At 39.6% G+C, this 138,220-nt stretch overlaps 1 protein-coding gene across 1 annotated transcript; it reads left to right on the forward strand.

Annotated features, from left to right (window-relative positions):
• The first annotated feature begins 28,458 nt into the window (after nucleotides 1–28,458).
• On the forward strand, nucleotides 28,459–114,295 carry LOC125377458. The gene is made up of 5 exons (XM_048391034.1): nucleotides 28,459–28,720; nucleotides 28,855–28,941; nucleotides 30,677–30,780; nucleotides 33,720–33,878; nucleotides 114,012–114,295. Exons 1-4 carry the CDS (start codon nucleotides 28,583–28,585, stop codon nucleotides 33,748–33,750), a joined length of 360 nt encoding a protein of 119 aa, XP_048246991.1. The 5' UTR covers nucleotides 28,459–28,582; the 3' UTR covers nucleotides 33,751–33,878; nucleotides 114,012–114,295.
• Nucleotides 114,296–138,220: the final 23,925 nt, after the last annotated feature.

The following is a 138,220-nucleotide window of genomic DNA, read 5'->3' on the forward strand; positions in this document are numbered from 1 at the left end:
TGGCACGTCGTACACAGCACATGCACAACAGCGATATAACTGGAAAGGCTATATCTACCGTAAGAATTACTGTATCTCATACATACTTACCCCAATAATAGTATGATGGCTTCTTTGCAGATATTCCAAGTACGAATATTGTGTGTCTATTATTACGCGTCCTCCGTAAGTCACCAAACGAAACAATTCTACGCCATTTCATGGCACGTCGTACACAGCGCATACACAACAGCGATTTCAGTGGAAAGGCTAAATCTCCCATGAGAATTTCTATATCTTAATCATACTTACTCAAATGATAGTATGATGGCTTCTTCGGGGATATTCCAAGTACGAAAATTGTGTGTCTATTATTACGCGTCCTTCGTAGATCGCCAAACGAGACCATTCTATGCCATTTCAAGGCAAGTCGAACACAGCGCATTCCCACAACAATATCACTAGAAAAGCTATATCTCCCGTGAGAATTAGTGTATCTTATACATACTGACCCACATGATAGCATGATGGCTTCTTAGGAAATATTCCTAGAACCCCCATTCCCTATACTACTGTATGCTATCTGCATCCTTGGCTGCCAGTGATGAGACCAGGATATGGTCAGTGGTATGTGATGTCTGTTTGACACGTGAATGTCACGCACCAGCATCACTTTGGTTTCAACACTATCTGCCCCTTGCAATGCCTGCACCTGGCATGTAAGAACATGGCATGGCCCACAGTGGCTAACTGTGTCAGTATCAGATAAAACTATGCATTGATAACCCGTGTAACACTGTATGCATTTGAACAAAATCTTGAAATTGTCCAAATTACGGGTGTGTTTGTGTTTTGATATTGTGTGTGTAAGCTACATAAATATCTACATTTTACCAGTACTCCGTGGGGGTTCGTTTAAGAATATAGGTCCCCAGTCACCCATGCTTGCCTTAAGGGATCTGGGGGTCAGGCTCATTGACTTGGTTGATTGGATCAATGATCAGAGTGTCGATCACTGGATTGTCTGATCCAGATTCGATTATTTACAGATGGCCGTCATATAGCTGGAATATCACTAAGTGTGGCGTTGAAAAAACAACAACACCAAAGTGAATTAGGTAAAAAATATAACTTTCGGTATATGCAAGAACACACAACATCTATTGTATAAATTAATTATTTTACTTTATAGATAAACGTGTTTATTGTTTGTAAGTCTTATTTCATCAAACATAAATCGTGTTATGCTTGTGTTTTAGTCATCAGGCATGTTAAAAGTACGTGTATTCAGGACATGTAATATCAGTCACCGGATTGTCTGGTTGCGATCATTTACACACGATTGGAATATTGCTTAGTGCGGCCTTACATTATTTGTATGTTGGTCCGGTGTCATAGATTTAAATTGTGGCTGTAAGTTTGCAGATTTTCTTGAACTACAGAGTCTATCGAGGTAATTCCGGTCACTTCCGGACGTCATGTGCGACACAATCGTTATGAGCAGAAGGGAACACAATACTTGAAAGACGAGATCCTTATTCAACGTCACCAGTCCTTGTCATACAGCTTCATCTATACAATAGCTGTAAAGGGCAGGTAATCCAGCTGGTCGTGTAAGTGGAAATGCCTCAGTTGCTACTAATTCCGCTCACCCTGGCGTGTAATTCCGCACATACTTGTGATAATAAATTGTGATTTGATCACGTCGTCATCTGACAATCTGCCTTACAATTGAAAAAGGTGAATTGTGGAGACTGTACAACATTTTAAAGGTAATAAATAATTATTTTGAAAGTTCTTGTGTAGAAAACATGTTTGTATTTCACTATTATCAGAAGTACAACGATTTATTTCTACAAAACTAGTTACCAGTTACAAAAATAACCAATGATATCTCAATGAATCTGTTCCAGTTAACCTGCCTTATTAATGTAATCTGAAAAAAATCCATCGAAATGTTGATGTGATGGAAGATGTTAAACCGTCCACGTTGTAATAGACTAACAGTGATCGCAACAAATAATATCAATATTTATCCAGAATTCGCGATGATGTTTAACCGTCCACGTTGTAATAGACTAACAGTCATCGCAACAAATAATATCAATATTTATCCAGATTTCCTGACAACAAGGTTCCATACTGAATTAGCAATTAATTTTTAAGGTGACAGGACTTTTTAACAGTATCATTATATTAAATATCACATGAAAACTACCTTATTCAACAAAATAAATACAAACGTATTTGTTAAAGCGCTCGGTTCCAAATTAAAATAAGAGATATCTATCTACCTGAGCAGTGGGATGACAACAAATTTAAAAACACTGTAGGTTTTATCTCCAAATTAGACAACTTGTTTTCACAACTGATTGATAATGGCGTCCAATTCTGCTCACCAGCGAATTGCCACTTTGTCGTTTTTGTTCGTTAAAATTGAATTATATGTATCATGTAAAGCAATTAAATTGTTATCCGAACACACATCAAAACAATTTTCCACGACCTTATTGGTGTAGTTTCTTGTCATTGCAGTCGATGTAAAATGATGTAATCTTCCCCATAAGATTTACCAAGCTGATATAGTGAGGCAAACGACCCGCGCATGTCCAACTTTTGACCAACCGAATTGGAGATACGGGATAGCGTGTTTAATCTTGTCGATCCGTCAAAACGAAAACTTTATGATTGAGGTAATCGTGAATGCAAGCATCTGTAAGCTATACTGGACCTAATTCAATAAAATTTACAAAAATTACAGTTGGTATTACAGGTTTGACATTCATTTGACCATAATTTAACTATTTCATTTCACCTTATATTTCAAGTTCAAACGAATGTACACAATATCTACTCGCTAGCGACCAGTTATCACTGTGGACTAATTATCGCCAACTCTCATTATAGCGCGCATGCACCCTATTTTATATTTCCTCGTTTTCATTAGAAGAGAGAAATATTTTTTCTGAAAAGGATGAACAAAAGGGACTCTTGTGAGAAATTATTTAAAAAAACCCACCATAATAAGCTTGCTTATATACAACTTTAGAAAAGACACCCAGGTGTGTCACGTGACTAATTCACATGAAAATATAAATCAAACAACACGATGATGCACTTTCAGTTCTGTCATTGCTTTCTATCTGTCTGATATATTTTCCCCAAAATACAATTCTGAGACCAAATCTGAGCTAAATTAAATTTCCAAAAATGCATAGACTCCATATACGACTAAATCTATAGTAAATAGTGTTAAGAATAAGAATGTGTAGATCGAATAGTGGTCTTTGTCAGTTTGCAGCCCAGCTTTGATAAAAGCATTTCTTATACATTTTCATGAATAAAAAAATGAATGCGATACCAGAGATACTAAAAAATGTAATTTGTATAACTGAAGCGGTGCGCGTGATCACGTGACACGTGCTGTTGAGGGCATGGCGATAACTGGGTCAGTAAGTGGACTATTACCACTGGTTTGATTCCCTATCGTAGCGTTATAACGAATCTTATAGTTTCAAGTTATTACTACAGTCAACTTTGTACATGGAATATGTCAGAAATAACATGAACAAATGGCGATAACTGGTCGACTACCAGTATTAGATTTTTTTTGTATTTGAAAGCATGATGAAACAGGCTTGTGCTGCAGTATGGTAGAAGATGTAGATTGGAAAGTTTGAAGCGCTTTTACAAAATTGAGTTCCAGAATTTTATACGGAGAGTATGGAGACATGCAAGTAGGGCTTCAACTGGTCCACAAATATGGACTCGAGTACCCAAGGGGTAAGACTCAGCTTGTGCTCCAGTACCCTCAATTATACATCTGTTTAAAACAATTGGCAATTATCCTATGTATACAAAATGAAAGAGTCACAATAACATCTAGATCACTGAGAAAATCAATGTGATCGCTATCAAATAAAATATCTTTGAAATGTGTCTGCTGATTCGCTGAAGCTTCATTGAAATAAGAATTGTCAACCTGGGAAAAGAAATCGTTTACATCTATATGCAACACACGCCATGTTCAGGGTGAAAACAATATTGCTCACGAGATCGTCACGTGATGATTGTTGCGATTGGTATTTGGAAGGATTTTGGTGGGCTGGCTTCTTACTATAACTTATATGATAAATAAGATCATTTGATGCCAGCGCCAAAGGAAACTGTCAATAAATGACAAAATATTGATAATAAGTTAAAAGTAACATTTCCAATGTTATCACAAATTCACAAGTCAGTATTTACCTTTTTCGCATTTGAAAACAAAACATTGAAAGATTACTAGGCTTGTATAGTTGACTTCTATAAGACGTTCCCCGCCATTTGAGGATATAATTAGAATGAGATACAGTTACACAATGTTAATATTCAATAAAGCTATGTCTAGATAGAGGATTAACCACTGTGTTTGGTTGTTACCGAAAAATCTACACACGAGTGATTAATCTACCACGTTCTAATCATGGCAGATTAATCACACGTGTGGAGATTAATCAGTCGTGTGTAGATTTTATGGTAACAACCAAACACAGTGGTTAATCTTTTTTCTCCCATAACAATATGCAATAAAAAGTCTGCTCGTAGTTGAAGATTTCCCTTGTTTAGTAACCACTCGGAATTCCCCCCAGCCTCGTTTTCGAATATGCTCAGTAAGACAACTGCACCATAAACAGGTAAAAAGGGTCTAGCGAACCCATGCGAGTTTTCCCGTGACAGGCAAGCCATTTCTTAGCATGCATGATAAGATGCTATAACTACCAACTCAGGCAACTGATCAGCTGATTACTGCTAGGTAAATCTTCTCAACTCCATCAATGAATTGTGATATTTTGAAACGATTTTCGTCTTTAAAATGAACTTTACAGTGAATAATTTAATATGTGAAATGATGATTATTTCATGTCATCTTTTTTTATTTTGTTTCTGAACATGGTGAGCACATGCGTTTGTATTCTAAAAAAAAAGAAAATATTTACTAATTCAGTGGACATTTTTTCTTTGGACCATGATATTTAACATCATAACACCAAAAATGTTACTAAATGAGTTATCTAATTTTCCCATGTCTGTAAATGACACAATGAGAATTTGACAAGCACAATACTTTATTGTGTGTGAAACATAAATACATAGGATATATGTAAACAATAAATTATCATTTCAATAGTTATACAAATATTTACATTATTTTAATACCCTTGTAATATTACGTTTATATTTTACTGCTACAGTTACATCCAAACCTTATTTTTTTTCTTATTTTATCAGATAAGAAATTAAGAATTACTGATCATAGGTAATTAAAATTGAACACGTTCTTCTTTTTATCATCATGAAAACAAGACTCATAATAAATATATATTTTAGTGACCTGATCATATATGAACTTTTTCTAAAAAGTATTAAAATTAAAATTTGACATTGGTTATGTTGAGAAATGAGGCTAATGACCTCTTGTTGGTAGTTGCTTCATCATCCATAAATCTTAGTTTTTCTTTACTTACCAAGTTCTGAAAATTTACACATTACACATTAGAATAATTTAAGGTATCTGATTTAAATAGCGACTACATATAAATACATAGATCAAGGTACTTAAGCTTAATACATTCAAGTTTAAATGTGGTAATGGGTTGTTTTTTTAAATGAGTTTCTTGAAATGAGTCCTGAAATGGTATGTTTAAATAAATGAAGTCTTCAAGTTAAAACACAAAAAGAAAGTAATTATAGGCCAAAATGAATGAATTATATTGATCTGGATAAACTCCAACTGTTGCAAAGGGAAACAACTGCTGTGGCTGCAAAACATCCTGGTCGTGAGATGTTCGGTCCGGCAAAGGTTGATCATTTAATATGAAGTATAAGTCTCGATTATTTCAATATAACTGTGAAATATGTTTTTGACGCTGGGTTACACAAACGATTGCCCGGTTCCAGATCAACACTTCGTTACATTTCTTATGTGGTTGATGGTTATTTTTTAAACATACAAAAACAATATGTTTTGACGGACTGTCTGGTCCAGACTCGATTATTTACAGACCGCCGTCATACAGCTGGAATATTGCTGAGTGCAGCGTGAATCAACAAACAAACAAACCAACCAAATCATATTGTCTGCGAGGACCCTTAAACGTAAATATTGGGGGTCCCTGACTAAATGGTATATGATGAACTCTACATGGCCTCACCAAAATGGTATGTAGGATGTAGGATGTAGACTGCACATTGTTGAAAGCCTGAAAAAGTAATGATGTATCTAAAATATTGAGCTAAACTTTGTTGTGAACGATTCAGTTACCTTTACAACTACTGAGTCACGGTCAGAGTCGAAGAAGTGAATCAACTTTAATAATGTAAATAGCACTATAAGTTGAATAACGTTTAATCTAAACACAACAGATGACGTGAATTTAGTGTATCAGGGAGAGCGTAGGTCGCTGGTTCGATCCCCTGGCCGCGTCACTCTGATAGCAAGAGACATGGTACTTGTTGTTACCCTGTCTACTGCTCGGCATCAATGGGACTCAATGGTCAGCTCAGAGTCAGAATACTGTGTTACAATAGGTCTTCAGCAAATCCATGCTTGTTGTAAGAGGCAACTATGCTTGTTGTATGAGGCAACCATGCTTGTTGTAAGAGGCGACTATGCTTGTTGTAAGAGGCGACTTATACGGTAAAATGTTACATCCACAGAACTGAGAATCAGAAATACAATGTTCCCTCGCTATTGCGCCCCTAAATATAGCGCTAACTTTGGCTATAGTGCGCGGTAACACAAGACTCCCAAAAGTACTTACATATTTAATCAACTTTAAATTTTACACTGACACGATCCCAGACAGCATAACACAATTGGGCCAATGCTGGCTGAGCGTTGCCAGTATCGCAAGTGCCGGTGTCCCGGTATAAACTCTCCCCCGTATAAATTCCCCCCCTGGAGATTTTATACCAGTACAGATTCTCCCCCAGAGAATCTGTTCTGAAATAAAATCTCCCCCGGGCGGATATATTTCGCGCCCCCCTCAGTATAAAGTCTCCCCCCTGATTATTCGGTTTGTTGCAATGTCTTTAAGTACTATATTCTTTAAATAGTTATCTTTAATGTAGGGAGGGTTACTTTAAAAAATAGATTATGAAATATGGTCAAAATGAATTGATATTTCAGCATATTTTATTTGGTAACTGTACCTTCCATCCTCAAATAATTATAAGACATATATCATACCAAAGAAATTTGAATGAAATGACCTCATGTAACAAATACATGTATGGTTACTGTTGTAACTGAATTCAGAAATCTTGTTAATCCTCGCAAACATTCGGTTTTAACACTAACTACGTAAAAACTGTCAACATATCCACGCGCGCCTCCAGCTCAGGCCGTCCGTTATACTCTGATTTAAGATCTAAAATATATTCCTTAATACAGGCTACGATTTGAAAATGGTATCAGTGTAAGATCAGTGGCTAGAATATCATGGTGCAACCAGGTTTCTGTTAAACACCCCCACACATACAAGTAACTAAATGTATATTTAGATAAATATATAACCAAGAAAAAATAAAGGAGAGAAAAAAATACGTAAACAAATAAACATTAAAACCTTGAGGAATATGAAAAGCCAATGTGTAATGCTAAAGCACAAAGACACGATAAACTGTACCAACATTACAATGTTACAGACAGGTGATCTAAGTTAGAAATGTATGACTGATATAAATTCTTTAAACACGGTAATATCGAATATGCTTGGATTATCTTTTTTTTCAAATGTGCTCCATTCAAGAAAATTATATAGAATTATTGTATTTACTCCCCCCCTTGAATTTTGCTCTTTTATGTAAAAGCTTTTAACGCCTTACACATTTTAATTACAGATTCCTTTGTTTTGATTTTACCGCAAACAAACCAGGCTTTACAATGTATTTTGTTTCAACGGATTTTTATACATAAATATATGAATTGGGATTAACAAACAAGCTTTACTGGCTTATGTGAAAGCCGCCACCCTTTAAGCTGAGTTTCCATGTGCGCGGTTTGCCAGGCGGTTTTGGGCACGTTATATATATATACAAAAACTATGCTTAAAAGTTCGGCGACTAAGTTTCCATTGTGCGCTGTTTGGCGCGGTTTCACCAACTGCAAACCGCTAGGAGCTAGCGGTTGGTAAAACCGCACAAATCGAAACAGTTCATTTATGATGTAGTATTTCCATTGGCGGGGTTAGGACCGCTCGGCTAAAAAAAAGTCGAACAGTGCTCGATTATCTTGAACTGCGTGGTTAGCCCAGCGGTTCTTCCCGAGCCAATGGTAATTTTACAGAATAAGGCCTAATTTCCTTTGAAAAAAACCTTGCATAGCGGTTTGACTAATCAGCATTGATTTTTACTCCATAAACTGTCATAAAGTATTCATAAAGTATCAGGGATCATTTCAACTTGCAAAATGATTGACATAGTCCTTTATAGAGCGAGGATTGGGCTGTTTTCCCACCCGATTGACTGACATACAACATTCACATGGTTTAGAATGGCACAATGAATGGTAAAGCATGCAAATTACACTAATACGCGAAATTTCATAAGAAAATATCATATCTCCGTTAAAACACAAAACCAATGTTTATGAGTCCACATATTGATATAAGACTTTATCACTGTATTCAATTCCAAAATTTTAGATATAAACTTTCGGACAGTTCAGTTCAAAATTCTTCAACCATTAATACATCACAGAAATTGTAGCTAGACGACAGGAATCTAAAAACAGCTGAACACATTCTTACCACATACATTTCCTTATCTAGTATTTAGGTCTATCACAAAATACCACCCAGACACTGCATAGCATAAGCATTTAATACACCTAAAATTATTGAACTGCATGACAAGTCTGTATACATAATCGGGGGGAGAAAATATTTTAGGGTTTGATTGGTAGCTAACCCTTGAGAATCTACAAATAGGAGAACACTTTTGTAGCACTTACATTCCCTTAATTGGCATTTAAGTTTTAATACTTCTAGTTAGTACCGTTTTAAGTTAAGGATCCAGTGAAATGCCTAAATACTGCCTTTGCTTACAAAAACAAGAAATCCACTGAACCCGAAACTGACTCACTTAAATTTATACATGCCAACGCAAGTAAAAGTTGTTCAGAAGCTGATATTCTCCATCAAAATATACCACAAAGACACCACTTAGCAAAAGCATGTTTAGACAATTACAATTTTTGAACTGCATGACAAGTCTATGTAAATAGTTTGGGGGAGAAAATATTCCGTGAGTCCTCGTAGAAAAGTCAGTGTCTTGACTGTGTGTTTTCTTTGATGAGAATGTTTCTCACCGACCTTAGCGTGTAGGGGATATTCGGGGGGGGGAGATTTTATTTCGTAGGGTGGGGGAGAGTTTATTTCGAGAGGGGAGGAACTGTACCGGTATAAATTCGCCTGGGGGAGATTTTATTCTTGGGGCGAATATATTTCGTGACACCGGCACCGCTCTGGCAGCACTGACCCAACAGCTGCCAACGTGTGCCAGCCAATGCTAGATAACAACTCGGCTGGGTTCCACTCACACCCTCGCCAGGCGACAGTAGCCCCATACAGTACCACGCTCTTATCAGTAATGGTCCCTGAACACTCAAAGTTGATATCAAATACTATCTCTTATAGGATGAATATATATATATTGTTTGGTCATGGTCGTGCGTATAACACACGAATAAATAAGTCTTGTGTACATTGATCGGAAGGGGCGCTAATTGGGATTGTTCACTAGCCAATATATTAGCAAATATCGCGGTGGGCGCTTATTAGAGAGGGGCGCTTATTACGTCGAATACGGTAGGTCTCACAACTTGGTGTCATCGGGGTATGACCGCTGCAGACACGGTGAGACACGTCCTGTCGTCGGCCATAACAAACAAACAAGCAAAACAAATAAATTGGAACGGGACATCCGGAAAGAGGGTCTTCAAAGACATGCCATCATGCCAATGTTATTATTAATAAGTACAGCTTCAATCTTAATTCGCCTCAATATTTTTCTTGATAATTGCTAAGACATGGAACTGTCTTGAAAACAACTTGAAACAATGTAACATTTATTCTTAGCCTTTCAGTGTAAAACGTCTCAATTCTTGTACATTAACGAGCATTAATATACATGGAACTGTTTGTGTGAAGTAATTAACACCATTTTAGTAGCTTCTGTCTTGTCAAGTTTGTTGCAGAAGCCACCCGAAAATAACCACTGGCCCAAAAAACAACAATGAAATAGAAGAAAATTTTAGAAGATGAAAATGTGGTTTCTGCCTCTGACAGGGACGGACGCAGAAAAGAGCGGATCTTCTTAAAGTCCTTACAAAACAAGGCACCAGCTTCTCCTCGTGGAGAGTAGCTTGCAGAACCAGACAAGGAAAACTTTAAACGAGAGACATTTATTTTATAACTGTGTTCAAATTCACATCATTAATGTTCTACTAGGCATATTTATTCAAATATTAGATATTTACATGTAAATAAACAAGGAGGTGGATCACTCGGTTGTTTGTTACATTGTTCTGACTATGCAGGACTTCCTGTATTGGATTTGCATTATACAGTTTGTGGTAGACTGACCAAGAATTTCTTTAGTTCATAGCTTTTGTTTTGACTGACCCGCTGTTCTTAATCTCTTAGACCGTTGATTTAGATTATTTTTTTCAAACAAAATAGAAAAAAACTGACACTCTACATTTAAAGTCACTGATAAATAATTATTGATAATTCCTATATAATAACAAAATATGTGATACATTCAGTTGTTATCTTAAATCTTAAATCTTAAATATCCATTCATTCACACCAGCATGATCAAATTTGTAATTCAATTTTAAACACTGAGGTGGCACTGCTAATGAGTTTTTTTAAAATCATTGTAAATTCTTCACGGACGCATGCATGACTGTGAACTACTGACCATAGTTTAAAATGACAGGAAAGGTAATTTCAAACTTGCCTCCATTGGGCCAACATTGGGCCAATGATGGCTGACAAATGGCATCCAGTGTTCGGCCAATGCTGCCCCATCGTTGATAAACAGCATTGGCCCATTGCCTGCAAACGACATTGGCGCAATGTTTAGTGCGGCACTGGCCCACTGTTGGCCGAATTGTGTAATGCTTGCTGGGATGTTTCTCCCTCCATCTCAAGAAACATTATCAGCTTATCACTGCGAGCATGCACGTAACACCGGAAATACCAGCCAACAAATCCGCACTGAAGTATGCAATTTAAACCCATTATTATACTATCTGGTTATAAAAGCATGTTCGTTGTATATCTTGACTTATGTGTGTAGCATATTTTATAATTTTATTAAAAATTTCATTCAATTTTGTTTGGATTAATGTCAGGGAAATTGTGTGTAAAGGGATCGGCAACCACGGTCAGATAATTGCTATTGACGCCTTGAAACGAACTTTAGTTGACAGGGAATGGATACATATATCATAAATGTCATACTTGTTAAAAGTAATATTTGTTGTCGTTTGACCTATGTTTCAACAAAATTTTCGCGATCGAGAGAGCATGAGCCTCGACCGTGACTGGCGTATTCAAATAAAATATTTCATCAAAGCTAGGCCTAACGAAGCTTCAAATGTCGGCACTAGACCTACCTCGCATTACAAATTCCAAGAAATGTAGTCAAGGGGCCATCATTCCATTTCCAAGAAGTATGTGCCATATATGGAACAGTTACTACGATTTATCAATGAAACAGGCCTAGTTCTCATTGTTGACCTGCCTGACATCGAAATGTCTTAATCCGATTGGTTGACTGGTGTAACTGTATGCAAAGTAGATTGCCAGTCTGGGACACTAGCAAGTGAAACATCGTAACATGATCACAAATTACATTCTCGTAAAACTTGACCCAGTTCATTTTGTGTGCTCTACTTTTCCACGGCATGCCAGAAAACGTGTATTACTCGCCAAACATCTAAACCTGTTTGGCAGGGGCGTCGGCAATGGTATTTTTAACCCCTGCGGGTTCGGGTGGTTAGGCTTGGTTGATGCATGGCATCGTATCTTAGTTACGTAGACCGATGTTCATTATGTCAATCACTGGATTGTCTGACTGGATTATTTACAGAACGCCGTCATATAGATGGAATGTTGTCTAAGTTAAACAACAAACTGTGTCTGACTGGGGTATCCATGGTAAACTGTGGCATGATATCTCACATCTTTCCCAGGCAAGAGAGTCCACTAAGACATATCAGAGTCCAGTTTTCACTTGACTTTGACATAGGCATGTGGACCTGTCATAAGGTAAAAATGCATCCCCAAAACCTTAGAAAATTACAACAAATGCAACATTCAAAATGGCGGCTTCTCTCGTGCTGGCGTCGATCCTGTAGTTGCATTTTGATCAATCAGTATATAGAGAATACATAAATCAGAGGAGTACAGAAGACATACTTCTTGCGATACAGAATACCTAAGATCATTTACGGGATCAGTAAAGGGACAGACAGACCGACAATTGTTTATTTGAGTCTCTCCCCAGTAATACAATATAAAATTTACAAACATATATAAAACAACGTAAAATTATTACTTAGGCCACCCAATACAGGGTTATGAGAGACTAAAACGGTTAAAAATATGTACAGAAAACATGCATAAAAATAGTAAAGAAATATCACACTTTGTTATAAATAACCGATTTACGTTTTTGTAAAATTGCATGGTGGTTTTGGCACTGAGATTACACATAACATTATTTGATAAACCAAAAGACACTTTTTCAACCTTGCTAAGAGTATTAAAACCAGGATACATATCACAGCATTGTGCTAGAAGAGGTTGACGCTCATCATTATAAACAGTACAATTCAATAAAACATGTGTTTCATCTTCAATAAGAGTTTGGCAATTAAAACAGAACCTTTCATTCACAGGCACATTATTAAATCTCCCTGTCTCGATGTGTATAGGGGCTGTACCAGATCTGAATTTGGCTGGTGCACTTCTGTGACTTCGAGGCACAGGTCGTAGAACATATGTTACTGGACAGTAGTTGTCTACTAGTTTACAGTAGAGTCTCAACTTATTACCTCCCTTGCCTGATGGACCAACTGTTTTAGAAACAGACTCTTTCCACTCGTTCACAAACATTTCCACAGCCTTGCTTTTGACCTTAGATACAATAAATTGCGTATTAAAGTTATTTTCACATAGAATAAAATGTTCAAGGCCCAGTTCACTACACTTGTGATGTATTCTAAAGTTCAAATTTCGTTTTCTTCTGGGAGCCCATCTATTACACCACATATACATCGTGCCTGTTATTCTGTCCGGGTTTATATAAGAGAGTCTTTTATAAAGTCTTGCCGTACAGCACCACTTAGAAACAATAGGTGGAATCCAGGCCATCTCACCGTTTACAGCAGGGTTTGGGGCATATTTCCTAAGACCAAGATAAAATCGCATAACTCTATTCTGTACTGCGTTGATGCATGACATGATGTATGTACCCCATATACATGCACCGTATTCTAGAGTTGACCACACCATTTTGTTGCAGACGGTTGAAAATGTGCGAAATTCCATCCCGCCCTGCATCTTGTTCCATCGAGATGAGTAGACCCAGTGCTCTACTAGCAGAGCTGACGGCTGCTCTCGCCACACGCTTTTAGTCCAGGTGTTCCGTTAGTAGAATCCCCAAGTAACAATATGAGTCAACAGTTTCTAAAGTCTCTTCACCATACTTACACGCAACGTCAGTCTTTTTCATGGATGGAGGTCTGAAGTGGATTATCTTTGATTTGTTTGTCCTTGTTAAGGGCCATCTTGTTGGCATGGCACCAGGTATTTAGACAGTCTGGTAACATGTTTAGGTCGTTTTCGTTTTCAGCGAGTAGCAATAGGTCATCATCAGGACATTAACAACAGCATCTTCAAGACAAACTCCCAAACCTAATGCTTCTAAAATACTTAGCAAATCATTATTGCCCTATTGGGAATTAGACAAACACTTAGTTGATAGTGCTGTTATCATGTCCTCTTTAACATGCATATTAAAGTCATTAAAGGCAGCATCAATGTCGCCATAATGCTTCTTAGAATTCTCAAGTCCATCTATGATGTGGTTAAGGGTCTCGCTGCAATCTTCTGATGACATGTCGCACCTTATTTTACTCTCAGATACACAGTTGCCATATTCTGGTTTCTTCACCATCTCATTAATATCAAGAGTCCAGGTTAACACCGAATGATCAACTTTACGAACAGCTTGATCTACCGCACCCCGCTGCCGCTATGTTACCTATTTCACTTGGCCTTAACACATTAAAGTCATTTATTTTGTTCAGTTTCTCATGCGGACATATGCAGTAGTCTACCACAGAGGCTCCCCCAGGTGATATATAAGTAAAGTCGTCCCTTGAGCCACATCTTCCATTCACGATACAATAATTAATGTTAATTAAAAAGTCAATTAGGAGATGGCCGTAATTATTAACAGTACTGTCGATTGTTTCCCAGTTAGGCAAAATATCAACTCCTTCAACAAAGTCTAACAACCCTCCACATTGACTATTTAAATCTCCACATATATATGTCATCTCAGGCCGTTGATATTTAATAACCTGCAATAAAAGTGTATCAAAAATCTTAACAGCATCTATATGTCTTGATGAATATACAGGTGTTAAATAACATACACAAATTGTAATAACAATATCATGTTTAATCTACTTGTCAACTCCAGCCACAATATACCCTCGTACGAGGAATCTAAAATACTAACACTAAAACAATCATAAAGTTCACGTTTGATGAAATAAACCAAAGCCCCCTGAACCGCATTTGGCTTTTACATGTCTATTTTTTCGGTTGTGTCGTACCATATATAACCATCAACATTCAGTACAGTATCACCAGTTAAATGCGCCTCTGCAACACCAGCAATGTCTAGGTTAGATTTGGATAAAAACTGTGAACGTAATAAATAATTATCAGAGTTAATGTCTTTTGAAAAAACACAGCTATCCAAAACCCACATGGAACCAAGTAGTTTCGCCGGCTGTGACTTTTCGCTTCTGTGTTGCTGTTCGCTGGTCTTTGGCTGGCTCCAGTCACGTGACCCGTGTTTGTAAACACGACCACGTGTACGCGAATTGCTCTGGTTGTGTCGCGTGTCTCTCTCACCTGTTGGCTGTCGATCTGCGACTGTCGTCTCTGTCTGTCCCGGACCCTGACTGGTGACCTGCTGTCCCTGGAACCACTTGACCAGTCCTTCCTCCCTCGATGTACCCGCTGCAGTCTGCTTCATGACAGTTTCAGCTGACCATCACCCACGTTTCAACAAGCAACTTCTTGTTGTTTTCAAATATTCTCTGCTGTAGAGGTTTATCATTTTGAATATAAACCTCCCTAAAGTTTCTGCTATCTTATAGTTTCATTTTTTCACCCAGGTCGATGGATCTGCATTTGGCGACTACTACTCCAGGATATCGGGGGTTATTCGAGTCTTTCCTAGCAGCATTGACAATTGTAATGTCTCCAAACTTTAGTCCATCTTTAATTATGCCATTCACTTTAGAGGTAGCACACCCGTTGTTGGATTCTGGAACATTTCTCAACACAATGTTTAGCCCACTATTTTCTTCTTTTGCAGCTGCAGCATAGCTCTTTGGTCTGCGTATATTGTCTATATCCTTTTTCATTGTTTCGGGTCAGTTCAGAGTTCATATCGCCTATCTCATCTGTAATCTCACTTCTCACTTTACATACCTTTGTGTCTATAATATTCTGCATTTTACACATTGTTCGCTCCATCATTGTGTCTAAACTTTTATCAAAATGTCTTGTGAGATTTTCAATTGCAGTCACCCCCCCCCCCCCCCCCCCCGACCCCCACACCCCCAACCCCTCCCCACCCCACGAGACTTGTCTCACATTCTACCGAACAGCATGTTGATGTATGTGTTGAGTCTCTACTCACAGTGTCTGTATGCATCAGATCGACTGTCTTACCTGGTTGACTAACAGTGTTGGCTAAATTCTAAATTAATCATCTATGTTGTGATAACCTAATCTCAAATTAGAAAGAGACGTTATTTTCATCCAAACTTTTAATAATTATTGGAATGTTTCTCTCCTATGTGAAATACTTTCAGACCATGAAGAACAAAACGGTTGCGATGTGAACTGGTTATACTTCCGAATATTTTTAGATGGTAATTGTTGTTACCCTGACTGGCACTCGCAGCATTACGGGGATGAAACAAACTCAGATTTAGTATTGAATGTATTCATGTTAACTGCCGCTGGCACTAAAAAACTGGTATTATAGACTAGTCCAAACAAACACATGAGCATGCATGTGGCTATATTAGTGTAATAAATATGAACGCGACGTTAAACCCCATTTCACCTCACCTATATATAGTGTATTATAGCGTACAACTGCCACGATTTCATGCAGTTGGATGGAGGAGGGCGATTTTAAATCCCCACTCTGCCCAACCAGTTCACGTATATAGACTGCTGGGTATGAAACTCATGACACATGCGGGAGTCGTCTCTTTCCCCTCTCTGCCCAACCAGTTCACGTATATAGACTGCTGGGTATGAAACTCATGACACATGCGGGAGTCGTCTCTTTCCCCACTCTGCCCAACCAGTTCACGTATATAGACTGCTGGGTATGAAACTCATGACACATGCGGGAGTCGTCTCTTTTCCCACTCTGCCCAACCAGTTCACGTATATAGACTGCTGGGTATGATACTCATGACACATGCGGAAGTCGTCTCTTTCCCCACTCTGTCCCCCCAGTTCACGTATATAGACTGCTGGGTATGAAACTCATGACACATGCGGGAGTCGTCTCTTTCCCCTCTCTGCCCAACCAGTTCACGTATATAGACTGCTGGGTATTAAACTCATGACACATGCGGGAGTCGTCTCTTTCCCCTCTCTGCCCAACCAGTTCACGTATATAGACTGCTGGGTATGAAACTCATGACACATGCGGGAGTCGTCTCTTTCCCCACTCTGCCCAACCAGTTCACGTATATAGACTGCTGGGTATGAAACTCATGACACATGCGGGAGTCGTCTCTTTCCCCACTCTGCCCAACCAGTTCACGTATATAGACTGCTGGGTATGAAACTCATGACACATGCGGTAGTCGTCTCTTTCCCCTCTCTGCCCAACCAGTTCACGTATATAGACTGCTGGGTATGAAACTCATGACACATGCGGGAGTCGTCTCTTTCCCCTCTCTGCCCAACCAGTTCACGTATATAGACTGCTGGGTATGAAACTCATGACACATGCGGGAGTCGTCTCTTTCCCCACTCTGCCCAACCAGTTCACGTATATAGACTGCTGGGTATGAAACTCATGACACATGCGGGAGTCGTCTCTTTCCCCACTCTGCCCAACCAGTTCACGTATATAGACTGCTGGGTATGAAACTCATGACACATGCGGGAGTCGTCTCTTTCCCCACTCTGCCCAACCAGTTCACGTATATAGACTGCTGGGTATGAAACTCATGACACATGCGGTAGTCGTCTCTTTCCCCTCTCTGCCCAACCAGTTCACGTATATAGACTGCTGGGTATGAAACTCATGACACATGCGGGAGTCGTCTCTTTCCCCTCTCTGCCCAACCAGTTCACGTATATAGACTGCTGGGTATGAAACTCATGACACATGCGGGAGTCGTCTCTTTCCCCACTCTGCCCAACCAGTTCACGTATATAGACTGCTGGGGAGGAAACTCATGACACATGCGGGAGTCGTCTCTTTCCCCACTCTGCCCAACCAGTTCACGTATATAGACTGCTGGGTATGAAACTCATGACACATGCGGGAGTCGTCTCTTTCCCCACTCTGCCCAACCAGTTCACGTATATAGACTGCTGGGTATGAAACTCATGACACATGCGGGAGTCGTCTCTTTCCCCACTCTGCCCAACCAGTTCACGTATATAGACTGCTGGGTATGAAACTCATGACACATGCGGGAGTCGTCTCTTTCCCCACTCTGCCCAACCAGTTCACGTATATAGACTGCTGGGGAGGAAACTCATGACACATGCGGGAGTCGTCTCCCCACCAGTGGTGCCGAGGGTGCCGACCTGCAATAGAATGACAAACATGGAGTCTATTTTAAATGAATATAAGAATGTGAATAGTTCCTAGGCAGGGCTACGCACATTAGTTTCAAGACACATTTTAGGCGTTGGGTCGACACTAAGTTGGTGACCATTGATTTCCTGATTTACAGTGTGCGAGGAAATAATCTGAATTGCTGTTCCTGAAAGTGACTGCCCCAGTTACTGGTTTTGTTTCATTTTTATAGCTGCAATAGAAACATGAAAGATTCAACACGTTCGTAACATCTCATTTGTTGCCAATTAATAATAGTTTCTTAGACAGAATAAATGCGTTGAAATCAATCAAATAGAAGGAATAATATGCATATATGTGTATATTGGACTGATTTATTAGAATGATTGGTTTTGTTTGTTTGTTTAACGCCGCATAGAGCAGTATTCCAGCTATATGAGTCTTTCCTAGCTCATTCTTCCTACTGCTCATTCTGCCTACACCCATTCTGCCTACAGCTCATTCTGTCAGTCAGTTTTGCGCTGTTTGATAACGACCAGTGTATATAGATACTACTTTGCATTTAATAAAGAAACTGTTATGCTATAAAATATACTTAATGTTACGTAACCGTAATGGGCAAATATTCGGTCCCTAAGTCGTCTTTTACAAGCATGGAATAAGATCATGTTAGGCTCTGCCTTCACCAGCTGATGGGCGTCAACAAATACAACTTCAAACCTAAGTGAAAACGTTATGTATGTCATGACGTTACTGTGTTAGAATAATCGAAAATGGTTTTGTTAAATTTGCTGCCCATAAATATTCCATGAAATATAAACACTATTTTCTGAGAGCTGAGATTTGACTTGATGCTGAGTGACTGTGAGCTTTGTCACTGCCAAGTTTTCTAACATGCAAGGTAATGATGAAGGCTCGCTGACTTGGTTGATGCATGTCATTGTATCCAAATTGCGTGGATCGATGCTCATGATGTCAATGACTGGATTGTCTGCTTCAGACTCGATTATTACAGACCGTCGGCATATAGCTGGAATATTGCTATCACCTTCCATTGTGATTGTCGAGGTTAGAACAAATGAGCTCTGAGCACAAGATGTACGTATGCACCCCGTCACTGTGTGTTGTCACTGGCAATGACAAGCATGTTAATGTATTAGAAACTCTGGAGATATATGTCTTGTGCCAGCATTACATTCTGCCTACAGCTCAATCTGCCTACAGCCCATTCTGCCTACAGCCCATTCTGCCTACAGCTCATTCTGCCTACAGCTCATTCTGCCCACAGCTATGTCTATCCTACAGACCATTCTGCCTACAGCTATGTCTTCCTACAGTATGTAATGGGGCCTTTACACAGGATGGCGACCTTTGGGCCTTCCGTGTGCGACCATAAACTCTGCCAGGTCGTCGTTGGAGGCTCAAAGGAGGCAGAATGGTTGCCTAGGTCGTTCCAAGGTGGTAAACAGGAGGTTCAGACATCGCCATGGACGCCATGGTCGCCGTGAATTTTTTAACAGGTTTAAAAAAGTCGCACAAAGGTCGCCGAGAAGGTTGGTTGTTCAAAGGAGGAAGAATGGGGGCACAAGCATTGCGGTTGTTACAGAATGAAGGCACACTGGTCGCCCAATGGTCGCCAGGTAATAGATGCGTTCTGCTCATATACTTTTCCGTTAATCTGGGCGATGCTTCTGCCTTCCTTCTGCCTCCTTTGAGTTACCTGTAGTGCCTCCCCAGCCTGTCTATAGTTTCTTTGTGATTGCAGATACTGAACAACTCGAGCAGTAACTGCTGAAAAACTGCTGGAGCATTAACATAGATTTTCTGGGTTTAGGCGACCATTGAGCGTCCTTCAAAGGTGGCACAAAGGTCGCAGCCCTGTGTAAAGGAGCCTTAAGAAAACAAGTGTCTGCATAAGCGAAGTGAACCTATTGGTAAAATGGCCCCCCCCCCCCGCCCCGGTAAGTCGGAATTCCGCTTCCGGTGTGTCTGAATTCTTCTTCCAGTGTGTCTGAATTCCGCTTCCGGTGTGTCTGAATTTTGCATCCGCTGTACCTGAATTCAACTTCCGGTGTAGCTGAATTCAACTTCCGGTGTAGCTGAATTCAACTTCCGGTGAAGCTGAATTTGATTTCCGATGTGTCTGAATTTTGCATCCGGTGTTACCTGAATTCCATTTCCGGTGTTACCTGAATTCGACTTCCGGTGCACCTGAATTCGACTTCCGGTGTGTCTGAATTCTTCTTCCGGTGTGTCTGAATTCTTCTTCCGGTGTGTCTGAATTCCGCTTCCGGTGTGTGTGAATTCTTCTTCCGGTGTGTCTGAATTCTTCTTCCGGTGTGTCTGAATTCCGCTTCCGGTGTGTCTGAATTTTGCATCTGGTGTACCTGAATTCAACTTCCGGTGTAGCTGAATTCGATTTCCGATGTGTCTGAATTTTGCATCGGTGTTACCTGAATTCCATTTCCGGTGTTACCTGAATTCGACTTCCGGTGCACCTGAATTCGACTTCCGGTGTGTCTGAATTCCGCTTCCGGTGTGTCTGAATTCTTCTTCCGGTGTTACCTGAATTCGACTTCCGGTGCACCTGAATTCGACTTCCGGTGTGTCTGAATTCTTCTTCCGGTGTGTCTGAATTCTTCTTCCGGTGTGTCTGAATTCCGCTTCCGGTGTGTGTGAATTCTTCTTCCGGTGTGTGTGAATTCTTCTTCCGGTGTGTCTGAATTCTTCTTCCGGTGTGTCTGAATTCCGCTTCCGGTGTGTCTGAATTTTGCATCTGGTGTACCTGAATGCAACTTCCGGTGTAGCTGAATTCGATTTCCGGTGTCTGAATTTTGCATCCGGTGTTACCTGAATTCCATTTCCGGTGTTACCTGAATTCGACTTCCGGTGCACCTGAATTCGACTTCCGGTGTGTCTGAATTCCGCTTCCGGTGTGTCTGAATTCTTCTTCCGGTGTGTCTGAATTCCGCTTCCGGTGTGTCTGAATTTTGCATCTGGTGTACCTGAATTCAACTTCCGGTGTAGCTGAATTCGATTTCCGGTGTAGCTGATTTCGATTTCCGGTGTCTGAATTTTGCATCCGGTGTTACCTGAATTCCATTTCCGGTGTTACCTGAATTTTGCTTCCAGTGTGTCTGAATTCTTCTTCCGGTGTGTCTGAATTCTTCTTCCGGTGTGTCTGAATTCCGCTTCCGGTGTACCTGAAATCCAGTTCCGGTGTATCTGATATCCACTTCCGGTGTATCTTCCAGATATAACACTCACTCACTCACTCACTCACTCACTCACTCACTCACTCACTCACTCGGGAACAAGGGTGTTGTTCGCCTTTTAGAGTCTTACTTTTAGGGAACCTTGAAAGTATTGGTCATGTCTTAACGAGATTCTAATTAAAATTAACCAGATTTTATGTAAGGGGTTAGGGAAAAAAATCTGTTCATTACTTGCGATTTGATTTTCTGGTATCGTTTGATTTAAATGCGTTTCCATGGAGTACTCAATGTATGTTTACATATGGTAAATTCATGTTAGTTCTATCTTCTCTGTAAACAATTGTCATGACGAGTGCACCAATTAAAACACCTGTCTGCGCCCGCCTGACGAAATGGTGTACGTTTCCCATTTCTGGAGCCTGTGTCCAAAGCATGCTATGTTATTGAAAGTGTTCAAAATCAAAGAAAATGACCCAATGACCATAATAGTGTGACTGCAAAACATATTTAAATTTGATTCAGAAGTAAAATCATTAAAATTATTTGTTGTTGGGGTGTCTCTCACAGTTTAAACTTGTATACACACAAACCTTTGTAATAAAGATATCTCTTGAATCCAGACTGTCGATGTATACAATAATTATTCAACACATGGGGCCTGCACCAGTATTTCCTTGAAGAATATGGCGGTAAATATGGAGTCACGAAATCCTTGCAGGTTTTACTCCTGGGGTACCTCGGGTACCTCGGGTACCTCGGGTGATGATAACTCATACACGGATTGCCCTCTATTCTTTGTTCCACTTGTTTGCAACTATTTGTGTATTTTGGAAAACAAATATAGGCTAAACTCGGAAAAATACTTTTCTACTTAGGACCAGTTTAAGGCAAATTAAGAGGCCTACATACCAATGTTCTGAATTTGAAACTTGCCGAGAACCCACAACATATTTTGTTTAATTCACATCACTGTTGTCTCGCCTCTATAGCTTCGGACCATTATGGCGGAGGTCACGTCACGTGACGTTACAGGTTATCAACGTAAACTCTATATAATTCTTTGGCTCCTGTTAAAGAAACGTTCCTTGTCCGTATTAATACTTGTAAATTAGGAGTAACCTTATGGCACTTCTTTAATATCAAAACAAGTCTCACATACAGACGCATTGGGCAACAAACGTCCCCTCAAATTGACCACTTTTGTGGCCGAAATCAAACTGAAATTTACCCGCATAAAGCGTCACTGTCATCTGCGCCAGGACCAAGGCCACAGAGTTCAAGTACAAAGGGTATGACGTCATCATCGCCAGTTCTGACGTCACATGTTTCAACTCGGCTGAAGATCTTCCAACCAGTGGTCCAGATGTCTTGTTAACGTTTCAAATGTCGCGCTGAGAATGAAAGTAAACCGGTTTGGACTAAATTATAAATCTTTTATAGACGGATTCAAGTTTAATGCCTTAACAATAAATTGTGGTGGAAAGACAAAATCCTTATTTTATCTCGCATTATCCTCATAATAGACCATCTTCGTTTGTAATTATAGGGATGCTATGTGCACTGTTCATACCTTTTTTTACATTCATTCATTCATTCATTCATTCATTCATTCATTCATTTTATGATCCAAACATTTATTCATATTTACCTATTCACACATAGATCCACATATTTACAGCTGTGATGGAAAAATGGAATGTATTTCCTCAGAGCTCCACCAGTATTCCTTTCCAAAGAAAAAACTTCATGTTTTGCTCTAAAAACAACTATGCATGAGTATATTCTGAACAATTAATTACTGTCTTGTATAGGTCTGAACAATTAATTACTGTCTGGTATAGGTCTGTATTGGTATATAGAATTGCCAGATCCCTTTACTTTTATCATTTATACGTAGGCCTATGCATGCACACATACCGTGAATGTTTTGTTTTTATTGAACAAGCGGGCGGGCAGGCAGGCGGGCAGGCAGGCAGGCAGGCAGGCAGGCAGGCAGGCAGACAGAATGTTTATTTGAATCTCACCTCACAAAAATAATAACATAGATACATATGACAGGACATACAAGTGAGCCACCCGTTAAGGGTTACGAGATATTTAAAATATCACAGTACATACAGCATAAATATATTAGTGTAAAAGGGGTATATAAAATATACTACTCGTCACAGCCATATAAAATATTTTTTCCTCTGTGTAGAGGATAAAAAAAGAAGGTTTGGGCTGTAAAATCTACATAATATTAAAAAAGTAAAATAAGTTTATAAGTATTACGTTACTCTAGGAAGTTGGAATAGCTAAAACTGACCTTTGTAGAAACTTTCATGCAGATCGTGGTACACAGGGCAATCCAGCAATACATGACATTCATCCTCAATACTTTCCTCACACTGAAAACACGCTCTTACGTTCACGTTCACATTAATGTTCACATTCACATTCACATTCACATTCACATTCACATTAATAGTCATATTCGTATTCGTATTTGTATCTGCCTTTTTCTAACGTTTGAGGAGCAGTACCTGATTTACATCTGGAGAAGGCAGAGCCGTAAGAACGAGGCATACATATTTACATAACTCTCACACCCATACAACATTTCACTCGTACTTAATTTATTACCAGCCATTCTCCCTCCAAGCTTGCATAACAGTTCATTCCAATCAGACACATACTTTCCAATGCAGACATCATGCACACGTACAACGACACTTTTCACGCTTACATTCTCAGAAATATTCACACCCCATTCGTTCATGACTTTGCCCTTACTTGAAATTTCCTGTTGTTTTTTTAATCCAAAGGACATTTTAGTTTAGTAAAACGACATAAATGTCTAACAAAATTGGAGGAATCCATCCCATATCATCATTAACAGCAACATTTGCAACGTATTTTACCACCCTAAGAAAAATGTCAAAGCACGATGGTGAACGGCATTTACAGAACAAATGTCACGATGACCCAAAATAGATGCCCCATAACTCAAAACTGGCCAAACCATGTTATCATACAATTTGGAATAAGTAGTGGTTGCATACCTCCGATTGCCTTATATTTACATATAAGAAGACCTCATGCTCTGTTAGCCGATTTAGCTGCTGCTTTTGCAATAGCGTTGTATAGTCAACATGTTCCATGAGCAGTAGGCCTAGATAATTATAACAATCAACAATGTCTAAAACATCGTTACCAATATTTAAAAAGGCCATTGTTTTGGTAACGCTTCCATTTCTAAAGTGTACCATAATTGATTTGTCATTATTAAAAAAGATACTATTGTCTACACACCAAGTATTCAAAACGTAATATACTATGATAATAATCTATGTAAGAAATTCAAATCCTCTGCCGATTCTGCAAGCAAAATAACATCGTCAGCAAATACCCAAACCAGTATAATTTAGCTTGTCCAGGAAATCAATAATAAAATCGTTTTGGCGACATTAAACATCCTTGTTTTAAACTACGATTAACATTGAACCAGGGTGTAAGCATACCAATTATACTACAGTGCATTTGACATTTTCATATAAAAATTGAAGTGTAAGAAACAATTTTACATCATTTCTCCCACAGCACACCTCTGTTAATGCTATCATACGCTTCATGAAAGCAGAAAAAGAGTCTTTTTAATACCTTGTCTTGTTTCAATAAAAGAACAAACAGAGTGAATATGATCCGTAGTTGATCTACGCTTCCAGAATGCATTTTGTGCATCATTTAGAGCTCCTGCACTTTCAGGCCAACATTGCAGACGGTTATTTAAAATATTACAATATCATTCGTACATAGAATTGGTGAGTCAAACCCCTAGACGATACGGATCTGAAGGATCTCAAGTAGAACACTTTGGTATGCAGGTATTTTCCCTGTGTTAAAACGGATATTAAAAGTAATGTGCATAGCCGAAATAACATTTTGCGATTGAAGACATTCCATCTGGATACCATCAACACCAGGAGCCTTGCCACAGTGACTTGTATCAACCGCCCTAGTTACTTCAAAGAGAGTAATTTTAGAGTCGAGCAACACATGTGTCACCAGGCTCTCACAGGGATCTGTTTTCGTCTCTCCCCACCTACCCCAATCTCACCAATCTTCTTCCAGACTATTATTATCCTCCCACATTTCCTCCAACCGTTAACTAGCATACATTCGTTTGACGTGTCTACCGTGAATATTCTGAATCAGTGCCCTTGGTGCTTGGGCATGCCAACAACCCACCTGTCATTGTACCACCAACAGATTGCAACGAAACAAACGAGCAACAATTTGTATATTCCCACGCATTGCCGCAGCATTAACTCTACCAAACTGATAAGGTATATGACTCTGAAAATTGCTCTACATTTATTAGTTCTGGTTGTAGGGTAGTCGGTAACGTGTCGTGCTTAAAACATGAAGTTCATGGGTTCCAGTCTGCCAGGTTCCTTTTTTTCAGGGTACTTTTATAGAACTATACATACACAACTGAATGAATCGTCTACCTTGTCGTAAAATAAGTCATGAATAGTGTTCTTGGAAAACATAAGTAACGGAAATGATTTGTTTGCTGCCCCTCAAACCTAGGATCGGGCTTGAAGCCGCACTATGAAGCTTGTTTTCTGTAAACGGCTATTTTTCAGATATTTTTCTGCCGCTTCACTCAGTTTAGTCACATCAACAAGCCTTCCCACGTCAAGCACAGGCCGACACAGCTGTTTTTTTAAATTTCACCCAGTTCAGTGAATCAACAACCTCTTAAGACAAGTTGGTTGGTTGGTTGGTTGGCTGGCTGGCTGGCTGGCTGGCTGGCGTATGTGTTGTTTAACGCCGCACTCAGCAATACTCCAGCTATATGACGGCGATCTGGACCAGACAATGCAGTCATTGACATCATGAGCATCGATCCAAGCAATTGACATCGATGACATGCATCCACCAAGTCAGTCAGCGAGCCTGACCACCCAATCCCGTTAGTCGCCTTTTACGACAAGCATAGTAGCCTTTTAAGGCAAGCATGGGTTGCTGAAGACCTATTCTACCCCGGATCTTCACGTTGTAAGCTCCGCCAATTACAACAACGGCTGTTTAAAGACCAATAAATAACCAATTATAGATATAAATATCTTCAGGAGAGATAATAGCCATAGCTGTTATACCATTATTGTATGGGGGCGGGGGAGTAGGGGGGGGGGGGGGGGGGGGGGGGGGGGTGTGTGTGTGTGCAAAAATGGTACATAAAATGTGTGTGTGTGTGGAGGGGAGGGGAGGGGAGGGGAGGGGAGGGGAGGGGAGTGTATTGATGTTCCGGGCCATTACACATGACTTTCCCAGCTGACAATGATCTGTTAATGAATGAAACTTTAGTAGCTATGATACCATGTATATTATGTCCAACAAAGTGCAACATTATCCTGAGCAAAACGGCCATTCAGCCTCTCTACCCCACACTGTATGAGTTTTAGTCACCGCCTTTATTAAAACAAGTTCACCATGTAGAATGTCTTCATTAATACAAGTTCACCATGTAGAATGACTGCACAACAAAGTGTTTCAAAGCTGTCTTTCATCACTAACGCACTATTTCACTGTCATATAGGGCTTGCTTTTGCTTCACATCCACCAGACTAACGCTCATTTGAAGCACAGCTCATACAAACTTACAATTTCCACCATTAGATCATAAACTTCGCAGTAAAACAAATAAAACATTTATGTTTATAATTTAAAAGCAATTATTAATTTATAGTTCAAAAAGTGCGCTGAGGAATGGTGATATCTATATAAATATAGCATACAATATTCCACAAATATTATTCATACCCAACAAAGAGTGTCGCTCTTTCTGTTTTCGAATTGATCAATAGTATCTGTTTTTTGTGGTTTAGGCATCTTTTGCGTATTTACAAAACTTGAAATACCATGCAACGTGCAACGTACGTAGGGTATTCAAGTTTAAGCCCCAGGAAGAAAACCTGCACTGGTGGTTAACGGGACATGTTGCGAGCTTATGACCTCCAAATAAATTACCCCACGGCCAGACAAACGATCCTGTACGCGCATAGGCTAGAATGTACTATTTCACAGCGCTAATGTGGCCACAAGTTATCTTATTCATATCGCGGTATATCCGAACGTTTATTAATAGAAAGGGTGTTTTCCAGCCAATTCACACCCGTCTGCAAATCCACTTTTGGTAACTTTGGGGTCCTTTCGAAAGTTCCTGTGTCTCCAGTTTCAGTCTGCGGTCTTTTGGCACTGCTTGATTTGGCCCGGGGGCACCCCCAGTGGGTGCAAACCCCCTTTTTGGAAGGAACTCTTTTTTAGCGAACTTCTTAACACTTACATGAACCCCCCAACTCAACTCTCACCCCTCAACCCTGGCCAATCGAATCGCTCCCTTTTCACGGGCCGATTAATCGCTTTTCTCCCTTTCCCTTCTTTTGCCTCCGTTATCCAGGCCCCGCTTTTACCCCGCTTCTGCACCCCTTTTAACCCGCTTTTGCTCGCTTTCACCCAGATTTCTGGCTTTGCTTTCAAACGTTAGGAACAAATATTGTCTTACATTTCATAAACAAAATTCAGAAAATTTCACTACAATTTCGAAATTTTGAAATTTTGAATCAAACCAAATTTTCAAGTGTTCATTTTACCCATAGTTACGGCTTCGGCTTCAGGTTCAAACACAATATTGTGAAGTAATTTCTCTTCTCTTGTATTTCATTTCATCACATTTTTTAAGAAAATTTCACAACAATTTTTCTTTTTCAAATATATATAATGTTCATTTTACTTCCTTCACTATTTGGCATAATTTGTTTCTTGTTTTCTGGCGATTTCCTCTTCTTGTCCTTCAATGCAGTTTTAACTCTCTTTCCACTTTCCACCTGGTCTGCAGGTTTCATACAGTTATATACACTTTTCTGTTTTCTGTAAAACAAGTCATTGCATAATTATACTTTATTTTCCAATATAGGAAATAGCATTTTTTCATCGTACATGTAGTTCCAGTTTTTCTTCTACTTCTTTCTACTTTTCACACAAATCCACCACGTGACTACACCGGCTACACCGACAGCGCCGAACGCCAAAAAACGCAGTTTGGACAGCCGGCACCAAGCCACTCGGAAAACCAACCGGCAAAGCACCGAGGGCATCTGGGCATTGCACCGACCACCAAAAAACGCAGTTTAGATAGCCGGCACCAAGCCACCCGGAAGGAAACAGCAAAGCACCAATCACAAGCGAGATCACTAATGCCAAAGGCCGTCATTTCCTCCCTCCATCGGCTGGCCATGGCGGAGCACGGAGCTGAATGTCGCTGGCTGGCATCGCCACACCCAAGCGTGCTCGCTCCATCGACGGAGAGGACAGTTATGCACATGCATCTGAAGGTAAGTTCATTCATATATTTCACTCCACATCTTTTGTTTATCGCACAGAGCGGCCATTCTGTCAACCAGGGACGAAGCACGTTCCAAACCATTTCCTCCCTTGGCTATTTGCAAGTGCTTAATTTTCTTTACAGAAATTGTCATCCCTTTTTGCCGCTCTCTGGTGCACATTGCAAGTGTTTTCGTGGCGAAGAAGCAGGCAGCGTGGTACCTGTATTCTTGTATGTATGTTTGTAGGACAAATGCTTAACTTCACCCACTGACCACGCCCTATAACAGTAATTGTACCGTATTTCATCCCACAGAAGAACTGCTCTATGTTATCATTAATCAACATGCACCATTCACCACACCCCTCAGTGTAAACAAATCAAGTATTCAACTACCGTATTTCCTACAAAAACACGTCCCTTTATCATGAGTATTTGTTGTATATAGTACTTTTCTTCTGTTGAAAATGTATTTGTTCAAGGCCCCGCCCCATATTCAAACTAATACTGGCATCTCATTGCTGGAAATCTTACCAAGAGTAATTCTTTAAGCATCTATCACCTCATTGGCCATGTTCTTATGAATACAAACATACCTACACAAATTCCTTTGCTGTTTTCTGGTTTGTAAAACAATTTATGGTCAAAATAAGGCCCCAATATAAGTAATGATGTAGGTTAGGTAAGGTAACCTAGACTTTCCCCAGTACCAGATCTTGTAGATATTGAAGCTTGTAGAATCAACATATAAACTACCTCCCTGGTTGTTGAACACATCTTGTCAGTTATCCCCTCCATATCATCAGGTACATCAATTCAACTTCCCATAGTCATTGTAATGGAATCTGTCCTGGGGGCATGGGAGACAACTCTGATTGTCTTCATTAAATAGTGATTTGCAGGGCGCTTCAATTGTATTGTAATGTAATGTTATAATGTAATGCTTTTCAATCAAAATCCATTTATTATTATCCATGTCTAATTTCTTGTTATCCATAGTTGATCATAGTACATTTTGGAGTATTATTCTGTAGTATATTTCCATGTAAAACACTTGATATTTCAAGCAGAGTTTCTGTTAAACTCATTCCCCAGTACATACTGCTTGAAGCATAGCTACTTTTCTTGTACTGTATGTAAATAATGGATAATATTTTTATTGATAGGATTTATGGTTCTTATGTTTATTGAAACTTAATATTGATCCCATTAACCTTTCTGTTGATCAATAACTATTGTAGAAGGGGCTCATGTCATCTAGACTAGTGTTGACATAAATAACAGAGAGCACTAAGTAGGTACATAGACAGTTTATTGTGACTATGCCTATAATAGTCAATGAGTTGTACGTTGTATCTGTTGCGCCAAGCCATGTTGCAAACTTGATGACAATACAAGTTTTGTCAGGCATGTTCTTACGAATACAGAGATACTGACCCAGATTCCATCGCTGTTTTCAGTCAAGCTGAGTGATTGTGAGCTGGGTAATTATATATAACATATGCATCCATTATGCTCCATTCATTGATCAAGTTGTTTGTCTTTATTCCATTGCTGCTGTACAGGCCTGCCGAATCGATGTCACACGACCTCGTCCCTCTCCCCCCTGGCTCCCGCTCCCCCTCCCCCTCCCAATTGTGTCATGTTCATTGTATCATTGATTATTAAATTGAACATCTGCTTTTTCTTCTTCTAAAAACCTAATGTAAAAGTCAATAATATTGTTGACATTAGTGTCTTTGTGTTACCACTTGAGTGTAACCATGGTAACGGTTCTGTAATTATTCCAGTATCACGAACCATGAAAAGTGACATCTTTATTGAAACCTTTATATCTAAATTTCCAAGAAATTGATGTTTTTGTTGGTCACCAAGGTGTCAGAGCATTAAGAGTGGTGGAGTAATTATGTTTTAACTTGTTTTGGCTGTGAATCGCTTGTGCTCATTGTGTTGGACATTGTTGCAGACACAAGATGGCTGTGTGGCGCCGACACAATCTCCTGACACAACTTACCTGACACAACTTACCACAGTCCCTGATATTTTCTTCTTTATGGAACATTGTGAAAGGTAGGCAATTATATACTTTGGTCTCATTCTACTCCATGATATTTTTTATGTGGTATACTGTATTTGCGGTATTAAGCACCCCACTCTATTAATAGCAAGGATTTATCTGGAAGTCCAAAACCCTTCCGTTTGTTCCCTCGGCCGTCAAATTGGGAAAGAAATTGTGTTATTGTTCCAAATTTGGGAGAGCTTCAAACTGGGAGTTTGTACAGTCTTTTGCTGCAGACTTGTGGTCGAATATAGATAATCCCGAAATAGAATTATGTGACAGGTCCTTTTTTGTGTGTGTATATTACAGCAATGGTGAAGAAATAACTGTTATTGTCAACAATGCAGTTTACTGGTCCAGGCTTAATTAGCGCTAACTGGCTACGGCTGCTGATTGTGGCACCCTCTTCACAGGTTTTGTGTTCCTCTTCAGTCATTAGGACAAGTTGTGGTTGTGTTTGTGTTACGGTAGGTTACCAGCAACTCTTTCTTATCAAGCACCCCTTTCCGATCATTGGTTGGGCACCCCTTTCCCATCAAGTACCCCTTTACAATCATTAGGGTTAGGTACCCCTTTACAATCAAGTACCCCTTTACAATCATTAGGGTCAGGTACCCCTTTCCGATCAAGCACCCCTTTACAATCATTAGGGTTAGGTACCCCTTTACAATCAAGCACCCCTTTACAATCATTAGGGTCAGGTACCCCTTTCCGATCAAGCACCCCTTTACAATCATTAGGGTTAGGTACCCCTTTACAATCAAGCACCCATATACAATCATTAGGGTCAGGTACCCCTTTCCGATCAAGCACCCCTTTACAATCATTAGGGTTAGCTGTGTGGTAGGACATGGGTTAGCTATCTCTTTTAAGTGATCCAAAGTAATTTTTGGAAAATCCATTCCATGTTTATCAAGCTTCGAGCACCGCTACGTCTCTGACAACAAATGTAACTTGTGGTTGGTTTCAATAAGCGCCACACTTTGTCAATTTGCCAAGCTCCCGGGGTGCTTACTACAGCTAACATTTAGTTCTATGTTTATGTTTTTGTTTCAATTGTCTTGCACCCATGGCAACATATGATACGAAGTGTTCCAGAGAATCTCTTCATTTTCAGGAGAAAGCTGGAGTTTTTCCATTGTTTAGTAGACTTGCTTGGGAGCTTTCGGTTATTTCTTCTTCAGTGTCTGTTGGAGAGACGAGTGCAGTTGTTCCTGACAAAGTATGACACTGACATCTGAAGTGTTTCAGCAGTGCATGTCCATATACCTTGTCCGTATACCATGTCCATAACCCATGTCTATACACCATGTCCGTATACCATGTCCATATTCCTTGTCCCTATACCATGTCCATAACCCATGTCCATAACCAATGTCCGTATACCATGTCCCTATACCATGTCCCAGACTTGTTTATTTACTGCCGTGGTGATGCTGGAATATTGCTGACTTCATTGTTTAACTTTCATTCACCTACACATGTGCTTATAAGACTGGGAGAGAGCAAGGTTGGTGCTTCAATCCCCTGGTGGGACGGTAAAGGGTGGTGCTTGTTGTTACCTTGCCTGGCGCTCGGCATTAAGTCTAGACTAGTACAAGCAGCCACAAACATACATGTGCATGCACGTCGCTATATAGGTGCAATAATCTTGGACACGACGTAAACGTCTAAGACCTACATCACATCGTTGAACTCAACTGTACTCCTTCAGGATATGGGATAAACAGCATGAATGTAATTTCAGTAACATTTGACAGAAATATGATGTCAGCAATTAGTCCCACATTTACCTTCACGTCTTATGTTTCTGTAAAAACAAAATTGCATAAGTTTTCTTTATTTTTCACATCAACCATTGTCTCAATTGGTCTCTTAGAATATGGTTATTAGTTCAAATCGTAATTCCTTAAATACATCAATAATAAGAGCACATTGTCCCTATAAAAGACTGGCCTCGTTGTAGACAAGTCCATTATAATCCATTATAATGTACTTATCATTCAGTAGAGACTTGGAGCAAGTCTAACCGATCACCCGCCTTTCCGTAACCGGAAGCAGCAAGCACCAATCACAGGCTAGATCACAAACGGCCTCCATGAGCTGGCCACGTGCATGTTTCTTGTGCCCGGCATCACCAACATGCTGGTTCTGTCTGGTCCAATCTCCATCGCTGGTCAGGGACAGCTGTAAGTTGCTTCGTATATTTGACTCAACAGTTTGTATTTCTTGCATGTAGCTGCCATTCTGTCAAGTAGGGAGGAAGCATGTTGGAAACCATGTCACGTGCCTTGACCGTTCGCAGGCCTCCAAGACATTGTCTCCTGTATTTGCCGCCCTCTGGTGCACATTCCAATTGTTTTTGTGGCGCGGAAGCAGGCCCCGTGCTTCCTGTATTCTTGTATGTATTATAAGTGCGGACCTTCACACACTGACCATGCCCAAACAGTGTAGGCAAACCTAAGTATTCAACTACCGTATTTCGGACAAAAAACAATTCCTTTATTATGAGTATTCATTCATTATGCTCCATTTATTGACCCAGTTCTTTGTCTTTATTCCATTGCTGCTGTACAGGCCTGCTGACCCGATGTCACCCAACCACGGCCCTCTCCCCCCTGGCTCCCACTCCCAAGGAAACAGTTCATTGTCTCATCTTTTTTATCTTTAAAATTTCTTCTTTTTTCTAAACACGTAACCTTAAAGTTAATAACGTTGTCCGCACTAGTCATTCGTGTTTGCAGTTGATTGTAACCCTGTTGACAGTACTGTAATTTTTCTAGTATCCTGAACGAGGAAACATCCCATATTAACACCTTATTTATAAATTTCAATTAAATTCAATTTGTAGTTTGATATCAGGGCATTAACATTTGCATAGTAATTATGGTTTATCTTTCTTCCTTTGGCTGTCAATTAGTTGTGTTCATTGTGTTGGACATTGTTGCAGACCCAGACCAACATGGCTGTGCGGCCACTGACATCACCTCTCCACACATCCTTCTGACACAGCCTTCTGACACAGCCTTCTGACACAGCCTTCTGTCACATCCTTCAGACAATCCTCACAGCAACTTGATATTTACTTCAAGATGGAAGATTGTGTAAGGTAGGTGATTTTATACCAATGGTAGCAGCTGTATTCGCCGTATTAAGCACCCCGCCTATGGAATACATTCGCATGGTAAGGTACTGTTTTGTTTGTTTGTTTGTTTATTTTACATCACTATATTACTATTAAGCAAACAAAGTTTGGTGTCACCAATGTTGGAACCAATTTTCTTCTCTATCGCTTTTCCTCTGACAACAAATTTAACTTGTGCCTGGTGTTTGTACCCCCATTGTCAATTTCCCATGGCCCCCGCGGCACTTATTATGGCGAATATGGCGCTAACATATTGCCTCTGAAATGAAAGTTGGTTTACATTTTGTTTGAACTCTTCATTTTCAGGAAAAATCTATATTTGGCAAAGCATTATACACTTGATTGGGAGCTCTTGGATATTTTTATTTCAGTACATAGTCTTATGAGACACTAGCCCTCTTGTACCTATCCAAGTATGTCAGAGTGGGTATATGTGTATATGGAAAAAATGCTCGTATACCATGTATACCAATGTTAAAACTGCTATATCAAACCATTGTTGTTGGGGCTAGCATAGCCTTGCTTCAAGTCTGTACTGAATAAGTCCATGGATGTGTAGTAATTCTAACCTTTTAATAGGCAAGTCTATGGGGACAGTACTCTAAGGATGCCAGTTGTTTATGGGGACACCTTGTTTTTATTATTATATAGTCTGGGAATTATGGTTTAAACTAATATTCATTGCTTTAGAGACTTGTGTAGGTCTAGGGTTAGCAGTATATATACTGAACCGCAAAAGAAACATCACCATGGATAGATATATGAGAAACTGTATTTGTCCAAGCACTGTAAACATACTTTGAGACATATTAAAAAGAAGAAACTTGGCTAAACTGATCATCATGGTTGAAATTAAAGTGTCAAATGTTCTTAAAGTGAAACACAACACTAGTCTCTGAGAAAACGGCATCACAAGTCAGTATCTCTTGTGTCCGCCATTTGCATTGATGACTGCCGTCCAACGTCGATACATGGAATGGAGGAGGCGGTTGATGAATATTGATTATACTGATTTCTATGTGTGGTATATCTGATATTGGTTACGTCATTGATGGGTGTCTAGCTTGTACTTGATGCTGTGTAGTGTTGAAGCACTGGAATGTGGGCTATATACTGATTTCTATGTGTGGTATATCTGATGTTGGTTATGTCATTGATGGGTGTCTAGCTTTTCCTTGATGCTGTGTAGTGTTGAAGCACTGGAATATGGGCTATATACTGATTTCTATGTGTGGTATATCTGATATCCCTATACTGTAAACAATTGTGTTGTTCTATCGCGTTCTCAGCGTTGAGTCGTTCATAGTCCGCGCCTTGATAGTGTGTCCATCAAATAACGCCGTGACAATCCCAACTCGCTCATTCACTAATGAAATAGTTATAGCTTTTAAAACGATTTATTGTGGACACATTTCTATATTTAACTCATGAGAGACAAAAATGATGGACGATACAATTCCCTGTTTTGACTTGTACCAGATGTCCTTGTGTTTTTGGGTGAATCATTGACTTGCCTTTGCATGTATTTGTGACGGGTGCCACCAGTGAATGTTGTTTGAATGGACGGAAGAAAGGTGGTCATCGAGGACGCCATGTTGTTGGATGCTGGAGCGGCGTCAGGGTCGGGATGCATTAACTTATCAAAAGATAACTTCACAGCGAGCTGAAACAGAAGGGGTAGACACACTGTCCATGTTCAGACAAATTGCAGTCATTAGAACAGCATTAGCCACTAATTCTGCTATCAAGATTTTATTCTTTGTCAGTTATCAACACCGTTAAGGTTCTTTTTTGTATTTAGTTTCCGATTAATTGTGTCAATCTTATAATGGACCCATTTGGATTCTCGAATTGCCTTATCTAGCCAAACGAGATAGTCTCCGTCGAGGCAAAAGTTTCAATTCAGAGGAAATTACTCTTGAAAGCAAAAAAATTAGTACACAAAAATGTAAAAGTGATTTTTGAAATGTGTCTATTTTTGTGCCTTCCAGCGTAATAGATATGTTCAAGGCTTTCCAAAGGAGGCGAAAGGTTTTTGCTAAAGCAGATATTCATTTGTATTGATACGCTTCCAACACATACATGTACATGTAGAGCGATTAGTTGTAGTACTCTGAGACTCGGGTGACGTAAGCCGGTTCAGAACAAAATCGATAAAGTGAACTCATGTGCCATGCATCTCAGGAACCCCGATATTCATCACATTTGACGATGAATGGCGTTTTGTCAGATCGCCAACTAATTGTCTTTGAAATATGCTCTAGTCCTCTAGAGCCAATTTAAGTTCCCTATATGACAAATAACAAGCGATCACCTCGGTAAGAGAGAGTTCTGCTCTTCGTAATGTTTAAATTACTTTCTGAGTTTACCGTGAATAATATTACAAAGGTTAAGACGGTAATACCACGTCACTTTCTGTTTGTGTCACTAACGTCAGTCAACGTTAAACCACGTCACTTTGTGTCGCTATCGCCAGTCAACGTTAAATACGTGGGCATATAAAGTATTAAAAGTTTACCATATCCCAACAGTTTTTGTCAAAGCAGATTTTATTGTCAGATGCAATTACGGGTTTAAAGTGAGTTTTCCTTATTTAAACCTTGAAGATTCTTCAACATTCTAAAACATCAATTACCACAACGTTCTTCGAAAGTTGATTATTCGAGAAATGCAACTGACAGTTTTAACTGTGTAAAATAATCAACGAAGGCACAGCAATGTTCTCGTTGGCACGTGTATTGAATTTGATATGCGACAAGAAGGTGGTCATATATATGTAAATGATATCCTGAACGAAATCACTTGACAATTCAAAGTTAACGATTTTTGTTATTTTGAATTGATATTTTGTAGGTTTTAAATGTTATTCAAATTGTGTCACATTTTATTTATTAGTCAATAGCATCTCTCGATCGATAAGCTTTGTCTCTCTATTAGTTTTTTTTAATACCAATTCAAAACCGTAAACATGCCACGCAATTTCCCCGATCTCTGCACATTGACGTGCGATTCACAGACCACCAAAGTACACTGTTTGCTTTGTTTGGTTTTCGATCCCGGATTTATATTTCAAAGAAGAAACAAAATACATTTGTCAGTTTCATTCATTTCTTTTGCGACCTGTCAGACCCAGATTCAAGATGGCGCCACATTTCAGTCAACCATTGTCCTCTCTTGTCAGCCAAACGAGAGACAATTCCAACACTCCAAGACTTCCAGGAAACGAAGGGACAGCGCTCAGGAACACCCGTCTCGCTTAGCCTGTCTCTGAGAACCCCATTGTGAAGTTCGCAACGGTGTATCAATCACACGAACACATGTAATGCCTATTCAACTCGACCAAACACAGCATAATGGCTTCATCTAAATCCTGTCAGCCGAATCTTTTCGCATTTACTTCTAGGTGAATCATAAAGAGTTTGCTTTTAACTTTTTGTCTAATTCCGGCTTGTATGCCGTGCAAGTTTATAGATCCCGTCAAATTAGCGGATCCTTTTATCCCCGTAAATGATTTTGCTTTTACACAGGTAGAGCCACATTCATCGAGGGCTTATGGAACACGATGAACACTCGCTCTGTAATGGGCAGATTAGAAAGATGCTTTCAAGCCGTGGTGGTAGTATTGACTTAATGTAGGCAGGAATCAGAAAGACGTATCTACAGGAAGGTACGAACAACCTTTACCAAAGAGAGTGTAGTCGGAACATAATAGGATCATGGACTTGGAATAAGATACACATCTCTACGCGCAGTGATGGGTAAATAATACGTAGGTTCACCTCACAACGCGGAGTGGTACAACAATGCATGCACTAAAGCCCCCTGGCGGTCAGCGGAAGCACTACACTTCTGTCGCGTGGTGATTAATGTATTACAATGGAAATCGGGTTTAATGAATAGACGGTCGGAACTAATGCAGAAGGACTAATGTTTGGAAGAATGGAAACAGAAAAAAATTATATTGAGATTAAAAGTTTTTATTCGGAAATGCATGCTGGAGTGAGAGATACTAGTCTAATTAAAATGCCGAGAGACACCCGATTCGTGCCTGTCACATAAAAAAAGATGATAGACAATATTTTAAACAAAATTAAAGCGTCACAATGGACTTCTTGCAGACACGTTTTTTGCCTGGCAACAAACACATATTTTATTGTGTGAATGGCGGACTACAGATTGGGCAGAACATGCTAACCACGATGTTAGACCTGGCGTCATCACTGATTTTTAGGCATCCATTCGTAACATTTTCACAGGCATTTTGCCTTTTACGCCCTATGGAATCTGTTTTTATAGGGTTTTAAAGCTTTTATTCATCCGTGACTCACTTTAAAACTTTGGGTTGAGACACCAGGTGTTCGGGCAACGGATGACTCGTCCTAACTGCAGCTTTCAGAGAACACAATTGTGGTGCATGTTATTTACAAATAGGCCGAAGGTATGTATGGCTCCGCTGGAGTGGACCACCTCCGTGGTCTAGTGGATACAGCGTCAGTCAGAGAGCGGAACGTCGGTGGCTGGATTCTCGACCGCGTCATTCCAATAGACGTTCAAAGATGTTGTTCTTGTTATCCTGGGATAATAGGTTAGTAACGGGATAAAATATGGACTCGGCGCAGAGTTAGTAGTATGTGTCCTAGTTGGGTAACCATGTTAAACTGCGGCATGGTATCTCAGTGGGCTAGCACTATAAAACTGGCAGTAGTCCGGACTAGAAACCCCCTTCATATACACAAAAACGTACGTTAATAAGACGTTAATACTAAACTGAGGGCCAAAAGAAACGTTACCAACATTAACTGATTTGCCACTTTGAAACAAAGATACCAACCTGTTCAAAAACAGTAAAGAACACATCTCACAAATACAGCCTTCATGTTCTCTGTCGTTCTTTGCACGTGCTTTACGGATTTTGGGAGATATTGGTGTTTGTCAGCAATTTTTAAAACATTTTTTCCCAAATTATTGTGCAATTTCCGGGTATACATTACGCACGGATCTGTTCCATATCTTGTGTTGCGATGATAAACACCAACGAACATGCCAAGACTGACCGTTGTCCAGAGGGAGAGAGCCATAGGTATGCTGCAGATGGGAGCGACCCAGAGAGCGGTTGCCATTAACATGAACTGCTCCAAGATGACCATTACCAGACTGGTCGCACGTCTCCGACAGACTGGCAGAACCGCAGACAGACCACGGAGTGGCAGACCAAAGGACACGACCCCGCAGGATGACCGCTTTTTACGGGTACTTCATCTGGGGAACAGATTCCTTACTGTGACGTCATCAGCTGCCAACAGCTTAGGACATCCGGTCAGCAGACAAACAGTGACCAGACGACTACGACATTATGGTCTCTTGGCTTATCGCCCTTTCAAGGGCATGACCTTGACCCGTCAACATCGACGTGCCAGATTAACGTGGTGCAGGCTAACTCAGCGATGGCAACAAAGAGAATGGCGGCGAGTGCTGCTTAGTGACGAGAGCAGGTTCCAACTCTTCAAACCTGATGGGCGGACGCGAGTTTATCGACGACATGGTGAACGTACGGCTCCTTGTTGTGTCCAGGAGGTGGAACCTTACGGGGGCGGAAGTGTGATGGTCTGGGGCGGCATTTGCGGAGACGAGAAGACGGAACTTGTCATCATCGAAGGCAATCTGACAGCACCATGCTACATTGACAATATCTTGCCAGTGGTTCTTCCTTTCATCCAGCGCCAACAACGGACGGCGTTCCAACAAGATAACGCCACACCCCATAAAGCCCGTATTACTAGAGTCTTCCTCAACGCCAACAACGTGACTGTCCTGCCGTGGCCAGCTCGATCACCAGATCTGTCACCCATAGAACATCTCTTGGACCAGCTGAGGCGTCGTCTTCGGAAACGTCAACATCCTCCCTTCACGAGACAAGCGTTGATCGTTGCCCTCCGTGAGGAATGGAATCGGATACCTACAGTCGATGTGAGGACGCTTGTCTACTCAGTTCGACGCCGCATTCGAAGATGCATTGCCGCTCACTGAGGTCATATCCCGTATTGAGCGGTCTGGGCCGTCGTCACCTTAAAGTTGTAACCAATGTTGTTATATGTTGAATACTGGACGAATGACCCCTTGTCAAGAAATGTCCATGTTGGAGGTCAAGGACTTTGTTGTTGAATTAGTAAATTCGCACTTTACTGTTCTGAGTGATGAATTTCTAGAATACAATTGTTATTGCTGCTTCAAATTGTGTTGGTCATATTTTATCCTAGAAATATCGTTGGTAACGTTTCTTTTGGCCGTCAGTTTAGATGCCTTTTTGTTATTATATGTCAAACACTTTACTTGTATCTATCTAATTATCGTCACGTAAGGCTGAAATTTTGCCGACTATTAATTTTAATTCAGCCACTCTTTGCATTGTTTAAACTGGTGTTATTAGAGTCATTAGGCAGACGGGTGTCACATGCGCTGTGCTGAATCAAGTCGCTTGGGCACGCCAGGAACCTATGATCGGTTCGAATCTCGGTGCGCCCACGATTATGTTTCCAGGATTTGTCAGCAGCATTTCCAAGCATCATACCGGATTACCTCACACATTAAGTTGACACGCCGTGATACAAATGGAATGTTGTCCAAAGCGACGTTAAACCCAGCGCCCTCACTCACTGTTATAGCGAATGCCAAAATGACTGACAGCTTGAGCGTAAACAACTGTGCCAAGTGTCGAACTGTAAACAAATGCGTTGTTCTATCGTCCGGTCCATAACCGTCCTCTCAGCGTTGAGTTTTTCGTAGTCCGCGCCTTGATAGTGTGGTCTATCAAATAACGCCGTGATAATCCCGACTCACTCACTAATTCACTAATGAAATAGTTATAGCTTTTAAAACGATTTATTGTAGACACATTTCTATATTTGACTCATCAGAGACAAAAATGATGTACGATACAATTCACTGTTTTGACTTGTACCAGATGTCCTCGTGTTTTTTCGGTGACAAATTGACTTGCCTTTGCATGTATTTGTGACGGGTGCCACTAGTTGGACAGGGTCGGCCCTCCCCTTCTCGAACACCGGGTATCATAACTATTTGATAGTGATTCATACATGCATGCTCAGAATATAGTTTGAATCCATCCATGTAATCATATATAAATATTATTGAATATACTAATATAAGTATGTGTTTAAGTCATAATCAGAGGCTTTTAATTGTGTCTCAAAATGTTAATGACTAGGTAATATGAAGATAATTTCATCATGTAATGAATACTAACTAGTGCTCCAGTGGGAGAAATTGCGATCGGATATCATTACAACTGCAGAGGTACATTTTCTTGAGAGCTTCTGAATTATGCCTAAGATGATGGATGTTCAAATAGCATCCATCGTTCAAAGTCGAGCATGATTTAATTGAGAATGTATAATGTACATTTTCCACAGAGTACGAATATGATTAGGCTGATGAATGTTAAATTAAATTCCATCCCAAAATGATTTATTGTAGAACTTGTAAGTTTGGCAAAGGTTCTGTATTTAATCGACGTGATTGATCGAAAAGGATTTGTGTGTTATTCATTCATACATAGGAACCACAGTGAAATCTCCTTAGAGACGTAAATGTGTATGGACCAATGTAAACATATGTTTCTGTTTGATTGCAGAGTGAGTGAGTGAGTGAGTGAGTGAGTGAGTGAGTGTGTGGGTGAATGAGTGATTTGGGCTTAGATCCGCTTTGAACAGTATTTCAGATATCACCAAGTCTCATTTAGAAGTTGTACCTGTGACTTAGGGATTTTAACTTCAAGATTGTAAAAATGAGACGTTTCGGAAAGCTGCTAATATTTTCATCAAACAAGTGTTAATCTCTGTGTATATTTAATCTTATCCATGTAACCATGGCCTACCCAGTTTTTGATCACTTGCTTGGTCAAGGTACTAGCACTTCACCGAAACATCCCATTAAAAGAATTTTGAAGTTGAATCCATACGAGAACCTGTGACAAATCAGAGTCAAAAATACGCCTGGTGCAATTCCTTATGTTGACTTCCGTCAAATGTTTCCGTGAGATTTCAGGTTAACAATTGAGATGCCTTTCCCTGTGTTTGTGATAAGTGCCGCTGGGGGGCGGCGAGGGATACGCTTACCTAGTCGCAAACACCTGGTATCATAACTATTTGATAAAGTTTCATAAACACGTGCTCATGATATAGTCGGAATCTCACAATGGGGTCTTGTAGCAGAGATTTGTTATGAATATTGAAAGGATTTTATAGTCTGTTCTTCAGTGGTATCCCGGCATGTCAGCTTGCCATTTTGGTGAAACCAATGAGCATTACTAACAAACCAAGGATTCATCAGGGCGAATCTGGGATTTAAACCCTTTTTCATCGGATTCTGGCACGAATAAGGGATGCAGTTCTGCAATTCGAATTGTGGCGCTTTAAAAGACTATACCCTTATGAATACATCAAGTGAATTGCAAAACAACTTAATTTACTGTCCCAGTGGAGAATCGAACCCCGATACCCGCGTGATGGTGAGCTTTCTCACTGCTGTGCTACCTGACACAGAACCATATTATGTTAATGGTCCTGCTTAGCACTACTGAGAAGGTATGGGCTTTAGGTAGAACTTTCTTTGAATGTTTGTTGTTTAACGCCGCAATCAGCAATATTCCAGCTATATGATGGCGGTCTGTAAATAAACGAGTCTGGACCATACAATCCGGTGATTGACATCATGAGCATCGATCCACGTAATTGGGATACCATGACATGCATCAGCCAAGTCAGCGAGCCTGACCACCCGATCCCGTTAGTCGCCTCTTACGACACGCATAGAGGTATTTAATTCAATGATGGCGTATTCGTTTAAATTAATAAAGGTCATAAAAGTTATTGCAGTTTCGTCAGAGAAATGGGAACCACTTAAATATTCTAAAGCCGCCACTCAATTTCATCTGTCATGTTTGTAAAAAGTTGCTGTTTTTGACTACATAACCCGAATTGATTTAATGTATGTCATCGGGCTGATGCAGAATACGTTGAAACTGACACACGTCCAAGACAGCTTTATCAAAATGATTGATAGCTGACGAAAGACAAGTAAATCTGAAACACAGCCAATCCCATAGGTCACAGTTGGACTTTGCTTGAAAAGTTCCATGTCTTCGGTTATTGCGGTGTCATTTATTTAAATGCGCCGTTTGTTGTGATTGGACACTTAACAAACATGGCCGCGACGTAGATAGTACGATCACGTGGCAATTCTTGACAACAAGCGCCCCCTGGTGTCAGAGTGTGACATCTAAACACACCCTCATTACCCAGCGTTTAATATTTCTTGTTTTCCTAGTCGAAAAACTGTCAGCTCTTTAATTAGAATGGCTTCTGAAATTTGCCAACGATTGATTGCAGTCATCTAGGGATTGTTGGGGGAAATTGAAATAAACTGCAAGGTAAAATGTCCGCCATTGATCCCGAGTGGTAATCGGGGATCTTTGACGGTATGTTTACTCATTTCACTTTCAGAGACCGACTAGATTCAGACCCGTCTGAGTTGTGTCCCTTTGAGTGTATTTTTTTTCGAATACAATATGTACACAATACGGAGGCAACACAGGTTTAGGGAATTGCAAGAGAAATATTGGTTAAGGCTGCGTATTAATTGGATCCCTATATGCAGTTATTTGGCTAGCACGTGGCAGGAGATTTGTTGAACCAATCAGAACCGAAGACAGACATACAATGGAGACTAACCACTGTCGTGTTCCTATCAATTAATTCCACAATGAAGAAATATTTATTTGGCTTTATTCCGCAAGGAGGATGGATTGCGTTTTCGGATCAAAATTCACTTCCAATCAAGAAGCTTTTGATTTTTGCACTTGTCTCTACTCCGGTCGCGATTGTTGTTAACCGCAAAAGATTGCCAGTTGATCCGTAGTCCGAAAAGTTTTCATTCCTAAAGATAATAACCCCCCTTTAATGGTGCCACCAACCTTAGGTCACCAGCGACCGCGATAACTCTCCAGCCGTCTGAGACCGTCTCCGCAAGACTGTTTTAATCTTTCCCAAACCGTTCCTAAACAGTCTGAACAAAGAAAACGTTACTATTCAGACACTCGCCGGAGTTACCAGCCGATAATAAAGTCTTTTTTCTCAATCATAACACCCATTTCTATAGTAAACACTTCACTAAACTCCCTCAAGAGTCTTCATACAAACTCGGCCGAAGGAACATTTCCACAACATTCATCTTTCGTTTCGGTAGTCATTTCAGCTCAATTTCGATTTTCTCTAATACTTTTTTTACACAGTCGGTTTAGGAATTCGATCTTTATTACTCCAGCCTCCCAAAAAAGCCTCATTGTGAAAAACAAATTTGTTTCTTTTTGTTCGTCGTGGAGTAAGAGATTGGTTTTCTGGCCCAGGGGCCGTGTAATTCGCCAAGTCTCTTCTTTGCGTTCACGTTCAACAACCAGACAAAAACTGGCAGTATTCTTTCACTGCACCGTTAACAAGTGCAAATGAGAGAAACCAGTCAATGTATCATGGTATTGCAAATGTTGGCGTAAAAATATGGCATGGCGGGTTTTAAGGATTTCTAATTCAAGTTTATCTTCTTTCCTCTCAGAGCAAACCTGAACGTGAACATGGATGAAAGATTTCTGATATCATTACTTTCAAAATAATCCATACCTGTCGACCCAAATTTATTTCTCAATAAATGTTTTGATGTGACATACAACGCACTTTCTGATTATGGAGGGGTGTCAATCAAATCGCAAATTTGCATACCTCAACACGACACTTCAAAGAAATCCTTCTGACGTTGAAATATCTAAAATTCATCTAAACTTCGAAGGGAGGTTCTTTACAACCTAGCTTGAAAAAGCGAGAAAAGACATAATTTAATGTCAGTCGTAAGCCTTGACGCATATGGTTCGTGATTAAACGTCAAACGTCAAAGGTAAAAGGTTTATGAAAGAATAAATTCGTTTTTTTAGGTTTTTAAGATGAAACGATGTCGTCATATATAGCTAGAAGATGAAAGGTTGATTTCTTTTACAATTTACATGCAACTTGGGAAACAGACAAATGGCATTTTGCTTATCACATACATGTATAATATGTCCAGAACGAATGTAAGATGAGTCTTTTGAACAATCATAGAACATTATTTTGTCAGAATCGTTATGTCATTTCGTAAATGTCTCAACACGAGGGAAATGTGGTACAATACAAAGAAACAAGGAACACATGTTTAGCAACCACGTATGGGTGACCCAGACATATATGGGACTGCCCGTTAAAATGTTCTTTAAACTTTAATCGTTTGTAAACTTAAATGTTATGTAATGTCGGTTTGGTTAATTAAAAGTGATATTTTCTTAATACTTGTATGCGTATTAACAACAATGATTATTAACATGATTATATAACTATATGTATTAGAACTATCTATTTGATACGTTAGCCAGCTTGATATATTCATAAATAGCTTTGTCCCATTTCAAGTTGCACATAATATAGGACGACACTGACAGCTTGTAAATTGTACTTTTCTATTCATTTTAGAGTGAATGAGTATGCTTGTACGCCGCATTTAGCAATGTTCCAGCAATATCACGTTTCAGTCTTTTTAACCATGTGGGGAATCGAACTCGGGTCTTCGACGTGACGGGCGAACGACTTAACTTCTAGGATACCCCACCGAACCTTTTCATGTTTGAACGACTGGACACTAATATCACCAAATGCCACATAAGAAATTGTACACAAAATTACCTTATAGCATATAGCATGACACAGTGCTCAGACACCATACACTTACTTCTGATATAACATGCAGTATGCTATAAGCTTACAAGACAATATGCCCAATTCCACACGAAATATGAGCTCATTTAACAATAAAAATTCAGGAAAATTCTCACGGCGCCAAGCAGTCCTTTTTGGTTCCACAAAAGTGGTATATATGTGCTTCTTGCATCACAATCATGCTCTCCGTCCAAATCAAGACAACATCCTGTGATATGACTATAGGTAAATGAGTGTGGTGATGGTGAACACAAACGTCTCATTCCCCCACATGGCCACATATCCTACAAGATGTTGTTAGGGTTGCTATTAACCCTCGAAACAGTCCATACGTCTCATCACATAAGAAATATCTTGAATTTCGAGGTCACGTCCTTTGGTCTGCTTTGGCTACCAAATCCCCATTAGTCATTAGTCTCTTCCCGAGACAAGGGCTTTAACTGACTATAAAAGTCCAGTTCCTATCCTTGCCGAACTAGGCTGGAATTTCTGGAGTTAAATTTTGGCTGGACTAACGAGTCTATGAATTGTCCAATCCAAATCGCGTTAGGAACTGCATGGACTTCAATGTGCAGACGATTATTTACAGTCCGCCGTCATATAGCTGGAATATCCCGAGTGCGGCGTTGAACAACAACCAACCAAACAAACAAATCTTACAACTCTTTACATAAAAACGTGTAAATTAAAATCAGTTATAACAACTCCATTCTTTGTATGGATCTTCGTCGTTTTACGTAACAGATTTCCAAGACTTCCTTCCCGCACTGGTTGTTTCGATCACGAACTGACAGAAAACGGACCCAGTCCTCATGGGTATAGGTTGTAAGGAGGGACTTGTGGTACGAGGTGACATTTAACCCCAAACACATTGCGTAGCTTTGCTTTAATAGTTCTCCCCCATGATACATATAATTTCCCCACTGTGTGTCCAACATCACAGACCGGGCCAAAAGTCTTTCCTCACCCAAACCCAATCATGAAATAACCATACGACTTCCCCTTATGAATATTCATAATTAGTGAGAGTTCATGAAGGTCATGCGTTAGGGTCAGAGAAGCTATTTATATGCAAATGTGGATCAGAATTCAGTATTGTCAGTCTGTTTCAAGCAGAATGGGATGGCATTTCAAGTTTATATCTGCAGGCAGTAATCATATTTACAATTAATGATCCCTTTATAAGATGAATTGGCAATATATCTGCCGTTTGTCGTTTCGCCGCAAAACGAACAAATTTCTTCAGCGTTATCTTTTATTATAAGCTTCAGAATATCCGCAGTTGTACTCATCAGACGTCAGTCAAACTTTCCATATTGTTTTAGTGTAAACAAAATCAGGAAATGTGCTGTCATGTCACTGGATTGTCTGATTCATTACTGTAAGTTGCGGGTGCTACCGATAGAGCAGGACATGCTTACCCTTTCCCGAACACCTCGTGTCATCGCTGATTTTAAGTAATTCTTTCATATAATTATTTTCCACTGTATTGTCTTTTGCGCTAAATGGGATCTGAATATTCACCAGCGTGGACCTTACGTATTTACCCTCCACGATGCTTATTGAGGATCAACCGAGGTTGAGAGTTCTAACTCAAAGTATTTGTAGATGTTGAAAAGAAGAGAATTTAAAAGTCTGGAATTCATCATCAATTAAAATTTTAATTCTGAGTTGTTTAAGAAAGCCCAGTTTGAATGTATTTTTTGTAAATCAGATATTATTCACTTCTGTTGTTGAAATAAGTGTTAACTTTGTCATAGCAATATAATACAAATCGTCAATGTCAGGAATAATCGCTAAAACAGATTCGCAGACAAAATCGCTGTGACAAAAATTATTTCATGAATGGTTTACAGGAAAACAGTGTTCACACCAGGTGTTCGCGAAAAGGGTAAGCATGTCTTGTTCTATCTATCGATGGCACCCGCCATTCACACAATTTGCATAAAACGAAAGTGTTGATATTTTGATATTTGTTTCATCTATCTGTGTGAAATATATTTTTGAAAATAGTTTTCTATGTGTTTCATTAAGTAATCTGAGTTTCAATGCGTTTTGTAATGTGTTTTAGTTTTACATTATCCATTTTATAGCTGAAATTTAGAGACACCCATTTGTAGTTTGAACATCATTGGACATAACGAGAAATAGATTTGGACTCCTATAAAAGTAATGATCGATCGGTTTGCTATTTCTCTCACCCTAGGGAATAAATATACCGCCACATAATGTAAGATGAAGCTGATATGTGCATTAAGCACCATCATTTCAAAGTAAACACTTGAAAAGATGAGATGTATGGATATAATTATAGATGCATTTCTAAAGATGATGAGGGCCTCTTCTCTCTGGACATCTCAGATAACGTGATGACGGTTATTGACGAGTCGACAAACATTTCTCACAAATGGACCCGATAAATATCTAATAACGTTACATATAAAACAAGAATTATCGAAAGTACATTAAATCCTGAAACATTTGAATACCTATACAGCAGACAAGATAATTAAGAGACCTTTGAAAATTGGAAAGTTCAAGTTTTAAATGTTTGTCTCAGTTTTATGTTGCGCACACACAATTTGAATTCATATATATTTACGCAGTGTAATTGAAACAGTGTACATGACCTGGTTTTGACCTTAATAAAATTATCTGTAACTAACTAAGCCTTCTTCTGGCGAAATGTTGACCTGCTCCTATTACATTTGATCAATGCCTTACAAGTTCAGAAAGCAAAACCAATAAATCCGCCTTATCTCTTGTTTCGCTTGAAGTCCCCTTCGATTTTACCATCACCCTTTTCCAACAGCGCCCTCTGATAGCAACAGGAGACATTACTTGAGCAAATAGATAGCATCACCATTTCCTAATTACTTGTGTGTTTGATTTGCAATGTTTGATGAATGTACGCCATTCTCCACGAAACTCACTTGATATACGGGACAGTTTAATTGAGAAATGCCCTTGTTATTGGGCCAACTTGATTCGCAGTGCGAATAAAATTCCAGGATGGAACCATGACAGGAGAAATGGCGACAGGGTCAGCCTAACACAAGAACCTAATGGCAGATCGTAGATGATACAAGCTTATAAAGGCAATTTGATTTGTTAATGGCGTGACGGTAAATGTTTACATCGTGGCACTTCGAGTAGTTACAAGTCATATTCTGTGGTTACCATTATGCAATAGATGTTAGTTCCCCCTTGCGGTAAGAACAAAATAGCTCTTTATCCCATGAGAACGCACGGTCTCCCTTCAAGAACCTTTGATGAAGTTTTCAAACAAGCCGCACATTCGCTGTTCGCAGTTAATGGTGTGTGTATGACTCTTGATGACTTTCGTCATGCAAACTGTCGCAGGATATCTACAGCGAAAAATCATCAACTTGAGGTCTCCGGAACGTTAGAGTATATCGAGATATCCGGTATTCTAGACAAGCGTAGTATTGAGATTAGGGCAATGTATCGAAAAATTATGTACCGGGTCCACAAGGTGTCATGAAGGTAAATGATCTATCGATTCAAAGAGCATGCTGCACTTTTGTTTGCGTCTGGATCTTAAATTGAATCTTTGATGCTGAAATAACGGTTCTAAATAGGTCGACGTCAGTTGAAATTTTACTTTACTTTATCTCAACAATAGATTCTTCCGTTCATAATATCCTGTCAATTTTAAAACTGTTACTTTAAAGATGTCTTTTAGGTGCCTCGGATTCATTTTGCGCACGTAGGGATTGAATACAACTTTAATGAGACGTTCGAACCTGACTGAACAGCATTGGCCGTGGGGGCCATTTGACTTCTGCATCCTAATTGAAAGTGAGTAACATGTCGCTATTAAGAGAGTAATATCCTGCGGCATCAGTTATCACCAATGCAAGATCATTTAAGGATCTAGACTCTAGGCTACAAGTAACTTAGTCACCTTCCCAGGATTATCAACGTGATTTCAATATCCGTTCAAAATACAATGGCGCAATAGCCAGACCGCTTAACTGATAGTAATATCCGGGGTATCGGCGTACTATCATCATACAAAAACAGTTATTAGGTCCTAGAAGCCTATCAAACGTATGTTATTCATGTACAAGTACTGAGTGCTATGACTCCTAAACGTGAACTTTTAAAACTTTACAAACACCCGAATTATGTATTGAATCTGACCATAGAATCAGCGATATTAACGCACTGGCAATATCCATGCTGATTGCAGGGGCGCAATACCTCTACCACAAGTGATGAAGATGACGATCGACATCCAGTAACTGCCTGTGATAGCTCTCAATCCTGCTTAGGGATGGATTTACTCACAATTATGTTGGCAAACTGCTCTGCCAGGGGCGGATCCAGACCCATCAAGTCATTGACATTCTCTTCACTGCTGTAGGCTTTACTATGGTTCCAAATGACGCGGTCTCTTAGCCATAAATTCCCCAAGATCGACTTTGAGTAGTAATTGCTAGAGACGGGGCATATGCAGAGAAAACGAACTTAGTGTATTCGTCAGAGTGTGGTAAATTGCCTGTCCAATACGGTATATGTCAACGGACTCGACGAAGTGGGTTCAGACCTCAACGCAACATTATTTCATAAAAAAACGTTTATAAAGCTTGACAGTGACGCAGGAATATATCAATTTTATTTTTCGCCAATCTAATTAGAAAAAAGCAGAGTATTCGCTGGTCTATATCAATTTACCCACGTCATCTTTCTAAATGATTTTCATTTTTGTGTATTGATTTTGCGCTTAAGTTAAACAGAAAAACGTTTACAACAAAGAAACAATAAAAAACTTGGACAGTTTGATTGAAGGAGATAGATCAATGTTGTAATCAATCTCAGATTTTAAACTAAGGGAATGTTTTATATAAACAGAATTTATGTCAACTGAGATTTCAATTTCACATTATAATCGACCATACACAACCAATGTCAACCAGTGAGTCAGTTATTGTTGCACTTTCTATGTCCTTAGGATTGATTCATAGTCTCAAGAGCTTCTGTGGTTGTTATGGTGGTGAAGAAAGAAATGAAAAAATATAAGTATATCGAATAATGTATATCCCTAGCGAAAGAAGATTGCAAAAACACCGGAGTCATTTATTTGACGTAACTAGCGCATACACGTATCTGAAGCAATTTCTGTATTTGGCGGTGACTACTTAACCTGATGACTTCACAGTAAGTGAATTTACTCATATATTCCCAGTTGCCCTTGGTCTCAGCACAAGATGACAGAGTCGGAGCAGTATTTACATCAACTGTTAGCTGCGCTCATTACAGAAATAAGCAGGGCGCTAGACTGTCTCCCAGGGGTACTCCGGGCCCATTGCGGGAGACAGGATGCCAGTAACAGACTAACCCTTTTCTCCGCGTCGGTCAAGGCAAATTGAAAGCAGAAGACTAACTAAAAAACGTTCTCCAAGCTCAAGTTAAAAATTGATGTTATGTGTGTAAGGATGGATAGAGTTGAGGTGAAAACTACCAATTTATGTAGCATGTAATGAGGTAAAAATGACAAAATGTTTTTGTAATTCAATTTGTTTGTTCAGAAATGCGTCAGAACACTTCGCGAGTCGCAGCGGATATTGGAACACCGTTATTTGGCACATTAAAGCATGGATCCGCCTTGCGGTTGGTCTTTCCTTCACGACACGTAATCGTAAGGCTATTTGGTAAATGACCGAGGTTGGGGACGTTTAAAAACAGTAATGTTTTTAACAGTCACTAGCTGCTTCAATAATTTCACACCTGCATCTTTTACTGCATTTGAAAAGGGCGATGAGCTAGGCTAATTGTAAAATCAATCAATCGCCATGCCTTGGACCCGGGAACACAAATCCATTCTAAGTATCCCGTTGTTTAAAGAACAAGCGGCGTTAAACAATACTCTCTCACTTATAAATTAGATAGAACGTGAAGCATGAAACAAAAACAAGTACATTTCTCGTCAAATACACTGCATGTGATGTTTCACAAAAAGATCTCAATAAATGATACTGGATACAAGTAGCGATGTGTTTCATATTGGCATGTTGTCTGAAATTACCTTTTGTAAAATAGGTCTCTCCTTGAACTGTTTGCTTATTTGTTTGTTGTTTAAAGCCGCACTCAGCAATATTTCAGCTATATGACTGCGGTCTGTAAATAATCGAGTCTGGATCAGACAATCCAGTGATTGACATCTTACGCATCAATCTACGAAATTGAGATACGATTACCTTCACCAACAAAGTCAGCGAGCCTGACCACCCGATCCCGTTTGTCGATTCTTGCGACAGGCATAGGCGCCTTTTTCATGAAGCACGCCTTGGGTTTCTGAAGACCTATTCTACCCCGGATCTTCACGGGTTCCTTGACAAAGGATGCCCTGTTACATGGCCGGCGTCTCAACGTGCAGCAGGATTAATCAAGTGGACAACTCACGATTCAGCTCATGGGGGATCTAGACAAATCTGTAAATTGACCTAACGAATAAGTAAATAGCTGCTAATTGCTGACAATTAAAGTCAATGCTAGTATCGAACTTTTCTTGTAACCTTTCGTCTAGCAAATGTCTCCTTCCTTGCCTTTACGTTTACTTTACTATCGAGCTTCAACCCAAGACGACTTGTCAACACACGCGGCATCGATAAGGCATTATCTGGGGTATTACTGTCATCAGGTCACTTTAAGCTCGGCTACTATCAAAGACCAACGAGGAATGATCTAGCCTCTAATATATCATTATCTGTAGGGGTTCCGCTTACGGTGTTACATAATGTGCGTGATGTTCAAAGAAATATAATGTTACTACAGGCAATGGAACCAAGCGGTATGTCACTTGTTTTGGGTTACATGTTCCAGGTCGCGTTACTCAACTGACGTCACGCTTGCATCATGTCGGTTTCAATAAATGCTTCTCGTAAATGATGTTGCTTGATCGGTTTAAGGTTGTGTTTTTGAAACTATTTATCCCTTCGGTTTTCTATAGAATATCCTATAAAACTAGACTGTGCTTTGTTGGTGTTTTGGTTTAAGGTTGTGTTTTTGAAACTATTTATCCGTTCGGTTTTCTATAGAATATCCTATAAAACTAGACTGTGTTTTGTTGGTGTTTTGGCTTGATTGAAATATCAAGATGGTGTTTCAAATATTGCATGTGCTGTAACACAAATTCAGGGATCTATTTATTGTGAACCCTCTGATGTGTATATCATCCAATAACTATCTGAACTGTTTTAATTTCATATGACGGTGCCATAGATGATGGGAAGCGTTTTTCTCTGTAGCCATTTGACATGTTGCATATTTGCAGTTATTATTCACATCTAACAATTCGGTTCTCAGGTCTAGTGTTATGTGCCGTCATATTCGCCAATTGATAGAAGCATTTCAGATGCGAATTGAGAACCTCAGTGATAAAAGAAACTCAATCATTGTCAAGGATATCTAGCATCACTTTATGCTCAGTAGCATCCCAATGGGAATATTGTCGGATGCCTGAATTGTAAAATGAGTAGTGGCTATTGTACAATCTATTAATTTAGAAATACGAGACAAATTGAATTATTGTATATATAGAATATGCACTGAATATCAAACGCTACCTTCTTCATCCATTGGTTTACATCAACCAATCAAATGTTTCTTATTTGTTTGCTGAATCCTTATCATCTCAAAATCGAAAACCCTTTCCAGATGTGATTATCAGAATAGATTGATGGATCTGTGATGAAGTAATTACCTCTGGGTAGACTTCTAAATGTCAGGAACGGTGTTACCGTTACATGGGCCATGCTCACAAGCAGTCTTAGTTCCTTACGTCGTAGGAGGTTCCTGGCATTCAACAGTCAGAGGGTTTGGATTTATAGAGACAGGATATGTTTTCGGTCAGTGTTTTAAAACACGCCATGTTGGTCAACAATTCAAATTTTGTGCATCCCATTTATTTCAGGACCCTAATTTGTGTTAAACACAAGCGTTGTGTATTGGTCAAACTGATTGTGTTTTCCTTCATTGGGGCGTGATATTTTTGCTTCAAATCATACAATGGAATGCTGACATGCATTCCTAAAACGTTCAACTGTAAGATTGATACTGCAGACCTTTCTTTGCTGTCTACGTGACCATAATGCGATGAACTTGAGGATTTTAGTAAAACTTGTTCAAGTTAGTGACACATAAAGCCTGTACCAATCCTGGGTCTCTCAAAAGACCAATCCTTTAGCAATTTGTCACGTGATCCGGCGATTGTTTTCTCAACGGTTCCATTCGGCAGGAATCTGATCCCGCCTGCGACTGAAGGTCACATGAACCGGAAGCGAAGTGGTCGACTCAATTTGTGCCAGTCAAGTCGAATTCAAATGACCGCTTCAAATTGAACCGCTACAAATTACATTCCGAGGTGCAGATTAGGGCTTGGAAATGCAATAGAATTACAGGAGAAACGGCGCCTCTATTAGATTACTGGGACAAATAGCAGCTGATTATGGCACCAGAACTTCTTTGAGGTCTTTATTTCGGATTTTGCCCATCATTCAAAGTCGATCCGACACCAAATGCCTCGAACATTTACATCGACTCTAACACTGTTGACATTCAAGACATACAAGACTACCATCCTCCTAAATGACATCATAGTGTCGGAGTGTTTCTGTTGTATTTGAAGTAGTGAGATGTGGCAAGTTTTCTCTGTGTTAGATCTGATGTCAGTGTTGTTTACTTATAACTCAATAGCAACTCAGGGTGCAGTTTTACGTTCCCAAAGAACCGATGTTACTTTAGAGTTACAGTTTTATCTCGAAAACCGACCTTGGTCGTGTGATGAGTTGGGGTGGAAAAATATATTAAAACAAGTATGACCAGCTACCAGAATCCTGGTCACGAGAATATTATTGTAGCATTTAAGAGATTTATCGTAGTAGTTTTGTATTAACCAAAAAGTATGTTCCTGAAGTAACCATGCTCGCTGGGTTGTAACTTGGAACTTAAACTTAAAGGTGGAGGTATTCAACACAATGTATAGATGTATGTGTACAAAGTTGACGGTTATCCGTTTGGTAAAGTATTGAGGTTGACGTAGGTCCTCATACATAAATACATGTATTTGCATTATAGGCTCAATAACATGGAATCGGGAAAACAACCATAAATATTCCGTAAATCGATACTTTTTGGCAACCCACATATTCTCCTCCAATGAGTTTTCATCCGGTGTTTTCCCGTTCACAAATAACACACCTACATAAACGATAACGTCAATTAACATATATTTTCCATTCACGTTTTGCGCAAGTGTCCTTGAGTTCCGAACAAAACATTCTGAACTAGCAACGTTTTGTAGCGTAGGAAGACTTTTTTTCAGGACATAAAAGTCATTGTTCCTTATTTAACTTTAAAACGTGTGTGACAGTTTACCTACATAGACATCGCTGCAAAATATGCATAGACGGTCTCTTTGAAATGCGCTAATCAATACTAAGCGGTCAGAATAAGTAATAGGAAAGCTAAGAGGCAAGACATAATTACCTACTGTCAGCATGTGGCGAAAGAATACTTCAATAATAGCTCACAACGATGACGGCAGAGAGTGGAATATTCTGACAATTATGCCAAGAACACAACCACATGATAAACACATGCTGAGATGCCTGCAAATCTTATTTACCAAACTGCTGTTTAATTAGAAAGATATTAACCCAAATTGCCAAGGTCATATAATTAATTACCTTGAAACAATGCCTTTGATATACTGATACAGGCATCGACTTGCCATCAACTGTTGTAATTAAGGAATGGTAAAACACAACATCAGCAGTGCAATGTAACGTATCAGAGGTGATAAAAGTTTACTTTTACACGAAGCGGATACTAGAACAGGTAGAAATGTTACGCACCATCGTGATATCAAACAAGCTTGCCAATATCACTACTCGTGAAGTGTCCACTTTTAATCATAAACTGTGCGAACACCTGATGTCCCTGGTGTAGGCTTGGGGGAACATGTTTTTTGTTTTGTGTACAGTTGACGACCTGTGCCTATCCCCGAGGTATTGGATTGAATATATTCACAAGATTGTTTATCATTACTTATTTACTTTTGCTAAAGTGCTTAGTTCCAAATTAACATCAGAGGTATATAATTTACAGTTAGACTACTCGAAATAGTTTGTTTGTTACCAAAGTGAACCTGCTCATATTCCCTATTAGGTAATATTCCTCAGTAATACATGTTCGTTACCACTTCAGTGAATTAGCCAGTAATAATTCTAAGGTTCTTACACATTTATAGTGAGTAAATATGGTTTCCGCCGCAGATGTCAACAACTGAGGTTGTAATGCGTCTCCTTGTCATAAGCCTTACTTTGAAACGAGCACCTTTACTCTGCTAGGCCCTGTTTGTATAATACACACACATCATATTGTCTCCTGGAAAAATGACCAACTCCAATATTTAACAATATATCAAACCTCTGCACTCACTCCCTCACAAACAAAGGCAAGCGCCATTATCCAAAATAGGAATATTTTTTTGCGTTGTTGGATTGTTAGATTTGTTGTTTAGCATCGTATGTGTACACGGAGCTGGTACTGATGATGTTGAATAGAATAATATATTAAAATTGCGTTTAACGCGTCTTTTAACAGTTGTTTGGTCATCGTGGTCAAATTCAAGGTTGTCATTGAGAACTATATTCACGAAAGACTTGGGTGTAGGATTCCTGTACCTAACACAAGGCAGAGTATTTGAATAATTGTCAGTTATGCCAGATAGTTTCAGTCTAAGTGTTGTAGTCACTGTGATGACATGTGCAGGAAGAGAAATCCATTGTGAGATGTTAGGTCATATGTTACTTTAGGTCTTGAGGTAATCCATTGTGAGATGTTAGGTCATATGTTACTTTAGGTCTTGAGGTATGACTCAATGACCATCTTTATTGTAGAATGAAACCTAAGCACAGATATTTACCACTTTGTTAAACCTACATGCATGGTGAGGGTATACTCCAGATGGAGTACAAATATTCCACAACCAATAGAGCTTAGTATCCAAGGGACACACGTCTGGGCACAACTGATATCTGTGTCCCTTATTCTTCATTCAATGAAAACAAACTGCATAGTGTTTGTATTCTAAATCATGATTGGTAAAATAAAACCCAAACCGCATATATGTTATAATAGTTATCCAAAGTTACTTAAACCAGTCGTACATGGCACAGCACTAGAAGCCACCCACGTACAGTGGAGATGGCTGCTGCTACAACCAATAGGGACAGAGTATTACACCTGACCCAGGTGTGGACACAATCACTGCTAATTAACCAGTAATTACAGACCATTAGGGAAAGTCCTCGGCCTGGCTCAAATGCATAAAGGGTCCATTACAGTGGATAGCCTCTGTTGAAAGCTGAAAAGCCCAGTCCTTGCCTTCATAATGTGGGCTTAACAACCATCATAAAATCTTTCAGGAACATCAAATGAGGACAATCAATCTAAATAATTCTGTCAAATTCCTCATTTACATCATGGTCACTGTGAAATACCAGAATGATGCTAATGCTTGAATGATGCTGTACAAGTAACAGAGTACCTGTTTTAGTGTGGCTCAGTAGCACACACTTTAATGGATCCGGTCGTCAGATGTTGTGGCTTGGTTGACAGCGTGGTGTCGTACCCAAACCAGGTGGATGATACTCATCACGGGTCCATTCATATAATGTTTGTGAGGAGATATTGCTAACCAGTTGGTAATATTTGCTAATTAGGTGGCCTGTCGAAGGCCTATCTGTTGATTCTGACTGCTATGAAATCAAAAGCAGGAAAGTCTATCCCCATCTTTCAGGAAATAAAACATGAAAGAGCAACATGTACATGCATTCAATGGAAACGTGCTTGACAATGTGACAATGTTACTTGTCATTTGGGTGAATCTTTCTTCTACTATATGTATTCCTTGTTTGCGTGTAAATAGTGTCCCAAGACGATATTATTGTGTTGTACTGATCTTATATCGTTCAATAATCACCAAATAGCCAATTCCAATCCACTGATGGAGACCAGTGAGACCGCTTTATTTATCATCTTTGCATTAAGATTCAGAGCGGCAATACACACAAGAGGGATGACTTCAACTTCCCAAAGTCAACTTTGCCTTTATGTCGAGCGATATCCCTGCAGCTCCAACCCTGCTGTCTACATTTCACAACTTGTGAGGTACAGTCGGCCATGCTCTTTTGTTTGATCAAGGTTACACGATTCAAGCTTTCAAAACGTTTTATGGTAGACATGTGGAGGACAGGTCCAAATTTGACGCATCAGTGATACAAATGATGTCCAATACAATTCCCAGGGGCGGTCGAGTAGCCTGGTGGTTAAAGCGTTCGCTCGTCACGCCGAAGACCCGGGTTCGATTCCCGACATGGGTACAATGTGTGAAGCCCATTTGTGGTGTCCCCCGCCGTGATATTGTTGGGATATTGCTAAAAGTGGCGTTAAACCATACTCACTCACTCACTCAATCAATACAATTCCCTATTTTGACTTGTACCATATATTCCCATGATTTTTCGGGTGAACAATTGACTTGCCTTTGTGCATGTTTGTGGCAGTTGCTACCGGTGGGGCAGGATACGCTCACCTTTTGGCAAACACATGGTATCATCCCTATTTGATAGTGATTCATAAACACGTGCTCATCATATATTCTGAAACGTACAAATGACTGTGTTATTTGCAAAAATGTCTTATGAATATGGAAAGGGCTTTATTGCGTTTATTTATTAATGTACTTCACCGTTTCCTGAATTAGTTGCACAACATTGATAATGATATGTGAGTATGTTAGAAAGTTAATATGTTCATAGGATTCCTCATTGATTGTATAGTGTATATAACTACTTTAGGATTAATAATATAATTATATTTATGGTATTAATGTTATTATTATACCTTCACATTATTACAAATAAAAGTTTGATAATTATTTCACATCAAACATAGAGGGAGGTGTGGAGTTTATGGAGATTATTTCTAACACTGGCATTGTTAATACAATTCCTAATTCTGTAGCATATTACAACATGTACAAATGTAAATTTGGTTTGTATTATTAAATTTGTATTCTTCAATCTGTATTATGTTATATGATTACATGGACTGGATGAAATGATAATGAAATGTATAGTTTCTATGTTTAAAAGTAAGCTTTCAATTGTTTTTGTCAAAGCATCCTAGAATGGTGTGTTGTCTACCTGCCCAACTAGAGCCATCTGGTAACAATTAATTACCAGCTGTCAATCACCCAATGGTTTCCTTGGACAGTGGAATGCCCTACTACGGAGCTCAAAGAAAACAGACCTGTTCACATTTGAGCAAAGTTTTCACACTGTTCCCCATAGTATTAAACACCCGAGTTTGTTTCTAGAGTTTCCTGTTGGAAGTAAATAACGTAAATGTATGGTAGTTGTCAACGTCAATCCTCCATTGTGACGTTACAATGCAGCGTCTTTAAACATGGCGCTTAACTGTCGTTAAACAATCACTATGTCATTTGAATAAATAGCCACCCAATACATGCTTTTGTCAGGAAATTATTATCAATGTATCAGTGTGTTGTATTATAAATATTTGTTATCAATATCTTTCAACTAACTGTTTGCTTTAACTGGTTACAGCAAACACAATACGATAATTCACTTGTATTGAATATTTGCCTATTTATAGATTATTTGATATCAGTTACCGAGTTTTGTCCGTAAATTATTGCAGCGATGTATGTGTAAATAGTTGAAAGGTAAATACGCGAATGACAGGAAATAACAAATCATGTCTAACATGGTTCAACAAATACCAGAGACTGAGGTATTGTTTCTGCGTATTTCAAAATAAATATATCTCATGCATCGTCCTTTTGAAGATCACAAATCTATTCAAGTCCAGACATTTATTTTGACGCTTCATACTGTTTGGACTCTCTGCAGGTGTTTAAACAGCCTTGGAAAACTGCACAAATGCCCCTAATTACATAATAAGCAGAAAGTCGATTTAATGGCACGGTGTCAGGTGTCTAGTTTGCAGGCGTTATGAAGCAGGCTGGCGTGCGCTGATACATTGTGGAAGCAGGAATCAGTGTTGAAACCAATGTATGGTATTAAGAATAGTCCTGGCGGCAATGACATCATGTTACATCATCAGGTCACGCCCAAATGAACTCTTTACATCCTTCCCTCAATATTGTTTTAGTATTTGTGATTGAGTGAGTGAGTGATTCTGACAGTATTTTAATATCAGCTTGGAGTGAGTGAGTATGTTTTTACGCCGCTTTTAGCAATATTCCAGCAATATCACGGCGGGGGACATCAGAAATGGGCTTCACACATTGTACCCATGTCAGGAATCGAACCTGGGTCTTCGGCGTGACGAGCGAACGCTTTAACCACTAGGCTACCCGACCGCCCCAATATCAGCTTTGAGGAAAGCCCTGGCAGGTGCAGGTGTAGACTATAACAACGTTGGGTGTGGTGCTGACAAACGTAGAAACATATTCATGGCCAATCTGGGATTCGAACCTGCAATCGATATGGGACGCAACTATACACAGCGAATTGCAAAGATAAATGTGCCACCCATGCCAACTTGAGTATATTCAAAAATATAATTGTTTTATTTTGAAATAGTGTGTCTTCTTCATCTTTCTCTAGATCTCAATTTTATTGACTGTAGTTATTAAAAGTACATCGGTTTAGTGTTCACAGAAGGCTCGACGTGCCTTTTTTATTGTTTTGTGGGGGTTCAATGCAATTGCTACATTCATCAGAAAAGTGGTCATCATCAGTCCCGGGTTTATCCTGATGACAACCCTAGATCGACACAACACATTACCTATGACCATTTAAATCACTTTTCAAGAGATGAACAGATCACACTGCTAAGGTACAATACTTCAAAATTTCGCAATTAAGATATTGTGAGAGTCATTTTACACAACGTACTTAAATTTAATACTTGCGTTTATGTGAAGCACTCCAGTCAATACCAACGTCGAGTTTTTAAAAATATAAAACTTTTTGTTATGAACAACTTATACAACCTGATTTTAGGATTTTATTTTGAAAGAAGACAAATCGATATGCAGATTTTTTTTAACAAGTATTAAAAGCTAAAAGAAACAAGCATGTGTTTTTGTTGTTTTTCTTTGCAAAAGGACCAACTGCAAAGCATGAGCTACCAGTGTGTAAACGCTCGGTATGGTTCCCCATCCGCTCTAGTGATAAAACAGCAGCTTTTATCTAATGTCTAGACCAGCAATGCTTCGTTTTTTGCCAAAGTTTCTAAAAAAACACCCCAAACAGCAGGGGTTCGATAAAAGCAGAGTGCTGTTAAACAAACGTTCACTGCTTACATAAACTTTATCCTCGTAACCACAGGCTTTTAAAGGATTATTTCTTCTCATCTAAAAGACCGTCGGCTCATGATAAAAGTTAAATTTAAATTTAAATCAAAATTGCTTTTGTTTTCTCTTTAACTCCTAGCGTATTGGTTTCATGTCTTCAACAACAAAGGAACGCGTCTTTGAGTGGTGTTGTTTTAAATCTTAGTAATGTTAAGTTTTTCTCTCAAGGGTTCGCAAATACGGATAACGGTTCGTTTGAAACTGTCACAGAGTTTGATAAAGCGGATCTCATTACCCAATCAAAGACGACAAGGCCTAGTGGTCCCAAGATTACACGACAATGTATAAAAGAATTACTCTGAATAAAACGTCGACCAGTTAAAACCATTCAGCTTTTTTTAACTGTTCAAAGGGTTACACATGATAAAATAGATTTTCATCAGTCAGTCGTAAATCAAAGTCAAGCTGCACCAGTAATTAGTGTATTTCTTGATTGATACGAATTAAATTTACAATACAAAATTAACGAACTTACCCTGCGAGTAATGGGGAAAACGTACATCAAGCCTATGAGCTTCTATAGTACTGGAAGCAATCATGCTCCAATTAGCCTACTCTTAAAATACTGTTTGAACGTGTTTGTACAAGCTTTAACAAAAACATAGGATTTTTTAAATATATCTGCCATGTCATATATATTTGGAAATCAAAAACAGTGCAAAAGTAGTTTGTTCTTAAAATGTTTAAAGTTTTCCCCTTGAGTTTAGAAAACCCAGTGGTAACAACGTTATTATTTGCATCCTTTCATAGGTGACCATTTATCAATTACTTTTGCTCATTTACCTTTACTTTGCTTTGTTGAATATACGTTCCAGATAACAACTAGTTGTCATGGTTTCTGGTAAATAAAAGCGACAAAACCATTTCAATAATCATAACAAATCTCCTTTGCACGATTCCTTAAACAAGCGTGTGTTTATGAATCACTATCAAATAGTGATGATACGAGGTATAAGCTAAACAGTAGGCGTATATTGCCTCACCGGCGGACACCGTTACTCAACCCCAGGAGTTTCAGCCGTTTAAAACAATGACAAAACATTTCCGTTTCGTCCAAGTAGCAGACGAAATATTGATTTACGGCATTTGAAGAAATGATCATGTTTACTATAAGTTCGTGTCATGCATGTATTAGATCATTCATTGCACCTTATGTAAAGCATCCAACACATTTTGCTTGTCTCGAACTACGGAGAACTCGAGTGCCATGACCAACAGGGATCCCAAGTCGGAATACATCCACGTGCTTGTCGTAAGAGTGGGGCTCGGTGGTCAGGGTTTGTAACTTGGCCGCTGATTTTCAAACACTGACCCATATTCAATTAGTTACATGAGACCATGAAACAGCAGTAAATTGCAGACCGCGACGCGAACATAATTCACTTACTCCTTTCACCTGATCACAAATCATACAACGACAGCCCCTCTGGGAGCGTCGTAAATGTTGTTCACACCACGTACCCACGAGTCCAATTTAATCCATGTCGTATGTAATAGAGGAAAAAAACACTTAGCACATATATAGTCTATCTCCCTTATAAATACAGCGAGAGAACGGAACACGTATGTCATTTATATGCAATGTAAACGCAAGACCTTTAAAACTTTATATTACAAACTGAAACTTTATAAGCCTATGGTGAAAGTGTTATCAAAGATAATAACAGCGGTAATATCGACACCGTTCTTAATGATGACAAATGTCCTAGACCTCATTAGGTCGGCTAAAACACACACTTTTGAAAAGAAAAGCTTGTAAAAGCAATCAAATGTCCTCGAGCGGCAGAAACAAAAGATGCAGTAATCAGCGAGAAAATGGTTTTCATTTAATTTTCCCAGCCATTTTAGCTATAAATTGAATTCCAGCTTTTTCGATCGATATTCTTCACTCTTGGGGCCTGATTCCTATCATACAGATGTTTTTCTTTGAAAGCATTGAGTCCGTGTGATACGGAAAATCTGACGCAGTGCCAGTGGGGCCTCTAGAGAGGTAAATGCAAGCTTTACCAGTCTGAATACAAGCATCGAAAGCAGGCAAGTTTTGATTACCCCATAACCTCTGCCCTCTTGTAAAAGACAAACATTTGAGATGCCGCGGTCCTCGCTATGGCATTATCTTTTTAATTTCATACCAGTGCATCGGGGAATCGAATCAATGAGTTCGATCAATAGGCTTTGTTTTTGCATCGTATAGATGAAGTCACAACTACGGGAAAACGGCCCCATTTCAGCTGGCAGGTCTATTTTACTTCACATAAAATATCTTGCTCTGTTTTATGTCAGGAGAAAGAAGAATCGATAGTACATGTCTTTGTTCTTCAGGCTTGCAATCTAGAATCCAGTAAAGCCTGAATAACCCTTATCATCTGTATAATTATATCATTTGTTTTATTATCGATTTTTATCAATATTATCTTTAATATTTAAAGTTTCTACGTAAGGACAATTAAGGAGATATGAGAGACAGTATATTCTCCAGAATATTCTGATATAGTTCTATAATGGTCAAATAACCAATTCCATTCCGCTCATTCACCCACCTGAACTAGAAATATAGGAGACCAGTGGCAGCGCCTCATATGTTTCCTATTTAGATCTATGCACATAGATTCAGAGGGACAATAAACCATCTACAAAACTGTATGACAAGAGGGGTGACTCGGCTTGTCAATAGTCATGTTTTCCTTCTTGTCAAGCAATATTCGAGCTACATTTCACAACTTTTGTGATACAATCGAGCATGCACTTTCTACGAAGATTCCAAAGAGCTTCATACGACTCTTGGGCAAATGTTGTTTGATCGGGATGCTACAGTCAAGGCCTCACCAAAGCTTTTAAAACTTTTTATGGTATCTCTGTGGATGAAGTTTCTAATTTTGACACATCTGTGACCAAAATGATATCCGATGCAAATCTTTATATTGAGTTGTATCATATGTTCAGGTCAAAGGTTGTTTCGCTCTTACAGCGAGGTGCTTGCCTACTAAGACACCATTCTGCAATACGACGTGGATACCCCTGTTAGACACATTGTACTGACTCAGAGCCGACAAGTCCTTCATTTACTCCCTTAGTGCAAAGCGCAAGGCAGGGTAACAACAAGTACAGTATTTGGTATGACGCAGCCAGGGAATCGAACCACCGACCTTCCGCTCGCCATAAAGATGCTGTGTCGACTACATTGCACACCACGGAGGCAGTCATTAGTCTGTCAGTTTTGACATACTGATAGATCGTAATGTGTGCCCTCCTTATGGTGCTGATATATAGAGAAATGGCAAGAATTATACAATTTCAGATAAATATCTCCGGATTTTGCGAAAGAAATAATGATAAATGACTCAATTACAAACGTACCGTCTCCTTGGTGTTGTCATTAAGATCTTATACCTAGATTATACACGTACAATCCCACTAACCTGGTAGGCCGAAGTAATTTATTTCATGAATTTCACGCAGGTTTGAACAATTTACAAATAAATTGACGACCAAACACTTAGAGAAGACACGTCAATGCGTAGACGGGCATCTAGTGTTTTAACACTGACGTTTGGGCAATTCGTCTTCAGGAAATTGATCTGGTGCAGAAACGTTTTGTTTTGATGAATCGTAAAAATCGACACTTGGACCTCATTTCTCTCGTGTAATGATATCATCACCGTTGAGTGAGTCGGTCGGGCTGGACCGCTGCCCTGACGAATGCGAGCCAAGACAGGAAGCCAGTCTAAGATAAATCCTAATAGTCTCTACAAACATGGAAAACATTTGTTTCAAAATGACTTTCTTTATGAGAAGTGTAATGAAAACCTGTAGCGGAGGGTTATTGACGGGGTTTAGTGATAAACAGTCTTGATTATTCTAAATGAGTTGAAAAGCTCTGGAAAACTCACGAGACCGGAAAGATAAATGTTGACCCTCAGTCAGGCTGCTTTGGGCATAAACAGACTGAGATAACTAGTTTTCTGTAAACGCATTTCTTGCTCTGCATTGAGATTGCATTGCTTGTCATTAAAGATACACTCCCTGACATTTTGCAATAAATTCATCTGTCAATATCTCACCATTTAGTGTATGCCAGGATTCGGAAGCAGAACCATATGATGGTAATAACATGTATGAGGTGTGTCTCTGCTTGAGTCTGGAGATAGTTCCTGTTCACATCGTACTAAATTGGTTGAAAGACTTTTCCGAGTTTGAAAACCTCGTGACCTGCATATGATGAAGAAGGTATAATACATGTGTTTTCCATGATTGTGCAGTAACCCTCCTGCTTGTCTCTGCGTCATGCAATCGTATAATTGTCATCTGGCGTGGCAATGTATGGTTATCTATGTAGAGAATTGCTTATTTGTGTATACGGAAGGAACGTCATAATCAGCGCACATGTCTTCATAGACACTACTGGAAATAAACAATGTCCATTAAACATGCCCAGGTGCAAGAGTATGTACCAACTAATGCAACGGCTAATGGACACAGATGTGGAAGTAAAAACTGGTTAATACAATCAAAGGTAGATAATTAAATCATCATCAATATTGTTTTATTATTTTATCATCATCATCATCAGCAGCAGCAGCAGCAGCAGCAGCAGCATCCTTGTTTTTATTATATTTTTTATATCTTTTATTAGTAGTACTATCATGTAACTCTCATTGACTTAAAGTTATACGTGTTCCCATACAATCTGATTTAAACAATTTCGTTTAAGAGGAGGTGGGATTTTGGCGACGGTGTAAGTACAACGATACTCAACATCAAGGACAAAACGCATCACTCTCTGAACATGTCAAATGTGAAGCAATCTTTAAGGGTAATGATCTTTGTTGTAGAGAACCGAACAAAGCATAAGTGGTAAGTGTGTTTATGACCGCCAATGATATTTCTGTAACAAGAGCAGTCTACTGTAGTTGAGGAGTAAACGACCGTCTGTGCCTTGAAGAACAGAGAAGTACACTAAAAAAAGTCGTAACTCTGTCGATTCCGATATTAATGACACACGAGTGTAAAACCGTAGAAATCCCCCGCTATAGACCTTGGCCCATATTTCGGACTGACAGGCTCTGGTAATGAGCGCTTTACGAGCTCTGTTGTCTTTCAGCATAATGCGTACCGCTAACTTTGACTGATGACACATTCGGGGCCGTTGCGTGTGTATATGGTGCCCCGGACGAGTAATTTAATCATGTTTCCCACTTATAGCATCATTGTCTCAGTGCATTGTGAACACGATTACCTTACTTAGCCTGTCTGAGCGTTACATAGTGTACACATGTTCAGGGCTAGTGAAAGGAAAGCATCGACCTTAACAGTCATATTCATCTGATCTCAAAGCGATTGAAGGATCATGGATATGATTAATCGTGACATAAAGAAGAACACTCACGTTCCCGTGCAGTGTCAAGAAGATTTAGCCTTTATTGTGATTTCATAACTCTCTCTAGCAGATCTGTCTTCCTGAGAAGACAAAGACTAAACAATAAAAGTCATTTCTGACCGGACATAATATGGTGTCGATCCTAAGCATGCACACATGGCCTTGCTTAGATTTGCCCACCAACATAAAACAAGCTTCTTCGACCCCTTGTTTTACATTGGATATATAAGCTTCTTGTTTTGGATAATTATACAATGATAGATGAGAAGTTCGCATCAGAAGCCCACCAACGTCCAAGGCATGGCCTAATATAAATGATTTCATTGGATTTATCAAAAAAGGACAAGATCAGGTTTGTTGGCCTGGATACGTCTGAGGCTGTTTATGGACCTATTCCAAAGAATTTTGTGTTTATCATTTTCCATGACGCCCACTACGTATTCCGAATATTATTATGATTATGATTTTTTTGGGGGATTTTTTTTTATTCCATCATATTTTACATTTCAATATCATACATAGTGTGCATGGATTTATTGTGACATTATTGGCATGTTTGTAGCATGGACAGATCATATATCATAGTTATACAGAGTTTCTAATGACACATGTAGAGAAGACCAGAAGGCATCGAAACTTGCATAATTACAATTTGAATATGCAATACATTTTGTAATTTCATAATATCGAAGTATTTATTTTTGAATTAGTAAAAAGATTGGTTTGACTTTTTTTCTATTAAATGTGTACAGCATAGATTTTGTTACCATAATTACTGCATTGAGTGAATTGTTATTCTTCTCTTTAAATCCAAACAGTATGTGTTCATTACTGAAATAACTCTGCCTTCTGTGTAGTTTCCAAGCCAACCTGAAAGTTTCGTCCATACATCAACAGCATAGTGACAATTACATAATACATGAGTAATTGTTTCAGATGGTTCATTACATAATGAACAAACCGGCGATTCAACATATCCAATTTAAAATAAATAACATTTAGTACTCAAAATAGTGTGTATAACTTTAAACTGAAACCATCTTAATTCAGAACCTTGTGTACATATTTTTTCCATAAGGTTGAAGTTTGTCCACTCTGTATCGGTATACTGTTTTTTCAAGGAAATCTTCCCATTTACTGTAGCACTCATGTTTTATAAATTTAGGGTTTAATAGGGCTTCATAAAATACTTTTTTTTCCCCTTGTATTGTTTATTTTTGATACATTATATGGCAGTACAGGTCTTTGGCAAACTTTAACACAATGTATTATATTGATTATGATTATGATTATGATTATGATTAATAATGTTATCCTCGATCAAGCGTTGTGACCACTACTATAGTTACATAACTGTCCTTCATATGTTCTGGAAAATTTGTCAGAAATGACAGCAAATGTCAACTGAAGTTTTCTGAGAAAACAATACGTGACAAGTTCTTCATCTACGTGAAATTTAGACATAGGATATTCAGGCATGACATAGGCATCCCATGGGCACCAACTGTGCTCTCCTTATTGCGAGACTGTTTCTTGATGGCTATCAAACGGCAAAATTGAAACCAAGGAATAATGAGCTTCAGGTCTATCGACGATCTCATATAGTTCAATAATGGTCAAATAGCCAGTTTCCTTTTACTGCTATACCCACCTTAACTTGATACAAAATCTACCAGTGGAGTGCCTCATCTGTCCTATATGTAAATCTATGCAGAGATTCAGAGTGGCAAAAGTTACATATTCACAAGGATGACTTTCCAACAGTCAACTTTCCCTTCATGTCGAACAATATTCCAGTAGCTCCAGCCTTTGATGTCCACATCTCACAACTTGTGAGATATAATTGAGCATGCTATTTCTCCGAAGACTTCAAAGACCGTCATACGACTCTTGCTCAAAAGGTTGTTTGATCGGGATTACAGCATTCAAGGCCTTATAAAAGTTCTCAAAATGTTTTAAGATAGACATGCACAGGACAATTCCATATTTGACTCATGCTTGACCGAAGTCATGTCCGATGCAATTCCGTTTTTTGACTTGTGCCATATGTTCCCATGTCTGTTGTGAACACTGGCCTTACGTTTGCAAGTGTTTGTTTGTTCTTTGTTGTTTAACACCATTTAGCAATATTGCAGGTATATGATGGCGGTCAGTAAATAATCGAGTCTGGACAAGACAATCCAGTGATTGCCATTATGAGCATCAATCTATGCAATTGGGATACGATGACATGCATCAGCTCAGTCAGCGAGCTTGACCACCCGATCCCGTACGTCGCCGGGTACCTATGACGGGGCAGGATACGCTGACCTTTTGGCGAACACTTGGTGTCATGACGTTGATGGTGATTCACAAGCACATGCTTATGTTATGGTCGGAATTAGACACTGGACTCTGCTGTTAGCAGGGATTTCGTGATATTATGGAAAGAGTATGGTTTGTCGTTTATATTTTCCTTAAGAAATGTCAGAATGATCCACCCTGATTGTGATTCCTGGTGTGTCGGCACCATACCTGTGCGGGCGGGGATCATGGCTTGATATATTTGAAATACAGTTTTAAAATGCGCTCTATCACAATGATGGTGTTTAGGAAGAGAATATATGGATGTCAACTTCTTTAGGAACACAACGTTTCGGAGAATATGCTTACTCCTTACTCTATAATAAAGAAGTTGACATCCATATATTCTCTGTCTTATGTGTATCACTTCTAAATGCCTTTCAAAGACATAATGTTGTTAAGGAAGAGAATATATGGATGTCAACTTCTTTAGGAACACCACGTTTCGGAGAATATGTTTACTCCTTACTCCATAATAAAGAAGTTGACATCCATATATTCTCTTTCTTATGTGTATCACTTCTAAATGCCTTTCAAAGACATAATGTTGTTAAGGAAGAGAATATATGGATGTCAACTTCTTTAGGAACACAACGTTTCCGAGAATATGCTTACTCCTTACTCTATAATAAAGAAGTTGACATCCATATATTCTCTTTCTTATGTGTATCACTTCTAAATGCCTTTCAAAGACTTAATGTTGTTAAGGAAGAGAATATATGGATGTCAACTTCTTTAGGAACACAACGTTTCGGAGAATATGCTTACTCCTTACTCCAAAATAAAGAAGTTGACAGGTAAGCATATACACCGAAACGTTGTGTTCCTCCTTATAAAGAAGTTGACATACATATATTCTTTTCCTTATGTGTGTTACTTCTAAATGCCTTCAAAGACATAATTTTGTTGTTGCTGTTGCTGTCATTCTCGTTGTTGATGTTACCGATACTTTATTCGACGTTACTGAGAATACTGTGCCGAGCTGGAACGTGACTCAGTGGGCTAGCACTAAAATAACGCCAGTAGTCCGGACAAGTGCACACACACCCACGCACACACACACACAAGCACATACAAAATTCACAAATTACAAATACACACAAACAAACACAAACACACACATGAGGTTAAGCCCCATTTCAAAATCTGTTAGTAAAAGTATCTAGACGACACATCATCTGCAATCGATCAAGTTGCAACTATTTATACTGATAAGTATCTGTTAAAGCCTCTGTAGGCGCCCACCAACCGAAACCAACAGCATCTGTGCTCTTCCATGTTATAATCAGTTCCATCGCCTCATTATCTTCATCATCGCCATGATGACTACCGTGTACTTTTGCAGTGTGAGGTTTAATGTAAAATATTCGGCAATCATTATTAATGACTCATGCTTTTTAAAGATCAATAGCAAGAACCTAATGGTATATCACTATTCTTTTACTATCGTGTGCACGGATGTCTCATGTGGGCACCATCATCAGACGTTTCATTATGTTATTGATAAACAACACCAACATTAAACAGGAATTTTGTTTGTATTTGCCTGATTCTAATCTGGACTGTCCGCCTCCAATCTGATGGATGATGGCACCATCTTTGAACACTAATTTGCTGCCAGGCGAGAAGGAATTAGGAGTTTTATAGCATGTACACTAGTCTTCTCTGTAAATAAATTATGCATGTAATCTAGGCTCCACATAAAAGGGATCATTATGTGTATGCTATGCCTTTAATATACGTCTTAATGAATACTATTTACATATTCAGTAAGCATTTGGCCAGCGTTATTGATTGAATATACATGCAGTATGTTCAGGCTAACATTACTCGTGATTATTATTTTTGAAGTGCAAAATAAATAAATATATAAATACGGCACAACCCTAGGAATAAACCATCCAACACAGCCAAAACGTGCGTGCGTGCGTGTGTGCGTGCGTGCGTGCGTGCGTGCGTGCGTGTGTGTGTGAGTGCGTGCGTGCGTGCGTGCGTGTGTCGTTAACCGCTTATGTGAAACCAACGAGCACTGGCATGGTGGTTATAAATCTAGGAACGTAATCAGGACTAATCTGGGCTTCGAACCCAGGATCATAGGTTTTCTGGCCCGCGTCAGATGACTTAACCACCAGTACCCTGTATATGGATACAGCTATTCATGGATGCCGTGATGGAATGTCCATCTCGTCCTGGGCTGTTGTGACACGTGTATGCGGTATTGATATTCCTCTCACCTATGGTTGGACGCTTTTGCGTCTATATTACATGGATCGGAGTAGGATTAATCTAATAACACTGACATGCAACATCAAATATACATGACTGTCTGTGTTGTCTCACCACACTCCACGTACTCCAGCATCAAAAACTTATTTCTCTTCATTCAATATTGTAATTTTAACATTGGTGTGGTCACACTGCACACAGCAATAATCCCGATTTTCGACTGCGTGCTGTACATAATCGAGTCTGGACCAGGCAATCCAGTCATTGATATCATGAACAACGGTCCTCATGCTTTTGTATTGACATAATACCCATGTTCCTTCATTATGTCAACATAATTTGATTACTCCTACGTTCTGCCTAGTATGTTAATCATAATCCTCACTACAAGCTCCTGGTAAATATTATACTGTTTGCTGCAACATACGCTGATACCAAGCCATCTCGATGCTGCTGAATCATATTACCATGCTTGTGCTTCATATGCTTACAGGGGGCACGGGTTGCCCAGTCGTCTAAGGCGCCGCGATTCGCTGTGCAGAGTTGCGTCCCTTAGGCACGCCAGAAACCTATGATTGTGGGTTCGAATCCCGGTTCGCCCCGATTATGTTTCTAGGTTTGTCAGCACCATACCCGTGCTCGTGGGTTTCACCGAATTGGTAAACGTCTGAGACCTGCATCACTTCGGGCTTTCCTCCCACATTAAGCTGACTCGCCGCGATATAACTGGAATACTGTTAAAAGCGGCGTTAAACCCAACTCACTCACTCAATCATATGCTTACACTACTTTGTCCTAGTCGATACCCACACTTTCATGATAATTGGGGCATTACAGATATATGAGGGTGTCCTGTGAATAATCGAGTCTGGACAAGACCAGTGTTTGACATCATGAGCATCGATCCACGCAATTGGGATACGATGACATGCAATCACCTCTTACGCCAAGCATGGGTTGCTGGGGATCAATTCTGACCCGAAATCCCCATTGGGTCTGCAGTATTATATGAAAATATATTCTACTCCATCAATGTCAAACTAAAATTGTCTTTTGTCTTCGAAAACATTTGTCACACCGAACTATATTGTTTTATGCAAATAAACCTCAATTCGGACTTTCTGTGATCTCGGGATGGCTGACCAACCTTTACTCCAGTTCCAGCTGGGAGCCTATAGTCCCGTTCATTATGCTGTCCTACCTACATTCTATGCTCCCGATTCATACAGTTAAGACTGAACTGTATCTTCTGACTCTATGACACTGTTCAAAAATGAACTGGAATATACCCTATCACTCTGCGATGTACAATGATCCAACTTTTGATACTTATACTATTTTTGTTTTTTTTATTCGAAAACTGTACATTGCCCATACGCTCAACCCTAGCACCATGTTCCACTTTATGTAAGCGAAGGTATAGAGGTTACATGGCTGTTCTTGTAACATGGGAAAATTGAGTTGCGCAGTCAGTGAGAAATGTCAGGTCACGAGATTAGATAAGCATGTTACTTGACAAGAGAAACCAAATGTTCTGTTTATCAGTGTATTTTATAACCTATCTGACATATCTTAGTCTGAAAACCATAATGTTGGTGAGACTGATTGCAAGAAGTCCCCACTTAAAGTGTTATTTCACTCGAGAAATGTCATTATAACACCAGAGCGAAATATCGATCGTATACTTTCAGATAATGTAATATATCATCACGAAGTACGAAAAACACAATAAATTACAAAACCCAAACTTTGTATTCCATATAGGACACGATTAACCCCTGATGCACCGCGGTGCCAATGCCCCCTAGCCTGTTCAGATTTACAAAGGCAAATCGCCATGAAGTCTTGAATACACAGCCTTTGATATGGCCAAGCGAGCCATACAAGACCACATGATATACCAAGGTGGACAGAGACAGCGTTCTACAATGGCCAAGCGAGCCATACAAGACCACATGATATACCAAGGTGGTCAGAGACAGCGTTCTACAATGGATGTAATCTTCTGTGGTATGAAGGAGCCAGTTGACTTCATTGTCCAGGGAGGCAATTTATCGGTATTTATCCAACAGAGGGAGTCTATAGAATCACGGAGGGCCCATGGAGCGATAGGAGTCATCTGTTATGGTCAATGTGCAATTGCCCGACATTGTTCGTAGATTATCACAACAGGATTAATGCGTTCTAGCTGTGCAGGTTATGGCTTTGGAATCCGGCTTAGCAAATCCTTAGAACGTGGAGCTCGCCTGCCCGGCGGGGTGTGGATAAGCTGAGGTGTATGTGATTCTGCTGCTCAGCCCATCTTACCAGACAACACATCAGTGTTGGTCATCAAATCAGTGACAATGTAATCCTATATTACTTCAAGCTGTACGGCTTGTCTGTTTGGGTATATAAAAATAATACAAAGTACACAAAGATGCTCAATTAAACACTAATTCAGTAGCACTAAATATAAGTGTACATGACTTACACAACTATTTGACGTTCTGAAGATGTCATAACTGAATGAGTTAGAACACTGATCGTTTTCCTCCATGCTGTGGTATAGCATTTCCTTAGATAATAAAACTTGGGATCTTTTGAAAAAGAAAGGAATGAATCTTCCACTCTTCTGTTTACTTCACAGCATCTTCAGAAGCTAATGTGTGGGTGGGTTAGGGGGTCTAATCTAACAGATTAAATTTAAAATAATCATGGGATAGCTTCACTAAACACTACTGTAAATACAGGAAATAAGCATCAACATATACCAAAACATGTTATGATCTTTACATTTCGATGAGGCACACAGTCTACTTTTAGAACGTTCAGTGTATTATGAATTTATATGATTTGGATTTTGAATAGAAGTGTTTTGGTCATAAGTGTATTCAGATATTCTGTGGAAGCATAGGTATATTATTTACCTTACAGTTGAAATAAATAAACATAAACCTGATGTCGTGATATGTGAATCAAAGTATTCAGAAATCCTGTTTCTATTCATCAAATGCTTAAATGTATACTATTGATGTTTCTAGCATAATAAAGGTTATGCAAAACAAATGATATCACATGTTAGCGTTGGATTTTCATCAGAGAATTCTGAATTTCTATATATAGCTATTCAACAAATGCTTTTTTGTATACAATACTATTATTTTCATTTTCATTATGAACGTTATAATTAAAGATGATATCGAATATGGAATTGTGTAGGAAGCTAAAATGTATTCAGAATTGTTTGATGTTGATATACAACAAAGCTCCAATGTATGTTTTTACTCATTGTACTTGTAGCTGGAGTCAATGCAAGGCTGCTGTTCTGATCTGTATGTCAGGATAAACATCATGGCTTGTTATCAGAACGCTCATGTGTTATCTGCATAGCATATTGAATATGTTATCTAAGGGGTGAGTGCATGACGTGTATTATTATCCACATCATCTCCAATGTCAAGAAAAGAAAATTTTCTCTGAAACAACTTTGAAAGTGTGTGGTGAATTTCTCATATATCATTATATATCCCCTACCATGGTTGAATCGCCACTTCACCGACGGGTCAGGATGCGCTCATCTGTTCACGAACACCTGGTGTCATCACAATTTGATAGGGATTCATAAAGGCCGAGTTTTCTTATGATTATGTAGAGAGTTCTGTCATTTTAATTGACGTATAAAATTACACATATTATTTTGACATGACATAAACACTCTGGTATTATGTCATCGCTAAAGCTCGCAGTGAACATTCAGCTTCAATTATGAAAATGACTAAGAAATATAAATCTGGAAAGTAATGCGTCTCCGAACTAATGCGACTGCTACCCCTAGCCAAAAATGCGACTCAATATCATTGCGACTCCCCCCACCCAAGTGGAATCATACATATCCTTACCTTAATCCAATCAAACAGCAAATAGCACCGCTTATTAGCACTGAGTAGAGCAATTCCCTAAAAACAATAAACAGTGTTTTTTTCTAAAAACAGTTTATGTTTACTCTGTTGACTGGCATTAAGGAAGTTCAAAGGCAATAGAATAATTGTTATAAGTTTCGTCAATATCACTCTGGGATGGGGAGCATACCGATTCAAACAGTAATCAAATATCATACGTGTGTTCATTCAATGTCATCAGCTTACATGAATATTTGATGCTCTCATGCTCTAACAGACGCTCAAATGTATATATTTTTTATAATGTTATGAAATGTATATTACATACACACGATTTGAAATGACTGTCAATACTTTAAACCATTCTCAGGGAAACATGCAATCTGTATATCTAATTTAGTGAGCAAGGAATCACCAGACCAAGGAGGCCTGTGTTACCTTCGATGTCCATTAATGTCATCTATTATTCAGTACCATCATGTATCATGTATCATACCAGTCAGGCCTAGGGATACAAACTGTGGAACTATTATCCACGCTTGACATATCGCATGTTGGCACTAATGGTATCATTATCCATGACGTCACAGACAAATGGCGCCAAGTTGCAATTTACAAACAGCTTGGAAGATAATAATCAAAATATATCGGGCTCACCTTGTATACGTGGTATTCATAAAATAGAAAGCACACAGACAACTTGTCCCAACAAAATAAAACTTTCACCCATGACAATAAATGACTAAATTTCATCACATAGCTTCCTGTCGATTACGTCCACATGGGGATGAATCTTCAGACAAGGAACATTGAGATTCACATCCTAACGTTGTGATTGGCAGTTAGTCGTAATGCATCACAGCCAGACATCGAACTACGTATCGCCAGCACCCATCTACGTCCGTTAGTCTCGGACAGACAATTCACAGTGTATGGTCAGTGATGGTGTAGAGGTCATTGTAGATAATGGCCATTTGGGAGCTGTCGAGAAATAAATCACTACTGAAAGCGTTGATGTATCAACCAAAAATGTATTTATATGCGAAATGAGGGAGACGCACTTTGTGAAGACAGTTATCTTGCGAAAAGCATCTAGTTAACGGTAATATGCTCGTGTTTCACAGTTTTATCATGAAATCAATGTAAAACTGCCTTAGGTTTCTAGATATTGTCAAATGCATGGCATGAAGATTTATCAGTTAATCATTTCTTTATAAAGTTGCAGTTAGAGCTGACATTGCTACGTTTATCATGGAGTGAAAGGATTATTTTCAGGTTTGAGTTATTTTGACAGGACCATATCAATGTTTTTACTTCACTTGTGTTTTTGTGAGTGAGTGATTTGGGTTTAACGCCGCTTTTAACAGTATTGCAGTTATATCAATGGTGTCAGCTTAATGTGGGAGGAAAGCCCGAAGTGATGCAGGTGTCAGACTTTTACCACTTCGGTGACACCCACGAGCACAGGTATTGTGCTGACAAACCTAGAAACATATTTGGTGCGAACCGGGATTCAAACCCACAATCATAGGTTTCTGGCGTGCTCAAGAGATGCAATTCTGCACAGCAAATCGCAGCGCCACTTGTGTGTTAGGGCAGTTGGGTAGCCTGGTGGTTAAAGTGCCCGCTTGCCAAGATTGTGACCCGGTTTGCATTCTCAAGATGGTTACACATGTCCGAACCCGTGAAGATTAGAATTGGCCTTCAGCAACCCGTGCTTGTCGTAAGAGACATCGTATAGATTGATGCCCATGATGTCAATCACAGGATTGTCTGTTCCAGACTCCATTATTTACAGTCTGCCGTCATATAGCTGGACAATTGCTGAGTGCGGTGTTAAACAACAACCAAACAATCATATGTGAGAAGTCGCTGTGTCCCAAACATTGATATTTCTGGAATATTGCTGCAAGCGATGTAACACTATACACAATCACTCTCTGAAATGTGAAAAGTATAACATCATTATGCAATCAGCAGTAATAGAAATAACGACATACGTTTGTCAACTTAGTGCCCCTCCGAGATGCTAAAACACAGATAATTGGATAGGTTCACATTACAAATTTTCCAACCAAAGAACCATTACAAACACAACTAAAATCAAACCAAAACTACCACGACAAAAATCAAATGAAGTTACTTCACTATGCTTCATTAAACACAAAAAATATATGTTGAGATATTATATCAAGTCTGACATCGGTATGTTAACCACCCACTTAGCACCTGCCGTTGGCCGACATTATAACAACAATGACTATGTTAAACCCATTCAGCCCAGCATAACTGAACGAGTATTAACCGCATAATAACCCACTTTCTCATATTGTTAATGCCCAGCTTTGCAGAAAATGCGCTTCTTTGCATAATTCCGTAACGAGACCGCTCGGTGAGATGAATCTTTGTGTGTTTTTTACCATTCTTTCAGTCCCGGCGAGGCTGTCATCCCATCACTGGCTTGTATGGCGGATGTAGCCGCTTGGTTGTTAATTGACGGAGAAATTGTAAGGGGTTCCTTATAAAGAAGATCAGAGTGGATCTGTGTTCTGTGTCTCCGGGCACCTGCTTCAGAGAACTGTGTGACTGGGTTGGCCTGGTATTATGCCCTTGTATGTGTGTCACAGCCACACTAACTGTGTCACTGGGGAGGTGTGGTGTGGTGAGGTGTTGTTTATAGTCTATACATACTTTTGATCATGATGCCCTCTGGCAAGCTTGTTGACCTAGCTACAATTAAAGGAATCTAGGTCCTTGAGTTGATGTACGCGAAATGAACTGGGGTAAAGGTCGGTCTATATGCGGTCGATGAAAGCCCGAATTTTGAGTTTATTTGTGTAAAAATATTGAACTCTGTGACAACTGAACTATTTGTGAAGAGAAACGGCAATAGAGGTATCAGACATTGATGGAGTAAAATATGTTCGTACGTTTTTAATATAATACAGCAGACACCGCGGGGGTTTCAAGTTACGGACAGAGTGGATAGTTGCTCAATTTATGGACCACTGGAACTACTTGTACATCTTATCCTGGTGAAAGTGTAGTTAAACAGACATTAATGTCTCAACATGCATCTAATATTCCGACGCAAAAAAGTAACAGAGAGGGTGAAACAGAGTTATATTTAATGTGGTAAGTTCATATATATGTATGTTATATTTTAACCAGCATCATCGCTCATATTGAATTTAAACTGCTGAGCAAAATACATTGTTCAGGAATACACTTGAAAAGTGGATTTGACCAAAACATTACAAACGTTATCAAACTATTTCTAGGCTGAAAACAGTTGCCAAAACACTGCCACTTGAAGGTCCAACACACATCTATGACACCCATTTCAAATACATCACCATCGAATAACCGTTTCCTATTTGACTCATATCCAGCCACCATCATACTTTCGTTTGCCCGACAGTGTAATATCACAGGTTAATAATGATCAAATTACGCTTTAAGTATATTCAATCATTGTTTTCAACTTAATATCCATACTTCGAGCAAGGTCCTGGAGATAACACATTCCAATCCCATGCCATATTAAGATCTTTTGAAATATACGTGCCATATGTATATTTATTTTATGATATTCCAAAACCAACTTAGAACTAGGAGTAACATGCCAGGTTAACGGTGTAAAGTCCTGACAAAAATAGCCAAACCGAACCCAAAATAAGGTCCAGTCCGGGTAATCCTTCTATGGACAGGTACATCAACTATCTGCTTTACATCGAATCTACCTACGCGTTAAGCCATCAAATTCCCACTACGGGGGCGCTTATAAACGACACTACCTTACCCAGAAGTATGAAATGTGAAATAATGCGCTTTGTCCACTGACAATCGCTGACCAAGAAAGCCTCCTTGCTGTGCACGTCCTTAGACCGAGGGCGCTTAAGGGAAGTGAGCTGGGAGGGGCTCGCTGCTGGGTGTAATTACTGCCGAGGAAATTATTGAAACTTATGAGCTGTCCAGAAAAAAAGAATGATAGTTATTTGGTTCGCGTCAACGGTTCCGACACAAGCTCCAGGCTGTCCTTTTGTGAAGAGAAGACACATCCCGAGAGCATGCGTTCACAGTAAGATTGTTTTCAGTGATGTTTGAGGAAGAAGACAGTATTTGAATTATTTACAGTAGCTACACCACCATATTAACATGTAGAAGAGCGATCCCAAATAAGAGATAGACCATTGTATGTTTAGATGGCGTTGATAACGTTCAAAACACTATCAAAACCGGAAACCATGATAGCCTTGTGATTAAAGCGATGACCATCCGAGTTCAATTCCCCTCATTTATACAATGCTTACATATTGTGTTGGTGTATTCTAAATGAGATGACTGGAATTTGGCGTATCACTCACTCTATCACTCACTCACTCACACAACGGATGTTATTACCAGGCTTGTCTCTATTGCCGTGTGTGTTTGCGGTTTAAAACGTGGTTCTACTCGTTGCTTCCTTTGTTGAAGAACAGTTATGATAACTACTGCAAAACAGAAGGCAGTTTCATTACCTATAAACTTTTTGTCCATCAAAAGAAGATATGAACAATATATACATTGACATACACTCACATCAATCTGCTTCAAACAAACATACGTTTACAGATGCAACTGTCATATCATAATATGAAACATCAACACCAGAGAATAATCAGTCTCGATGATCTGCCGAAACAAACTCCACTGGGCGTCAAAGTCTAAACAATGCACAAAACAGCAAAACATGTTTCAGCTTAACTCAAACGATAACCATCCCTCCATGTAGAAATATTGGCATTTTTGACAATTCGCGTGTTAAATGAGCTTACTACCGCGCTCAACTGTTTATCTTCTAGACGCATTTTAAACGCCACAACGTGTTACCCACACACGCAGATAACATACTATATATAGGTGCAAATCAAATCAATCAGACAGTTGTACAGAAAACTCTTCAATTATTCAATCCTCTTTTTATCCTGATTTTGGATTGTCGGATGCACTTATGTGAAATATGTAAGTAATGGTATGTAACACATTTCACCAGTCTTTGATGTGGAAATAGCAGGATATATATATTCGGGAAACTGGTTGAGTAAATTATACAGTTCATCTTTGGACTTTTGAGTGTGTGTGTATATATATATATGTAGATGATACCGACAGTTATGACTTGCCAAATACATTGGTATGCATAGAAGAAACAATATGTACAGTCCATGCATGACACGTGGATTCTGTTGAGTAAATTATACAGTTCAACTTTGGACTTTTGAGTGTGTGTGTATATATATATATATATATGTAGATGATACCGACAGTTATGACTTGTCAAATACATTGGTATGCATAGCAGAAACAATATGTACAGTCCATGCATGACACGTGGATTCTGTTGAGTAAATTATACAGTTCATCTTTGGACTTTTGAGTGTGTGTGTATATATATATATATATATGTAGATGATACCGGCAGTTATGACTTGCCAAATACATTGGTATGCATAGAAGAAACAATATGTACAGTCCATGCATGACACGTGGATTCTGTTGAGTAAATTATACAGTTCATCTTTGGACTTTTGAGTGTGTGTGTATATATATATATATATATATATGTAGATGATACCGGCAGTTATGACTTGCCAAATACATTGGTATGCATAGCAGAAACAATATGTACAGTCCATGCATGACACGTGGATTCTGTTGAGTAAATTATACAGTTCATCTTTGGACTTTTGAGTGTGTGTGTATATATATATATATATATATATATATGTAGATGATACCGACAGTTATGACTTGTCAAATACATTGGTATGCATAGAAGAAACAATATGTACAGTCCATGCATGACACGTGGATTCTGTTGAGTAAATTATACAGTTCATCTTTGGACTTTTGAGTGTGTGTGTATATATATATATATATATATGTAGATGATACCGGCAGTTATGACTTGCCAAATACATTGGTATGCATAGAAGAAACAATATGTACAGTCCATGCATGACACGTGGATTCTGTTGAGTAAATTATACAGTTCATCTTTGGACTTTTGAGTGTGTGTGTATATATATATATATATGTAGATGATACCGACAGTTATGACTTGCCAAATACATTGGTATGCATCGAAGAAACAATATGTACAGTCCATGCATGACACGTGGATTCTGTTGAGTAAATTATACAGTTCATCTTTGGACTTTTGAGTGTGTGTGTATATACATATGTAGATGATACCGACAGTTATGACTTGCCAAATACATTAGTATGCATAGAAGAAACAATATGTACAGTCCATGCATGACACGTGGATTCTGAACGATCTTGGTTCAGGATCAAGTTGGGAGAGTCAGCCAGACATGCCAACGTATGTGTCCATGTGACATCATGCCACGTTGACCTCCTGCTGTTGAGTCTGATCGGAAATCTACTGATAGTAGGTTAGAATATAACTCGTATGTTGCCATTAGATGGAAATACATACTTGTTTGTGGGTGATCGCTCTGTGAGCATAATGAAATGACTACCCATGAACATATCTTTCTTGAACACTCATTTCAGATTCATGGTGTACCACCATATCGTGTGATGATAATAATAATAATAATAATAATAATAATAATAATAATAATTACATTTGCTATGCGCTACATAAAATAGAAGAAATCTCTGTTGATACAAGGTCATAGATACAAGACAAATAGATGTGGCAGTTGGTGTGGATTCTACATGTGATAAAAGAGTCTGAACAGGAATGTCTTGAGAAAATTGTCAGAGTTTCTGCTTCTTTCACATGTGATGGGAGACGGTTCCATAGAACGGGAGCATTGCAGACAAATGTGATCCATTCATACATATTTCGCTGCTGTTGTGCCTTTCACGGCCTGTGGAAACTGTTTCGGCGGATAATAAACACTGGTTATCCTTGCATTATTTTTTTATGTTCACTAATAAGTGGTTAGTTCAAACTTCAGAATCCATCGACAATATATCATGTTAACCGTAGTTCGAGACAAACGGAGTGCCGATAGCAGACACAGTGTCGATAAAGATTTTGTCTTGACAGCAAGGACCTGTATCACTTCGCTTTATACTCCCACAGTTAGTGGTAGTGGTAGCCGTGATAGCAATGCAATACTGTTTGAAGCGTCGTTAAACGAATAACGAATAACGAACCAGCTGTTAACTTCAGGCCACTTAACAGAAAGGGAATTTAACGTGGTTCATGGACTGGGAAACAGAATATTTACCGGCTTTCTTAATCATTTCCTACAACCATTATTCTTGATCATTTGCTTTTCTTTCTTACTAAATACCCGCTAGGGACGAGAATATATGGATGTCAATTTCTTCTGCTTACTCCTTCATCAGGTGAATGAAGGAGGAAGCATATACTCTGAAATGTTGTGTTCCTCCTCATAAAGAAGTTGACATCCATATTGCAGCCATATAGTCTCGTCCTTATGTGTATCACTTCTAAATGCCTTTCAAAGACCTAAATACCCGTTATTCCTGTAAACATGCCATAAGCCATTATAGCATAAGATAATCCCAGTGATAAAATGCATATTCATTTTAGATTTCTCGTTGACTTGAATAGATTGAGAAACATGATAATATATTTCCAACAGACTTCAGTGAAACAAAATAAAATTGCGTACACACAAAACTACCATCACATATCCGCATTACAAGAAACCAACTATTTAATCGGTGCATGGATCTAAAAGTAGCCAAAGCGAAGTGGACGTGTGTCAAAACTTACATTATTTATCGCACTAATCAAAATAATACGATGACTGATGAGAAGCTGCCCGATGTCTATAGAGAAGACCTACACTGCCGCTGGAAGCCTACATGTGTGTGTCATTAGCGTGTTTGTCAGGTGCTACCAGAGTCTTCTATTGGAGCCAGGAGTGAATCTCCCGTCACTCAACGGGGCTTCAGAGCCATGGCTTGGATCTACTCAATCTGTGATCGTTATGAAGGTGATAATTGCCTCCATACACACATACCTCATCAGCTGGTTATGTACGTCGCAACAAAGCATTTGGGGTGTAGATTATAATGAACATATGATATCCTAGCTTACTGCTTATGGGTGACCATATGTTTTGGTGGCCCCGTTGTGATCAGGGGGCTGTTATACACTTGGTGGCCTTAAAGGGGCGTCACTGGTAACGCTGATCATATGTGAAGAACCTGAGAATGCCATCACTACAATAACGGCACAGGTGGTGGAATTTTCCAATATTATTACTTTTACATACAAGTAATGAGATATTTTGAAATCCATTTTTGAAGATGTGACGTCTTTCAATGATTGTAATAACATTTAGAGATACCGTGAGGCATGCACATTTCTTTAGTCTGAAGCTCTTGATAAGAACAATTGTTTTTCTTTATAAAGTTTGCAGACTTTAATCAAAGATTTTCTTAACATTACATACATTTGCGTGTGATGCCTGTTAAAAAAGCCTTTTTTTAAACAATTCGGCAAGTTTTTGTAACACAAAGGCCTCGTTGAAGTGGTTAAATAAGTAAACCAAATTTACATTAACAATACGGCCAATGGAATGAAACTTCTTTAAAAACCTGGGTAAATAAGACGGGATAGTTACCTTCAGAAACCGACAAATGACTAGTTTTCATGTAATAGTTTTGTGACTGCCTTTCATTGGCCGTTGTTTGGTAAAAGCGTTTCTTTACGAAGTCGGCAAACAACCAGATACAAAGTACCTTAAGAAACGTTGTAGATAGGAGAAGGTGTGAATGTGTCTCAAAGTACAAGCAAATACTTTTGTGCCCATCGTCAACGGGTCTCATTTGCGAAATATTCAATGAGAAACATTTTCATTGAAAGCTATGACCTCACCTCTTTTTCACAAGTACCATATCAAAATCTCAAACTACAACATGCACTTGTCCTTTGGAGCGTCACCACAGTGTGAAGAAGTGCAGAATACTATCGCTGACCATATATGTACATGTATTTCCTATTTCTCCAATCAAGATAAGGGGCGTTTCGTCCATGGTTACGCCCACATACATTTCGACAGCGACACGGTGCCGTTGTGCAAGCATTCTGGTGGACGGACAATCCGTGAAACGTTTCAGGTTGTCTCAGTGTAATTTGAGAAAAAATGTATCTTCAACATCAATATATATTTTATTTCACGTCTTGTCACCAAGAGAGAAGAAACATTTAAATATTAAATGGGTACCATTATCTTGTAGTAACTACATACTGATATACAGAAAGAGAAACTACAATGCATTGAACGGCAAACTGCCATTTGGATATCTTCATCGACATCGACTACAGAGCCACGCATGGAACAGGTTTCTGGTTTTTGTCCTTTCTGTTTGTGGATGTCCAGGTAATTCTCTGATTTGGTACCTAACATATACATTTTAACATGAAATTTCCCTTTTTAATATATTTGTAATATATCTGTAATTGAAACATGATTGCAAATGAAATGAGCATGAGAGAACCAGTGATTGAAATACCTGTAGCCGACATGAACGCATGAAGTACATCTGACGGCTGATGTAGATATAGATTGATATCAGTTTTATAGTTAATGTGTCTCTTGTTTAGGGGTGAAATTTCATTCTCGCCACATTATAATAATTTATATGTTCATCCAATGCTTACCGTCACATGAAGCATCAATACTCTTATGTTATGTATGTACATTCCAACAAGGGAATATATGTTGCTTGACTGCTCCATACATTAACCCTGAATAAATTAACAGCTGCATCATCAAAAAGTTGAAGCAAATTATTTGTTCACAATTTGAAAGTCGAGATATGCTAATTCGGAACAAGTCGCTCTTGGTTAAGTGATTGTGTGGATATATAAAAGATATGAAATAGCCCAATCAAATTCCCAGTGGGAAGCACGCAGGGTTATAGACCGAAAAGATGTGTGATAAGCTACCTGATCTTAACGCTCGTGTATCAAATCCACGTGATATTAACCGGTATATATATATATGGATTTGATATATATACACAGACACATATATATACACAGACAGGTCGATAGTCGCCATGGCGAGCTAATTTTATGAATTACAAAGCTGTTACTTATCATGAATGGAATCCATCAACTGCGACAAAGTAAACAGGAAAAAGAAATGATTCTATTGATAGCTTTTTTGTTTAGATATAAAAAAATCTTAATTTTCTACATTGTAAATAGAACTTATTTTAAGTTAAATTGCACTGGGAGGGGCACGCCTGTTAATAGATCTTATGATGTTTTTTGGTTTCGTATGTATTTTGGTGTGGCTGCTACAGATACATCATATACGCAGTGGCGGCAAAGGTAAAGAAATCTGGAGGAAAAGCTTTTGACACAAGATCAGAGCATTACCTTCTAGTCTCGGTGTAACACTCATATCCAATATTAATACCAAAATAAAAGGAAAGCACTATATTTGAGGGGTATATATATATTTTATTCTGCCGAAAGCCAAGGCATAGGCTGACTTATCAACACCATACACATACATTTCATGACATTTCTTATAAAATCACATTTCAACCATATGGTCATATGCTCACGAATTGTTTTGTTTTTATGACAGCCACAAAACAAACGAAAACACAGCTAGCGTTTATTATTTGTTTTCATGTCATATTATTTTACATTCATAATATCATATTAATTGGCATTATTTATCTTCTACCTTACAACATCCGCGCATAATTGCTTCTTTTCATACGCTTCAGATTGTCCAATCAACGAATTGAAGACCTTTTTTTAATTTAAAAAAACAAAGACGCAATATGCCAGCCATCTGTTCAAAGCATGTCATGTCCATTATTTTGGAATAAAGCAATATCACCTGTTGCATATGGATTGCATTTGGATGTAATTAATCCAAAGGTTTAAGATAGCAACGATTAACACTGTTTTCAACAATCGATAGTTACACCAAATCTGGGATTTTGTGATAAATACAACTCGTTATTGGACTTCGCTATGTTCACAATCATGAAACAGATTGGGTATAGATTGTCCAACTTAGAACACCCTAGCCATGATATTTACATTCAATTACAATATGCACAATGGGCAAAACGAAGGGATAGAACAGCAGAATAGAACATTTAAGTCTTTAAGAAAAATGTACATTGCGTAGGCCAGCATACCATTTACATTAAAAATATAATGAAATGAGTTTGCACATGGATCACCATAGTAACACGTTGAATAATGCCTTTGCTCTGTAAAATTTAATTACCTTGGTGTGAATAACAATCCATTTTTCTTTCGCCAAATGAAATATATTTAGGCGCAAACAAATTTTGCCCTGAACTTTTTATGTGAACGATCATTTTCAGTGGTCCATTCATAATTTTCATCACAAGTTTACCTTTCGCAACCAATTGAGTCATGAGATATTCGAGACTGAATAATTGACATTTTAATTATCAACTTTCCCTTCATGTCGAGCAATATTCCAGCAGCTACAACCTTTTTGTCTACACTTCACATCGTTTGAGATGAAATCGAGCATACGCTTTCTACCAAGATTTCAATAATGTCAATCTTGTTCAAAAGTTGTTTCATCAGGAATAAAGCATTCAAGAATATTACAACGTTTATGGTGGACATGTTAAGGACATTTTCAAATTTTAAAATGTTTGACAAGTGGTGACATGTGACACAGTACTTGGTTTTCATTTGTACCGTATGTTCCCGTGATGTTTTGGGTGAACAGTTGACCTGCCTTTGCATGTGTTTTAGACGGGTGTCACCTAGGGGACCGGATGTTTATGGTTGACATGTAAAGGAAATTTCATTTTCAAATTTTCAAATCATTGACAAGTGATGATGTGTGACACAGTGCTTGGTTTTCATTTGTACCGTATGTTCCCGTGATGTTTTGGGTGAACAGTTGACCTGCCTTTTCATGAACAGTTGACCTGCCTTTGCATGTGTTTTAGACGGGTGTCACCTAGGGGACCGGATGTTTATGGTTGACATGTAAAGGAAATTTCATTTTCAAATTTTCAAATCATTGACAAGTGATTATGTGTGACACAGTACTGGGTTTTCATTTGTACCGTATGTTCCCGTGATATTTTAGGTGAACAGTTGACCTGCCTGTGCATGTGTTTTAGACGGGTGTCACCTAGGGGGCTGGTTACGCTAACCTTTTCGCGAACACCTGGTGTAATCCCTATTTGAAAATGACTGACAAACAGATGCTGAAGCTAAAGTCGGAACCGCACAGTGGACTCTACTTTTGGCACAGATTTCTTATGTTTATTGAAAGGGTTTGATAAGGATGTTGACTTTCTGCCATGTTCTATTTGTCGAAGTAAACAAATATCAATAAGATGTGTAAGACAGACTGCTGGAATATCATCATATATTTTATGAAACAGACAAAGTTTCCGATTTGACCTTCGTTCTAATAACGTTTCCTAACCGCATCAGGCATAGCGCAATACGTGATGCACAGTTTAGAAAACTTCATAGAATTCTTACATCTTCTAATAAAAGTTTGTCTAGTTGAGCAATATGTTTTTTGTGTTCATTTCTCCCAAACGTCACATGCATATTACAATTTGGCCATATAAAAACTGTATATACCTTATTCACCGATTGTGGCTTTACAGTATTGCTTATGTGACAAGACCATCTTGTAATTTGATGAAAACGTCAGTCCCAGTTCACAATGATCCACTTGTTTCATTTCTTTGTTATCCAAAATCAGTTTTATATCACCAAATTTGTTTTGGATTCCTGGTAAGAATAAATGTCACGGGCAACCGATGGTTGATTGATTTACTTATCATTGTTTTTCAATTGTCTAGATCGATGCAAAGAATGTCAATCATTGGATTGTCTGGTCCTGATACGATTATTTACAGACCGCCGTCATATACCCGCAATATTTCTGAGTGTGACGTTAAGCAACAAACAAAATATGAATCGCAAATAATGTGTACGGATTTTAGACCGCTTTGCAGGGTATGGTCAGTTTAACTGAGGGAAAAATGGAATCGGATACACAACAGCAGAACCTGATGTGACCCAAAAGAGCAATATATGATGTGTGAGTGAGTGAGTGAGCGAATTTGGTTTTACGCTGCTTTTAGCAATAGTCACGGCCATACGTTACCCTTAATGTTACCAACAGTCTAACACATAATGTAACGAATCGATCCTAGGTCTTCGAAGTGACGAACGAACACTCGTAGCACAGTGAGTTGCTGCGCCTTAGAGCATGGTAACCAATTAACAATATATACAGACCCAGTCTAAACATCAAGACATGTGGTCAATAGCAACATAAGTGATGTACGTTAACTTTGGTATAAAATATCCGCCTAACTGGTAATAGAATTGCCCCAGAGACGGGGCAAATTTTACGTTCGTGTACCCTTGAAATTTGCAATGTCACCTATAAAGGTAAACACATCCCGTATTGGCCTTATGTTTAACTTAAATATTAATATGTATATACATGCTATCAAATTTATTTCCACATTCATCTATGACCATGACGTCTCCCTTAATCCCTTGTCATGTATTCATAGGCATGTATGGATTCATCAAACACACGATCTTTGAACTATCCCGAAAGTGGATAAACAAACACCTAATTTACTTAACAATACTTGACTCAAGCCGCGCGCCAGGTCAGGGAAGTTGAACTGTAAGGAAATATGACTGGACAGATGACAAAGGGGAACAGTTAGGTATCGTAACTTGGAGTGGTAAACATGATTTAATCCTACGAAAACAGCCACGACATGTTACACGAGGCGGTTACATTGAAACAACCGGGAGGAAGACAAGATCAACTGGTTCCACTCTCATATCCTGAACATTGTCACCCTGACATCTTCCGTCTACTTGCCCCTAACTGGGCCGTGTTTGGACTGCACTCAAGGCTCATTTAAACACTGACATGGATATGGAATAACAAACAATAGTGCCTGTCACTGCATGTCAGCACCCTCCGCGTACTGCCAGATGATTGTATTCAGGAACAGAACATAAAGGTGTGGCGACAACCTGTTGTCTTCCTGTTAATGCCTTCTCGGGATTTTGTTGTTGTTTGTTGTTTAACACCGCACTCAGCAGTATTACAGCAAAATGACGGTGGTCTGTAAATAACTGAGTTTGGACCAAACAATCCAGTGATTGACATCGTGAGCATCGATCCCCGCCATTGGGATACGATGACATGCATCAACCAAATCAGCGAGTCTGACCACCGGATCCCGTTAGTCGCCTCTTGCGACCAGCATGGGTTGCTGAAGATCAATTCCAACCCGGATCTTCACGGGTTTTCTCAGATTGATTGGAGGACATTGTCAAATATGCTTCTTCTTGTGCTTTCTCTTTTAGCGAACACCTGGTGTCATCGCAGATTTTTATTGATCCTTTCGTGTATATTTTTTACAGCTGTTTGGCCTTTTACGGCCAATTGAATCTGTTTCAGAAAATAATCAACACCTTTATATTCTTTGTCGTTGACGTTTTATAGTCAGTGTTTATATTAATTGTTTCTTTTTGTTGAGAAGCTTGGGGTTCTTGTGTGTGTGTGTGTGTGTGTGTGTGTGTGTGTGTGTGTGTGTGTGTGTGTGATAACTGTGAAGATACAGATGGAAAAGTGGTGTTTTCTTACCAAACAACAGGCCAAAATTATAAAGTTAAAACACGTAATAACGAAAATTAGACGATTAATTGTTATTTTGGTTGAAAAGATGTTACCCAAATATGTTTATACGTTTCATAATAAGTATATAAAGGCTTCAAATCTCTACCTGATGCGCGTACGTCGTTTCCGCACTCAGCATTGTTCTAGCTCCTTTGTGTTTATCATTTTCCATGACGCCCTCTACATATTCCGGGTCGTACCATGGATGGACCTCTGTGTCAAAGCCACAAACATAAAATGATCGAGCCACTTCATCATGTCGCTTAAGATACTGTGTTTGTGCCAAAGCTGGGCATCCACTGACAATATGTTGGACAGACTGATTAAATTCAGTGCATAATCTACATTTCATATTTACACTTTGATGCAAAATCACACATTGACGGTTTCGAGTGGGAAGTGACTGGTCCTGAGCAGCAAACAGAAAACGTTTGTTTCACTTTTCAGGCCAGCCGACTTCATCCAAGTAAAGGGCTCTGCAGGGTTGCTGACCTTTTCAACACACTGTACATAAACCCGATGCAGTGGTCGATCAGAAAGCCGCATTATTATTATTATTATTATTATTATTATTATTATTATTATCCAAAGCTGCAGTAAATAAACCCGTACATGAATAACGAAGTTGTCACACTCCCGCTCAGTGTCATAATATCGCTTTTGACATTTTCATCATGAGCCATATAGTACGAGACATATCCAGTTAAACAGCCTAATACATTCTACACATTACACATGTTCTTTGAGTTCTCTTATTAATGTATAAATGTCTCGTGTAATCCCTGTCAAAGTTTCTTCGGACTTTAAGGAAAATGTTGCAAGCATTCATTTCTCAAATCAAATGATTTTATACTAAAAATACCCCGTCCAGAAAAAGTGAGTAAATTAAACGCCATATTGGATTATCTGATTCCCTTCACCGTGGGCGACTGAGTAATGGGTGTAGAATAGTATTCACATTTCACACATTTGACGTCCTCAAAGGGGCCAGGAGACTGTGAAATTGTCACCTGCCAATACCAGACATAGTAACCACGGCCCTATTATATTAACTGCAATAGCTCCACTATTTCATGCAACGTAGACTGGCACGATGGTCGGTCGATTATACACAGACAGTTACTAATGAGGTATTAACTTCATAATACGTCTGAAATAGCGTAATATTGACCAATTAGCAATCCAGATTGCAACATTGCTGTGCTGCTGAGGACTACTGGAAACTTTCACAGGGACTTGTCACAGTTTTGTAAAACTAAAATGACGAAATACTGCCTCGTTTCAGTAGCTCAAATCATGAAAGATATAATGTTTGGCTTGAAATCTTAAAATATGTTCACAGAAACTTTGACAAAGTGTTATAAGACTAAAAGGGAAACATATTGTATCGCTACTGTAGCTCACTGACATGTGATATTATGTTTCGATTCGATATGATAAAAACAGCAATATAAGAACTCTAAAAGTTGACAGCATCATAGAATGTGGGCGTATTTTTCAATATTTATCAATATGGCATGAAGTCAAAGCTATCATCTTATCTGTATCCATACACATATGCTACTTAGAATTAAACAATGCTGTCTTTACAAGGGGATTCCTTCTGTACAGACAAAACCAAGGGCACAGAAGCATCAACGAAACTTACATGTAGGTATATGTTTTCAGAGACTACCCACCTCACCCGTGACGCCAGTAGGTCACTTTTAACATCCTAAATATCACAACTGATTACAGAACAAACACAGGGACATTACCGACTGACCCACATGATCTTTCAATAAATAACCCCAAATGCCATCATTCTTATGTTACACAAGCATATTAGATATCACAGCCACACACGGCCTACATAGCCACACCTGTATTCGACAACGTTAGATGTCCCGATCAATACCTATTTCAGGTTGTATTCCTGTTCATGTAACACAGTGTAAGGCCTATTGAGCCTGGCATGTCCCCCGAAGGAAGTGTCTGTCTTATTTTTTTACTTGCTTAAAATACTTCTTCACAGAATGTGTTAAAGAATATGGAACTATATTTGGACAAGGAAGAACCGTTTTTCTTCTTGTAATAATAACTTATCTAAACATTTCTAAATCTTTGGCACCTGTGGTTGTGCCGTGTGTTTGATGTAAGCATAAATAGATAAATCACTGTTTTGATACAGTAACAAGTGATTAAATGTTTATACACATGCGTGCAGTGTCACATGCTATGGCCTGTACTTTTTATGTTTCAATGTTGCTACTTTTTCGTATACTGTGATTATGTATAACTGGGTGTATTCACCTCCAAAAACAGACACAATAAAATTAGAAGCATTAATTTCTTATTCAAGTATTAATATCCCTTTAACAAGAAAAAGGTCACACCTTGATGGAACCGTTAGATTTAGACCTTCACTCAGGAACCATGGTATGTCAGAAGGGGGGACAACAGGTTCTGCCCTACAAGAGAAGAAAAGGTCACACCGTGATGGAACCGTTAGATTTAGACCTTCACTCAGGAACCATGGTATGTCAGAGGGGGGACAACAGGTTCTGCCCCACAAGAGAAGAAAAGGTCACACCGTGATGGAACCGTTAGATTTAGACCTTCACTCAGGAACCATGGTATGTCAGAGGGGGGACAACAGGTTCTGCCCCACAAGAGAAGAAAAGGTCACACCGTGATGGAACCGTTAGATTTAGACCTTCACTCAGGAACCATGGTATGTCAGAGGGGGGACAACAGGTTCTGCCCTTCTGGCAGCACACTCAACAAAGCAAAGATTGAAACCTAGGTTCATGTCAAAATATCACCCATACACCACGCTGAGTGTTGTTTAAGTCATACCGTTTCACCAGATACGTAAACCCTTTGGACGTTGTAAGAATAAAACACGTCACTATTTAAATACTTTTGGAATGCTGTGCAAATATGTACTTTTTTTGTATCCCCAAGAGGGATTATTTTCAACATTTCTCAAACATTTGGACTCGATAGTACAGAAAACAAGGAACGTTGTTCTACAAGATTGCGGGATACCGTCTTATCTTTTCTTCACATGGTCCCTTCCATAGCCTTTGCACATAGTTCTAATATTACAGATAATGCAAGCTTGTTTGGAAGTAGGAATCTATTTGCGTTGGGCTACCGCTTCAAGTGCTATCAATCTTAATAACATGAGGTTTGATGCGTGTTGCTTTGGGCGATCTTACTTCTAGGAATATATTCAGTGCTCTGACAACATATATAAATACACAGTTTCTGGACGTAGATGTTAGCTCACATGACAAACAAAGTTCCAGTTGAAACTTTATGTACTAGGTTACCATCAAGATCTTTTATGTCAAACCTATGCATAATATTTGATCCCTAGACTGTATGATAAAAGGGGTGGACTGGGCTGGCATCGTTTAGGTTGACATAATAGTGACGATGATCTGGTTGATCCTGCCAGTAATTATATGCTTGTCTCAAAGATTAAGCCATGCATGTCTTAATACAAGTGTCTATCATGACAACATATATTTAAGTATTTGGTCTCAATTAATTCACTATGACATGCCACTGTATATTCCAAGTCGTCAATAGTAATTCGCACTGATAATTATTATTGGTTTATGAACACCGTACTCTCGCTTTTAAGTTTCACCAAAGGGATAGATCACCTCGGCTTGACTCGCACATTAAGCTGACACTTGATATAACGTTAAATCTGTTCTGCTTTAACGCATTCAGTCACTTTATTGGTATAATCGCATCCTCATAGAGGAGTGCCATGAACTCACTCACTCACTCATTTACTTAATATGCTAATAAAAGCGCCAAAATGCTTTCCATAATCATAATAATAAAATATATGTCAATAATGATACGAAATCTCTAATGAGCCCATTGCAGGATTCCGGCTATATCATTAGCATGGATTTATGAATCACAATCAAGTCGGGATGATACTGGGTGGTTGTGACGTGGTACTACTGTACCTCGACATGATACTGATCCTGGGCACATGTACAGATGGGTACCCGGTAGATGGGGGATATGAAAATAATGAAAAGCTACAAGGCATATAGAAACAGGTCTCCGAGGTGCACTCGTACGTTCAACTACCCCCTCGTGCATGACTACAACAACTACCCCCTCGTGCATGACTACGACAACTACCCCCTCGTGCATGACTACAACAACTACCCCCTCGTGCATGACTACGACAACTACCCCCTCGTGCATGACTACAACAACTACCCCCTCGTGCATGACTACGACAACTACCCCCTCGTGCATGACTACAAGTAACTTCGAGACACGAGTTAGCGAGAAGACGTGTGTGTACAGTTTTCACGCTGTCAGCGGCATCACTGCGACAACTACCCCCTCGTGCATGACTAAAAGTAACTTCGAGACACGAGTTAGCGAGAAGACGTGTGTACAGTTTTCACGCTGTCAGCGGCATCACTGCGACAACTACCCCCTCGTGCATGACTAAAAGTAACTTCGAGACACGAGTTAGCGAGAAGACGTGTGTACAGTTTTCACGCTGTCAGCGGCATCACTGCGACAACTACCCCCTCGTGCATGACTAAAAGTAACTTCGAGACACGAGTTAGCGAGAAGACGTGTGTACAGTTTTCACGCTGTCGGCAGCATCACTACGACAATGTCACGCTTCGGTGAACGTTGATTATTGGTGAGACATTCTTGTACCAGAGATGCTTGCTTGTAGGGGAACAGGTGCCTGCTGAAATGGTTTAATGTTTCAGCATTTGTATTTTTAGCACGGAGGTAGTGTTCAGTGTTTGGGGATACCATTGTACGTGCAGATATTATTGTATTTTAAGACTGAACCGTTCTCAAACGAGAGAATGACTTCGGAATGCCGGAATGACAAACTAATTAATATGGAAATTTAATTGTATATTTCTTAGTTTATCTCAATGTTATCAAATAGACGTAGAACAAAAAATATTGACTGTATGTATTGTTGTACTGGCAACATATGTCGATTTTCAACAATAAACAGCGTTAACGACATAACTATAACAGCCTCCGTGGCCTAGTGGATAGAGCTCAACCCGGAGAGGAGAAGGTCGTTGTTCAAACCCCAGCCGCGTCATATCAAAATATGTTAAAATATGGTTCTTGTTGTTACCCTACCTGGTGCTCGGCAAACAAGGACTGGTCAGCTCGGAGTCAGTATACTGTGTCTGTGTGGGGTATTTATGTTAAACTGCGGCATGGTATCTCAGTGGGTAGCACTATCAAACCGGCATTAGTCCGGACTAGTACAAGCACGCACGCACGGTCGCACACACGCACGAATAAACGAAACCACACAGACACACACACTCACACAAACAAACACACACGTATATAAGTGCAGTAATCTTGAACCCAACATTTTTTCACCTCACACTACAACATAGTGCTGAATGGAAGAAAAGGCTTATTATCGAACTAGCATTGCGTACACCAGTTGTCGACGGCTCATTTACCCAAATGGAAAGTAATCAGATATCATGCACAGAATAGTTTAGGAAACTCCAGGAACATAAACAAAGGAGGCAGTGTTACTGCATATAATCCCACCAGCGTCGCGTAGGAATATGCTTTTCGTTATGTTGTCTTAAAAGGCATTTGTTCCTCCGCCATACTATTGAGTTCCTATATAAATGCATCAATTAGCGATGCCATCTTCATTGTCGGTACATGTCGTGTTTTCCCTGGCGCAGTAATTTGTTGTGACAGTCAGTCCGCGCTTCTGCACGAGTTATGCAGGATATGCTAAACAATTTGCCCGATTCAGTTCCGCAGTAAATCCCATGATCTTCCGGTATAGTCCCGCAGCAAGAACAACACATGTTAATGCTGAAGAGCTTTGTTTGACACGGAACGTGGGAAGTAAGTACTTTCTTAGGTTCTTAGGAGAGGCTGCAAGTGGTACGGAAGACTGTTTGGTCATATGTTCCAATTACTTTTGACATTACAAAATAAAGACAGAATCCGAGTCTCGTAAAGCTTTCTTTATTTGACGTATCCAATTGGCTTTACAATGCTTTTGGATTGATTGCATAATAACAGGCAGCCAGTCCATCACAAGACCTACACTATTTCAAAATAAGTTGATTTCACTGACAAACAGGGGTGTATTTAAATCCTGCGTAGTGTCCTCCTTGCACTGAATATATCGGCTAATGTTTTTTTATCTTCAGTTTGACGTTAATAAGATGAGAATAGGACAACGTATTGACTTTATCTCACGTTTCACATTTCACAGGCATCTGTAATTACATAAATATCTATTTTATCATTTTTGTGTGTCGACGTTTGGCATATGAATGTTAGTATGGCATGGCATGATTCATATATTCCAGGTTACATCCACAAATTGTTTTGCCTATTGATTTTATTGTATATTTCAAATGGCAGGACATTCACCCCAATCCCTCACTCATAGATATGAGGGACGGTGCGCTGGCCTTGAGGGACATTCACCCCAATCCCTCACTCATAGATATGAGGGACGGTGAGCTGGCCTTGAGGGACATTCACCCCAATCCCTCACTCATAGATATGAGGGACGGTGCGCTGGCCTTGAGGGACATTCACCCCAATCCCTCACTCATAGATATGAGGGACGGTGAGCTGGCCTTGAGGGACATTCACCCCAATCCCTCACTCATAGATATGAGGGACGGTGCGCTGGCCTTGAGGGACATTCACCCCAATCCCTCACTCATAGATATGAGGGACGGTGCGCTGGCCTTGAGGGACATTCACCCCAATCCCTCACTCGTAGATATGAGGGACGGTGCGCTGGCCTTGAGGGACATTCACCCCAATCCCTCACTCGTAGATATGAGGGACGGTGCGCTGGCCTTGAGGGACATTCACCCCAATCCCTCACTCGTAGATATGAGGGACGGTGAGCTGACCTTGAGGGACAGAGTGTTCACCATCCATCCCGAAGAAATGGATAAGCCCCCACACAGGTGCATGCAGACTAACACATAGTCTGTGATATATTTTATGACACAACACACTCCTTAGCAACCAAATCTGTGCACCAACGTAACAACGTAACATTGTAGTTGCAGCTTTATCTCGAAAAGTCTAGGACCCGGTTCAAATCCCTTGGTGCTCCCCACCGTGATACGGCTGGCATTTTGCTAAAGGTTTCGTGTAACCCTCACTTGTGTCTGATGGGATGACAATACTACTCCTCCTTTTAATGATGACGATGACGACGATGATTACGCCGACGATGATGACGCCGATGATGATGATGATGATGATGATGGTGCTATGACGACGACGATTACGGTGACGAAGACGACGATGCTGCTGCTGCCGATGCCGATGATGATGATGATAATGACGACTACGATAGCGACGAAGCCGACGATCCTGCTGCTGCTGCTGATGATGATGATGATGATGACGATCTCGAGAAAGTGATATATCGAGACAACAGAGCTCAAGTTCACGAAACAAATTACGGAATTACTAAAACCCTGCGATAACTGTGATGAGCTGTTCGCATTGATTCAAATATATCTCAATTAATTCTTCCAATTTCAATCTATTTACCAATTTCTTTGTGTTTGTTTTAATTCACTAAACAACGACTCAATTAAACGTTTTTCTGACTTGATAAATATTTCACCGAGAAAGTAATAATTGAAAATTGAATTTTTTGGGTGCGTAGGATTTAATGTAAATAGACTGTGGCTCCCAAGCAAACATGTGACACCTACATTCTTTTAAGTTTGAGAAATGGCAGTATGAATCAGAATTCGTGTAAACTGCACATCAATTCGAACACTCAAACAGAGGGACATAAAAGAAGACTGGCTAAGTAGCGTTCTCTAGGGCATAAACACACTTCCGAGTGCCTCATGGCGTTTTCATTAATCACTCCATTCACCAACACGGGAGAGACGTGTTTATCATGGTTTAGATGCAAATCCTATAATTTTACCGTTGACTTTTGACGATGCATGGCAGCACCAGAGACGAATCAGTCTCGATAATCTCAATACACAGATTCCATTTTGCGTAAGAGGTAAAACAGCGGTAAGAATTAAATGAATGGATCACTGAAAATCAGCGATGACACCAGGTGTTTGTGAAAACTGCCACCATGCCCTGCCTGCCGGTAACACCCTCCACCCACACAATGTAAAGCACAATGTAAGTGTTTGTTTGTTTGCTAAGAATTAATCAGTTGATTCAGTTTTCAGTAATCCGAATTTATTGGGTATTCTAATATTTATTAATTTTACCTGGTCCAGGATTTCAATCCCGTACATAGATACCAACACGATGTACTGGAGGCTAACGTATATCTTGACATGGGCACGGTTATCTGAGACACCGAAGTTCACGATACAAGTGCTTCCTGGCACATTTGTATAGTAAAGTCCATTTAAGATGTGCCAACATGTCACTCACTTGTATACTCATGGCGTTACGTTGTTATTGCCACGCCCAGTGGACCTGTGTGCACTCCATTTCCATTCTCAACACCCTAGGGAGTATACAACCCAAGGCGCTACAAGGGTCACAGTCATATTACCATCTTGTCCTATGTGACGGTAGTAGTAGTGGTAAAAGGAGAACTTGAAGAAGCAATGTAAGTAGTAGCAGTAGTAGTAGAAGTAGTAGTGTAGAAGTAGTGGTAGTAGTAGAAGTAGTGGTAGTAGTAGAAGTAGTGGTAGTAGTAGAAGTAGTAGTGTAGAAGTAGTGGTAGCATCAGTAGTAGCAGTAGAAGCGGTAGCAGTAGCAGAAGCAATAGTAGTAGCATCAGTAGTAACAGAAATAGTTACAGTTGTAGAAGTAGTATAGGAGTAGTAGTACTAGTAGTGGTAGTAGTAGTAGTAGTAGTAGTAGTAGTAGTAACAGCAGTGGTAGCGGTAGTAGAAGTAGCAATAGTAGAAGCAGCAGTAGCGGTGGTAGTAGCAGTAGCAATAGTAGTAGCATCTGAAGTAACAGAAGTAGTAACATTTGTAGAAGTAGTACCAGTAGTCGTAGTACTAGTAGTAGCAGAGGTAGCTGTGGCAGTAGTATAGGATGTTGATCAGTGCTACACATATAGTGTCTGTTTAGTATTCCGAGCCTGCGCGGCTGATGAAGACATATACCGTCCATGTACGTGTTAATGAACCATATATTTGCATCTCTGAGGTACGTACGATTGTTAAATGATATGGAAGCTCATGGCGTTAAACATTCACATACATAGTGGGAATGCGTGGCGATCCGCTTTAGACCTCAGTTCGATTTTCCACATGGGTACAACGTGTGCCCATTCCTGGTGGCCTCCACCATGTTCAAGTTAAAAGTGGCGTAAAACAATATTCACTCACTCATTTACATTTACGACCGCATCCGTAGTTTAGTAGATGGAGTGTCTGCCCGGGGAGCGGAGGCTCCTTGGTTCGATACCTGGCCACGTCATACCTAAAGACGCCAAAATATGGTACCCTGTCTGGCAATGAGGGGCAAAACAAGAACTGGTTGGATCGGAGTCAGTATACTGTGTCTGATTGGGTTATTTGTGTTAAACTGTGGCATGGTATCTCGTGGGCTAGTATTGGGCTAACTGGCATTACAAGCAGCCATATACACATCCACACACGCTTGCATTCACGTCGCTGTATATAAGCACATTAAACGTAGTGGGGTAGCCTAGTGGTTAAAGCGTTCGCTCGTCACACCAAAGACCCGGGTTCGATTCCCTAAATGGGTACAATGTGTGAAGCCCATTTCGGGTATCCCCACCGAGATATTGCAGGAATGTTGTTAAAAGCGGCGTAAAACCATACTCACTCACTCACTCCCATGACAAATACACGCGCACTAAGGGTAAATGTGTAGAATTTACGGCATATCTAAATATTCGGTTCATGTTTACAAATTAAAGGGACAAAACGGTTTCCATAACCAAGCAGAGTCCATTGTACGATTCCGACTAAATCATAAGCATGTGTTTATGTGTCACTCTCAAACAACAACCCGCCATATCTTGAGACGGGTTTACAGCCTCCCTGTATTACCATAGTCTATGTCATGTAAGGTATCACAGCAATCTATCATTCCCTCTTTGTTGTTCATGGCTCTGGATTCACAGTACCTGTACACAAACCAAAACAACCGTTATCTTACGTATGTTAAGACCACACGAACAGGGAACCGTCAGATCAAACCACCTGTTTCACGTCCTGGCGTCAAGGTGATTGACAGATGACCTTTGGGGTGGTCTATTTCTCACACTTGATAACATAATCCCCCGGGGCTTTGAGAGAGTCCTTCAGACTGGAAACCTATATTACTTGCTCTGTTGGTGTTACAACTACTACAACTACTTCTACCTCTCCGTCTACGTCACCATCCAGAAACCTAGATTCAAGAGTCACCTTTGACAAACCATTACTCAAAACGACAATTACTTGGGGTTAATAGACAACAAGGTAATGACGCATCGGTCATTGACGTGGTATATGTACCGTTATGTCTTCAAGGTAAACATTCGACCTTGCTGTTTTGGTTTGGTCATTTGATACACAGAGCGTAGAACATATACATCAACGCCCATTGTCTACCTACTGTGACAATAATTGATCGAGTAGCTCACATTCGGAGCACCATGTCCTACACTTCATGAACTCAAAAATGCAAACTTCGCATCAATATGCCAATAACACTGACAGATGACATCTCGGCTCGATTCTTAACATCCACAGTTATTTTTTGTGAGAAGTGCAGATATATATCGGCTTGATTCTAACATCCACAGTTTTTTGTGAGCAAAGTAGATATATATCGGCTCGATGCTAATATACACAGTTTTGTGTGAGCAGTGCACATATATATCGGCTCCATTTTAACATCCACAGTTCATCGTTGTGTTTTGTTTTAAATTTCATATACAGGGCCTCTTAGGTCCTTTAAACTCAAAGATCTTATTGTCTGAAAGTCCATCCTTACTCTCGAAAGAACCCGAGTGAGCTGAAATGCGCATGACTCCGACACAGCAGGGATGCTGGTTGTATTGTTATAATTTCAACTCCACATCACTGTGATGTTTATAACTTGAGACTGTGTGAGACTTCCACATAACCGTTGTAGCATGTACAATTATCAACAATATCATCCTAGATATAGCCCTATATCACAAAGGTAACGCGTGAACAAGCCAGCAAAGCGTAACTGATCAAACCGCCTTGAGTATGTGTCCTCTGTGTGTGTGTAGGGGGGAGCGAGGGTGGGTGTCACCGAACCACAGACATGTGCTGGGTTCGTTTCATTGTCACTGGTGGAAGCCGGGTGGCCCTGTTGTCTAAGGTGCCGTAATTCACTGTACCGAGTTGCCCCTCTGTCCTATGAATCCTATGAATCCTATGAATCCTGGCTTCTCCCTTACTGAGAGTCTTGGTTTGGTCGCATCACACCAGTGTGGGTTTCTCTGAAGTGTAAACGTCAAAGACCTGTGTCACTTCCAGCTTTCCTCCCACATTAGGCTGAAACTCCGTGACATGACTGACATACTGTACAAAGCGGCATTAAACTACATGTGAGTTTGAATAATTATCAAATCAAGAATGATCATTATCAAACTGGGTAACTTCTTCTGAAACAAAGCTATACTGTTCGCTGTCAATGCTTTGTTCAACAAGATGGACATCCCCTGGCAACAACCTGGTGCAAAAACAATTACAGGTCCATCACACTGACAACAAACAATGCCGGTAGGATCAAGCCATCCCGCCGATGACAGTGATAGCCTCCCCGCTCTGCTCTCGAGCCTGTACACGATCCTCCTGTTCTAAAGACCTTCAAACCACCAGAGCCTTATCAAGAGAAGATCAAGAGCGCCACTTGAAGGTTCAGATATTTCAAACAGCAGAGCGGACGCGCCTGGGGAAAGATGAGGATGAGAGAAGATGCGCGGGCAGCCGGAAGCAAGAAGCACACCTTGAAGGGAAAGGACTTCCTGTTGTAATGTAAAGCTGTCTAAAGGAAGGTTTACATCTGGGCTGATTAATTATCTGCTTGCTATCAGATTCTGTGTGTGTGTTATTATAGACCGTTGATTGTTTCCTCTCCACATAGACGTTAAGTTTTCGCGAGGCGATGGGCAGTTAACGGGAAGTGATAGCTTTACTCTAGGGTTATTTGAAACAGTTGATATAATCGTTTGACATATTTGTGAAGGAGAGAATCTGCCTTCCCCTCCTTTATTAAATCTTCCAAGTCGAATTAATCATTGCGAAACATGGGTTTGCACTTATGATGTCAGTGTATGTGTAGCTGTACATGTGCAAGCATAACTGATTCCATTTCATAGTGACACGATGACGTCATGCATTCCTGGTGTACCCTTGTCCTGTGGAAAAGCTGGATTTTATTTAACGAATATCAATTTGAGATAACAGGCTACATTGGACGTGTATGTAGGACTGATCACGACATTGGACGTGTATGTAGAACTGATCACGACATTGGATGTGTATGAAGAACTTATCACGACATTGGATGTGTATGTAGGACTGATCACGACATTTGACGTGTATGTAGAACTGATCACGACATTGGACGTGTATGTAGGACTGATCACGACATTGGACGTGTATGTAGGACTGATCACGACAATGGACGTGTATGTAGAACTGATCACGACATTGGATGTGTATGAAGAACTTATCACGACATTGGATGTGTATGTAGGACTGATCACGACATTGGACGTGTATGTAGAACTGATCACGACATTGGATGTGTATGAAGAACTTATCACGACATTGGATGTGTATGTAGGACTGATCACGACATTTGACGTGTATGTAGAACTGATCACGACATTGGACGTGTATGTAGGACTGATCACGACATTGGACGTGTATGTAGGACTGATCACGACAATGGACGTGTATGTTGGACTGATCACGACATTGGACGTGTATGTAGGACTGATCACGACATTGGACGTGTATGTAGGACTGATCATGACATTGGACGTGTATGTAGGACTGATCACGAAAATAGACGTGTATGTAGGACTGATCACGACATTGGACGTGTATGTAGAACTGATCACGACATTGGATGTGTATGAAGAACTTATCACGACATTGGATGTGTATGTAGGACTGATCACGACATTTGACGTGTATGTAGAACTGATCACGACATTGGACGTGTATGTAGGACTGATCACGACATTGGACGTGTATCTGGGACTGATCACGACATTGGACGTGTATGTAGGACTGATCACGACATTGGACGAGTATCTGGGACTGATCACGACATTGGATGTGTATGTAGGACTGATCACGACATTGGACGTGTATGTAGGACTGATCACGACATTGGACGTGTATGTAGGACTGATCATGTCATTGGACGTGTATGTAGAACTGATCACGACATTGGACGTGTATGTAGAACTGATCACGACATTGGATGTGTATGTAGAACTGATCACGACATTGGACGTGTATGTAGGACTGATCACGACATTGGACGTGTATGTAGAACTGATCACGACATTGGACGTGTATGTAGGACTTATCACGACATTGGACGAGTATCTGGGACTGATCACGACATTGGATGTGTATGTAGACTGATCACGACATTGGACGTGTCTGTAGGACTGATCACGACATTGGACGTGTATGTAGGACTGATCACGACATTGGACGTGTATGTAGAACTGATCACGACATTGGACGTGTATGTAGAACTGATCACGACATTGGATGTGTATGTAGAACTGATCACGACATTGGACGTGTATGTAGGACTGATCACGACATTGGACGTGTATCTGGGACTGATCACAACATTGGACGTGTATGTAGGACTTATCACGACATTGGACGAGTATCTGGGACTGATCACGACATTGGATGTGTATGTAGACTGATCACGACATTGGATGTGTATGAAGAACTGATCACGACATTGGATGTGTATGTAGGACTGATCACGACATTGGACGTGTATGTAGAACTGATCAGGACATTGGACGTGTATGTAGGACTGATCACGACATTGGACGTGTATGTAGGACTGATCACGACTTTGTCCCTTGTATTTTAGAAAATCAAATGGGATCAGAGTCTTGCTATGCTTACATTGTAACACCCTCAAAATACGTTATTGACACATTTCATCGTGAAACTTCTTCATTCGTTGCAGAAAATGCTCGCCAATCACATAAACACTTCTGATATAATACCTTCTGTATCTCGCTTCAAGTGGAAGTTCTAGAAGACGAATCTAACCCCGACTCTTGTTTGATTTATTTAACGTGAGTGAATATATGAAACATGTACATATTAGATCACGTTTAAAGAGAGAGCATCGAGTGTGTGGTCCAGGCATCCCATCCACGTGACTCAAATACCTTTACGTTTCATCATCGGAGACACTTAAAAGTCGTCCTACTGCGCACGCGCCAGCACGTGCAGATGGCAGGGGTAAGTACCTCCTTACGGCCTCCTTACAACATTTCGCTGTAAATAACCCGGGAATGTCCTCAGACTACGCCAAGGTGCATCCTCCTCCCAGTTCTCTTCCAATTTCTATTACTTAAGTCCTCATGAAAAACACCACGATCAATTTCTCAGTGTCACAACACACAGTCAACATGTTTTCTAACTTAGAAACATCAATTTGTATTATAGTTACATCATGTCTACTTTAAACATCAAATTGCTCTTTGTATGCTTGGCAACAGGTTTAAAGAGAGTTCAACAGAGGATAGGGTGTAATGGTCTTCAGAACTCCGTTAAAAGAGTAAGAGGGGACGTTTCAGTTTAAAATCTTTCTTGGTTGTTGTTGAAAGGAAAGGGAAAATATTCATCTGAGAATGTTGTATGTGTCTCACGTCACGTTTCATTTTCTTATTTTATTCTAGTTTTCACTTTAATGTCCCATATGGCCTCAGTGGATACTCCATCTTCCTTCCTCTGGCATCAGGGTGAAGTACCATCAGTTTGGATGAGAGCTGTATTGGTACACCTGTGTTCATATAATTTAGAAATAATTTCACAAGAAGGCTAATCACAAATTTCATTTCAATTATATTAAATTGTTATTGACATACTTGAAGCTATTCAAGGGTTGCTTATTTTCTGGATGTGAATCGTTCAATTATGTAGGTATCATTTTGTTTCAGATGCCACCATATTGCATTGCAAATATACAACATTGAATACAATCTACCTTTCAAACATTCGTTTTTTAATTTGGATTGGAAAATATATCTTTATCAAGAACATTATTCAAACTCCCGACTATTTCAAGTCTCGACTCCAACCTCTCAACTTACTGTATACACTCACGTTTGTTTGACTTAACAGCAATCAGAATATTTAGATTGGTGAATACATTCTGTCTGAACTGTTCATTTTAGCTTTAAACAGCACTACTACTTCCGTTTACATATATAAAGTATTTAGATACTGCTTCCTTTGAATCACTAGTTGAGATACAAGTATTAAGAGCCCTGTTAGTGATGTTTCAAATAAGCCAGTACACCTTTGTATGTCAAACATTTGAAACCGCTCTGTCCCTACCGCCATTGGACACATGTCATCGAAACACAAGGACTACAGTATAGAAATCGATGGTGTTACAAATACGTACATCACTCCACGTGACTTATAGGGTACAGAGGGGCGAACTCCTCCCCATCTCCCATTGCCCTCAGCTGACCGGACACATTAGCTATTGACCGTACTGACCAGTTGACTCACTTCCATCTACCGTCCTGGGTACAGTAACTGTTCCTCTTTACGGGGCTTACCAAGAACAAGGGGCATTGTGAAACTGAAATGAAAAGGTTGAATCTGATTGGACAAGATCACGGATATCTTTCTGACTTTTCACTGCTTATAAATACTTTTGTTGATACACTTTTTCTCCCAATCCAAATTGGCTTGCCGAAATAATTACCGCATTAATTATAGTGTTTGAACACACAAAACACAGATGCCGTCATGAATTGTGTCATGACGTCACATCATTCCAGCGAGAAAGAGAGACAGCACTACGTACAGTTACTGATACCCTTCGTATTTTACAATGTCGGTAAACATGCGTTTTCAGATTTGAGGGTGATATTGATTATTCGAACGCCGTCGGTTCCTGGTGATTTTTTCTGAATACTCAACAACACTTGCAAATCTGAACACACACAATGTTTATCTCAGAGCATCAAGTATGCAGGGGCCATATACTTTAAGTTTGAAGACATCAGGGTTCAATGTTTGGTTAACTACGGGAAATGAAACCCCAAACCCAATATGAATTTAGGCAGCGTGTAAACTGAATAATATTAACAAATAAGAAGACAAATACATAAAGAATAAAGTAAAATTCGAAATTTAATATTTTTTCCATGAAGAGGTACAACCTTGGACAAGTTCCAGATCGCGGTATAGCTTCACCGGAATATGAAAGGATAGGGCCGTGGAGTGAGTGAGTGAGTGAGTGAGGGTGGTTTTAGCTGTTTTATCATTATACCAACAATACCAAGGCAGACATCGGGAATGGGCTTCACAGAGTGTACCTCTCTACGACCGTGGAGCAGGACCCAGCCCAAGTTGAAAATTGACGTTTCAAATCCGTTACCTCCGGCTCCGATTGGCTATATTTATACGACCTCACGCAGATTTCTCCTTGTGTTTTGATACCATATGTTCATAATAACAGTGACTAAATAGGTAGTCACTGGTTGTACTTTGACCATAATCCCTCTTTTACATGTAACGTCATTAACTTATATCGTCATGAAAATAGATTTGGCACAGATTTCGAATACCAGAATGTATTATGTTAAAATGTGTTTTTCTGGACATTAGGAGAATATTTTTATGGTGTTTATTAAGACCCTGCAGCAAGGTTGGAAAGATATAATATTTACTTGTTGACATAATATCACCATTAAGGAGATTCTAGTGAACATATAATTGACTATAATTGCCTTACAGTTATTTTAAATTATTTTAAAGAAACGGTGTTCACAGCAGTCTATAGCCTGTATATATAATACTGACATTACTTCAAAAGATACATTTAACACATTTAAACTTAAACAGATAGAAGACAACGTTAACACGATTTATTCATCCTGTATATATATTTATATACTATATATATTTATAATATGACAAGATTGTTTATTTCAACATTTACGGTAATACGGACCTATAAATCCAAACACGGTATTAACAAACCTGGTGAAGAAGAAACGCAACATTACCTACAGCATCTTCAACACAGCGGGAGACTTTCCTATCTCAGTTGGAAGAGTTCCCTCCGGGCATGCGCATTATATAGCGGAACAAGAGAGAGCCGTGGTGTAGTGATTCGTGTAATAAGCTTTTGTTGCATGGCGGCTGTCGCTATTGACTGGCACAGAGCCCCTACAGTAATCCTCTCTTCACATCCAGAGCAGGGAGACACTTTAACTGGGTGGAGAAATTAATGCGTTTCAGTTCACGTGTTTGCTTTTTCCAATTTATTAATGCGAAATAAGTCAAAGCAAACAAGTCCTGATTCACAGTATGGATGACAAAATAGACACTGTATTGATTGTTGCGTTCTTTGTCTGGGGACAGGTAGAAACCTTTTTCATAGAGTAAAAGGCCGCTGTCCTCTGTCAACTTGTGAAATATTACCTGGCGTCTAGGTCAGGTGAATTCCTTCGCTGTATATCCACTACGTATTCTCGTTAATCAATGGAGCCTTAATTGTCATCACGTTGTGACGGCTCACAGGGTGAGAGTTAATGTCATTATATATTTTATAACGATCTTTATTCCCGAGCGCTACGGGGGGATTGCATGTCAAGGGAATCTGGGTGCTCTGGCGCATCTATCTGTCGCCACAACGTTAAGGCATAATCAGAAGACAGCCCACGTGCTTGTATTTGTTTAATGTATTGATGTGCTTAAATGTGCATTATACTTTGGTGGTTTAGTATAGGTCGGTCGAAAGTTATGTGCGTATGTGAGGCTGCCAACCCGCTTTTGGCACGTGGGATTCGGGTATCTATTTAGTGAGTATTCGGGACTCAGCAGTGTTGTAAGCGGGATGCAAAGACAATAACATTTGAAAACAAATAACGATGAACGTAAACATTTCCTTTATAATTAAGCATATCTTTTCGATATTTGTTTTCATTTATTTAACTTCCAGTAGCACCCTATTCTCAATGCTTTGAGATTTTTCTGAAGTTATATTCGGGATATTGGGGTGAGCTATTAAAAGGTATTCAGGATTCAGGGGAGGAGGGGGTTGGTACCCTCACTTGTCGTCTTTCTCCAGTGTGAGGCATGTGTCGACTTTCTACTGTGTCATGCATGTGTCGACTTTCTATTGTGTCATGCATGTGTCGACTTTCTACAGTGTCATGCATGTGTCGACTTTCTACAGTGTCATGCATGTGTCGACTTTCTACTGTGTCATGCATGTGTCGACTTTCTACTGTGTCATGCATGTGTCGACTTTCTACTGTGTCATGCATGTGTCGACTTTCTACAGTGTAATGCATGTGTCGACTTTCTACTGTGTCATGCATGTGTCGACTTTCTACTGTGTCATGCATGTGTCGACTTTCTACAGTGTCATGCATGTGTCGACTTTCTACAGTGTCATGCATGTGTCGACTTTCTACTGTGTCATGCATGTGTCGACTTTCTACAGTGTCATGCATGTGTCGACTTTCTACAGTGTCATGCATGTGTCGACTTTCTACAGTGTCATGCATGTGTCAACTTTCTACTGTGTCATGCATGTGTCGACTTTCTACAGTGTCATGCATGTGTCGACTTTCTACAGTGTCATGCATGTGTCAACTTTCTACAGTGTCATGCATGTGTCGACTTTCTACAGTGTCATGCATGTGTCAACTTTCTACTGTGTCATGCATGTGTCGACTTTCTACAGTGTCATGCATGTGTCGACTTTCTACAGTGTCATGCATGTGTCAACTTTCTACTGTGTCATGCATGTGTCGACTTTCTACAGTGTCATGCATGTCTATTTTCTACAGGGTCACTGTATGTAATCCATTATTAATTACTTGCTTATAGTAGACGATTTGACGAGTAGAATAAAATAATATTCCATATTAAGTTTATGTCGTCAGGTTATAGAACACTGTTTAACGCCAAAATCCCTTGGGCGTTATAATGATAAACCACAATGAGCTTGAAAATGATAGATACCGATCGATATTTGAATAATTTTGTAGACTGCACAAATTGGCAATAATGCTACAGTTACTAACGTCATTTGTCATTGTGACAGTCTGGACCAAGAGAAGAGCAACCCACCCCTCTGATCACGCATTCTATACTGACATTAGAGAGATCAAATTACAATAGCTACCAGATATGCAAAGACACATTATGAGGTGTGAGCGACATGCATTCATACGACATGTTATTAATAGTGCACGTTTATTATCAAATAAAAACGCGAGAACCTTAGGGTTATTCAAACACGAATATTTGTATGTATGGAAGTGTATTAGTGACACAGTATAATCTACGTAGATGTAAGTCTCATCTACGTAGAGGAAAGTAGTATCTTCGTAGATGTAAGTCTCATCTACGTAGAGGAAAGTAGTATCTTTGTAGATGATAACAAAATGACTGTGGCACTAATACGCTTCCATAGAAAAGCCGAAACTGCAGTGACAGAATAGAGTGCTTAGAATGTGTGATGCGTGACTCGTCTGTTTCGCGAACACCCGGTGTCAATGTTTTAGCATCACAATGGTTATAATGTGCAGGTATTTGAATCTGTATTGCGGAGTGAGCCTTGTGGTCAAAGTATGGGTTGGTGTCCCCCGTCAGGATATTGCCGGGAAATGTCAAATGCGGCGTAAAACGCTACTCACCTTCTCATAATGTGGAGTACTGGTGATTAGCTGGGTTAAAACACACTTTTACATTCCTCAAGCAATACAACATCCCCATGGCTTCAGACATCTCAGCAAACAAAACAACACATGGGTACAACGTTGTCACATCGTTTCTTGTTTGTTGTGCTGATGAATGTTAGAAAATAACATAGCCACAACATTAAATATGTGTTTTGTTATGTTGCTGCAAGGTTATGGTGGACGACATGTAACGTGACCAAAACACATCCCTGCAACATTCCCTCAATATTGCATTATCATATTCATGATACGATATGTTCATACTATTATTCATAATTGACATGACCCGTGAAGATTCGGAGTAGAATAGGTCTTTAGCAACCCATGCTTGCTGTAATAGGCGACTATGCTTGTCGTAAAAGGCGACTAACGGGATCGGGTGGTCAGGCTCGCTGACTCGGTTGATGCATGTCATCGATCCCAATGGCGTGGATTGATGCTCATGGTGTAAATCACTGGATTGTCTAATCTAGACTCAATTCTGTACACACCACCGTCATATAGCTGGAATATTGCTGAGTGCAGCTTTAAACAACAAACAAACAAAATCATAATTGACATACCAGTCAAATATTCTCATCTCTTCTTGACAAGAATCATAGTTATAAGATCGTGCAAATGTTTCTATTTAAATACTGTTGATTTAGGGACTGGTCGTTTATTATAGTTGCGACCCAGACCCTAAATAATATTCAATAATTAAATTTTTATAAAAAATCTTTTTTGAAATAGAACTTGGAAAATAGCGGCCATGAGGCAGAGCAGCTGCTGACCTCTGTTGAGATCAAACGAATTGCTTTTGTTTCTTTTTAATTAATAGATATGTTTAGGTTCGTAAAGGCATAATTTCATACTCGGGACTGGATTTAAAATCGTGTCTTCCAACCACCATCTTGAAGAGACTTGTGGTTCTTATGCAAACTTGTCGCAATGTTACTGAAATTTATGTTAGCATGGTTCGCTATCTTATCGCGGTAGTTAATTTATAATGGACCATAATGTTGAATACGTAGTAACATATTAAATATGTCATACGCAACATTTTTCTTGTTCTTCGTTCAATGTCTTGTTCTTTGTTCAATGTTTATGACACATCAGTTAGGATTCAGCCATGTTGATTTTCTTTGCCGAGTTTGGTAAACAAAGTACCTGTCATTAGCGAATCAAGGGCGGGCAACTCTATATCACTATTTTGTGGTGTGATACTTTTGGATGATGAGGGTTACATCACTTCCTGTTTTTAATCATGCAGAATCAGTATTTATACAACCTATTGTGGGTCAAGGGACATCGTCCGAACAAGTGGATTCTTTTATAACCAATTTTCGAATGTAGGTAGGGTAATGACACTTCAAAAACATTCCAGAAACTATCATAAAAACGTAAACGTGTATACTAACGGGTAGCCGAGACATAGCGACGAGTCATATATTCAATCATGCGATGAAATATCGTGCTGAGATTTGCATAAGTTAACAGTCAACAGAGGATGTGGATTACGAGATTTACCGATACCGCGATAATATAGAGAAGCGATAATATAGGGTCATACTAAACATCATAACATTCAAATATCTTTTGCTGCGATTGTACCAATGTTGCCAATCGAACCTGAGCCGTCGGCGTTACGAGCGGATGCTTTAACCACTTGACAACCCAACATCTATCTTCCTGTTCTGAATATGAACCAAAAGAAGCACTGCTCCTGTAGCACCAACAACAATGTGTGACATACACATATGTCTATCCAAACACCTGTAGCACTAACAACAATGTATGACACACACGTATGTCTATCCAAACACCTGTAGCACTAACAACAATGTATGACACACACGTATGTCTATCCAAACACCTGTAGCACTAACAACAATGTGTGACATATATATGTATGTGTATCCAAACACCTGTAGCACTAACAACAATGTGTGACATACACGTATGTGTATCCAAACACCTGTAGCACTAACAACAATGTGTGACATATATGTATGGGTATCCAAACACCTGTAGCACTAACAACAATGTATGACACACACGTATGTGTATCCAAACACCTGTAGCACTAACAACAATGTGTGACATATATATGTATGTGTATCCAAACACCTGTAGCACTAACAACAATGTGTGACATACACGTATGTGTATCCAAACACCTGTAGCACTAACAACAATGTATGACATACACGTATGTGTATCCAAACACCTGTAGCACTAACAACAATGTATGACATACACGTATGTGTATCCAAACACCTGTAGCACTAACAACAATGTATGACATACACGTATGTGTATCCAGACACCTGTAGCACTAACAAAAATGTATGACATACACGTATGTGTATCCAAACACCTGTAGCACTCACAACAATGTATGACATACACGCATGTGTATCCAAACACCTGTAGGACTAACAACAACGTGTGACATACACGTATGTGTACCCAAACACCTGTAGCACTAACAACAATGTATGACATACACGATTGTGTACCCAAATACCTGTAGCACTAACAACAATGTGTGACATACACGTATGTGTATCCAAACACCTGTAGCACTGACAACAACGTATGACATACACGTATGTGTATCCAAACACCTGTAGCACTAACAACAATGTATGACATACACGTATGTGTATCCAAACACCTGTAGCACTAACAACAATGTATGACATACACGTATGTGTAACTAAACATCTGTAGCACTAACAACAATGTATGACATACATGTATGTGTATCCAAACACCTGTAGCACTAACAACAAAGTGTGACATACACGTATGTCTATCCAAACACCATATCATAGCATCTCAAGACGTTCTACATTTAAGATTCACAGAAAGAAATTTGGCTTCCTCTGTTTCCGTTTTCTATGATGTGGATGCTGAATGTAAGTTGTCGGTTCCAAGAACCGTTCCTTTGATACTTTGAAACAGCACGCGAGTCATCGATGAAAACATTCTCTTTTGATGCATAGTGTTTGTGTGTTTTAGATTTTTTCCTGAACAGTAGTGTAGCTTTTAAGTGTTTTGTTTAAAGCGGGTCCTAAGTTCTTTTCTGTGTCTACATTAATTAAAAAATATTTTCATTTTTTTAACTCTTTTTGACAATTCAACTGGTTATTTCATCTTTAGGCACCTACATTGTGTCAATATTGATTTTATTACATGTCAATACATGTCTTTATCCATGTGTTCTTGTCAACACAACCTGGGAGGAATGGGGAATAGAACAAGTTCTCAGAAAGCCTCGCTTGTCCTCCAGTACTACAAAATGGATTGGAGGTCAGGCTCGGTGATTTGGTTGATTGGAGGTCAGGCTCGGTGATTTGGTTGATTGGAGGTCAGACTCGGTGATTTGGTTGATTGCTTGTCATTGTACCCCGGCATAGTCGGATGTTGCTCACAACATCAACCACTGGTTTGTCTCGTCCAAACACGCACATTTACAGGACGTCTTTCTATGGTTGGAATATTCCCGACTGTAGGTGTGGCGTTATACAACACTCATTAATATATGTGAATTATATCGATTCTCAACTGCCTTGGTCCGCTTAAGCAATATTACTTTATACTCCTCCATTGTAAATTATTAATTAAAGGCGACAAAACCCTTTCCATATTCATAAGAAATATCTGCCAAAAGCAGAGTCGATTGTGCCGACAATATCATAAGGGTGTGTTTATGAATCACTATCAAACAGTGATGAAACCAGGTGTTCCTAACTCACTGGTGGCCCCCGTTACAAACACATGCAAGAGCAAGTCAATAGTTCCCCTGAATAAACACTATTATGAAAAAGTAATACAAAACGTCAGTCAACAATTTCCCTAAAGAGTTTTGAATAATCAACTTGTTAGGACAAGACTGTATCCCCAATTTAGCGATTACCAAGGTTACATACATTCTAAACAATATAACCTGTGAAGGTCCGGGGCAGAATAGGTCTTCAGCAACCCATGCTTGCCGTAAAAAGCGACTATGTTTGTCCTAAGAGGTGACAAACGGGATCGGTTGGTCAGGCTCGCTGACTTCGTTGATGCATGTCATTGTATCAAAATTGTGTGGATCAATGCCCATGATGTCAATCACTGGATTGTCTGGCCCAGATTCGATTATTTACAGACCCCCTTCATATAGCTGGCATATTGCTAAGAGCGGAATCAAACAACAAACAAACAAAACATATGTTTGTTTATGTTTATATTTTTACTCGGTGCTTAAGAACCATTCATATCTTGCTTTTTAGTGTGTCAAGATGATTATTTAATGTAAAGTTGATTACAGTAGAGCTAGTGACCTACACTTCATGTGTAATTATTAAACAATGTTGATTTTGTCTGTTTCAGGACCATACTCTCTACCTGAAGACGTTTGACAAATGTCTAACAGTTGGGGAGAGCTCGTCTCTCCAAATGGCGACGTGCGATGGAAATTTGAATCAAAGATGGATGTTCGAGAAATCAAAATTTGAAAACCAACAGATAAACCGTCATTCATGAACACATTCATCATTCAGAACAGACGCCGAAATTCGCTGTGCAGAGTTGCGTCCCTTCGGCACGCCAGAAACCTATGATTGTGGGTTCGAATCCCGGTTCGCCTTGATTATGTCTTAGGTTTGTCAGCACCATACCCGTGCTCGTGGGTTTCACCGAAGTGGTAAACGTCCGAGACCTGCATCACTTCGGGCTTTCCTCCCACATTAAGCTGACACGCCGTGATATAACTGGAACACTGTTAAAAGCGGCCTTAAACCCGACTCACTCACTCACTCATTCAAAACAGCTGATCTGCAATGCCCCATAGCACATAACTCATTTCATAGTCTTCTAACATTGACGTGTATCAGTCACATCAAGCGGACACGCCGTGAAATAACTGGAACACTGTTAAAAGCGGCCTTAAACCCGACTCACTCACTCACTCACTCATTCAAAACAGCTGATCTGCAATGCCCCATAGCACATAACTCATTTCATAGTCTTCCAACATTGATGTGTATCAGTCCTGAAAATCTAACACCAAAGTATATTATATATTATAATTCTAAGTAACTACTTCCTTGGGACTAATAAAGGACTAGATTGCTACCGAATGATCTTAAACGATCTTGTGATATCGGTTACACACTTGGCGCCAACAGGCTTTTGTCCTTACTCCCCAAACTGTGGCGAATCAACCATATCTACTACTACATCTTGCTCAGAACAACAAGGTCCATCGTATAAATCACCAGAATTTTCAAATTGGAATGATCAAGGCTGTACTGCTTTAGTTTAACATAGCATGTGTCAAGGTGCAGTCTTTCTAATGTCACGCATGTGGAAAATAATTATGTTTGTAAGATACCATTATTCCACAGCATAGTTATATACCCCACAAGACTGTTTGACAAGAGTGATGACTTTCCAGTAGGCAACTAAACCTTTATGTCCAGCAATAGTGCAGGGTGTACATTTCACTACTTTTGAGGTACTATCAAGTATACTCTTTCTACGAAATAAAGAGAGTCATACGACTAAAGTTCAAAAGGCTTTTGATCAAGGTTACAACATTCAGAACCACAGTAAAGCTTTCATAAAGTTTTGTGGTCGACATGAGGTGGACGTTTTCAAATTAGACGCATCAGTGACAAAAACAAGATGTCCGATGCAATTCCCTATTTTGACCTGTACCGTGTTCCTGTGTTTATTGCCACAGCCATCTTGTAAATCAATGACAAACGTAATGTAACGTAAACGCTGTCACGGAGCTGTGCTCCAATGAACAGAGAATAAAGTAATACTAGTGGTAAAAGGTTCAGATGTTTATTAATAAAGGCTAGTTGTACTAATAAATGACAATAAAGAATCAGATAAACACAATGAGTGCTAACAGTTATCACTATTATACAACCAGATAGCTAAACAACTGTATTACAGCAATACAAGGAGTAACTAAAACAACACGAGATACCCACCAGATACCCACCAGATACCCACCAGATGGGTAGACGGGTAGATGCGTAGACAGACAATTTGACTGAACAAGGTGAGTGAGTGAGTTTGGTTTAACACCGCTTTTAACAGTATTCCAGTTATATCACGTCGTGTCAGCTTGATGTGGGAGGAAATCCCAAAGTGATGCAGGTCTCAGACATTTACCACTTCGGTGAAACCCACGAGCACCAGTATGGTGCTGACAAACCTAGAAACATAATCGGGGCGAACCGGGATTCGAACTCACAATCATAGATTTCTGGCATGCCCAAGGGACGCAACTCTGTGCATCGAATTGTGGCGCCTTAGATGACTGGACCACTGCCGGGGAATACAACAGACAGGGTGCCAAGCCAACGTGTGTTTCTACACAAGGGGATAACACTAACAGCAAACTAACTACTATAGCCATACTGGAGTTGTAACATTCAAAATATAGCGCTGAACATGAGCTATCCAACTGTACCATTAAAGATATACAATAAGCTATTTACAATTATTGATGAGGCAAAAATGACCATGAATACATGAGAAATATCTGAGTGTAATTTGTGAAAATCAGTTACAAAAACATTTTCAATACAAGAATACGGTAAGGAAGAGAATATATGGAAGTCAACTTCTTTATTATGAGGAACACAATGTTTTCTAGTATATACTTACTTCTTTATCAGGTGAATGATGAAGGAGTAAGCATATACTCCGAAACCTTGTGTTCCTCATAATAAAGAAGTTGACATCCATATATTCTCTTCCTTATCTGTATCGTTTCTTAATGCCTTTCAAAGACAAGAATACGGTGGCGAAAATATAACAGATAAACTACATCCAGTCAAAACATGGTTTGAGAGTGCCATTAGATTACAAGAGAATGAAATATTCGGGCCACTAAATCTCTGACACAAAATGTACTAACACTGTAGGATAGCGACCGCCGGACATTGCCGAGCAGCGCCGGAAATAAAGCCAGGAACCGAGCACTCACAAGACCGTAACATGAGGCAATCAACGCCCCGGTGACAGGCGCCGAGTGGTTAAAACGTTCTATGGTCACGCCGAAGGGGTTTTGGTTACAAAGTATAAAGTACAGTCTTGGTATCCACTGTAGAATTGCTCACTCACGCACGTATACAAATATATTATTCCAGAAAGTATTTTAGTTAATGCATATATTGATTACTGCTTTCCAACGGTACCACCTCGTAACAATGACTATGAAGATGGCCACTTTTCTAGTTATTATGAATATCCACCGATACAAAACCTCGAAGAATAATGAGTCACACTAGCAATACCATATCCTATAAAAAATCCATAAGTGTTGAAAAGAAAGTTCATTGTTTTGCAATTCTATGTTTTTTTAACAATTACGGTTATCGTTTAGCTTTTATATTAAATTATCGTTTTAACAAATATTTGAGTAAGCTGGCACGTTATTTATTTTTCACCAGTTGAAACATGAAATAACCCAAAGAAAAAGCTCAGTTCACAATATACAAAGGTATCTGATCTTGTTGGATGATGCGCAAGTAACGGTTGTGGACAGTGCAACTTGATCAGGCTTTATGCCCGGCAAGCAAAACTCGGTTAAAGAATAATCATTAGCAACATTGTCGGCGATCACAGAAAACACGAATAATTACGTTTGACGTTTCTGATAATACAATACGTGTGTACATCTAATTAGGTGAAACAACATGACGCCATAGCGACATCATAGTTTCCTTATCTGGACCAATGTTAGAAGTGTTTCATTTGAAGTGTTATCAAGTCAAACCGCCGGTACCTCAGGGGTATTCAAGCTTGTGTGTGTGTCACTTGAAAAGAATCAGAGGTTAGGCAAAATCGTAATGCTTACAAGCATTAATGATTTACACATGCAAAACAAAATTTACAAAACTTTGCACATGCAACACCCGGTGTCATCATGTAAATATAAGTATAGTCAATGCGTGACTCATCCGTTTAGCGAACACTTGGCCCCTTGGATCCATCCGGTTCGCGAACACCTTCAGTTGTGTCATCATTTAAATATTAGTATAGTCAATGCGTAACTCATCCATTTAGCGAACACTTGGCCCCCTGGATCCATCCGGTTCGCGAACACCTTGTGTCATTACTTGATTTACGATGACTACTGTGTGATTCATTCAGTTTGCGAACACCTTGTGTCATTACTTGATTTACAATGACTACTGTGTGATTCATTCAGTTTGCGAACACCTTGTGTCATTACTTGATTTACGATGACTAGTGCGTGGTTCATTCAGTTTGCGAACACCTTGTGTCATTACTTGATTTACGATGACTAATCCCATTTCGCGAACACATGTGCCATCGCTTAATATTACTGTAATTATAGCTTGATTCCTGCCGTTTATTGACACCTGGTGTCATCATGTCATATGACAAAGCATGTACGTATTTGCGTCATTACTTAATTTTCGATGACTAATCCCATTTCGCGAACACATGTGCCATCGCTTAATATTACTGTAATTATAGCTTGATTTATGCCGTGTATTGACACCTGGTTTCATCATGTCATATGACAAAGCATGTACGTATTTGCGTCATTACTTAATTTACGATGACTAATCCCATTTCGCGAAAACATGTGCCATCGCTTAATATTACTGTAATTATAGCTTGATTCATGCCGTTTATTGACACCTGGTGTCATGATGTCATATGACAAAGCATGTACGTATTTGCGTCATTACTTAATTTTCGATGACTAATCCCATTTCGCGAACACATGTGCCATCGCTTAATATTACTGTAATTATAGCTTGATTTATGCCGTGTATTGACACCTGGTTTCATCATGTCATATGACAAAGCATGTACGTATTTGCGTCATTACTTAATTTACGATGACTAATCCCATTTCGCGAAAACATGTGCCATCGCTTAATATTACTGTAATTATAGCTTGATTCATGCCGTTTATTGACACCTGGTGTCATGATGTCATATGACAAAGCATGTACGTAGTTGCGTCTACTGAACTGGACCACAACGCGATCAGTCTTAAGAAAACATCTAACCAGCAGAATCAAAGAACATGACTGCCTTCAAGTAATCTGTCCAGGCTCTTCTGGCAACTGTAGGCTTGAGCCATCGTTAGTTAAGCCGTATGCATGTCAGACATAATTTACCTTCAGTTTCAGAGGCTTTGACGAGATATCCAAGCCTGCTGACCTATACGTCGGACAGGTAATCTGGTAACGTTGAACGTATAATCAGTGCACGTAGAAGTACATTTAAAGACAGACTACTTCTCCTGACACTCACTGCAACGAGTGGGGGAACCAAACAATGTCGTCAGTAACCACGAGCTATTTATATTCTAAAACCTGAGGTTTATTCCAGCATTTGCCAAGAGACCTATCACGTCCTTGAGAATGCTTATGCAGATTGTGGGTGCCCGGTGCTACCGGTAGGGCAGGACATGCGTATATCGCGAACACCTTGTGTCATCACTATTTTGCATTTTGACCAATGGAATCTTTCCGGACCACCCTTTTGAAAACCAAATGTAGTATGTTGTAGGCAGTAAAATTACCTAAGAGAGGATTTTGATATTTTGGACCCCCCCTTGCTCATCACGTGTCGTATTGGGATTTAGGGTCATGGCTTAATTCCAATATACAACACATATGGAGATTTCCGGGACAGGTACTCATGTTATTGGTCCCCAATAGTGAGTCAGTGAGTGAGTCCCCAATAGTGATGGCTATGGTCATGGCTTAATTCCAATATACAACACATATGGAGATTTCCGGGACAGGTACTCATGTTATTGGTCCCCTGTAGTGAGTCAGTGAGTGAGTCCCCAATAGTGAGTCAGTGAGTGAGTCCCCAATAGTGAGTCAGTGAGTGAGTCCCCAATAGTGAGTCAGTGAGTGAGTCCCGAATAGTGAGTCAGTGAGTGAGTCCCCAATAGTGAGTCAGTGAGACCCCAATAGTGAGTCAGTGAGTGAGTCCCCAATAGTGAGTCAGTGAGTGAGTCCCCAATAGTGAGTCAGTGAGTGAGTCCCCAATAGTGAGTCAGTGAGTGAGTCCCCAATAGTGAGTCAGTGAGTGAGTGGGCTTGATTTGACTCCGCTGGAACAAGTCCAGTTATATGACAGCGTGTCAGCTTGATGTGGGTGGAAGAGATGCAGGGCCCACTTGCACAAAGCGATCTTAGCGCTAAGATGATCGTAACTCCCATAGTTTAACATAGGCTTACAATAGTCTTAGCACTAAGATCGCTTTGTACAAGTGGGCCCAGGTCTTAAACGTTTATCACCATGAGTGAGTGAGAGTGAGTTTAACAGTAATCCAGCAATATCACAACCAGAAATTGTCTTCACACATTGTACCACGTTGGCATGACGAACGAGTGTTTTAACCACTAAGGCTACCCCACCGCCCCTTATCACTGCGTTGAGACCCACGAACACATGTGTGGTTCTTATACAAAACAGGGCCCCGTTCCACAAAGCGATTGTAGCGCTATGACAGTCGTAAGTCTAGGTTTAAGTATGGGCGTGACGATCTCAATGTTAAAACAGGTCCCGGGAATCACAAACAGGGCGAGTCTGGGGTTCGAACCCACTATCACAGGTAATGTCCCTAATAAACCATTTTGATTAAAAGCGACAAGGCTCCATCGGTTACAATTTGCCACATACCTGCTTTTGGTATGAGTCATAGTGAAACAAGTGGTTTGTTTTCGAATCGATTATTTAAATTTTTATTTCTGATGTTTGAATCATCATTGGCCTTTTGTACATGGAATAAAGATTGCGATTAAATGAAGGACTTAATGCAGAAATGAAGAAATATAAGACACGCCATTCTAAACGAACTGCTAAACAGGATGTGAACAGCTGGATGGATCAATCGTACATTGTTTTCATCTATGTTTTGATTTTTATACAATTTTATCAAAATGTCCAATACAAAGATACAATAATGCCGTATACAATTTCATCAAATAAGAAACTTCAGAAAAATTAGAATATCATGTTAGATTCCCAATCAATAATTCCACGCACTTAAACACTAAACTTCCGGGCTCAGGAAGGTAGATACCTAAAAATAACTTGACTCTGCTCACTAACTGTGTCCTGTGATTTGCTAATCCGTGTTCCAAGTGCACCTCGCCTGTTGTGAGATATTCATTGATCTGAGTGAGTATGGGTTTACGCCGCTTTTAGCAATATTCCAGCAATATCACTTCGGGGGGACGCCAGAAATGGGCTTCACACATTGTACCCATGTCGGGAATCGAACCCGGGTCTTTGGCGTGACGAGCGAACGCTTTAACCACTTGTTTACCCGACCGCCCCTCATTGATATGAAGCAGGTAATATCGCCTGTGATACCCGTATCAAATACATCACCATGGAATAACCATTCTTGTTTGTCCCATGTTAGCCACCATCAAACATGGGTATATACTTTATTGTCCGGCAGTTAACTGTAAGCACAGTATCGAGAGGGTAAATACAAATATATCTGTGTGAGACTGAAGACAGAAACTGAGTTTGTATGTAGTCAACGTCTGTTTGACCAACCACTACAACACACCACACAGCACCAGAACATGCACTATTCAACTTTTACCACACAGCACACATTATCCACACCCTACACACATTGCCAGACCACGCACTACACGATACACACACTGGACCACACACTACACAAAACACTCTACACTAACACTACACACTGTACCACACATTACACACAAAGGTACGCACTAAACACTACACTGCCGGACCAACCACTACAACACACCATCATCCACACACAACACCAGAACACACACGACTCACCTTGAACCACCCAACACCAGAACACACACGACTCACCTTGTACCACACAACATACAACACCAGAACACACACGACTCACCTTGTACCACACAACACACAACACCAGAACACACACGACTCACCTTGTACCACACAACACACAACACCAGAACACACACGAGTCACCTTGTACCACACAACACCAGAACACACACGACTCACCTTGTACCACACAACACACAACACCAGAACACACACGACTCACCTTGTAACACACAACACCAGAACACACACGACTCACCTTGTACCACACAACACACAACACCAGAACACACACGACTCACCTTGTAACACACAACACCAGAACACACACGACTCACCTTGTACCACACAACACCAGAACACACACGACTCACCTTGTACCACACAACACACAACACCAGAACACACACGACTCACCTTGTACCACACAACACCAGAACACACACGACTCACCTTGAACCACCCAACACCAGAACACACACGACTCACCTTGTACCACACAACACACAACACCAGAACACACACGACTCACCTTGTAACACACAACACCAGAACACACACGACTCACCTTGTACCACAGAACACACACGACTCACCTTGTAACACACAACACCAGAACACACACGACTCACCTTGTACCACACAACACAACATCATCATCCACACACAACACCAGAACACACACGACTCACCTTGTACCACACAACACACAACATCATCATCCACACACAACAAACACCACCAACCAAGCACTACACATAACACACACCGCACCACACACAACACACGCCACACTCAACACACTACCATCTGGCACCCACCCAAAGAACATTAAGTGAAATAGATAAATTGATATCAAAGTACGTATCAAAATACTCGATCTCAATGTGCGTTGATAATTCAGTGATTGATAGCATGGGTATCAATCCTCACCTTCAGGGTATCATCTGGCGCGGGCTGTGTGAGAACGACAGACACCGAGGTGTCGTTGTACAAAGCGATCTTAGTGCTAAGGTGATCGTTACTCCCATACCTTAACATAGACTTACGGCATAGTGCTAAGGTGAATGTAACTCCCAAACCTTAACATAGACTTACGGCAGTCGTGGTGCTAAGGTGATTGTAACTCCCATACCTTAACATAGACTTACGGCGGTCGTAATGCTAAGGTGATTGTAACTCCCATACCTTAACATAGACTTACGGCGGTCGTAATGCTAAGGTGATTGTAACTCCCATACCTTAACATAGACTTACGGCATAGTGCTAAGTTGATTGTAACTCCCATACCTTAACATAGACTTACGGCAGTCGTGGTGCTAAGGTGATTGTAACTCCCATACCTTAACATAGACTTACGGCTGTCGTTGTTTTGTACAACGCCACCCGAGTATTCTTCACACCCTGCTCAACCAGTTGAATACACGATCTGCCTACCGCTGTCTGGATGGACCGTGACGGGTGTGTATGGAAATGTCTCACGTGCAAAGGCATCGTATTCCCAATTACACCAGTCACTGAGGTTACCCCTGCACTCATCCAATCAAAAAGCAGGCACCCGTAAATATCAGATCTTGTTAAACATTTTGTCAGTAATCAAAACAGGTCCAGCGACACATCACACTGGATAATGTATCACGCATCTTCATGGATTGTAACGTTGCTACTTATACAGAGTTTAATGTATTTCGCCGAATTTAAGTCTTCGACAAGATTCTGATGTAGCGAACGGAATATACACGTGTGAGGTGCGGTTTCCATGGTAACTTACCTGCATATAGGTGATGTGGACAAATCGTGACTTATTTGCCTGCTTGTTTGTTTCGCTTCCAGCAAATGTCCTCAAAATGTGTTTGATTGAAAAAATATTGGTTGTGGAAAAACACTTACTAGAGAAATGAAATACTGACGGGCTGACACACTTGGTGCCTGGATATATATGCAACGTCAATTCCATTCGTTTTCAGATACATTTTTACATATAGAATACTTGCTCAGTATGATTCGCTATTAAGTGAGCTGCCATTGCTTTACTGATTTACATATTCGTTTCATTTTTAGTGTTGTATTCGCGTTGTTTTTTCGATCACTGAAAGGTAATTCTATTTGAAGGAAATGTTCATAAACGTGCCTCAAATTTAAATAGTTGTCACGTTTTGGTCTCGAAGTATGGCATTTTGTCTATGGCAGTTTGCATTATTCTAAGATCATATAATATTGTATTACAGATCTAGATGTAGATGAGGTTGATGTCACCAATATTAATGAGCTAATATTCAAATGCAACTGACAGCGAGCGAAAAAAAATGTTGCTTGATTTTCCAATATAATTTAGACACTTACCGTATATAAATTAACACCTTCATTTTTGAAGTTGATCATATTTGGGCACGATTTCAATACACTACGTTTTACACATATGTATCAAATTGAAACTCATATTTAATACACTCTCTCAGGTAAACACAGTCTTGGTAACATTTACTCCTCGAAAAATAAGAAATACTAAAATGTTAACACAGCTATAAAACGTAGTTATGGAATTGAAAATTTACATATTGATACACAAGATATTTCAGCGAATATTTCTTGAATAATGACAACCATTTTATGGATAATTAAATATTCCGGGCAAATATTTACGACCCACTTTACAAAAAACAATTATTCTTTCAAAATATATAGCAATTTGCAAACAATTCTTCAGGCAAATTGGCATTTTCTATTTCCATATATTCTTGAAATATGAGCGAAACAAACGATTATTCGGTAGTTAAAAAAGTCAATAATCAGAGTGTCTCTGTGTATAGCGGTCTTACTGCCATTCTACCATAAAACAGTGAAGCTTGGATCTGATTTGTGATTAGATAGACGTGGAACCTAGCATGAAAATGCTTCCCGAATATTCGAAAACCAGGACAACCAATTTGGAACCATTTCGGGTACAAAAAGATTGGACTACAAACTGTCAACATTGATCATTTGAATGCTAAAAACTACACATTACACATATTCACAACCGTCGAATATACAACAAGCATTGAACGATACATGCCTAATTTAAACAACGAGCTGGTGTGCAGGTCTTTCTTTGATATCATACCTGTTGAAGCAAGATAAGGTTTTATGTCTTAGTCCAGATTCAAGATTATTCCTGGCTCAGAGTACAATTTGTATTCATACAACTTAACGTATGTATGGATTATTTTATATATTTTTTAATGACAGAACTTTACGTATGTATGGATTATTTTATATATATTTTAATGACAGAACTTTACGTATGTATGGATTATTTTATATATTTTTTAATGACAGCTTTAACATTCATATCAATGTGCACAGAGGTGTTTTTTGTGTAAGTGATAAAGATGTTGTTTTTAATATAAGGTAAGACCATTAACCAGTGCATCAGTCGTTGTGGCATAAGTTCTGACAGTTTTTGCCGGGAGGTTCTGAAAGTGGACAGACCAAAGACATTCGTCTTCATCTTCGTCAACTGTCTGAATTTGTGTAGAAAATTCCATAGCGTTGTTTGTTTATTTCCAAGTTGTATGAAAGTGCGAACCATGCCCAAACGTGTATTAACTCTTTTTGTAGTATATCATTTACAATGTGACAAATTGTGGTATTCCTGTTACTGTGATGGTATAATGGCTGTGTTGTAGCGGAACGATGATGCTGGTGTAGGTCATTTACCTTGAGTACAAATTCTGACAATATAAATTGCCGGGCAAAAGAAAGTATACGCCCATGTTAATGCTGGCTAAAAATAAAATAACCAACAAATGGTTATACGATGCTGGTGTATTTGATACATAGTCATAGTTGTGTTTTGGACCTCAAGATTGCAGTGTTTCTGCGACTGTTTTAGGCCTAGTAACCTTACGATAACTGTTGTATTTTTGTGGTCAAATTCAATTTTCATGTGTCTACTTTCTTTTGCCCGGCAGTTTATTGAGGTTACTGTCAGCATTTCGACCTAGATGTAAAAATGAGGCTCTGCCATGTCGAGGAATTATTCGTTCAACTATTGAAGGCCTAAAAAACAGTAACTACCTTCACCGACAATCGATTCCGGTAATGTAGGCCGTGCTTTTACGTATCAGGCAAAAAACATCCGTTTATGTCTAAAGGTCCCTTTCGTGTCAAAAAATGTTTCAGAATATCTCGGTAAGATTTATGTGGGTATTTTTCAGTTTTAACGTCGTAGTAGAGGCAATGTACTTCATACAACGTGTATGACACACACGGAGATCCATCCATCCCTGCCCACCGGGGATATATCCTTGACTTAACTCCTAAACAAGACAGTGTGTAACTCTATATCTCTGAACCGGAGATTGTGAGAGGTTGATATTCACAACACTGATAACAGGTAAAATATCTACCTGAGCCGTCCATTCCTCGAAGGCTGAGTGATTTACCTGTAGCGATCACATTACCCCACTGTCATCATTACCTGTTGACTGTGGATCATATGTCGCCATCAGTAAGTTGTGGCATTAATAGCAAATCCTTTAAAACCATCTTCGGATAAGCTTCTCAGGAATATTTTGTATGGGAGGACGATGGTGTTGACTTTCAGCGACTAACGCAGTGGTATACATATTTAAACACGGACTTTACATGTCGGCGGTATCCTTGAAGCATAGCTGGGTGTATACCTAACGAATAAACATAGTTTTCCTCTATGGTGTAAAACAAGTGTGGTATACATATTTAAACACGGACTTTACATGTCCGCGGTATCCTTGAAGCATAGCTGAATATATACCTAACGAATAAACATAGTATTCCTCTATGGTGTAAAACAAGTGTGGTATACATATTTAAACACGGACTTTACATGTCGGCGGTGTCCTTGAAGCATAGCTGAGTGTATACCTAACGAATAAACATAGTATTCCTCTATGGTGTAAAACAAGTGTAGTATACATATTTAAACACGGACTTTACATGTCAGCGGTATCCTTGAAGCATCTCTGAATGTATACCTAACGAATAAACATAGTATTCCTCTATGGTGTAAAACAAGTGTAGTATAGATATTAAAACACGGACTATACATGTCGGCGGTATCCTTGAAGCATAGCTGAGTGTATACCTAACGAAAAAACATAGTATTCCTCTATGGTGTAAAACAAGTGTAGTATAGATATTTAAACACGGACTTTACATGTCGGCGGTATCCTTGAAGCATAGCTGAGTGAATACCTAACGAATAAACACAGTACTCCTCTATGGTGTAAAACAAGAGTGGTATACATATTTAAACACGGACTTTACATGTCGGCGGTATCCTTGAATCATAGCTGAATGTATACCTAACGAATAAACATAGTATTCCTCTATGGTGTAAAACAAATGTAGTATACATATTTAAACACGGACTTTTCATGTCGGCGGTATCCTCGAAGCATAGCTGAGTGTATACCTAACGAATAAACATAGTATTCCTCTATGGTGTAAAACAAGTGTAGTATACATATTTAAACACGGACTTTTCATGTCGGCGGTATCCTCGAAGCATAGCTGAGTGTATACCTAACGAATAAACATAGTATTCCTCCATGGTGTAAAACAAGTGTAGTATACATATTTAAACACGGACTTTACAAGTCGGCGGTATCCTTGAAGCATCTCTGAATGTATACCTAACGAATATAAACATAGTATTCCTCTATTGTGTAAAACAAGTGAAGTTTCTCAGGAAATTGAATAAAGTGCATGTCACTCCAAGCATCATTACAAAATCACAGAGCAAGTTTACGAACTTTTTACGCTTTGGAATACTTAGGATTTCCGGGTTTAGTGATGTTATCTAGTGAACTCTGTTTAGTGCGGCTTCTGGTTTGTAGCAACTCGAGAAATATTTCCGAACCAAGGTGGAATTCTGTGGTACTGTAAAAATGTTCCAACACAACGTTAAATCGTGTATGATTTGTAAGGTAAAAGGGATAGTTGTTTCGTTTGAGTAAAACGAGAACTATGTACACGGACATGAAGCGCGTATTGATCACAGGATTACCGCGATGTGGCGCTAAGTTGAGATATTCATGGAACCTTCAAAACTGTGAAATATACTTCCATGCAGATTTTATTTGATAATAAATGTACGGTAAATACAGAAAAAAATAATCTTGTTTTTTTATTAAGTTTAATCCTTTAGATTGACAATGTTCCGTTTGACAGTATTCCATTTGCTTGAAATTAGTCTGATGTTTGTCATTTCATTTTCAGTTATAAAGTATTTGATCAGATCCTAATCCTTGAATATGCGGCTGCGCTATAGACGGCATACACACGCTATTCATGAACACGGTCACTGCCAGGAGCGCTTGGTGAGAAGTAAGAAACTTAAAGGAACTCTCACTATTAAAGTGTACCACAACTTTTGTTCATGGCAGCATTACACATAATTATTCATTCATTTGACGAATATGACACCAAGACACGCCCCCTTGCGAATGGCACCGTGAACATCCAATCATATCGTTCTGTACATTCAACAGGTCCGCCAGCAAATCTGTACTTGTCCAGTAGAAATCATTGTTGTATCTGATGCTGCGGAATGTTCAACAAATAGATGAACAATTACGAAATATTTTGTAATTAAAGAGCGCTGGGGTGTCATGTTTAAGAACTGAAGTAAACATTTGGACAAGAAAAGGTTTATTGTTGTACAAAGAAATCTTCCGATGGTGATGGAGACAGATAAGGTCGATACGTCTGACCCGCCCAAACTGTTAACTATAATGTTGTCTTACCTTCTCCTAACATGTCACCTTCTCACCAGTACTGTCAAGTCTCTTCTTGATCAAAATTTTGCGTCGTCATAATAATGCTTTTGGAAAAGAGTGAAGTTGTATCAGTATGAAAGTTTCCATTTTGATTTACTTTGTAAAATTACTCACAAATCACGGAGAGCTAATAATAAACTACTATACAAAAGGAAATATACACTTAAAAATTGGAATTTGACCAAAAATTTCCAAACCTTATTAAAACGTTACCAGACCAAAAACAGTTGTAAAACACCCCAAACACAATAATTATAATACTCGTATCAAATACATCACATGGAATAACCAATTCTTGTTTCTTCTATTTTAACCACCATCAGATATAGGCGTATACTTTCCTTTGCCCATTAGTTTAGTTAGACGAAAGAATCTTTAGATGTATTTTAAGTCTTGTTTATTCAACCAATGTTGTTGTGTCTTTGTTTATGGTTTGTCATGTTCATGTTCCTATTACGCTTGTTTACTGTTTATTTCATGTTATAAAAGACATAGTAAACAATAACACTTTTCAATATTATTTCATCATGAATGAACCAATGAAGCTATACAGGACGGGAATCGATTTCGTTTTCTGTTGCGATATTAATAAAATAACCATGAGACGCTTTGAATTTCAAAGGTGTGTCTTGTAAAATACCTTTATACAAACGTTTCATTTAAATTGCGCTTTACCGGGATACAAAAGTATTTGTGGTTACAATAATCTTCAAACACACGGCCGTAATATTCTGACATACTTAAACCGAGCGCAAAATCGTTAAGCCTGAGCTCCTGTTTGAATAACCGTCACAAATTGTGTCGTATTATTCAAACTATCTCGAGCATCTGTTATTTTGAGATAAAGACCCCTTAAATATTACCTCCCACCCCTGTAGCTCACAGCCTGGGGATGAATCTGGCATAGTTACCTCGTTTGTATTCACCCGTATTGACGAACGCGCCTTTCAAACATGCGTCACAGTCACAGGCAGTCATCGGGGTGTTGGTGAATGAACAAGAAAGGGTTCAATGTGAGCACTCGAACTTGTTTCTAGATGAGGAAAACGATGTTCCATACTATGTGTATTTCGCATGGACTTTCCACACGAGGGTATTCTAATGCCGCTTCTGTCGTTTTTTTCTTGTTTTAAAAATTGGAACGGTTTAGTTTCTTTGTGGTTGATGCTTGCGGCATCCTTACTTCAACTGCTGTAAATATGTCTGTTCTCATGTCGTGAACTGTTGATGTCGGTACAGTATTGCATGCTCTCTGCGAGTTTAAATACAGCGACAAAACCATAATCAAAATAATTCTCTGCTACAATCAGAGTCCGTTACAATATAACCTATATGAATATAATTGAAAAAATATAAAAAAGACCAGTCATCGACAGAGAGACCTATGGAAATTAGAATTTGATATTCTAGGGAAGGTGAAATGGCTGCGGTTTTGGGGTGTTTCTAGAACAATATACACCACTAAACGGGTGAATGTTTTATTTTTCCCCGCAGGTCCCCCCCCCCCCCCCCCCCAATTGTTAACTCAAATATATCATAAAAAGTTATGAAAAAACCGTATTGTGTTGTGTTTAGTTGCCCCTTTCAAAGAAAAGCAATTGCACGTTTTGAAACGCTAAACACTGACTAAACCTCACACCAACACTCACACCCACACCCACACCCACACCCACACCCACACCACAAACAACCCACACTCACACCCACACCAACACTCACACCCACACCAACACCAACACCCACACCCACACTCACACCCACACCAGAAACAACCCACACCCACACCCACACTCACACCCACACCAGAAACAACCCACACCCACACCCACACCCACACTCACACTCACACCCACACCCACACCCACACTCACACCCACACCCACACCAACACCCACACCCACACCACAAACAACCCACACCCACACCCACACTCACACCCACACCCACACCGACACCACAAACAACCCACACCCACACCCACACTCACATCCACACCCACACCCACACCACAAACAACCCACACCCACACCCACACCAACACTCACACCCACACCCACACCACAAACAACCCACACCCACACCCACACCCACACCCACACCACAAACAACCCACACCCACACCCACACCCACACCACAAACAACCCACACCCACACCCACACCCACACCACAAACAACCCACACCCACACCCACACCCACACCCACACCAACACCCACACCACAAACAACCCACACCCACACCCACACCCACACCCACACCCACACCACAAACAACCCACACCCACACCCACACCCACACCCACACCACAAACAACCCACATCCACACCCACACTCACACCCACACCCACACCCACACCCACACCCACACCCACACCCACACCACAAACAACCCCAACCCCACCCATGCCCCCATACACCCAGCAAATAAGGAGAACCCTTAAACAGATCACCGACGATCTATAATGAACCAAAAAGTTCGGATTCATTGATATATTTGGGGATATTTTTATTTTTATGAATTTATGTGTTCAGTCATAACTATAAAAATATCCCCAAAATATCCATGATCCTTAACGATAATCGGTTCAATATCCCCAAAATATCCATGATCCTTAACGATAATCGGTTCAATATCCCCCCAAATATCCATGGTCCTTATCGATAATCGGTTCAATATCCCCAAAATATCCATGATCCTTAACGATAATCGGTTCAATATTCCCCAAAATATCCATGGTCCTTAACGATAATCGGTTCAATATTCCCCAAAATATCCATGGTCCTTAACGATAATCGGTTCAATATTCCCCAAAATATCCATGGTCCTTAACGATAATCGGTTCAATATCCCCCAAAATATCCATGGTCCTTAACGATAATCGGTTCAATATTCCCCAAAATATCCATGGTCCTTAACGATAATCGGTTCAATATTCCCCAAAATATCCATGGTCCTTAACGATAATCGGTTCAATATTCCCCAAAATATCCATGGTCCTTAACGATAATCGGTTCAATATTCCCCAAAATATCCATGGTCCTTAACGATAATCGGTTCAATATCCCCCAAAATATCCATGGTCCTTAACGATAATCGGTTCAATATTCCCCAAAATATCCATGGTCCTTAACGATAATCGGTTCAATATTCCCCAAAATATCCATGGTCCTTAACGATAATCGGTTCAATATCCCCCAAAATATCCATGGTCCTTAACGATAATCGGTTCAATATTCCCCAAAATATCCATGGTCCTTATTGATAATCGGTTCAATATCCCCCAAAATATCCATGATCCTTAACGATACACCCATGTTTGATAGTTGTTAAAAATGAAACAAACAAGAAATGTTTTTTTCGATTGCGATGTATTTGATACGAGTATGAAAGACAACATTACATATAACATATTACATGATTATCAATAAGTATCTCCCAACAAGTCAGCCCAGTAACGTTTTGATAACGTTTGTAATTTTGTGGTCAAATCCAATTTTCAAATGTATATTTTCTTTTGCCCTGCAGTTTATTTAAATGTTGCTGTCGTTTTGGATCGCTTTGAAATGTATCCATGATCTCAACGTATACAATGGTATCGCAAAGACATGTAAAAATATTTCTGTATGTTTTTGAAACAAAGCTTTATTTCAAGTAAATCTGAGACAGGGATTATTTTTGCTGAATCGTCGAGTCGGCTTAATCCAGTAGCTATCAGTCACCCAATGCATTATAAAACGGTACGTACAATTTTGGCAACAACCCAATCCTTTATAATATCAGGTACCTAAGTCGCAGACATATTCTTGAATACATTTCTTTCCGAGCGTCGAGTCAGTGGGTCAGAGGTTTACATCGTGTGGGGTATACTATATGTATGTCGCAAGGAGTTGATATAAGACAACAAAGGGAATAATAAGGTGTTGGTGATTAGGTCGGCTCAACTGCGCTTGTCTGAACTTGCCTTCCTTCTTTAGAAAAAATATATTTGTACTTTTTCGTTGTTAAGTTTGTGATGTGTTTTGGTTAAATTTGAATTAATGTTTATCGTTTTGAGTTACGTTGCTCGGAAATTAGAAGACGTTTACTCTTACAGATCACACAGAATTATCAGTCATCGTCGTATCTGATTGTACGTAGGTGATATTGTTGGTGTTTTAACTTCCCTATAGTTTATGCGTTAGTTATATGCAGAGTTGCGTCCCTTGGACACGCCAGAATCCTATGATTGTGGATTGGAATCCCGGTTCGAGCCGATTATGTTTGTAGGTTTATCAGCACCATACCCGTGCTCGTGGGTTTCACCGACGTGGTAAACGTCTGAGACCTGCATCACTTCGGGCTTTCCTCCCACATTAAGCTGACACGCCGCGATATAACTGAAATACTGTTAAAAGCGGGGTTAAACACAACTCACTCACTAGTTGTATGCGCAGAAAGATATTTAGTGATCCAAGCTCAGATGCACAATACGCTGCGACAGTGTGCACGGTGAAAGTTCAGACTACAGTTGAAATGCTAAGGTATTTATATTTTACATTTGCGTACACACATCATGCATTAGCGTATTAAGTATATATATTACCCACAGGGGCTCGGATGAAGGTGACATTCTCGCAAATAATTGAAGATGAAGTCATCCGTTGTTTATGACGTCACAAACGATGTATTGTGACGTCATTTCAACAATGGGAAAAAGGAAACTGACAATGTTTTTACATTTCCTCAGAAATATAGACATTGGTTAATACAAACAATAACCTGCTCGTACATGGAGTTCCCTGCCCGTCGTGAATTAAGGTTGAAAGCACACACTGAAACTACCTCGTGACAGATAATCTCTATTTCCACGAAGACTGAAGATTAGTCTCTAAATCTGTGCGACCGCCCCCATGGTCTAGTGGATAGAGAGAGACAAGTCGATGGTTCGATTCCCGGCTGTGTCATACCAAAAGACTTTATTTAAAATTTACCACTAAAGTCACGTCCGTTTCACAAAGCAATCGGTGTGTCAACCCTAAATTTGGCAATCGTATGTCTTCGCTTCTGAAACCTATTGTTACCCTGCCTGGTGCTCCGCATAAAGGGGATAAAACAAGGACTGGTTGCCTCGGAGTCAGTATTCTGTGTCTGAGTTGGGTGTCCGTGTTAAACTGCAATATGGTGTCTCTGTGTTTCTATTGGGTTAGCACTATAAAACACGCACACACACACACGCACACACATAAACACACAACATGTTAAGACGTTAACAGATGGTACTTGTTGTTACCCTGTCTGGCGCACGGCATTAAGGGGCTCGGAGTCAGTATACTGTGTCTGAGTGGGGTATTCATGTTAAAATGCGGCAGGGTATCTCAGTGAGCTAGCACTATAAATCGGCATCAGTCCGGACTAGTACAAGCAGCCACACAAACACACACACGTACATGCACGTCGCTATATAAGTGCAATAATCTTGGACGCGACGTTAAACCCCATTTCACCTCACCTCACACACACAGACACACACACACACACACACACACACACATGTATTGCACAGATTTCTAAGATCGAAAAATGAAAAGCTTTCAAAGGTTAACAGGTTAACATCCACAAGACTGCGTGACAAGAAAAACGAAGACTTCAGCTTTCTACAGTCAACTTCCGTTCATGTCGAGCAATATTCCAGCAGCTCTAGCATTTGGTATCTAGCAGTTGGTAACCAGCATTTGGTAACCAGCATTTGGCAACATTCACGGCCTTAGCAATGCCTTCAAAAAGTTTTATGTGAACATGTGGATGACGTTTCCAAATTTTACGCATCCGTGACAAAAATAATACCTATTGCATTTCCCTATTTTGACTTGCACCAAATGTTCACGAGAGTTTTGTAAGGTGAACACTTGAGTTGCCTTTGCATGTGTTTATGACGGTGGCACCGGTGGGACAGGATAAGCTCATTATTGGAGGTTTATTCAGAGCCCATACACATTATCAGGGACTCAAATAACCGTTATTTAGGTCCGTGATGTGATTTACAGTCGGAATGGCACAATGGCCTCTGCTTTTAGCAAAGAAATCTTATGGTCATGAAAAGGGCTTTGTCACATTTGTTTGAGAAATGAATTGCTGAAGCCTGAAGCTATTTACCTTCAATTTTTCATACATTTACAAATCCTTACTCGTCAATCCAATCGTTAAAAATACAATAACATCGATATGACTGTACACAATGACTTGGCAGCGCTTCCGCAGTTAAAAGCATCTTTCTTAGAAGTCACACCAAGTCTTAAAAGTTAAATATTCCAAACAAAATACGTTCTCTTCACGGGTAATTTCTTGTTTACAATTACTTGTCCACCTCAATTAGAGGCAATTAGTGCAACAACTGCCTTCTCGACGCCGAAGATGACAACCACAGCATAAAAACCGTAACAACAAACGTTGCCTCAGCTACGAGATATCTTGAGGACGCCATAGTGTTATTTTTCTGTTGATTTATTCTGAAAATCTGACAAGACTAAAGTTGGAAATATTTGTGGAAGCGAGAGTGGCACACCAGCTATCCCGTCATACACTTTGTCGGAGCTTAGTGAAGACGCGGTTGATGATGATGATGATGATGATGTTGATGTTGAATACAGAAAAGCTCATGGTGTTCAGTTCAGTTAAATATTTTCAAATGTGATCTTTCAACACGAATTGTTATCAACGCTGCGGAATGAAATCAATTTCTCTCAACACTGAAGAGTGTGGGTCGGCTCTTGTCAATAAGGAGACACGAGTTTTGTCCCTTTATTGGCTCCCGCTCGTTTACGAGATATTGCTTGTATTTAACGTCGCACTGGAAAATATCTCAGCTTTATGACGGGCGTCTGTAAATAATCGAGTCTGGACCAGACAATCCAGTGATTGATACCATGAGCATGGATCTACGCAACTGTTAGATGACATGCATCAACCCAGTCAGCGAGCCTGACCACCCGATACCGTGAGACGACTCTGAAAACCAATTCTGTTGATTTGACTGTTTACGCAGGCTTAAAAAGAACTGAAAGTTTACTTTCCATAATCATTACAAAATCTCTGCTAAAGGCACAGTTCTTTGTACGATTAAGCATGAGTTGATGAATCACGATCAATTAGTGAAGACACCAGGTGTTCGCTAAAAGGTGAGAACACCCTGCCCCATCGGTGACTTAGCGGTGTCTTGCAGCAGTTCGTCAATATCACGTCTTGGAACAAACCAACATGCCACCTTAAATCGGCTTCAATTATTGTACCCTTGAGGGGAATCGAACCCGGGTATTTGGTGTGATGAGGAAATGCTTATACTACTGCGCCACCCCACCTACCCAACTATGGTGCTTTTGTTGTATTGAGAACACCTGGCTACCTAGTACAACGAGGAATACATATGCTGCAGTTGTAAAGCTGTTTGAATGAAGCCTATGATTATCATTCGCAAAGGGCAATCCCAACACGGGTATTTCCTAAAAATAGATTATCACACTAGATCGGAAACAGATCGCCTGTATGCATTCACAACAAAGCGGTAAAAGTGTTCCGAGAACAAATCTATATGAGAACGTATATTGAAGCGAGGTGTATATTCTTTACATAAGACACTGATAAATGGAGAGTTACTAAACAACCAAGAACTTATAAATTTATCCCAACCATAGCAGTGGGTTTCGCTAAAGTGGTTTTATCGTTTAAGAACTGCATCACTTCGGGCTCTATTGCCACATCAAGCTGACACGCCGTGATGCAGAGGGAATACTGTTCAAAGCGGCGTTAAACCAAAACCCCTCACTCACCTCGGGAGAGTTCTCCGTGGCAATGGATATCCCCCAGGCTTGGGGGGGGGGGGGGGGGGGGGGGGGGGGGGGGAGGGGTATAGGGGCACGACTGACCCAGTTTGTCTGAGGCGTCACAATTCGCTGTGCAAAGTTGCGTCCCTTGAGCATAACATAAACCTATGATTGTGGGTTCGAATCCCATACCCGTCCTCGTTGGTTCGTCTGAGACCGGCATCACTTCAGGCTCTCTCCCAATGCCACGCCCTGGTGTTGCTGGAATACTGTTAACAGCGGCGTTACAAACAACTCACTCACTCCAAGACAAGAACACATAGCCTGTCAATGTCACACACAAACCATGTCTAAACCTGTCGGTTATCAACCTGCCTTGTTGTTTTTATTATGACTCCTCCATGAATAAACATCAGTTATAGGGTTCAATGAGTCGACAGTCAACATCCTGATTGAAAGGATGGTTACATAACTGACTGTAGCCATGGCACCTCCTTCTGGTTCATTCCTATTCTGGCTGACTTGATTGATGCATGTCATGGATCCCAATTGCGTGGATCGATGCTCATGATGTCAATCACTGGATTGTCTGGTCCAGACTCGATTATTTACAGACCGCCGTCATATAGCTGGAATAATGCTGAGTGCGGCGTTAAACAAAAAAAAAAAAAACGTGGATCGTTCCTGAGACGAACAAACAATGCCATATTTGTGTGATGAATGAAAGTTATATGGATGAAGGATCACAAGGCACGGTATAGTTTGATACACTGAATACTTGAGTTGACGGAGTGACCTATCTAAAAGTGAAGATTGTATCACAGGATATCCCGACGTGTCAGCTTAATGTGGGAGGAAAGCCCGAAGTGATGCAGGTCTCAGTATTCCTGAGACAACAAACAAACAAACAAACAAAACATGTCCCCGATTATTTACATGTTATCGTGGTGTGACTGTAAATTTGCTGTCGGGGCGTGAAAGGCAATAATTACGTATAGGGGAATGTCCGAGTAACTCTCCATTCCTTAAAAATAATGGAACAGAGGCCCATTATTTTTAAGGAATGGAGAGTTACGAGGATATTCCCCTACTTAAAACTCATCCCTACTTTTACACTTTGACAAACTATTCTGTAGTTGAAAATATTTGAAAAAATCAAACGCTGCTTCAAGATAATGTACAGTTGACAAGCAACTCTCCATTCCTGAAAAATAATGGAGCGTTCAAACAATAGAATGACGTCACAGATGTGTTTTAATCATGAGTATGGCATGACGCATGCAACATTTAGTACATACATTTAAGACCCGTGAAGATCCGGGTGGAACAGGTCTTCAGCATGCTTGCCATGCCCGCCCTGAAAGGCGTCTGTGCTTGTAGCAAGAGGCGACTAACTGGATCGGGCGGTGAGGCTCGCTGACTTGGTTGATGCATGTCATCGTATCCCAATTGCGTGGATCGATGCTCATGATATCTATCACTGTATTGTCTGGTCCAGACTCGATTATTTACAGACCGCCGTCATCTATAGAGCTGGAATATTGCTGAGTGCGGCGTTAAAAAACAAACAAACAAACGTACATACATACATCACTGTTCACGTTATTGTTCTCAAATGCAAAGTATGACAAAACTCAGTATGACGAGAACTCAGCATGACAAAAACTCAGCATGACGAGAACTCAGTATGATAAAAACTCAATATGGCGAGAACTCAGTATGACGAGAACTCAGTACGACAAAAACTCAGTATGACGAGAACACAGTATGACGAGGACTCTTTGGAATTCATCAGAATTACCATTTGTAAACGTGGAGAAATTTGTTAAAATAGAAGTTGGCGACACACGGTTCAGAATGAATGTTTCTCAGCGAGATTTCATCCAAGAGGCCTCCGGTGGACAATGGACAAGCAAGTCGCCCTCTCAAACAGTTTTGACAGCAAGAATTTAACCATACTGGAAACACGTGTCCACAATATCTGACATGGAAAGGGGGCGGTCGGGTAGCCTAGTGGTTAAAGCGTTCACTCGCCACGCCGAAGACCCGGGTTCGATTCCCGACATGGCTACAATGTGTGAAGCCCATTTCTGGTGTCCCCCGCCGTGATATTGCTGGAAT

This window comes from Haliotis rufescens, unplaced genomic scaffold, assembly GCF_023055435.1.
Source record: "Haliotis rufescens isolate VD_foot unplaced genomic scaffold, xgHalRufe1.0.p SCAF_9, whole genome shotgun sequence".
Classification (NCBI taxonomy): Eukaryota; Metazoa; Mollusca; class Gastropoda; order Lepetellida; family Haliotidae; genus Haliotis; species Haliotis rufescens.

What these genes read in the sequence shown, in the direction of transcription:
- LOC125377458 (XM_048391034.1), top strand. Translation starts at nt 28,583, where the DNA reads ATGCCAAAGGCCGTCATTTCCTCCCTCCATCGGCTGGCCATGGCGGAG. An exon ending in TTATGCACATGCATCTGAAG is followed by an intron (nt 28,721 to 28,854) that starts GTAAGTTCATTC and finishes TTTTCTTTACAG; the next exon opens with AAATTGTCATCCCTTTTTGC. An exon ending in TTTATGGAACATTGTGAAAG is followed by an intron (nt 30,781 to 33,719) that starts GTAGGCAATTAT and finishes ACATTGTTGCAG; the next exon opens with ACCCAGACCAACATGGCTGT.